The sequence below is a fragment of the Nelumbo lutea genome, chromosome 6 (genome assembly GCF_056320005.1).
Source record: "Nelumbo lutea isolate HS-2025 chromosome 6, American lotus-T2T, whole genome shotgun sequence".
NCBI lineage: Eukaryota > Viridiplantae > Streptophyta > Magnoliopsida > Proteales > Nelumbonaceae > Nelumbo > Nelumbo lutea.
The window spans coordinates 23,979,353-24,117,870 of NC_142689.1; the positions used below are offsets into that span (position 1 = coordinate 23,979,353).

The 138,518-nt window shown below is 39.2% G+C and overlaps 4 protein-coding genes and 1 long non-coding RNA gene across 10 annotated transcripts; 2 read left to right on the top strand and 3 right to left on the bottom strand.

The window, feature by feature from the left end:
• Window positions 1-25,049: 25,049 nt before the first annotated feature.
• LOC148847974 (uncharacterized) lies at window positions 25,050-36,556 on the top strand. 2 transcript variants are annotated; one of them, XR_016100200.1, is made up of 2 exons: window positions 25,050-25,371; window positions 26,173-26,411. It is a non-coding gene; the product is annotated as an uncharacterized LOC148847974 (long non-coding RNA). The 2 variants fall into 2 exon arrangements; XR_016100199.1 differs by lacking the exon at window positions 26,173-26,411 and adding an exon at window positions 36,252-36,556 and having other exon boundaries at window positions 25,183-25,371.
• On the bottom strand, window positions 33,390-36,379 carry LOC148847975 (BAG family molecular chaperone regulator 3-like). Of its 2 annotated transcripts, XM_088948045.1 has the most exons (5): window positions 36,230-36,379; window positions 34,935-35,703; window positions 34,537-34,793; window positions 34,266-34,412; window positions 33,390-34,138 (listed from the first exon to the last, which is right to left on the bottom strand). In XM_088948045.1, the coding sequence occupies exons 2-5, from the start codon at window positions 35,164-35,166 to the stop codon at window positions 33,725-33,727; spliced, it is 1,050 nt and encodes a 349-aa protein (XP_088804171.1). In that variant the 5' UTR covers window positions 35,167-35,703; window positions 36,230-36,379; the 3' UTR covers window positions 33,390-33,724. The 2 variants fall into 2 exon arrangements, with proteins under 2 accessions (XP_088804171.1, XP_088804170.1); XM_088948044.1 differs by lacking the exon at window positions 36,230-36,379 and having other exon boundaries at window positions 34,935-36,075.
• Window positions 36,557-42,158: 5,602 nt separating the features above from the next.
• Window positions 42,159-55,907, bottom strand: HCF208 (chaperone (DUF2930)). 3 transcript variants are annotated; one of them, XM_088951654.1, is made up of 6 exons: window positions 55,531-55,907; window positions 55,321-55,436; window positions 55,158-55,229; window positions 44,116-44,259; window positions 43,500-43,653; window positions 42,159-42,591 (listed from the first exon to the last, which is right to left on the bottom strand). In XM_088951654.1, the coding sequence occupies exons 1-6, from the start codon at window positions 55,775-55,777 to the stop codon at window positions 42,374-42,376; spliced, it is 951 nt and encodes a 316-aa protein (XP_088807780.1). In that variant the 5' UTR covers window positions 55,778-55,907; the 3' UTR covers window positions 42,159-42,373. The 3 variants fall into 3 exon arrangements, with proteins under 3 accessions (XP_088807780.1, XP_088807778.1, XP_088807779.1); XM_088951652.1 differs by lacking the exons at window positions 42,159-42,591; window positions 43,500-43,653; window positions 44,116-44,259 and adding an exon at window positions 51,254-51,928 and having other exon boundaries at window positions 55,531-55,896; XM_088951653.1 differs by lacking the exons at window positions 42,159-42,591; window positions 43,500-43,653; window positions 44,116-44,259; ... (1 more) ...; window positions 55,321-55,436; window positions 55,531-55,907 and adding exons at window positions 51,254-51,928; window positions 52,003-52,567.
• Window positions 55,908-60,282: 4,375 nt separating this feature from the next.
• On the bottom strand, window positions 60,283-75,892 carry LOC148847977 (lysophospholipid acyltransferase 1-like). Its single transcript, XM_088948046.1, has 9 exons — window positions 75,811-75,892; window positions 75,087-75,662; window positions 70,078-70,133; window positions 64,833-65,053; window positions 64,332-64,740; window positions 61,908-61,993; window positions 60,947-61,010; window positions 60,749-60,867; window positions 60,283-60,637 (listed from the first exon to the last, which is right to left on the bottom strand). The coding sequence occupies exons 2-9, from the start codon at window positions 75,386-75,388 to the stop codon at window positions 60,500-60,502; spliced, it is 1,395 nt and encodes a 464-aa protein (XP_088804172.1). The 5' UTR covers window positions 75,389-75,662; window positions 75,811-75,892; the 3' UTR covers window positions 60,283-60,499.
• Window positions 75,893-93,837: 17,945 nt separating this feature from the next.
• On the top strand, window positions 93,838-131,872 carry LOC148847978 (rRNA biogenesis RRP36-like protein). Of its 2 annotated transcripts, XM_088949692.1 has the most exons (11): window positions 93,842-94,365; window positions 101,002-101,129; window positions 103,376-103,478; window positions 116,491-116,621; window positions 116,707-116,773; window positions 117,825-117,877; window positions 130,190-130,244; window positions 130,329-130,403; window positions 131,256-131,373; window positions 131,453-131,499; window positions 131,609-131,872. In XM_088949692.1, the coding sequence occupies exons 2-11, from the start codon at window positions 101,122-101,124 to the stop codon at window positions 131,714-131,716; spliced, it is 765 nt and encodes a 254-aa protein (XP_088805818.1). In that variant the 5' UTR covers window positions 93,842-94,365; window positions 101,002-101,121; the 3' UTR covers window positions 131,717-131,872. The 2 variants fall into 2 exon arrangements, with proteins under 2 accessions (XP_088805819.1, XP_088805818.1); XM_088949693.1 differs by lacking the exon at window positions 101,002-101,129 and having other exon boundaries at window positions 93,838-94,365.
• The last annotated feature ends 6,646 nt before the right edge of the window (window positions 131,873-138,518 follow it).

Sequence of the window (138,518 nt, forward strand, 5' to 3'; positions counted from 1 at the left end):
TGCTTGCACCCTTTGAACAGCCACTTGCAACCTTGCATTGTAAATATCTCCTATGAAATAAATCACATAACTACGGAAATATTCCCAATGCAAGGTTGTAAAGACTGTTGGAACGGGCTTTGCTCTGACTGAAGCCGGACTCTTATATAAGGGCATAGAACCCAAGGTATGGCATGAGAACACATCAGCTCATTCTTACCCTACTTCTCTCTTCTGGGTTCTAGCTCGGCCTCTCACTGACTCACTCTCTTTGTGCACTCGTCATCTGACCTGAACATCAGAGATTCCACCCTCGGCAAGATCTGCAACAATAAGCACCAAAGAAGGCCAAACACTCAAATTGAAATAGTATGACTAATGGAGGGGAAATTGGGTTATTTCAAGGCATGCGTGATGTCACTTACATATGGAAATGGAGGGGGTGTTTCATTAACTACCTAAACTTCATTTTGATTTCCCCTAAACTACCATAAGTTAAAGCAAATAAAGTGATATATTAATAATTTTTTCATGAAAATGGACATAAAACGGCCAATGCGATGCATCAAGTGATATATCATTAATTTTTAAATACCCAAATTACCCTTTGTGCTTTTCATCAAGTGATATATTTTGCCCTTGTGCTCTTCATTTCATATTTTAAGACAAGAAAATGGACAAAATCACCACAGTAGGTGTTAAATGAAGAAAAGAGGAGAAAATGTGTCCATAATGTTAATTTCACCGTCTAAAAATGTCTAATACATCAAACTTGATGACATTTTTCGTCTATTTCCCTAATAAAATGCTAAGACTGTGTTTGAAATCAGTGTAAAATGTCATCGGTGTAAAAATACACTGATAATGTTTTACACTGAACCATGAAAGTGACCGTTGCTTTTTGAAAAACACAATGGGTGGTGGAAGAGTGTAAAGTTTTACATCAATAAAATCGATGTAGCTTTTACATTGATTATCGATGTAAAACTTTATGATTGATGAGGTTTTACACCGATTATCAATGTAAAACTCCACTCCATCCAAATGCATGCAAAAGTGAATCGAAGTGGAGTTTTACATCGATCATAATTACATGCTCCTTCCAAATGCGTATAAAAACGAACCAATGTAAATTTTACATTGCTTCCAAATGCAGCCTAAGGGAAGTGTTTATTTACTCAACTTGTGAGTTGTGACAAATAGGATTTGTCATAAAATAATGCAAGGTTTTAAAAACTAGACAAGTCATGGACCGTTTTGGCCACCGGTTCCCAGGTCAAATAGTCCGATCATTCGATTTGAATGGGCGTCTCATTTTGATTTAAAAGTATAAAAAATAATTAATTAAAATATAAAAATGACAAAAAAACCACTATTTGAATTAGTGAGTCAATAGTTTGATCGCTTAGGTCAATGGTATTCATTGAGTAAACATTTTGTACTTGATGTAACTACAAAACCGAGAAAATCAATTAATGAGGGTGTTTATGACACATAGGCATCATTAGGCACCACATAAGCAAAAGTGCCAATAAAGGCCTATCCGTTGGAGAAAGCTCCAAAATAAAATTTTCTAAAACGAGATAAACACTCTAAATAATAAGATTTTTGCTAATGGGGTGCATATATCACAGTATTAATTCAATAAACACGAATGGAACTAAATACATGCCAAATCAACAATTTTTACCCCAGGAACGGTTTTAAGGTGAAATGTAACCGATTGCCTAAATGATTTCCGGAACACCCGATCCGACCGTCGGGTCCAATCCGGTTCTTAAAACCATAGAATAATGTTTACTTAGTTAAAGTGAAACACCCTCCATACGAGAGAGAGAGGGGGGGGGGCAAAGGCATGCCGCCGCCGTATTTGATTAGATTATTATTATTATTTTTTTTATCTATTTGATTAGATAGAAATAAAGCCCGTGTCCACGCAGGACTCTGAAATCCAATAATCCACTTGTTTAAACTTGTAAGAGAAGAAAGCGAGAAGCCTTCCAAGTTCCAGCAATCCAACATGAGGAAAGAATGTCGGAAGACGTGCACACAATGTGCTGCGTCAGCTTATTATATAGATTCCTTCTCTCAACTCTGACCCACCTAGCCTACACTAGGAATAATTGCCGTGGACTCTACACACAGCGGCTACGCCTCCTTCCATCCATCGCAGATTCGTAGTACCCAGTAAGGAAATGGATAGACGACGAGAAGACCCAATTCCATCTCCTGCTCGCTCTCTCTCTCGCTCTCTCTCGTACGTAGACGTGGACGTGGTCTCCCAAGCGCCCCCCGTGCGCCGTGCGCGTGGTCTCCAACGTCCCTCCACTCTCTCGCACCACCAACCCTTTTCTTTTTTATTCATTTCCTTCCCTTTCCAGCCTAAGGTTTCTCCAAAACTTTGAATCCACACTACATCAGCTGTGCCTGTGCGTTCTACCTATTAACGCACTACGAATACTTTGTTTTGTTTGTTTTTACTTTCTTATTTCTTCTTCTTTCATGTGTGTGTATATAGAGATATCCAGTCCAAATTCTCTTTAATTTGTTGACTGTGAGCGCCGATCCGAGTCGATTCGGTCTCTACCTAATTGAGTTGTTGAATCAAATAATAATAAATAGAGAGATCAACCCATATGTATAAGAAGCCGAATAAGCAGCAAACGTTGAATGAACGTTAACAAGTAACGAGTAACCACGCAAGCGTGCCTTCACAATACCAAAGTCTCTTTCTTTCCCAAGGCCTCACAGTCAAAGCCCATGATCCTCCAAGTGCTTGATAATTAATTTTTGGACCGAGTGAGAGCCTTGATAGCTGCTCCTGTAATGGGGTTGCCAAATGCCAATGCAATTAAAAGCTGTTTCCTGTTTCAACTTTCAAATCCGAGGTTGGTGTTTTGATTCCAAACAATATACGTTTGTTGGAATTTGGATTTAAACATATATGATGTGATTCTATTCTATACAAAAATTAATAACTCACATGTATTCATAAGTTGGTTTAATTTGAATGTTGGTCTATCTACAATTTCCTAAAAGATTTCTTTCAACTATTTTATTCATGATGCACGATACCAAAGTATTTCTACTTTATTTTATTTGATTATATATAATATGTATATGTATTCTCATTATTTTTTAGTTTAACTTGTTAATGGGTGTATAATATATGGAAATCCAATCTGGGTTTGATTTATAGATAAGATTCATCTCAAATCCAAATGTTAGTGGATGAAGTTTGGATCTAGGTATATTCTATGGGATTCCAACCGTTATCTCGTTTTAATATCATTTAAGATATTTTCACCTTGACTTGGACCACCCCTGATCAAGCAAGGGCTGTAAACATATCCAAATTGGATTGATTAATATTCCAATTCAAATCAAATCGCATCCATGCATGGTTTTATATCATACAATCCAAATTAGGATATAATGTCATTAATAAATTATCAACATATTATGTATTATTAAATAAAACGATACTTTTATCAATACAACATTTAATTTGAGGTCAACCGACCCTAACCCCAATTCAATTCAATGACTTTAGGTTGGCCCGATCTCTTCACTTCTTTTTTTTTTTTTTTATGTGGTTAGAATGCATAGAGATATATGTGGTTAGGCTTACAACCCATCTCCACGGGTAGAAGAAAGAAATCTACTATAGAAACAGTAGAGATTATAATCCCGTACTCAAGATACAAGATATCTTCTTGCATAAAATACAATATTGTAAGGGTTTTCCCCCACCACATACTACTATTAAATTTTGCCTTTGAATTATCTTCAACTTGATTCAAGATAAGTCATAAAGATCCTACTGGGAATTCAAGGCATCCAACATCACATTAGTTAAGGGCCATGCTTGATTGACCCAAGGTGGATATAATATTGAATCAAACAAGGCATGTATCACACCATTTACGGTGAAATTGAGTTTTAGAGGTTGAGCCAAAAAAAATGACATAAAACATTTACAGACAATAGCAAGTGATAAATAATTATTATTATAAGGGAAATTTCCAATTAGTATCCTGTACTTTGGGCCTAGTGTTTCTTTGGTCTTCAAACTTTAAAATGTGATAATTCAGTACCCAATCTTTAAAAATGTGCCAATTTAACACCTACCATTAATCAGTCATCAAGTGACATTTAAAAAAGACACAAATACCCTTTGAGTGTCATCTAATTCTCTTTATTGACCATTCAAACATTGGCAAAAAAATAAACAGTACTAAATTCATGCCTCTTGTATTCAAAAATGTTGGGGTCAGGTCTCAATGGGCATTTTGGTGACCCCAACTTTCTTGGATAAAAGAGACAATGATTTGGGACTGTTCATTTTTTATCAATGTTTGAATGGTTGATAAAGAAAATTAGATGACACTCGAAGGGCATTTATATCTTTTTCAAATGCCACTTAATGGCTGATTAACAATAAATACTAAAGTGGTACATTTTAAAAGTTCGAATATTAAATTGTCACATTTTAAAGTTCAAGAATCAAAGCGGCACTAACCCAAAATACAAGGTCATAATCGGAAATTTTCCCTTATTTTAAGTGAGAAATAACAGTACAAAAATATGAGTAAATGCATGTTCATTTATTTTGGTAAAAGTGCATGTTTAATGCCTCATTAAATATATAGTGCATGAATAGATGATTTAGGGAATCTGTTATAAAAAAGACACCAACCAACCTAGTGCTCAGACTGTTGAGGTGCCAACAACCGACGGGTGTCTAATCCAACCAAATATTACATCGTTTCCTGTCATCAACATCTTTTGAGCTAGCATTGTGCCAAGTATTTGGGATCGACTACATGGAATAATCCCTTTTCACCATTTAATTCTGTCAGTGTCATATCCATCTTTAATTCATAGGCCCTGAATTTCTTATGACTTCCACTCAAGTCTCTTTCATTTTGTGTCCGGCTATTTTAATCCTTTCAACTTGTAAGATGGATTGGATTGGGTTGAGGGTCAACTTAGACCTAATCCTATTATGCAAACTTTGGACTTGAACCTAACCCAACTCAAGCTCAAGTTTGAGTTATTCAACCCAGGCCCATCTTAAGATTAATCCAACACAACTTGGACTAGACTTGGGCTTGGGTAGGTTGGTCAAATTTAAAATAACATATGGATGTATTTTTGCACAGTCATCTTTTACTAGGCTTCATAGCCCAACTTAGAAATAGAATGAATTAAAAATATATAAACAATCAACCATATCATAGAAGTGGTAGCCAATCAGGTTATTGTTTATCAAATTCATGGGGTGAGTTGAGAGTTGGGCCTTTTTGATACCTTGTCTTTCCTGCAACAAACCTTTTTCCAAAAAAGATATTTTTATATAGATAAAACGCATTATATATTTATGTTTCTTTGGGCGGACTTGGGCTAGGTTGGGCTCAAACTATCTAAGGTTTCAAGCCAAACTCAAAACAAGTTAGCCAGAGTTTTCTAAACCAGGCCCAGCCCAAAGTCCAAAAACTCAGGCCCAACTCAGGTTAGGTCAGGTCAGGTTGCACTTGCATTGGACTCACCCAAGTTGCAGCCCTACTCACAGTTGGTTAGACGGTCTTCCATGTTTCCGGTTTATCATCGAAACCAGGTAATTTACCTCTAAATAGCTCTCGCCATGGTGATAAACGTCTACACAATCAAACCCTATATAGGCACAAGTTCATGTTCAATTCAATTTCAAGGCTTAATGAAAAATAGGATCAAAGATTTAGCCAAATAAAGGTGACAATATCAGTTAAGAAGGATATTTTTTAATAAGTTATCGCTAATAAATATGGAATAAAGTGCCCAGCATTTTTATTTTTCTATGTGAATGTATGGAAAACATCATTAATATATAAAAAACATATTAAAAAATAAAACATCCCAAAGTTTTTATATTATATAATATTCTCATATAATACATATTCGAACAACCCAATTGGTTGATTGCCATCTCTCTCTCTCTCCTACCTGCCTACCTACCTGATAACTGGCCAAGTCTTGTCACACCTCCGGGCGTTTTCTAATTTTGGGCTGACCTTGGGCTTCAATCACGTTGACCTATTGCATGTTCTCTCTTGGCCAGTCCAACTCCACCTCCATCCAGCTTTTCTGAGGATTGGGTGTTGGGTGTTCTCTCATTGTCGCTCAATACATTCGGATTGGATTCAATTTAAGCCCAACTTCTTGCTATAGCCCATGTCTAGGTCCAAGCCCAAGGCAGTTGTCAAACGGACCTCAAGGTTGTTAGCAGACTCAACTGACGAATCTCACGCTTGTTGTTCAATCACTGTCTAAACCATTGCAGAAGAAAAGAAATTAATCAATTCAGAGCGACGTTTGAACTGCAGATCATTCAGCAGTGGTTTCGTCAAGGGAGGATTTTCATACCAGTTAGAAGGTAAACTATCTAATCAGAGCAACAAATCACGTAACATCCTTGAGCCACACAACACTGATTTGCATCTAATGAGGGTGCAACTGGTTGTTGGGTAAACCCATTTTTGGTGGGCCAGGCTAGTCTATGGGCTTTTATTTTTTATTTGTAGTTTAGCTGTTGTTGGCTTGGGCTTTAATTATATATACACGGTTGTTATATGGGCCTTGATTCGAAAAAGATAAAGCCTCTGTGGGGACTGAACCCAATGGGCCCTTAAAGATTTTGATTAGGAGCAAGCAAACCTAACATTGCTTCGGTCCCCTCTCACAACTCACACCCATATGATCGTCGTCCCCTGAGAGTTCATGTTTGTTGGTTCTTTGATTTTTGAATTTTCAACTTCCAACTACATGTAGTAGTAGGTCCCCGCTTACCTAATAATGTCTTCCCACTTTAGATAAGCTTTTGCTTTTCAGCTTTGAGTTTTTAGCTGTAAAAATACAAAATTGTGCCAATAAGTGTTTTGAGCTTATCCAGACCTTAGTTATCCTCTCATTTTCATTTTCAGAGAAAAGAGTAATCTGGAAGGGGGATCCACCATTTCACTGCTTCTTCCTTATAACATTCAAATTGTCTTTTCTTAAATAAAATAACTGTTCTCCATCTTACCTCAACATTTTGACAACCATAAAGTAAAGCAAAAGTGATTTTAGGCTACCTTTGATTGCTGTGCTAATTTATTTGTATTAATGCAAAATTATAGTAGTACAAATTATTTGATTTAATTGCAGTACAGATGATTTGAGTGTAAATTATGATTTATTTTTGTTTCGAATTTTAACTTATTCTGCTTAATTGCAATACAAATGAAGTAAAATAAGACCTGGAGCATAATAAAGCAAAACCCTAAACAAAATTAAACCAGAACTTGCATTCTATTCATTTGCACTCCCATGCATTTGTTAATGGTTCAAATAAAATTGCAGTGCAACCAAACACAATACCCTTTGCACAAAGTGCCCATTTGAGAGGGTGTTCTGGAGTAGTAGCACTCCGAGCTGGACCCCACACAGAAACATAAGAAACTGTGTTTAGTGAAAATCCAGGAAGCCAAACATCATATTTCGGACGAAAAAATTACTACTGAAATGGGAAGCTATTTCAAGTAACTTCAACGAAACATGGGTGCTCAACCACACGCAAAAGCCCTCTCGAAATGGGCTAAAAATCCACTAGTGTTGTCAGGCCCGGATCAAATAATCCAGTGAACCGGTGACCCATCGACTTCTCGGGCATGAGGATTTTATTCTGTTGGTTGAACGATCTAACCACCGGTTAAATCAAAGAAGCATGACCCAATGAACCAATACTGAAATCTGATATTGGTTCTATTGGTTTGGCGAGGGATCCAGTTAGAGCTGCAACATGGGTTGGGTTGGGCTGGCAAATTGCTAAATTTTTAATAAGCCCGAATCCCACCCTGAGCCTGATATAGTTGAAAATTTTCAAATCAAACAATCCGACTTTGAGCCCTTGGCCCTTAGCAATTAAAAAAAGGGGTTTTAACTGTTCAGTCCACCCCAAGGGTGGAGCTAAGATTTCTAGGGGTGGACTAAATCCTGACGATGGATTGACGTCAAATCTATGAATAGGATGTGGTTTATAGGGGAGCTATTAGTAGATTAGGAAGGGGCTACAATTTCAAATTTCTGAGATGAATTGTAGTCTTCTTATTCTTAAAAAAATGGCAACAGAGCAAGGCGGGGCTGGGTTTTGCATGCCCAGTCCTCGACCCTGAACTTAAATATCCTACCCTAAATCCTATCAGGGCTACAAATCCCAATCACATCTCCATCCCAACGTTAAACAAGGATGCCCAATTTTTCCCACTCCATCTCAATCATTCTTACTTGAATACTTGTAAATTTATTTTTTTTTATTTCTTAAACCCACCTCTAATATAATATAATCGGGGCAGGTTCAGGGGCAGGGTGGACAAACACCATCCCTAGCCCGTCTCTGATCCCCAAAATTTCAGATTTCCCCAAAACCCATCCCAACCAGGATGGGGCAGGGTGAGACCCCACGGGGATGAGTCAAATTTCCATCATCACCCTTAGGCCATGTCAGTGGGTAGATTTGGTCCCACAAGACCCTAAATCACGCTCCATTATTAAGCCTAGACCTGTTCATGGGCCGGGTGGCCCAATGGCCCGGCCCGACCCCCCGGATCGGCTTGAACATGCAAATGAGTCCGCGGGCTTAACCCCGGGCCAAAAAGCCAGGCCTGCAATAAATTTGAACCAGGCTCGAGATTTGCCAAAATAGCCCGACCCGACCTATAGACTAAACTTAAAAAACCCTAACTCCCTAAGCCAAACCTCTCTTCTCTTTCACCTCTTTCCCCTTAGTCAAACCTCTCTTCTCTTCAGTCCTCACATCCTCCTCAGTCCTCACACTCTCAGGCAGCCACACAACCGGCGAAGCAGCGAACATTCACCGGCACAACAACTCCGGCGGTGAGTCCTCTCTCTCTCTCTCTCTCTCTCTCTCTCATTTTTCTTTTCACTTCTCTTTCAAATCTCAAACGTCGGCGAGGCAACGAATATAAGCACTGGCGGCAGTGATGAGTTCTCTCTCTCTCTTTCTCAGATGCTAACTGACACACTTTTCATTGTTAAAATCGCAATTCACAATCACTGCGAACTCAGCTCTAGCAAACATAGTCACCGGCGAACACAGTCATCGTCGGACTTGGGCTCGAACTTCGAGCTTTTTATCAAGGCCAGGCTCGGGTTCAAGTTGTAGGCCCATTGGTCGAACCGAGCTTGAGCTTGGGCTCGGGCCTAACAAATTTCTATTCATAAATAATAAAAGCCCAACCGGCCCGGCCCATGAGCAAGTCTAATTAAGCCCATGGGCCTATCAGATTATGATCCAAGTCTGATGGCGGAACCATAACATATAAAGTGTGTTGTCCCACTAAATCCATGCAAAAAAGAAGGGATCTTGCAATAAACTTGACATTTGACGGCTGGGAACAAAGGAAGTAACCGCCCCTGCTATCGTCCAAACTTAAAAGCATCAATGTACAGTCGATGAAAAATCCAAGGAAATCAATCAAAGAATACAGATTGCTGACTAATAAAAAGAAGTTGGAAGTGATTGAACTGAAAAGCCTATTGACATATTTTATGTGGGCTCCTTTCAATGGTTGAAGCAAGTTGAGTCCATTAATATCTTTTAATACTTAATTCAAGTTGGGTGTATCAGGCGTATGGTATCATTCCGGCTACATCCTATTATGCTGAATACTCAGGATTAATTATCAGGCAATAAGACCCTTGTAAAATTTTGGAGAAAAAAAAAAGTGAACTGTGTGGCTTTTGATTCACCCGTTCGTGCATCAGTGTCTCGATACTTCCAAACTTGATTCTATTATTTAATTATTTTATCATTAAAAGAAAAATATTTAAGGGGGTGTTTTATAATGTAAATTGTTTTGTGATTTAAAAATAAATCAAAATCATTTGGTTTGAAAAATATGTGGTTTCTAAACAAAAAAAAAAACTGCAAAGAGCATATTTTTGGTTGTATATGTGCGTGTGAAGCTGAAACCGAAAAATGTTCTTGAATTTTTAGTTTTAAAAACATGTTTTTGTCTAATTATTTAGCGTTTATTTGGTTCACAGTCGGAATTTGGAATGGTCTATTCCCATGATCTGTTTGGTTCAGATAGGAATGGGAATGAGAATCGGAATCAGCAGGAATGATATTTCATTCCCAAGGGAAGGGCAGAGAATGGCCATTCCCTCAAATGGGGGAATGTCATTCCAGCAGGAATGGGAATGAGAACCCAATTCTGTCCAACCAAACAGTTGGAACTGGAATAATTCATTCTTATTCCCATTCCAGACCCCTATTCCTATAACCCAAATGGGGCCTTAATATCCTGTTCTATAAATCATAAAACTTTTACACTACAAGATTTGTTTTGTTTTAAAACCATTATTTTGATTATCCCAATAACATATATTGTTTTTTGAAATAAAACTATTTATTTTTTTGCCTTTCAAAACAAAACCAAAGTTGAAAGACATGTTTACGTTTTTCTGCTGATGCTGATGTGATTTCAAAAACAAATGAAACAAAAACATTCATGTTATAGAACACCCCCCAACTTTATACTTGGCTCCGCCCTTATAAGTTGGCATAAGGCTGTGTCCCCACACAAGTGGTGGAAGGCAGCGGCCTAGTAATAATCCCATTAAAATGTTAAGAACTGTTCTCTCTAACTTTTTAATGCCGCTCCACTTAACTGCAAGAGTAAAAATAAATACATATTTGCGTATTCTTCTTTAATAAAAAAGCCATAATAGACCCAAACACTCCCGCCTATTTTTCTTCAAACCCTACCTCTTTTACTCCCTATCTCATTTTCTTGTTTTCTGCAAAGAAGATAGACTATAGGAAAAGTAGTTCCTATGGGATTTGAGAATTGTCACAAAATCTATAACCAAAAGATATTTTAGTCCTCTCACCCTTGATATCATTTGTGCATTTCTGATTTTTCTGTAACAACATTTGTGTTGTTTATATTACAAATCTCCATAATGTAATTGACTTGACATAACTTTTTGTTATTGTAAACCAAGAAAAAGAAAATCCATACAACCAACCATGTGGGGTAGTTCCATGAATTTTATACCACTTTGATCTATTCAATATCATATTGTTAAATCATGAGCCATTATCATTTCATCTAGTCTTTCCCTAGTTCTTCTCGCTTCTTCAACTTGTGATTCATCACTTCACTTTGTTCTCCACTCGTGATGTTGATGGTATTTCCAATACATCCAAATCATCTTAGTTTGATTTCTCTCATTTTATCACCTATTTTGGCCATTTTTATGGTCATTCATATAGGTTCATTTTTATCTCATTCTTTGTAGTTTTTTGATTGCCTAACACTCTGCCCCAGAAAAATATAGTTACTATTGCATATAAGATATGGATGTAAGTTTTATATATCACATATAATACATAGATGGTAACCAGGTTTATATTGAGTTGGGCCGGGCCTCCAAGTTCTAGAATTCTGTTAAGACATCTAGAATGAAATTAGACCGACTTTGACTAGACCTGGCCTAAGATGTATAACTATTAATCTGTTTTGTTTAGGGACTTTTCTATAGTTTTGAAGTATCTATTATCTACAATACATGTTATGCAAGGGAGAAGACTACATTGACTCTCTCCATGATTTTTTATAATATTTCAAAAATAATAATAATAACAAGGGTGAATCTGTTTAATTCAAAAGATAATTATATGTAAAGCTGCTAGAGTTCCAATCTAACTCTAAAATTCAAATTAAAAATTTATATCTTTATAAAAATTAATCTTTTTTATAGATAAAGTAACTATATCATTACCTACTAACAAATAGCAATACAAGAGTTCAGCCATTGAGGATTAAGTCTACAATAGTTTTTTGAGTATGAATTTAATACACAAGGAGTGGATATGAGTTGAGCCAAATATCTGGTTATTTGAGCTCAATTCACTAAAACATGTAGATGAGGGAAAATTTGAGTTTGATTTCAATTTGAGTTAGAGATTTGAGCTCAAATTCGACTTAATTCAAAAGTTCATATCTTCGAGCTTGACTATGAGTCGAATTTTATATATATATATATATATTACATACATGTAAAATCAATATTTTCACAAGTCGAACTTGAATAGTTTATAAAAAAAACTTGATTCATGTCCACCCCATAATACACTAGAAGAAGCTAGCCTTTCCTTTCCTGATTACAAGTATCCCCCACTATTCAGATGTTGAACCACCCAAAAACATGATTTCATTGAACCCTGAAACAAAATTACATTCCTAGCTTGTTAGATATAATAAAAATCCACCCAAACCATTCAAAAAACTGCCCCCCGTCATAACTAGATGGCAAAATGATGGAGTGCGATCCGGCCGGTTTTATCTGTCCGCGGCCTTGCTTCTGAACGGGGTAGCAGGGAACCTGAAACGGAGGAGATGGGGAAGCTCCGGGGGGAACCCGACATAGAGGCTCCGAAGCTCAAGTTAGAATCATTCAAAAGCAAGGTAATACCAAATAGCGCAAAGTTTGCATACCTCTGCTGTCGGGGGGTAGGGGGCTCTTATAATCACTTTGTGCACTCGTCCCGGGGCCCTTGTCAGGTCAGGTATGATTACCCTTGTGCTTGTCAATTCGGCCGTCGTCCTTTCTGCTAAGACAAAACCGTCACTGCCTAATCGTCATCTAACTGGAGATGGCGGTGTCAGTGGCGGTGGCAGGTGGTCGTTTAGGGTGCTGCCGCCAAACGTCAGATCCCAAGTCAATCAGGCGCGGCGCCCTTGGGCACGAACTTCCTTAGTGTCAGGCGTGGTACGACTTGTTTGGTTTTGGTGCCAAGCGATGCGAAGTGCTGAGCGAGGCGGTCTTGAGCTCGGAGGTATCTATAGGGCAGGTCAGTTTAGCGAGGTGTATCCCGAGCTGTTACAAGGTGGGTCAGTTCAGCGAAGTGTATCCCGAGCTGTTACAAGGTGGGTCAGTTCGGAGAAGTGTATCCCGAGCTGTTACAAGGTGGGTCAGTTCGGCGAAGTGTATCCCGAGCTGTTACAAGGTGGGTCAGTTCGGCAAAGTGTATCCCGGTAGGGAGTTCAGTCCGCTCGTGTCCCCTTGTTCCCGCCTAGGCTTGGCCCCTTTTGCCAAGCTGTTGTTTCTGCCACGTGTCACGTAATAGAGAGGTCGGGCCAAATCCTCCTCCATCAATTGCCCCCCACTCCTTGCGCCGGGGGTCTTGCCATGGTGCGGGGAGTTTTCACGAGGTAGCAGGTGGATTTGTCCCATCCTTCAAACCTTCTTTGCGCGAGATGCTTTTGCTAGGGTTCTTTCGGTTTCCGAGAAGGCTGGAAACGTGCTTACTGAAGAACGCCGGTGGTTGTGACAGCGTGCGTTTTAAATTTCAAACCAATTCGCGCCGCTGGAACGTGACAGCGGGTCATTTCAAAAAGGCGCGCCACTGGTGTACGTGCGCGGGCGACTGTTAGGGAGACGTGTGGCGCGTTAGTTTCGGAAAGACGCGTGTCGAAGCGACGTCGGCTTCAAAAAGACATGCGCTGACGTTTTGCTTTTTTCGGAAAGACGTGCGCCAATCACGTCTCGACCTTAAGGGTTGTGCGGTCAGTAAGAACGTGGGTCGTCGGATCGTCTTCGGTCTGCACGGTCGATTCTTGGTTACTGTAGCTATAAATAGTGGGGGACCCCGGTCGGTTTTGTCACTTCTGCGGTCTGTCTACTGAGTTCGCATCCAACCTTTCAGCTCGCGTCCAAGTCTTTTCCAGCTCGCATCAAGGCTGATTATATAGTCTTCACGGTTCTTTGGCTTGTTCTTCAAACTTTCCAATGAGTACTTTCCTGAATCCATCTTTTCCCCAATGTCTAGCTTTGATAGCTCAGACGATTCTTCGAGTAGGGCCGACGTAGGTTCCACCAACCGAGCCGTGTCCCCCGACTGCCTCAGTGATCCTGAGGTGGAGCTTGAGGACTATGAACCAGTAGGCCGAGTCGCTTCGGGCGGTTTGGCGTCTACCTCCCGCCGAGGTCGGATGCTAGACAGGTTTGGTCCTTCGACCATGACGCCTGAGGGGCTTTAATCCATACTTCTGTCTTACAATCTTCCTGGGGGGTACACATATTTTATTCCTTCGGGTAGCTTTTCTTGGGAACACGGTCCTGACGAGATCATGATTTTTCAAGAGCAGCTCGCTGCGGGGTTGCGACTTCCTTTCCATTCACTTCTCGTCGAAGTCATAAACCACTTCGGTGTCACCATTGGTCAGCTTCATTCGAACTCTATTCGGAACCTGGTGGGGACAGTTTCCCTTTTTTGCGAGCAGAACTTCCCCTTGGACTTAGAGATATTCTCCTCTATCTTGATGCTCAAGAGACAGGCGGGTTCTCTTCCTGGGGGAGACGGGCGTATTACCTTTCTCCTCGCCAAGGTTTTAAGCTTCTGCACGATCTTCCTAATAAGGTCCCGACGTGGAAGCGGGACTACTTCGGCGTGCGAAGTGCACAAGGATGGCCCTTTCAGACCGGGTGGGGTGAAGCCACTCCCGATTTAGGCGTAACCCTCGATAAAGAGACGGTGAAGGGCCTCCGGCAATGGGCACGGCAAGGCTTAAAGTGCCACCACTACTTGACGGAGGCCAAGCTTATTGCAGCCGGCCTGAGTTCGGGTAGGTTTCTAGCTATGTGGTTCTTGCTTGCTCTGTTCTTTCATTTTTTCTGATGTCGAACTCGTTTCTACAGGTGTCATGGACGCAGAGAGAACTCGTGGGGGGCGTTTGTTCCAAGGTATGAAGAGGAGGAAGCGGGTCGCCAAGCGAACTCGTACCGAGCTGCCCCTGGATGAGGAGCCCCAAGTTCCAGACCATACGCCAGAGGGTCTGCCCAGGGAGCCCGAAGTGACTCCACCGGTGCACGAAATTGCCGGGGCGCCTTACGCTGAGACCACTCATACGGGTGCTCCTGGATACTCAAGTGCTCTTGCTCACTCCGGGTCTGCTCATACGCGGGCTGGGCCCTCAGGATCGGGAGCTCAAGGGGAGTTTAGGAGCGTGTTGACGCCGAACTACGCTCTTCAGAAGAGTAGGGACGCTACTGTCCCTGAGGAGGTCGTGGCGTGGACCGATCTTCCCTTGAATCAGGTCGCTTGCCGCGCCGTAACACATGCCATGGTGGTCAGTTAGACTCCGTCTTCCTTTTTTTTATTCTGTTGCTTCTGCTGTTATTTGCTCACTTTTTTTTTTGTCCTTTCTGATGGCCGATGTACTGTTTCTTGCAATGGACTGTCTTTTTCCCCGTGTTCTTCTTCCCCGAACTGATTCTGTCTGCCACTGTCCGGGTTATTAAATTTCCGCGGTATGTTCTACCGCGAACTGGTTTTTTGCCGAGCTGATAATATGCTCCTTTGCTTGCCGAAGTTCCTCTTGGCTTGCATCATGGCACATAGGACCTGATTTCGTCCACTTCGCTTGGTGGTTTATAGGTAGTATCGCCTTAAGTTCACGATGTTCCACGCTCGAGGTACTCGTTTGCCTTCCAAGGTTTCGAGTTCGTATGCCCCCCCGAGTGCTCTTTTTACTTTATAGGGCCCTTCCCAATTAGGTCCAAGCTTGCCCACGCCGGGTTCGGGCACCATAATCTTACGAAGGACCAAGTCGCCAACTCGGAAGCTTCGTTACTTTACTTTGCTATTGTAGTAGTGAGCTACCTGCTGCTAGTATGCCGCTGTTCGGATGTGCGCGAGGTCCCTTACCTCGTCTAGTAGGTCAAGGTTGGTACGTAACTCGTCTCCATTCATCCGATCGTCGTATGTTTCTAATCGCAATGTTGGTATTTCGATTTCCGCTGGGATCACTGCTTCAGTGCCGTAGGTGAGGTTGAAGGGGGTTTCTCCCATGGCTATTTTTTCGGTAGTTCGGTGAGCCCATAAGACACTTGGTAGCTCTTCGGCCCATAATCCCTTAGCTCGATCCAGACGTGCTTTCAGTTCCGCGCAGGATGGCTCTATTCATTACTTCCGTCTGACCGTTTGCCTGCGGGTGCGCGACTGACGTGAAATTTTTCCGAATCCCCATGTTCTGGCACCACTCTTGGAACTTGTTATCCTCGAACTATTTGCCGTTGTCGGAGATTAGTACCTGAGGTAACCCGAACCGACATACTATGTTCTTCCAAAAGAAGTTCTGTATGTTTCGAGCCGTAACAGTTGCCAGAGGTTCGGCTTCTATCCACTCCGTAAAGTAATCTACTGCAACAACTAAGAATTTTCTTCTGCCTGTTGCTGGTGGGAATGGCCCCAGGAGGTCGATGCCCCATTGTGCAAAGGGCCACGGGCTGGCGAGGTATTTGAGGTCGGAGGCAGGTTGATGGTGGATATTAGCGTGCTTCTGACACTTGTCGCATTTTCTGATGAGCTCGACAGCTTCTGCCTTCATCGTTGGCCAGTAGTATCCTTGTCGAAGTGCCTTTTGGGCGAGTGCTCTGCCCCCAAGTGTCTGCCGCACAGGCCTTCATGAGTGTCGCGGAGTATGAACTCGGCTTCGGCAGGTCGTAGGCAATGCAAATAGGGGAGCGTGTACGACCGTCGGTATAACCGTTCGTCTATTATGACGTATTTGGCCGCCTGGCGCTGCACCCTCTTGGCCACATTGCATTCTGCAGGGAGGGTTCCATCTATCAAGAAGCTCGCGAGTGGATCAATCCAGCTCGGCTCTGCCTCCAAGACGGGAGCGACCTCCTCTGTCCCCCCGAGAATACTAGGCTGAGGTAAGTCCTCTATGTACACAGTTCTCATATTGTTGTGACTTGTACTAGCTAACCGGGACAGGGCATCGGCCTCAATGTTTTCTGACCTCGGGATTTGCCTGATGATGTGTGACTGGAAGTTGAGCAGGGCTTCTTTTACTTTGGCCAAATATGCGATCATGGAGAGATCGCGTGCTTCGTACTCGCCGGTAACTTGGTTCACCACGAGCTGAGAATCGCTGCAGATGACCAAGTGTTTTACCTTTTCCTTTCGCGCTAGGTCCAGCCCGACGATCAGTGCTTCGTACTCTGCCTCGTTGTTGGATGTCGCGAACTCAAAGCGTAGTGCGTATTCTAATTTTGTGCCGCCCAGGCCGCACAAGACTATTCCAGCTCTGCTGCCTTGCCGGTTCGAGGAACCGTCCACGTGAAGGATCCAGGGCTCCTCATCCCAGTTCGCGCTTCGCCTAACCAGGAGAGATGCCACACTGGCTGCTACTTCACGAGGTTCAGACTCTATGGGCTCAGGAGCTCCGGGTTCGCCCGAACTGGGGACCTCGGGCTTGACCTGTGGGGCTTCGTGGCTGAAAGTGCACTCGGCGATAAAATCTGCCAAAGCTTGGGCCTTGATAGCGGTTCTCGGTTTGTACTTGAGGTCGTACTCGCTGAGTTCGATGGCCCATTTCGTCAGTCGACTGGAAACCTTGGGTTTGAGTAAAACTTGTCTAAGAGGTTTGTCAGTTAGGATGATGATGGTGTGAGCCTGGAAGTATGGGCGGAGTTTCCGAGCTGCTATTACTAGGGCGTATGCTAGTTTTTCTATCTCCGGGTACCTTGCCTCTGCTCCCTACAAAATTTTACTAACATAATAGATGGGTTGTTGGACCCAGTTTGTTTCTTTTATTAGTACCGAACTGACCGCCTCGTTGCTTGCCGAGAGGTACAGTTGTAAGACCTCGCCCACCTCAGGCCGGGCTAAGGTTGGCACACTAGCGAGGTAACCTTTTAGTTCGTCGAACGCGAATTGGCAGTCCTGGGTCCACTCGAACCCTTTGCCTTTGATTGCCTTGAAGAAGGGTAGGCAGCGGTCTGCTGACTTAGACAAGAAGCGGCTTAGAGCGGCTATGCGGCCGTTTAGCCTCTGAACCTCTTTTACTTTCCGAGGTGGTTTCATATCTAGAATGGCTTTTACTTCATCCGGGTTGGCCTCAATACCGCGCCGATTGACAATGTAGCCTAGGAACTTGCCCGAGGTGACGCCGAAGACACATTTGTTGGGGTTCAACTTCATGCTAAACTGACGCAGGATTTGGAAAACAGAATCTAAGTCTTGTATTAATTCTTGTGAAAACTGAGTCTTGACGACCATGTCGTCTACATAGCACTCTATCTTCGCACCAATCAGGGGCCAAAATAGCCTATTTATAAGTCTTTGGAAAGTCGCCCCGGCATTTTTTAGTCTGAAGGGCATGACCTTGTAGCAATACAGGCCGAACTCGGTTATGAAGATGGTTTTTTCCTCATCGGATGGGTCCATCCTAACTTGGTTATAGCCCGAGTAGGCATCCAGGAAGCTTAGCAACTTGTTTCCCGAGGTCGTGTCCACTAGGCGATCAATTCTGGGGAGGGGGAAGCAATCTTTCGGGCAAGCTCGGTTCAGGTCGGTATAGTCGACGCACATGTGCCACTTGCTGCTTGCCTTTTTTACCAACACCGGGTTGGCCACCCAGCTCGGGTAATGGACTTTCCTTATGAAGTTTGCTGCGAGGAGCTTCTCGACCTCCTCGTCGACCGCTCTCCAGCGTTCTGGGGCTAAGTTGCGTTTCTTCTGTCTAACGGGTCTGACTACAGGGTCAGTATTAAGTTTGTGAGTTATCAGTCCGGGGCTAATGTCGGGCATGTCGGCCGCGGACCAGGCAAAAATATCTAAATTTTGAAGTAACAAACTCACCAGTTCAGTTCATAGGGGGTCCTCGATGGAAGCTCCGATGCTTAGTGTGCGAGCTGGTTCCGTAGCAAAAGTCGGGATTGCGATAGTTTCCTTTGTGGGCGAAGCTCGTTCCTCACCTTGCTCCACAGGCTGCTCCAGTTCGAGGTCGTCGGCCGCCTTGGTTTTTCCCTTCAGGGCGGCAACATAACACTTGCGGGACTCGAGCTTGTCGCCCCGCGCTACCCCTATATCGAAGTCCGTAGGGAACTTCATGGCCAAATAGTAGGTGGAGACCGCCGCCCGTAGGGTATGCATGATCGGCCGCCCTATTATGGCATTGTATGGGGAGGGGGTCGCGACTACCAAGAAATCATGGTTGAGTCTGACTGCACAAGGCCATGTGCCGACTTCCACAGGGATGGTTACTTTTCCGAGGGGGCTGACTTCCTCTCCGCTGAAACCCACCAGGGGCGTGTTCGCGGGCTTCAGCTCGCTCCTCTGTAAATGCAGTTGGCCAAGTGCTGATTTGAAGAGGATGTCCGCTGAGATGCCCGAATCTACGAGTACGCGCCTGACCTCGAAGTCGCTGATCCTTAGTTTAATGACAAGCGCGTCATCATGGGGATAGTGGACCCCTCGCGCGTCATCCTCCGTGAAGAAGATTGGTTATTCTGTCTTTGGTCTCTTTGGGGGTTCCATTCTTCGAGGGCCGCTTCGTGAACTGAAGTCTGGGCTGCTGCCAAGGTACACCCCGCTATCACCGAACCTCTCACTATTACATGGATGGTTCCCCGAACTGGCCTCTCTTCCGGAGGCTGCTTCTGCAACAGTTTGGCAGGTCTGTTGCTAGACTCGGGGGGATCCTTTTCGTGCTCCCCTTGTCGACCTACCTTGTTATTATTGTTGTGCTGTACAAAGTTTCTCAAGTATCCGCGACGGATGAGCCCCTCTATCTCGTCCTGGAGGTTATTACACTGTTCGGTGCTATGACCATGGTCTCTATGGAAACTACAATACAAATTCTTATTTCTCTCATTCGGATTTCCCTTTAGGCGAGGTGGCCACTTAACGTACGGGGCATCTTTGATCGTCATTAAGATCTCCGTCCGCCTCGTGTTTAACGGCGTGTAGTCCATCCGAACTGCTAGGGGGGCCCGGAAGGACTGGTTCAGCTTTGACTCCCGGGTCGGGTTTTTTCTATTCACCGGGTTCGAGAGCTCGCCTTCTCTCTTTCTTTTCCCGTTCCCGCCTTCGGTTCGTTGGTTGATTTCTTCCTCTGTCCTCATGAACTTATCCGCGAGTTTGAGGAATTCGGCCACGGTTGCAAGATGGTTGGCCACCATGTGCCATTTGAATTCTTTGTGCGTCACCCCTCTTTTGGCCGCCGCGAGCTGCACTGCGGGGTCCAACCGCGGTATCTGCAAGCATGCTTCGTTGAATCGCTTGATGTAGCCCCAGATGGATTCTCCTTCTCTTTGGACTACTCCGAAGATGCTTTCCTCTGTTTCCGGGGCACCGTTGGCTGGTGACGAAGTGTGTGGTGAAGACTTGCATGAACTGGGCCCAACACTTTATCGATCCGGGGGCCAGGTTCCTGTACCAAGTGCGGGCTACCCCCCTGAAGGTGGTGGTAAAGGCCACGCACATGCACGATTCGCTGGCCCTGGCGATGTGCATCTGGGACTGAAAGGCGTCAAAGTGGTCGTTGGGGTCGAAGGACCCGTCGTACTTGTCCAGAGGTGGGAGTTTGAAGTCTCTGGGTAAGGGGACCGCCAGGAGTTCCGATGCGAGGGGGGAAGGAACCAAGAGAACCGGGGCAGCCCCTACCTCGTCCGAGCTCGTGTCTTTGCCTCTGGATTCCGACAAGGCACGAGTGGCGGTTCGGCGACTTCGTCGGCGCATTCGCCGTTGAGCAGGCCTTGTACTGGCGCTACTGGCCTCCGTGTTACCGAGCTCAATAGGCCCGGAATGCTGGTAGTCTGCCGCCAGGGCGCTGAATCGGTTTTCGGTGAGCGGGAGCTCGGGCTTGGAGCGCCGGGGTGCCGACCTCGCGGGTGAAGTTCCCGACCCGCCTGCGGGTTGCGAGGCGGGGATGACACTTTTCTCTCTTCGGCCTGGGGACGAGGCCTGGCTGTTAGGGTGGTTCTGGGGCCGGGAGGCCTTCGCCTGGTGGGAACGTCCATCCTGCGGGGAGGCCTTGATCGGCCTCGGAGCAGGGTGGCGAGGTGGAAGTAGTGGTTGGTTCAGTGGCAGTTGGGGGAACTACTGTTGATAGTGATACTGGGAGATGTTGTGCAGCACTTGGTGCTGGTGAAGCTGGTGCTACTGGAACTGTTGCATTTGGGCTTGCATTGCCCGCATGCACTGCATCAAGTCCTCCAACCGGTTTTGGCTGGCTGCCAGGGGGACGGCAGTCGGTTCAGTGAAGGTTGTCTCAATGGGGGGAGGAAAGGGGATGCTTGTGGTAGGAGGATTTACGGGTGCCACTGCTTGTGGCGCGTTCAAGCTGGGGATCCCATCCGTCGAAAGGGGGATGGTGAACTGTCCAACGCACACCACGGGAACTTGAAGTTGTTCCCCGGTGGCATTTGTCTCCGTGCCACGTCCGGTGTTGCTGGAGGAGGCCATGAGTGTTGGGTTTTTTGAAGAAAAGGGGTTATCGAAGTTTGGAGAGAGGCTTTTTTAAGCGTTTTCCCACAGACGGCGCCAATTGATGGAGCGCGATCCGGCCGGTCTTAGCTGTCCGCGGCCTTGCTTCTGAACGGGGTAGCAGGAAACCTGAAACGGAGGAGATGGGGAAGCTCCGGGAGGAACCCGGTGTAGAGGCTCCGAAGCTCAAGTTAGAATCCTTCAAAAGCAAGGTGATACTAGATATCGCAAAGCTTGCATACCTCTGCTGTCGGGGGGTAGGGGCTCTTACAATCACTCTGTGCACTTGTCCCGGGGCCCTTGTCAGGTCAGGTATGATTACCCTTGTGCTTGTCAATTCGGTCGTCATCCTTTCTGCTGAGACAAAACCGTCACTGCCTAACCGTCATCTAACTGGAGATGGCGGTGTCAGTGGCGGTGGCAGGTGGCCGTTTAGGGTGCTACCGCCAAACGTCAGATCCCAAGTCAGTCAGGCGCGGCGCCCTTGGGCACGAACTTCCTTAGTGTCAGGCGTGGTACGACTTGTTTGGTTTTGGTGCCAAGCGATGCGAAGTGCTGAGCGAGGCGGTCTTGAGCTCGAAGGTATCTATAGGGCATGTCAGTTTGGTGAGGTGTATCCTGATCTGTTACAAGGTGGGTCAGTTCGGCGAAGTGTATCCCGAGCTGTTACAAGGTGGGTCAGTTCGGCGAAGTGTATCCCGGTAGGGAGTTCAGTCCGCTCGTGTCCCCTTGTTCCCACCTAGGCTTGGCCCCTTTTGCCAAGCTGTTGTTTCTGCCACGTGTCACGTATTAGAGAGGTCGGACCAAATCCTCCTCCATCACAAACTATTCAGACTTAATTGATAAGAAAATATAACATAGAGTCAAAATTGATAAAATTATTAACCCTAAATCTCCAATAACTAGCAAACAAAACTGCTTAGAGAAAGAGCAAAACAAAACAAATGAACAACTATTTTAGAATATTCATTATGAAAACACACATTATGAGAATCTCTTAGATTGAACAAAACCTCTAGAAACACGCCAAATAAATAATTTAAAACGAGGGACCTTTAAACTTTCAGATTTCATCCAAAGCTCATTTAATAATCTAATACTAAAAAATCTTTCAGACCCCTTAAAGCAAAACAATTTAACATAGTATTTACAAGCTCTCTTCCCCAAGAAACTGAACTTTGATCAATAAGATGTCTGATAACAATCTTTTGTCGATTCCTAGTAGTAGGGGTGCCAATTGGACTGGATTTGGTCTAATCCGATCCAGTCCAATGTAAGTTCATTATAAATGGACCAGGTCCAATCCAATCCAATAGATATTTTGGATCATCTTGGATTGGTCCAATTCAATGTCTGGATCATCTAATCTGTTTAAATTCATTTTGATTTAGATTGGTTTCAATCCAAACCTGGTCCATTGACACCTATATTCTTATCTTATATCAATGGACTATATATTGGCTTAATCCAACCCAATCCAATCTAAATTTATTATAGACAGACCAGGTCCAATCCAATCTAATAAATATTTTGGATCAGATTGATCCAATCCAATAAGTTTTATTGGTCCATACAATCCGTCCAAATTGATTTTGGACTGAACGGGGTCTAATCCAAAACCAGTCCATTGACACCAGAAGACCTAATTGACACAATAAAGGAACCATTCTTACAAATCCATGGGAAACTCCACATATTAATATTAGAACCCCCCTTGCCTTTTGGGAAAATACAAAGAATCCCAATTTGCCCATGTAAAAGTAGACTTTCCCTCGTTATTTGACCACCAAAACTGTCTTTGTTTTATCCAATTCTTTCAAAACTTCTTGAGGAAACTGGATAAAACTCATACAATGTGCCCTTTTTTAGTTTTTTTTTTTTTAATTTCAGTTTTAATTATATACACATATTATTTAATAAAAAATGAATTCCTAAAAACACTTATAAATAGGTGTATCAATGCCAAAAGATATGTCACGATACACCCCATGTTGAACGTATCATACCCATATTATGAACCCTCTGTACGATAGATTTTAAAAGTCTATGTACCAGCTTGAGAAAGAGATTGCTTTCCATCTAATTTTTGCTTATTTTGTCATTAACTAAATGCAGAGAATTAGATTGTTTCTTATTCCAAAAGAGAGGTACACCAAGATACCTAAAAGATTTATCTAAAATTGGTTTTTAAACTGCCTTCTAAGCATCATAGCACCTTTAGGATGAATAGACTTAGTGAACTAAACACCAGATTTATTAAAATTAATCAACTGAGCAGAAATTTTGAGAAATTTATTTTCCAACTCAAATAAGCCCCACTGCTGTTTAATTACAAATTAAAACTGATTTACGCTCCTAAATCGAATAAAAAAATCCAGTCTAAGTACTTAAAAATATTGGGTCCTCATGGAAATTTTATTGCAGTAGTAGGACAAAGGTGTATAGCACAAGGTGAAAAATAGGTAGGGGGTGGGCAACTATGCGTGCATTAGACGGTGGGCTTGAGCTTTTGTCTACCAAAGGCCCAAATATTGGTAGATCCAAACACACTTATGGCTCAATTAAAACAAATAATGTAGTAGCATTAGGGCTGCAAATGGTATCCATTTGTCCTAATTCGAATCGACTTCAATCATGACCTAAATTCAATGTGTTGCAAATTGGATCAACTTTTTGGGTAATCAAGATTGGATCAAATATGAATCCACCACTATAAGATCAATTTCAATTTAGGAATTGGATCAAATATGAATCCACCACTATCAAATCAATTTCAATTTGATTGTATATGTCTATATACTAAATTTATATTGCATTCATTAGCAAAGCTGGTTTGAATGTTATATTTTTGTTAAACGGCAGTAGGTGAAATATTCAAACAAATTGTTTTCAGTTCATTTTGTTCATGATATATAATACCAAAGTTATTTTTATTTCATATAATATATGAATTTGGATTGATGGAAAAATCTCAAACCGTAAGCATGAGATTATGGGTTGGTAAGTGCTTAGAGATGGTAATTTTTCTCATAAAACCGAGGTCCACCCTGAATGGGTGGGTTTTCCCTAATCTTAAACGGGACAGGAAAAATATTTTTGCCTTGAACCAATGATGGGGCAAGAACGGGGTTTACATATAATTCCCCAAACCTAATAGTAAATTAGTAAAATATCCCTAAATTTAATATTAATTTTTAAAATATCTCTTAAGTTTTCTCCAAATTCTTAAAATTTTAGGATTTCATGATTTCATTTCTAAAATACCTATAAATTATCATAATTTAATTCTTAAAATATCTCAATTTTTTCTTAATCTTATTTGTAAAATGTCAATAAATTAGATTATTTTTAGGTGATTGTTTCAAGGTGTGAAAAATTCAAGAATTCCCTATCCTTAATAAAGAATGGGTGTTCCACCCTGCCATAAGGGATGAGGTAGAGTATCTTAATTACGGGGAGAGGACAGGCAGGAGTATTTGCAATGTAAGTCTTATATGAAAAGCTGTGAAGTTGTATTTGATGAAAAGCCCAAAAAGTCAGAAATAAGCTTACATGAGTAAAAAAAAATCAACTTTTTCATGAATCTATTTTTGATAGTTTTCCCCAAAGCAATTCAGTCAATATAGCTCAATCAACCCTCAAGCCCTCCCAAACAGGTTCTAAGATTCGATTCAAAATATGGATCAACTTAGAGATGAAAATACGGAAAACATAAAGCCCACCACCCTACTAAGTAGTACTTGTTTTGGACATAGTTTGTTAGTTCAGTGCTAGGGCACAAATGTAAAGGTCAATATATGGAAAATATTTATTAAAAAAAATAAAATTGCTGGAAAAAAAAGGGGAAAACCCTCTTCCGTCCCTGTATTGAGTACGAGGTCATTGGCCAGTAGTAACTGAAGTACCGCCTTACCGGAATCTCTTCTAGAGTGGAGTGGATGGGTCCAAAAAACCTCCGAAGGTCAATCAGTGACGAAGGGGTTCACAATCTTAGAGGGCTCCACTCTACAGCTGACAGTACAGAATTTTCGATCTAGTGAAATTTCTTATATGGGTAAAATCAGGTGTGCTTCCCTCCCTCCAATTCCTTTTCATTGATTCTGCTTATATTGATTTAGCGAAGCGAGTTCTTCATTCTCGTTTGTCTGGTTTCAATCAATATTAATTATTTGGAAGTTTGATTGGATCGGTTTTAGTGACAAAATCACCAGCTCCATCAGCTTTAGTATTTTTCTTTGCTTTACTGGTTTCTGATTGGTTTTTGTGTTCTTACTGGAGCCGTGAAAAATATTATTAAATAAAAGGAAGATGAAAAAGAGTGCAAGGATGGATGGAATTGTATGTTCCAAATTAGAGTTAGAGGGTTTGGTATGAATGTGTTCATGAGAATCCCATCATTGGAGCGCATCATATCAATTGTTTAACAGCTCAGGTTCCATCCATGAATCTGACCCATGGGCGAGCTCCTTTCGTTTCAAGAAAACTCATATGATTCCTCTTTCAATTTTGTGCAATCGTTAATGTTGGTCTTTGATAAAGAAGGATATAACGTTGCATCATAAACCCCTGAGAGAATCATGTGTTTTATGTACCAAAAAAGGGCATAAGGTTAAGTCCTTATCCAATCTACCCAGATAGCTTGGAGCCTTGGACCATCATTGGGCTTAAGGTTAAGACCGTTCCACTCTCATTTCTCAAATCCATGTACTGCTACATTCCTTAAGGCCTAAACTAAACAAGGGCTGGTAACTTCGCTCTAAATATTGGAGAATATCTTAATTGTGTTCTAGTTTCATAGAAGATATATAGATGTCAGACTAGCAAGCAATGTGGTTGTCAACTTCTCTGTGTTTTTATTGCACCAGCAGCTTTACATGATTCCAGATGAGCAATGGAGTGTGACTAAGGGATGGAAGGAAAGGCTCAAGTATGTAAGAGCTTGAAAAAAATAGTAACAGCAGTATCTATCCTACCACCAGTATCTAAACCCCAAATTCTCTATGGTTATTGGTAGTTGAGAGATCTATTGCAACTCCTCAATAGCAACTCCTTTTTGTGTTTGCCTTTAATTATTGAAAAGTTTAAGTTTTTGGTTAAAATCCCATCATAAAGTGTGAGAACCCATTTAGAGGTTGTCCATTTTCTTTCCAAGAGTGTGACACAAACTCATAATGTGTTTCTTCCACCTGGTGATAAATTCAAAGCTCTTAATGCATAACCATGTACCAATGTGACACTTTCTATATGACCAAAGAGATATATGCATTAATTCCTCTAACAATGCTACAAGGGGCATTGAGACAGCAATTATTTTGGGCTACACTGTAATGAGGGATGAATAGAGTGATGAAAGGGGATCATCAGTCCCATCATCAAGTTGTATAAACTGATTACAATCTGAATTTTAATAAAATACATATTTACTGATAAAAAAATGCTACATTGATATTTTCAGAAACCTTATATCACTGCCAAGGAGTCTGACATCCAAAAAGTACAAATGAATCTATTTATTACTGAAATCAGCTTGCTAAATTAGTTTGACCCACTTTGTGCCAAGAATGATCTAAAGAAACTCTCTAAACCATTTGGCAATATGATGTAGGAGATGATGCAAGATTGCCTGCAAGCCATAATTGACCTATTAGTCCAGCCTGTTGACACTAGACCCTCTACCTAGGGACGATCTCCATGAACATCCTTCTAAGTTGAGCCCTGAGAAAAAAATTGGGTTATCCTCTAAGGAGCATTATTTCTTGCAGTTAGTATTTGTACTGCTAGGTTTCTTAGGAGTTCTTATTTATTTAGCATCCCCTCTTGTTGTAAAAGCTTTACTCAGAGATTGTTACAACAGAAGATTAGTATCCACTAGAGTTTCATGGTATATATGGTTTTATTCCTCTAGAGATACTCTGATATACATATCTTTTCTCAAAGTAGTCACTAAGATTTTCTTTTCTGATTTGTGCAATTCATTCAGATGCATAGTTTTCAAGGCGCCAAGGTGAGGCTAGGTGACTGGGGGGGCGCCTTGTCGCCTAGGCAATGGATTTTTTTTATGTTAAAAACATAGATCCTAGGGTAGTTCCCTAGGTACCATAACCATATTTCTTTAATAATTATTCATGATTTTCATAAGAAAAGTATAAATTTCATATTAAAGTATAGAAAATCAACATATTCATGAGAAGAATGAATAAAACACTAAATTTCATATTAAAATAATAAAAAGAAATTAGTATATAAACACACAAAATGATTATTATAGTTTAATAATGTCTATTTTATAATTATAATCTCAAAAAAAGAATGAATAAAACACTATTTTATAGTAGGAAGTAGAAAACTGCTTGGCGATTAGGTGAGGTGAGCTTCAAAGGGCACCTCGTCGCCTAGGCGTTGCCTTGACAACTATGTTCAGATGCATGTAGGACTGAATCCCATTGTTCCGGAAAGCCTCTAACATCCTTTAAATTTGGCTTTGGCAGTAAGGTTATACCCTTTCATCTTTCTTACCTCTATCATTTTATCTTCTTCTTCTTTCCATTTTTGTACTGATAACTATTATTAGTATTGCTGCTATCCTACTCTCAAAACAGTGCTTCATTTGGTTATGTTGCATCAATCTGTATTTCAATCTCTATTTTCCAAACTTTTTCCTTGTGAAAACTACCAACATCATAGCTCACAAAAACATTTCAGATGTTCATTTTTCTCAAACTTGGCCGGCCTTCATTTCATGAAATTTCTTTTGGTGCATATCTTCTACTTGTTTGTCCATTTTGTATGACAATAGGGTTTTATCTACTTATTTTGTCTATTGCATTTATTTGTGGCTTCTATGGTTGCCAAGTCAAGGCTACCAATTGAAATCCCAACTCCTAGATGATCATAGGTTGGATTTGGATTACTGGCCATTTTGGCAAATCTTGGAGTTTGAACTACTCTCCAAGAGTGGCAAGGTCTGGCTGTTAGATTGAACCTCCTATTCTATTGGAGGCCTGCCATTAAGGGTTCTAGGTAATTATCATTGTTTTTAGAGTTATTCTTTGTTGGTGTAAGTGTCATTTTCTGTATTTTTCATTTGTTGCCCCTGTTTGTGGATTTTGCTATTAGTTTGGATCTCTTCTTGTATGATTTTTAATATTTTAGTCTTAGTCCTTTCTTTTCATTTAACGAACCATGTTTGTTTGTCATAATGAGGCTTAAAGTGCTCAACCAAAATCCCTGCAATCTCTTCTTGATTTATTATGGTTTCTTTGTTCACTACAAGATGAGAGATTAAATTCTATATTCATCTCCATGTTCCAAAGCATGAAAGTATCTAGATTTCCATCCCTTGCCTTGATCCATCTGGATATGACTTCTGTTTCCAACAAATTTCTTCCCTTTTCAATGTTAAATCAACTCTATCTTTAGGGCTCCTCTTAGATCCTGCTCTTCCTCCATTAGAGTTATCTTTGGGTCTCCCAATTATCTACCATCTCAAATTGACCAGCAATCCATTCATTTTTCTCCTGTCCCTTTCTTCCTTGCTCGTGTTTTTAATCTTTCCTAATTTTACATAATTTCCTCATGAATGTTGGCCAATGATCTTTTGCCTATTTTCCTCATAAATGTTGCATATATGTTGAGCTTGCATCAATAGGAAAGAGAACCAAATCAATGGGCATACTAGGCTTAATTCTCAATACCAAAATCAGCACCAAGCGTCGTATTTTTAACCTTATCCTCTTCAATTTTCAATCTTTTAAGCTCTATGTACAAAGAGATGTACTACAAATTGCAGCAAGAATCCCAAGTATAAAAAATATGTCATTTTGCATAAGCATTCTTTGGAGTTTGATCTTTTTGCGACAAAGTTTGATGTAACTTTGGCTAGAAATATATCCTAAAGGAAAATACAAACAGCATCACATTGGAATGTTGAACCAATGAAGACAATGGGTTTTGTCATTTATGTTTTGAAGTTGTCTAATGATTTGAACATCAGATCTATTTTTAATGGAAACCTTCATTCTTTTTATCATAGATAACATGAGAGTAAGAAGTATTAAGAGTGAGACTTGAAGTTCCATATTGATATGAAGTTGCAAGAATATATCAAAGATGTTCTTGAATCAAATGATATAAACTTGCAAATAGGTTACTCCAAGGTGATATAAACCACACGTGGCAGTAGAGTCCTGATGAAGGGAGAGAAGTGTAAGGCTTGTATCATCTAGTTGGGAGTACAATGGTTCCCAAAACCTCAATAGATTGCTAGAAGTAGAGTGTACAAAGTAAAGTACTGTGGCCACATGCATGGAGTGTCTTTTTCACAATCAGAACAAAGACACATGCTACAAGTTTCTAGGGCACAGATGATGGTGAGGGAAAAATTCTTACTGAGAGAGAGAGAGAGGAAGAATTGAGGTACCTCTCTGGAGTTAATTAGGATTGTTAACTTGGGTGCAACTACACAGGTGCATTAATCACTTTGTTTGAATCAAGTGGTATCAAGACTAAGTGTTTCACGTTATGTGTAGACGGTGGCGTTTCTCAAGGCTAATAGATGCTTGCAGTACTTGAAAATAGAGAGACACAAATGGAAGATCTTTGAGGTAGATGAGAAATAAGCCAAGGTGGTGATTGTTGGGTAAATGTCTTATTTTTCAACTATTGGATTAGGTTGTACTCTAACAGTGGGTGTGGTCCCCCCTTTAAGTCAAGGTGGGCTCTTCAGTGATTTTAGTTCCAGAGGAACTTCAGTGATGCTGCTTTATTTATGAATAAAATAGGTACTAAATAGATAGGTTTTGTGCTTTTATTTGATCTATATTTCAGTCCTATAGAAGCCATTACATCCTAAGATTTCTGTTCCTATTACTACAGTAGTTTCTAGTCTTTTCATCTAAAACACTGATCAACATCAAAGTAGACACAACCAAGTAAAGCCTTAATTCCAACTACGTGGGGTTAACTATGTGACTCTTATTAAGTTATTTTTCCATTCCACTCTACCAAGGACCATGCCCTTTATTAAATAACAAGTTAACAGAATGTCATGGATTATCTTAAAAAGGGCACCTGTTTAGGCAACTAATTATAAAGCGATAATCCGAACCATGTGGGTTCTACTATGTGACTTGTTTTTCCATTCCACTCTACCAAGGACTATATCCTCTATTAAATAGTAAGTTTCCAGAATGCCACGGCTTATTTAAAAAAAGCACCCATTTAAGCAACTAAGCACCTGCTTGGGTGATAAGAATCACAAGGGAAGTGCCTTGTTCTAATATTACTATTATGGTTTCATATAGGGTTGGCCTTAGGGCCAGACCCTTCTTTGGTTGAGCTTGGCCCAACCCAAGGCTCAAACCCAGAATTTGGGCTTCGACCAGCTCTAGGCCCAAACTCAGCCCAAGGTGCCCAGCCCAAACTCATATTTTCAGAGTCAGGCTGGCCCAAACTTAAACCAGATATTAGAATTATGAGAATATCTTGTCAAGGGAAAGTCATTTTTAACCACATGTGTGATCCACACCTTACCAAGAGCTGAGATTAGTCAGAGTCACATGTGTACATACCTAGATATCTAGGGCTGGGCCAAGGTCAAACCCAAACCAATCCAAACTCAACACTGTGCCTATATTTGGCCTAGGAGCAACCCTAGTTTCTGTAGGCAGGGCCTTGGGCTGAATTGGGCAAGACTACCTAGCAGCATATGAGTGGCCAAAGACAATGGACAACTAGGCATCAAAAGGATGAAAATAGCGAACATTTCCCTTCTACAAAGATGGTTCTAGCAGTTCACTGAAGAATCAGATGGGCTGTGGAGGAAATTCATTGCTGCAAAATATGGTATTAGCAATAACCAATGGAATGTCATTGAACCCAGGCAATTGCATGGATATGCAGTTTGGAGACTGAAGAGGTATTGGAAAGGCTTTCCCACAGTTAAAGGAATTAAATATGAAGTGGGTGATGGCAGTAAGATCAACTTCTGGATGGATTCTTGGTGCTCCAATTCACCCCTTGTGGAGATTTTCCCAGTATTGTTCATGACAGCACCAGAGAGAAATGCTGAAATGGCAGATTAATATGAAATATCTCATGGGGAAGTAGTGTGTCTCCCTAGATTTAGAAGGTATGTAAATGATCAGGAGGTGAAGCAAATATCAGAGTTATTGTTCAGGCTCCAAAATCAGCAGCCGAAACTGATTTCAGGAAATGGCAATGGGAACATCCAGGGAATTTCTCTTCTCTCTTTCTTTAGTTGGCTGAACAGTGTGTTAAGGATTAATTTTCCTGCCAAAGCAACATGAAGACCTACTTGTAAGACAACCCAACCATCCCAACGCTTAAGTTGTTCTGCTTTGCTCCTTAGCTCAGGTGGGGTATATGGTATACTGCATCAAAGTAAAGTTTATTTTATGGGTTACAGTACTGGGCAAATGTTTTGTGATGGATAACTTCAACAGAAGAGGAATGGGCCTGACAAACAGTGTTCTTTGCGCCCAGATTGAGGAAAGCCCAAACCACATATTCATCCATTTGAGTTTCACAGCTAAGCTATGGTATCACTTCCTGATAATCTTTAAATATCAATGGTATTACTTTCTCCATGCCATTATATGGTCAGTACAGCTGGAAAAGACATTTAACACTGGGAATTGATCTTGGGATACTCTTCATGGTTTTGAGTCAAAGAATTTGCACTGAGAAAGCAGAGATGGTGATTGAATTTGCACTGGCCGGAAAGGACATTAAAACATGAATTGACAGTCACTGTTTTTTTATTGTGCATTGAAATTAGAGCAGCTGGGGGAAATGATTCTGGTTGTAGTTAGATCATAGAACTATGGACAAAGTGATGTCTTTTTACCACCTAAAAATGGATCTTGTCATTCTCAATTATGATCTAGGTCAATACTGTTGAAATAGAACTGCAAACTATTGAACTCCATCTTAGTAGGGGATTCAGATGCAGAGTGTTGGTACAGTTTCCATGCTGTTGAAGTCACATAAGAATATCAAGATACAAAGCAACAACCAAAGCAGAGATGGGTTTATGTCCAAAAAGACGAAGCAAAATCATAGACTGGAAATGGATATGGAGTTCTTGGGTTATTTTTACAACACAGAGGCTTCCATGGTCAATCATAACATAGTGGCTTTACTCAAGTAGTAGCTTGTCCCTACAGTAGTAAAATCCTTGTTATCTACTGTTTTCTTGACATCAAATTATGTTTTATCAAAAGAGCTCTGAAACAATGCTGCTCATCTTTCAGTGTAAAAAAATTTTTACAGCATTTGCGTGTAGACTGAGTTTCCTCTCCTTGATGCTGTGCGTGTTTTTTCATTTCATCTTCTTTGTTATTCCACCAAAATAAATAAATGAAAGATTAAAAAATGATTTTGTTTAGAGAGTGCGAGCATCACACCCAACTAAAAAAATCCTCTTCCAAGTCCAACCTCCTCTGAGTGAAGAGAAATGGTTCTTCAAGCATCTGAGTTGTAGTTCCTCTCTCTCTCTCTCTCTCTCTCTCTCTCACACACACACACACACACACACAATTGTCAATTTTTTAGTAGCTATCTGTTATTATTAACCTTGGTAGAGTAGCTTTTTTCACGGAGGATGTTTAAGTATTTTTTTTAAGTGGCCATGTGTTACAGTTGACCTTAGGTAGAGTTGAACTTTTGTTCATGGTGGGATGCTTATTACTCGCAGAACACAGAGAACTAAAAATAAGGAGCACGTTCTCAAAATTGAGAATAAATATGTAAAGTAGATCTTACTTCACATTGCCCCAAAACGTTGCCTTTGAATTTTCATATGAAGTGAACCACTCCACTATCCTGCCATCCTGCTTTGAAGTCAGACATCTCTTCTCTATCATTTTTTTGGGGTTAGTTATTCGATTACCAGAACCCAAACCAAATAGTTGTTCTTCTTGTTCCTTTTTATTTCTGTATCTCATTCTGCATAACCTGCTTGAAAGTCAGATTGAATGGTGCATCAGAGAGAGAGAGGCTTTACACCGACAGTTCTTAAAAAATGGGACTACTAAACCCCATATTCCTATCTACATCTCTCTTTCACATCTAAAACTCAACTTTTCTTTTCATGAAATAAATCTTCATATACATATTATATCCTATCTCCATCTTCACCCACCTGACGCATACAGACAACAAATGAACTCAAAAAAGAAATAAAATAATAAAAATCACTATCATAATAACCCTCTTTATTCCTGATGGAGTGAATGAGAGTAGAGGGGGATGTTCTCAGAAACTAAAATTCTAAATACAGAGCAAAAAAAAGAATAGAGAAAAACGAGACCCAACTGACTGGAGACAAGCCCAAAGCACACAGACGACCCAAACACTAGAACACATTGGCTTGATACGGTATACAATATTGATTTGCTAGAAAAGCTCCCAATTGAACTTGGGAGGAGGATTCTGACTGGTAGTGGTGGTGGTGGTGGTGGATGTTGAAGGAACTGGCACCAGATCAAATGTCTCCCATTGGGTCGTCACCACCACTGGTCCTGCTGCCGAAAGCCTTGCAGGCTGTGGCTTCTGCTGTTGCTGCTGAACTGGTGAAATTTGACCCAGTAAATCCCATTCCCTTTGCGGCTGCTGCTTTTCCTGCTGTATCATTGATAGCATTTGTCCAGTTGAATGCTTTTGCTGCTGTTGTTGTTGCAATGTTGACATTTGTCCAGTTGAATGTCTTTGCTGTTGCTGTATTGGCATTTGAGCACCATTGGCATTGGGCATTGCATTCCGGATCTTCAGCAAGTCAAGGGTCTCTACGTACTTCTGCACTCTCCTCACCTTCATGACCAAAGTGTGGAAATTGAGATTCTAGTTAGGCTAATTAACAAATTAATAGTAGTATGTAGCAGCTATATGCAACAGTAACAATCACAAAATGGGGTTTGATTGGCAATGAGAAAAATACCTGCATTCTCCTCTGCAATTTCACATCTCCGTCGGCAATAATTCCATCCAATTTAAGCAATTGATTCATCAACAGCTCAATCAGATTCAGCACTTCCGTCTCTGCAACCTTCCCACCTCTAGAGATTAATGATTCAATAGCCGAGACCTGCCCAATTACGGTTAAAAGAACTCGTTAAATTCCCGCTACTGGACGTAAAATAAGTCTCAAGTCAGAAGGGGAGGGCGTATGGTTTTCAGCTTACAGTTTTTCACTGCAAATTGAGCAATACCTGACCAGCGAGCTTGTCGACTTCCAAGCTGATTTCTGAGATTGATTTTGCTGCCTTCTCCATCTTGGCATTCTTGCGCATCTCAAGATACCGTCTTTCTTGGCTAGTTGGGTCCTCGACCAGAACAATTTTCGATCGGTCCTTCACTCCCACAATATCTAGGTAAGCTTTTGAGTCCCTCTCCTTGTCTTTGAAGAAAAGCTTTTGGTCCTGAGGATGCAATCCAGTCGGTGCCGCCAACAGCTTTTTCAACTCACCTGCAAACCATTAGAAGCTACTTGTATTAACATTGCACATTTATGTTTCTTCCTTTCATTTCATCAAAATCAAGTTGTTTCCTTGAAGGGCAGAAAAAGGAATAGAAATAGAAGAGTGAAAGAGCAAGAAATTGTAATTACCGAATGAGGCTTGAGAATCGATATAGATTTCATGGTAATTGGAGCCGTGCTTAACCCTAATTCTGATGGTAGGAGCAGGGATTGCACCCCCATCGGAATCCGGGTTCCTCTTCTGAACCAGCATTCCCCCTGGTCTGAGTTCCCAATCTGCAACCTCCGACCCACCTACTCCGCTCCCCGTGATTCCATTCACCGGCGACATTCCGGTGGTCTTCGTTCTCATTCGCATCATCTCGATCAATTTTTTTTCCTTTTGTTTTTTCCTTCTTTCCTGAGCCAAAGTGGAATGAGATTATTCTGTTCCTGTTTTACAAAATGTCAAAAACTCCAAATTTTCTTCCTCTGGATTTCTTTATGTTTTTCCTTTCTTCTTTCGTCTATTTCTCCTGGTGGGTCAGAAGAAACCCGAGAGAGAAGAAGGAACCTGAGACTCAGATCTCTTGAAAGTCCGCTTCGCAACAATCTCTAGTGGAATCAAAAAACATTTCTGACCCACCAAGTCAGAAGACGAACTAGTGATGTAAACGTCTGAACCAAGCATCACAAACCAGAAAATCACTCGAAAATTGCAAGGAACTCCGATTCTTCCTATTGCCCAGCAGGAAACAAATCAAATCCTCTCCATGCTCCAGCCTGCCCTCCTCCACCTTCTCTTCAATATCGACCAATTATTCGTCTCGGAAAAGAAGGCAGACAGCAACTTAAAATCGAGCGAGCCTCTTCCAACTGGTTACCAATCGCAGAAGCCCGAAAACTATGATTACACCTCCTGCTCCCAATCCCAAGTATATCTCCTCAATAATGTCCAAAGCCCGAGCTAAATCGGAGTAATAAATGATAAAAATGATAGAAATCTAATCGAACTCGAAAGAATAAACTTATATAAAAAACCCAACAACGAAACACCTAAAAAAGTAAAAACCCTCTCTTCCCTCCCTAGTTTCCTACCATATATCTCTCTCCTTTCTTATAAACGAAGAGGAGTAGACCGGAAAAAATGAAAGGCCAGCGAATCAATCGAAACTGCGACGAGAGAAAGAATTTATAAATTTTAAATATTAAATATTAAATAAATTATTAATTAAGGGAAAAAAGGAAGGTAGAACCGTAGAAGACATCAGCAAAAGCCGCCAACTCCTCTGTTTAAAAGTAAAGGACGAATTGCAAAATAAAAAGGGAAAATATATAAAATAAAGATTTAAAACAGAGATGGCTAATTGCTAATGGCTTTTTTTTAGCTTTTATCTTCCCAAAATATCAGTAATAAATACAGAAATTGAACACAGAAATCTCACCAAACTCTCTTTTTATCTTCAGATTTGTCTTTCTCTCATCTCTCTGTCTCTCGCTGGCCGGAACCTTCCACAACCCAAATCCAGTGGCGCATCGCAATCGACCCACCGCACGCTTCAATCAATCCCTACCACAATGCAGTCGACGCGTGTGAAATCCCTAATTTCTCTATTTAATCAACTGTAAGCTTAGGAAAGATAAATATGAAAAATGATTAATAAATTTAATTTTTAATTTTTAATTTTTTTTCTAGTAATACCAGATGATATATGAAAACAGAGAAAAGTACGAAAATAATAATAAGTGTCCCTTGGTTTGGTTGACTGATCTGAAGTTGGACTTTTCTGTAAAATTACTATTGTGTCCCCAACCCACAATGATTTGATTACCTTTGCTTTAAACAGCGCCATTTCTTTCAGTGGCGTTAATGTAATTTAATGTGTTCAATTCGGGTGGTAAATGGGGGGGGACAAGTTTGTCATTGCTAAGAAGACGAAGCCCAATTGTGGGAATGAAAAATAATGAAGACACGTCAACCTCTCGCCTTTCTATCTCTATTTCTCTCTCAAGGCAACCCAGCAAATTGGAATCGCTGACGTCAAGATTCCTTTTGTGAGACACGTGGCAAACGACTATTCCATTAAAGACATGGTACTGTGACCGGGGTCCCCCGTCTCCTCCCTCTTTGTCTTGCTTTCGAGTCTCCGTCTCTCTCTCTGCTTTGCCTAGCACGCCACCGACACTCAAAAGGGTAGACCAGATCGGGTCGGATTAAATGACACGTGGCAAAGTCTTGGTCGTCCATCGCAATCCCGGCACGTGGTTTCGAGCGATTGTGATTGTAAATCTATATACGTCGTCCGAAAGAGATGTTGTAACACACTTGACACCCTCACGCGCGCGTATATCAGAACAAATGCTTAAGGACGAAGGTCGGTCGTTGGATTGGTCTGTGTGTGGAGTGTGGTCTGTCCAAAAGTATAATTCTAATTTAATTAATTAAAATAAAAAAAACAGTTATAAACTTTAATTCTTTTTTCTCTAATTTCTTGTTTTAAAATTATGGAGAGGAAGGGGGGTTGGTGGCTTTTGGTGTTCCGTCGTAATTCGTATTTGATGGGGGACAATGCACCCAACTTTTCTTTAATTAATTAATTAACTAAAATCTATAATAATGAAGATGCGATTTGGTTTGTTAGAGAGTTAATTTTGACTTGTGACTTAATCGGAGGGTGGTTTGATCACTAATGGTGAATTGGTGATCATTGATCGAGATGTGTGTAGTATTTGTTGCGCACACGTGGCCTTCTGATAACTACTACCACTACTTCCTGTTGTCTTAGTTTTACACGTGGCGTCCAGATGGGATGAGTATGTAGAGAGGACGTTCAAGCAAAAGTGGGCCACCCTCGGTTTCTTCTTCAAAGGGGTGGCTGCTGATTGGAATCTGGAGGATCTATCATCTATCGTCTAATGTTTGGGAGCAGAGTGCAAATCAGCTAATCATCTGGGAAGTACAGGTGTCTGGCGTCCGGAGATTGACATTTAAGTGTCCAGAAAAAACATATTAAGTGAGACTGCAGAGAGAACAATAATGGCCAGCATTGCCTACACTTTTACTCGTAATACAGGGCCAATCAAAACCCGCCACGTCAGTTCGTTACATGTGGGTCCCGCCCGCTGCAACTTGATAAAAAAAAAATAAAAAAAGTTAAGACTAGTTTAGCAGCTACTAAAATGTAATATGGGTGGATTGAGATTGGATTGGATAGAAGACCAACTTACCTACTAGCCACTCACTCCATTAAATGGGCTCAATTTGTGTATGCCTAGACGGCCAACTTGCAATTGCAATCCAATCAGTGGAGAGTGAGAAAGGGTATATCAGGCACGTGCATGTGCACGTGAAGAGAGAGAGAATGAAGTGTGGGGCAATGGTGACCAGAGAGAGAAGATTGGGTAGAGAATGTCAGAATTTGGTGGGATTTGTAATGGGTACCCACCACCCAACCCAACTCACCCCCACTTAAGCTTGATAAAAGGGTTGTCAACTCGTATACAACCCACCAAGCACCTGGGTTGGTTTGGGTGGATTTTAAGTGGTTGCATTGGGTTGGGCTGGTTTAGATGGGTTGGGTCAAAAATTGAAACCCCTTATGACTGCCATATGGAAATTGTTTCTTCTTGATCCTCATGGTTAACATAGAAGCTAATGCTAGCAAGGGCTGTGAACTGATCAAGTCGAATTAGGACATGAGGTATTGAGGTAGATTCGTTTATATTTGGATTCAAATCGGATATGGGTTGTAATTGAATAGCATAGATAATTTAAACTAGAAATAATCAAAATAATATATATTATTAATAAAATGCACTGAAAATTATTTTGATATTGTATATGATGAACAAAATATATTGAAAATAAATTTTATGAAACTTTTTAACCAAGGACTAAAACACAATCATATACGTATCTATACATTTAAATACACATGGATACATCGATACAAAGACTTTTTAAATATTGGGCGAGACCCTTTACTACCTATAAAATTTTTAAAAAGTAAAAAGCAAAACTGAGGGGTATCACCAGTACCCACTTAATGGTATTAAGCGTATCAATATTTTAATTCTTGTTTTTGAACCAATGACTTTAATAAAAACACAACATTATAAGGGTTGGTCCATAGGGATGGCAACGAGTCGAGCTTTTCACGAGTTGTTCGAGTCCAATTCACTGGCTTGATTATTAAACGAGCCGACTAGAGCTTGGCTTGTGAGGCTTGTGAGTCGGTTCGAATATATATATATATATTAATTTTTAAATATCAAATAAAAAATATTATCTCAAAATCGAGCTCAAGCTTATAAATTTTTTACTCAAGCCAAACTCGAACTCAAAGTTCTGACTCAAACCAAATTCGAGCTCGAGCCTCGTACTATTCGGCTCAAATCCACCCCTATATTCAGTCCAATTATAAACAGATATCATTTTTGCAGCCCTAATGTGAGTAGGTAATTTACCATCTCACGCCATTACAGATGACACGTAGGAACCCACCAAAATTGTCTTTTTTAGGTATTGTTGTATCATTTCGCCTCTGATCAAAAACAAAACCTTGCCCAGTAGCAAATGGTCGCATGTAAAAGCAAGGATAAGAAAGGAATCCCCGAGGACTGAGACCCTGTTTGGTTGCAGTTGCAGATGAAGTGAAGGAAAATGAATGACTTTCACTTTCAGAAAATACGTTATTTTCTAACCTCTTATTTATTGCACATAGGAAACAAACATCTTCCATAAAGTGATTGATAGTTACCTGAAAATGGCATTCCTTGATATTTTCTATCAGCCATTTTCCAAGCAGATGGTTGGCCTAATTAGCTCAAATCTAGTGAAACTCATATGTTTCTTCACAATTCAGGTTTCTTTCCAAGTTAAACCATTTGCAGGAAAATTAGAAAGATTATCTATTTCTATCGAATATAATTTTGGGGGGAATCATTCCTTCTCCTACGTTTTACATGCAACCAAAAGCAGCCTGATATCAATTAGCAAAATGGCCATTTTCCTGATTTCCTTTGGTGCTTCCTTTAACTTGGAATTAGTCCTAAATTGTAGAAGCATACGGATGATACGGGACTCACATTAAGAGGACTGATCCACTTCTCAGAAAGTGATTTATAGAACACACCAAAAGGAATGTCATTCTCCTATAACCACTAATTTTTCAAAAAAAAAAAAAAACATTTGCGTTCAGTAGAAATTGTTTGCTTTCCTCCATTTTCCCCCCAACAAGTTTCAATGTAGGATGCATTTGGTTGCACATAAACAAAGGAAAGGAAACAATTTTCCTTGGGAAATGATGTTCATTGGAAAAAATGAATCACTTTCTAAAGCTTCCTGATGCTTTAATATAGCTTGGAAAAGACACATCGATGGTTGGTAGATATATAGTGTGTCAAGACACTTAGATCAAGACAGCTGACCCTCTTTTTAGAAATGTGTTAAAGAAAGTTAGAAGGAAATCTTGTTTTTATACATCACCGCCATCATCATCTAAGGGTTGTGTCTGGCACCATTGTTTGCCTGTTTGATGTTTCTACTTGAAACGTTTTGGGTTCATCAATACATTTGATGTTCAAGGTGAAAACAGCAATTTATATTTATCAACGCAAAACATTTCAGGTAGAAAAAATATTTCTAACCAATTTATATTGATCAACCCAAAATGTTTCACGTAGAAACCCAAATCTCGTTTTTGTTTATCTGAAGTGCATAACCGTTCATTTCCCATAGACAACTACAGCTGCCACTGTTAAATAGCTATTTTCGTGGAAATCATTTATTTTCATTCATTTATGTGCAACCAAATGAAACACTAATTAAGTCAAAAACGTCTATAACCTTACAGGGTTGTTATTTTAGACCCCAGACGATCAAGCCCTACGGAGGATCATTTTGGTTCTGGCAACACAAGAAACAGATAGCTACAGGCTACAGTATCTGCATAAATTGCCACCAATTACAAGTTTCACAGATTACCAAATACCAACAACTCACTGGTTTCCATCTGAAACATCGTGTACAACAATCTGCACAAGCACACAACGAAATGATTTTTTTGAACCATGTAAATTGAGCATTATCTATGGTGTTTGTTCCTTACACTAACCTGTTTCTTCCATGTAGAGAAAGGGTAGAAAGCAAAGTTTTCACCATAAACAAGGACTATAACATAATTGAGATATTTTCTATTTCCAAAAAATGTCTCCTCCTTGCTAGGGATGCCAGATGGGCCGGGTTTGATGAGGTTGAGCTCAGCCCTAGCCCGACCCAAGGTGTTGAACACCCAGCCAACCCAATCCAAAGATGATATATAAGGTTGGGTTTATGAAACCAAAAAATCCTGGCCTTTAAAACTAAAAATGGTTGGTAGATAAGCCAAATTACTCGGTACTACCACGGCTTCACTTCAGTCCAAGGGAGGTTAGTCTGATGGCTTGCTTATTACTCCTCTTCAGAATGTTAAAATAGCTATAACCCAATCCCTCTGATATGACCTGTGAGCTTCAGAGGTATTCTACCAAACATGATATAACAGAATTGCAGTACATTATGCCAGGCCTAATCTTGGCCATTAGGAACAATTTCAAATTCTCTCTGGATTAGAGTCCTCTCTTTCATTTCCTTTGGCAGAAATTGATACATAGGTTGGATAAGTTTTTATTGGGACTCAAGTGTTCCTCCAACTCATGTATTCAACATAAGAAGTGGAGAAGAAACTCATGCCTGTTTGCCACAGGCTTTGTTGATAGCATATTGCTGCAAGCCAACAAATTTAACCTGTTATGGGAACTATGTTTATTATCCTACAGAAAATTCCACAGTGGACAAAGATAAGTGAGGAGGATGAAGCTCAAAAATTGTTCACTGTAACTTTTTAATGGTCAAACTGCAGTTACATGTACTTCTGAGAAAATATGCGACCTGTTGGGATTAAATTGAAAAACCCAACATGATGAATCACTTTGCAGAAACTAAAGCAATTTACAGTGGCAAGGAAACGAAATAGCGTTGCAGTTCTTAAAAGCACCAAACATAATTCTAGTAACTTGAAGAAGTTAAAAATTTGTTCTAAATTATGCATTCAAAAGCTTTTAGAGGGTTCTTGCCATATCATAATTGTATGCATGATGTTGCTGCCCAAATTTGCATATTCAGGAAAGAAGAGATCCTATAGCCATATCCCAACTCCAAATCACATCATCCAACCTATTATTCCCCCATATTACAGCAACTTTTTTTTTCCAAAAACTCGAAGTCTTGGAACTTTAATCTTAATTTTCTACATAATTAAATATCAATCTAACCCTCATGCCAGAGGGCTAGTCAATGAATTGGTGCATCTAAGAGTGAAAACAACCATTCAGTTTGAAAATTCAGAAGTTATTTTGTGGCTTTAAATAATCAAGGGCATAAACTGCCTTTTTTCTGGAATCAGGTGGAAGGAAAAGGACAACTCTTTCACAGCTATCACACTGAATCCAAAAAATACAAAAAGAAGGCCCACAATAAAAGGGGCATTTCTTCTTAAGCCATTTGAATACCTAGAACAATTACAACAGAGTAAAGGTGAGTAAATTCATTACAAATCTATACATGCACTGCCTCTAAATTTGCTCGCAACAGCTCCTATCCAGTCCCTGTCTCTGTTGTTGTATGCATAACTCATGCTGGAAGCCAATAGAATGAAACCTTGTATTGTTTTTTCTGTTCCATTGCCACCTAATTTACAAGCTCTTAGCACAGGTTGGACCAAAAAAGAACGAGTTCCCTTGGGGAGAATCTCCCAAACCCCAGAATCTGAAGAAAAAAAACCTCATTATGTTAGTTGATACTATTAATAGAAAATAAAACCTAACAGTTCAAGTAAAAAATATAGAAACATCGCTACTACAAATCAGCAGAGAATGAAGTCGCTAATACCAGATCATAGAGGACTTTGTTGCTATTAAATGGACACTCCAACAGGAAATTGGCAAATCATGGAATCTCAATTAAAATTATATGGCTAAGGGTCTAACCGGGTTTCCTAAACCTTCTCTAGTTCCAAACATTTCATGCCATATGCAACTTAGACATTTTGTACCAGTGTCAGGCGTAGATAGAAGTTAACAAAAATGATTATCCTCTTCTTTCAAGGACAAATTACCAAGCAAACTGGGGAGCACTAAGACTCTAAGTGTCCTAAATTATCTGCATCCCAAAGTAAATGGCAAGAACTGGCTGTTACTCAAATAATTCCGATGACTAATGAATGAACCATGACTGATCTTCCAGTAAGTATAATTGAATCTTTTCAACAGACAAACATTGATCAACTGCAAAGAATGAACCATCTCTGAGCTTCTAGAAAGTATTGAATACTACATTCCTTACCTTTTATTTTTTTTCCTTTTTCCTTTTTAATCAATTCAAGTGAAATTAACACCCCTTAGACCTAGAGCATTCTAAGACAACATAGCACACTGCACACCTCCATTGTTTGATATTTTAAGTATCCAACATGATAGAGCATCCTTATACAGGTATCTGGGTATAATAGGTTTATATGCATCAAGGTAGAGAATCCCCTACCACCCCACTGAAGAATTAACAAAATTTGTTTTATGGCAAATAGAAACAGAAATATGGAATAGAAAATGAGACCAGTCCAATAGAGGCATTGTTACCCATATTGGAGAATTGAAACAAGAAACTTCATGGTTTACCTGGTCTCTGAGGGAAATAAAGTGTATCCTTCAGATCAGAAAGACCAATTTGCTGAACCTGTCTTCCAAACCAATCAAGCATGTGGGCTTTTGTTGCATCCACAGGTGTACTCCAATAGCCACGTATACACAGCACATCCCCAACTGATATAAGCTGGTGAAAGTGAAGCAGTAAAAATTGTTAAGTGTTATGTTTCAAACATAATTACTAATTAGAAGCTTAATAGTAAGATTTTTAATGCTTGAAACTCAAACCACAGTAGCTCCATGTTAATTTGGACCTTTAAGTTTGCATTTGGTTCCTTGTCATAATAAGTGAGAAGGGGATGTCCAAAGGACTTCCCTACAACTTCCCCCTAAAACCATGGAGAGCCCAAAATATCATGGAGGACCATCTCTTACTCAAAATATACTGAAATACATGTATGTATATATCATCCTTTTCCTTGTCTCAAGAACACCTTCAAATTAAGAAATCGCCCAAAAAAGAGCAAGTAATATGCCCTAGAATTCGAGGCACATATTCCACCATCCAACCAGTTTGCAAATAGTGCATCTCTATATTACTTTCCACATATTCAATTTTATTAAGTACAAGAAGAGTATGGCATAGTACCACTGATATGGTGTTTGTATTTCGCAACAAAACATATGTTCCCCAAGCCAAATCCTCCTTCATGGTATCAGAGAGATTTTCTGACATTATAAATATTTGCTTGTTCCCCTCAGGCAGAGTAGATTGATCCACAAGATTTGCACCCTGCATAACTTTCCGTACTGTGAGGCAGGCACTGCAAGTTCAAAGCTCCTCAAATTACAGAGATGTTAGGCACAATGAGCTCTACAGACCACATGGAGAAGTCCTGGTAAACCAAGGAATTATTTAGTTCAGCATTTAATGATCAGATTTATCACTTTTTTAGGCTAGTACCAGTAGTGGAAGTTATTGAGTGCCGTTTCTCTTTGTACTGCATTAGGATGCAATTATTTTCTAAGACAATGTTAGAATAAATTCATGATCTTTCTACTCCAAAGATATTACACTTATCAATAATAGGTAATAGTAATACAAAAACTGATTTGCATACTAAAAAGCACCATTAAATCATGAAGGACCAATGTGACATAAATGGTGCAAAAGAAAAGCGAAGCAAAATATGTTAATATACTAGAAAGAGATCAAAATCCAGAACTAGCTCCTAATAAGCAGGAAAAACAACCGTGAATTTGTTACAATATCTTTTCCTTTTATTTTGATAAATAAGTGAAATGTTCAGCAAAAAATACAGAGAGGATATTCTAGAAAGTAGCCCCACGTGATTAAATATAATCCATCTTTTTGTATTTGCAAGATGAATTGATGTAAAATTGATGCTCGTTAGAGATATGATACAGAAATGCATAAAACAAAGCCCCAGTTGATGAAAATTGCCAGGACTTAACATCTCATTTTATGTCAACTCTATGGAAGAGTAAAGACAAAGCAGGTTCCACATAAAAAAAAAGGTCATTACTCAATGTTGATACTGGCTATCCAGGGTTCAATCCCAGTCATAGTGAACTTCAATAAAATTCAGAAATAACTTCATCAAGTAAGGAACAATTCTACAATGAATTTCATGCCCGGATAACATGCAACCCCGGCTGAATCTTTGAATTTATGAATGATTGATAATGTTAACATCCAGCCTTTGACTGGAGGGGGGAGCTCCAGCCTTTGCATCATAAAGGCAGTGAATGAGTACATCCAATTTCTCTTATTAGTCATTCAAAAGTGATGAAGGAAGATTTGGCCCGACCTCTTTATTATGTGACACGTGGCAGAAACAATAGCTCGGCAAAAGGGGCCAAGCCTAGGCGGGAACAAGGGGACACACTTCGCCGAACTGACCCTTGTAACAGCTCGGGATACACTTCGCCGAACTGACCCACCTTGTAACAGCTCAAGATACACTTCGCCGAACTGACCCACCTTGTAACAGCTCAAGATACACTTCGCCGAACTGACCCACCTTGTAACAGCTCGGGATACACTTCGCCGAACTGACCCACCTTGCAACAGCTCGGGATACACTTCGCCGAACTGACCACTTGTAACAGCTCGGGATACACTTCGCCGAACTGACCCACCTTGTAACAGCTCGGGATACACTTCGCCGAACTTACCCACCTTGTAACAGCTCGGGATACACTTCGCCGAACTGACCCACCTTGTAACAGCTCGGGATACACTTCGCCGAACTAACCCACCTTGTAACAGTTCGGGATACCTCCAAGCTCAAGACCGCCTCGCTCAGCACTTCGCATCATCTTCTAGGCACCAAAGCCAAACAAGTCGTACCATGCCTGACACTAGGGAAGTCCATGCCCGAGGGCGCCACGCCTGACTGACTTGGGATTTGACGTTTGGCAGCAGCACTCTAAACGGCCACCTGCCACCGCCACTGACGCCGCCATCTCCAGTTAGACGGTTAGGCAGTGACGGTTCTGTCTCAGCAGAAAGGACGACGGCCGAGTTGACAAGCACAAGGGTAATCATACCGGATCTGACAAGGGCCTCAGGACGAGTACACGAAGTGACTATAAGAGCCCCCTGCCCCCCGACAACGGAGGTATGCAAACTTTGCGCTATCTGGTATTACCTTGCTTTTGAAGGATTCTAACTTGAGCTTCGGAGCCTCTACACCGGGTTCCCCCCGGAGCTTTCCCATCTCTTTCGTTTCAGGTTCCCTGCTACCCCGTTTGGAAGCAAGGCAGCGGACAGCTAAGACCAGTCGGATCGCGCTCCATCAATTGGCGCCGTCTGTGGGAAACGCTTCAAAAAGCCTCCCTCCAAACTTCGATACCCCCTTTTTTCTTCAAAAAACCCAACACTCATGGCCTCCTCCAGCAACACCGGACGTGGCACGGAGACATACGCCACCGGGGAGCAACTTCAGGTCCCCGTAGTGTGCGTTGGACAGTTCACCATCCCCCTTTCGGCGGATGGGATCCCCATCTTGAACACGCCACAAGCAGTGGCACCTGTAAACCCTCCTACCACAAACGTCCCCTTTCCTCTCCCCATTGAGACAACCTTCACTGAACCAACTGCCGTCCCCCTGGCAGCTAGCCAAAACCGATTGGAGGACCTGATGCAGTGCATGCGGGCAATGCAAGCCCAAATGCAACAGTTCCAGCAACACCAGCTTCACCAGCACCAACTGCTGCACAACATCTCCCAGTATCACTATCAACAGCAGTTCCCCCAACTGCCACTGAACCAACCACTACTTCCACCTCGCCACCCCGCTTCGAGGCCGGTCAAGGCCTCCCCGCAGGATGGGCGCCCCCACCAGGCAAAGGCCTCCCGGCCCCAGAACCACCCCAACAGCCAGGCCTCGTCCCCAGGCCGAAGAGAGAAAAATGTCATCCCCGCCTCGCAACCCGCAGGTGGGTCGGGAACCTCGCCCGCGAGGTCAGCACCCCGGCGCTCCAAGCCCGAGCTCCCGCTCACCGAAAACCAATTCAGCGCCCTAGCGGCAGACTACCAACACTCCAGGCCCATCGAGCTCGGTAACACGGAGGCTAGTTCGGGGAACCATCCATGTAATAGTGGGAGGTTCGGTGGTAGCGGGATGTACCTCGGCAGCAGCCCGGACTTCAGTTCGCGAAGCGGCCCTCGAAGAAAGGAACCCCCCAAAGAGACCAAAGACCGAAGAACCAATCTTTTTCACGGAGGACGACGCGCGAGGAGTCCACTACCCCCATGATGACGCGCTTGTCATTAAGCTAAGGATAAGCGACTTCGAGGTCAGGCGCGTACTCGTAGATTCGGGCATCTCAACGGACATCCTCTTCAAATCAGCATTTGACCAGCTGCAGTTAAAGAGGAGTGAGCTGAAGCCCACGAACACTCCCCTGGTAGGTTTCAGCGGAGAGGAAGTTAGGCCCCTCGGAAAAGTAACTGTCCCTGTGCAAGTTGGCATATGGCCTTGTGCGGTCAGACTCAACCACGATTTCCTGATAGTCGCGACCCCCTCCCCATACAATGCCATAAAATGGCGGCCGATCACGCATATACTACGGGTGGCGGTCTCCACCTACTATTTGGCCATGAAGTTCCCTACGGACTTCGGTATAGGGGTAGTGCGGGGCGACCAGCTCGAGTCCCGCAAGTGCTACATTGCCGCCCTAAAGGAAAAAACCAAGGCGGCCGACGACCTCGAACTGGAGCGGCCGGCAGAGCAAGGTGAGGAGCGAGCTTCGCCCACGGAGGAAACAGTCGCAATCCCGATTTCATCTACGGACCCAGCTCGCACACTAAGCATCGGAGCTTCCATCGAAGACCCCCTACGAGCCGAACTGGTGAGTTTTTTACTTCAAAATTTAGATATTTTTGCCTGGTCCGCGGCCGACATGCCCGGCATTAGCCCCGGACTGATAACTCACAAACTTAATACTGACCCTGTAGTCAGACCCGTTAGACAGAAGAAACGCAACTTATCCCCAGAACGCTGGAGAGTGGTCGACGAGGAGGTCGAGAAGCTCCTCGCAGCAAACTTCATAAGGGAAGTCCACTACCCGAGCTGGGTGGCCAACCCAGTGTTGGTAAAAAAGGCAAGCAGCAAGTGGCGCATGTGCATCGACTATACCGACCTGAACCGAGCTTGCCCGAAAGATTGCTTCCCCCTCCCCAGAATTGACCGCCTAGTGGACGCGACCTCGGGAAACGAGTTGCTAAGCTTCCTGGACGCCTACTCGAGCTACAACCAAGTTGGGATGGACCCATCCGATGAGGAAAAAACCAGCTTCATAACCGAGTTCGGCCTGTATTGCTACAAAGTCATGCCCTTCGGACTAAAAAATGCCGGGGCAACTTTCCAAAGACTTGTAAATAAGCTATTTCGGCCCCTGATTGGTACGAAGATAGAGTGCTATGTAGACGACATGGTCGTCAAGACTCAGTTTTCACAAGAGTTAACACAAGACTTAGATTCTGTTTTCCAAATCCTGCGTCAGTTTAGCATGAAGTTGAATCCCAACAAGTGTGTCTTCGGCGTCACCTCGGGCAAGTTCCTAGGCTACATTGTCAATCGACGCGGTATTGAGGCGAACCCGGACAAAATAAAAGCCATTCTAGATATGAAACCACCTCGGAAAGTAAAAGAGGTTCAGAGGCTAAACGGCCGCATAGCCGCTCTAAGCCGCTTATTGTCTAAGTCAGCAGACCGCTGCCTACCCTTCTTCAAGGCAGTCAAAGGCAAAGGGTTCGAGTGGACCCAGGACTGCTAGTTCGCGTTCGACGAACTAAAAGGTTACCTCGCTAGTGTGCCAACCTTAGCCCGGCCCGAGGTGGGCGAGGTCTTACAACTGTACCTCTCGGTGAGCGACGAGGCGGTCAGTTCGGTACTAATAAAGGAAACAGACCGGGTCCAACGACCCATATATTATGTTAGTAAAATTTTGTAGGGAGCAGAGGCAAGGTACCCGGAGATAGAAAAACTAGCATATGCCCTAGTAATAGCAGCTCGTAAACTCCGCTCGTACTTCCAGGCTCACACCGTCATCGTCCTAATTGACAAACCTCTTAGACAAGTTTTATTCAAACCCGAAGTCTCCGGTTGACTGACGAAATGGACCATCGAACTCAGCGAGTACGACCTCCAGTACAAACCAAGAGCCGCTATCAAGGCCCAAGCTTTGGCAGATTTTATCGCCGAGTGCACTTTCAGCCACGAAGCCCCACAGGTCAAGCCCGAGGTCCCCAGTTGCGGCGAACCCGGAGCTCCTGAGCCCATAGAGTCCGAACCCCGTGAAGTAGCACCTAGTGTGGCATCTCTCCTGGTCAGGCGAAGAGCGAATTGGGATGAGGAGCCCTGGATCCTTCACGTGGATGGTTCCTCGAACCGGCAAGGCAGCGGAGCTGGAATAGTCTTGTGCGGCCCGAGCGGCACAAAAGTAGAATACGAACTACGCTTTGAGTTCGCGGCATCCAACAACGAGGCAGAGTACGAAGCACTGATCCCCGGGTTGGACCTAGCGCGAAAGGTTAAGGCAAAACACTTGATCATCTGCAGCGATTCTCAGCTCGTGGTAAACCAAGTTACCGGCGAATACGAAGCACGCGATCTCTTCATGATCGCATATTTGGCCAAAGTAAAAGAAGCCCTGCTCAACTTTCGGTCACACATCATCAGGCAAATCCCGAGGTCCGAAAACACTGAGGCCGACGCCCTGTCCCGGTTAGCCAGCACGAGTCACAACAATATGAGAACTATGTACATAGAGGACTTACCTCGGCCTAGTATTCTCGGGGGGACAGAGGAGGTCGCTCCCATCTTAGAAGCAGAGCCGAGCTGGATCGATCCACTCGCGAGCTTCCTGATAGACGGAACCCTCCCTGCAGAACGCAATGCGGCCAAGAGGGTGCAGTACAAGGCGGCCAAATACGTCATAATAGACGAACGGTTATACCGACGGTCGTACACGCTCCCCTATTTGCGGTGCCTGCGACCTACCGAAGCCGAGTTCGTACTCCACGACACTCATGAAGGCCTGTGCGGTGGACACTTGGGGGGCAGGGCACTCGCCCAAAAGCTGTCGAGCTCGTCAGAAAATGCGACAAGTGTCAGAAGGCAGAAAATGCGACAAGGATACTACTGGCCAACGATGAAGGCAGAAGCTGTCGAGCTCGTCAGAAAATGCGACAAGTGTTAGAAGCACGCTAACATCCACCATCAACCTGCCTCCGACCTCAAATACCTCGCCAGCCCGTGGCCCTTTGCACAATGGGGCATCGACCTCCTAGGGCCATTCCCACCAGCAACAGGCGGAAGAAAATTCTTAGTTGTTGCAGTAGATTACTTTACGAAGTGGATAGAAGCCGAACCTATGGCAATTGTTACGACTCGAAACATACAGAACTTCTTTTGGAAGAACATAGTATGTCGTTTCGGATTACCTCGGGTTCTAATCTCCGACAACGGCAAACTGTTCGAGGATATCAAGTTCCAAGAGTGGTGCCAGAACATGGGGATTCGGCAAAATTTCACGTCAGTCGCGCACCCACAGGCAAACGGTCAGACGGAAGTGATGAACAGAGCCATCCTGCGCGGACTGAAAGCACGTCTGGATCGAGCTAAGGGATTGTGGGCCGAAGAGCTACCAAGTGTCTTATGGGCTCACCGAACGACCGAAAAAGCAGTCACGGGAGAAACCCCCTTCAACCTCACCTACGGCACTGAAGCAGTGATCCCGGCGGAAATCGAAATACCAACGTTGCGATTAGAAACATACGACGATCGGACGAACGGAGACGAGTTACGCACCAACCTCGACCTACTGGACGAGGTAAGGGACCTCGCGCACATCCGAACAGTGGCATACCAGCAGCAGGTAGCTCGCTACTACAATAGCAGAGTAAAGCAACGAAGCTTCCGAGTCGGTGACCTGGTCCTCCGTAAGATTATGGTGCCCGAACCCGGCGTCGGCAAGCTTGGACCTAATTGGGAAGGGCCCTATAAAGTAAAAACAACGCTTGGGGGCGCATACGAACTCGAAACCTTGAAAGGCAAACGAGTACCCCGAACGTGGAACATCGTGAACTTGAGGCGATACTACCTATAAACCACCTAGCGAAGTGGACGAAATCAAGCCATGCGCCACAAGGCAAGCCGAGGAACTTCAGCACATTATCAGCTCGGCAAAAAATCAGTTCGCGGCATAAAAGACCACGGAAATTTAAAAACCCAGCAAAGAAACAGCCCGGGGAAGATGAGCAAGGGGAAAAAGACACTCCATTGCAAGAAACAGTACATTGGCAAAAAAATAAAAAATAAAAAATAAAAAATAAAAAATAAAAAATAAAAAAATAAATTTTACATGCCCGGAGCCACTTCTTCGCCATCGGAAGGCACTTCAACAACACCCGAAGGCCCTGCCTCTCCTTCAGAGTCCGGCTCGCCATCGACAGCATTGGCCATCTCCTGAGTTATACGCGAAGTGGTTATGGCACTTACATCGAGGTCGGGGTATGTATTCCGAATCATCCACCGGCTCAACTTGAACCCCCTCCTGTAAGAGTCCACCATCAGATCGTCAAAACGCGGAGAGGCAATGTAGTCTTCAATGCCTTGGGAAAAAATCTGTGTTCTCTCCCTAATGTCCTCCTGAAGATACTTGACTTGATGCTGCAAATCCAACTTCAAGTCCGCCATATGCTTGACAACTACCCCCATGGCCTTGGCGTCACGCTGAGACCTCGCCTGTCTGGCCATCGCGACGCGAGCAGCCCTTTCAGCAGCATAAGCAGCCGCCTCAGCAGCCTGGGTATTTTCCTCTGCAGCACGAAAGGCTTCTTCAGCAGCATGAGCGGCAGCCTCAGCAGCTCGCGCCTGTCGCGAGCTCCTCTCCACTTGGGCCGCCAAGGCATGAATCGAAGAATTCACCTACCAAAAGAAACAAGTGAGCAAAATGACAACAGAAGCAACAGAATAAAAAAGGAAGACAGAATCTAACTTACCACCATGGCATGTGTTACGGCGTGGCAAGCGACCTGATTCAAGGGAAGATCGGTCCACGCCGCGACCTCCTCGGGGAAAGTAGCGTCCCTACTCTTCTGAAGAGCGTAGTTCGGCGTCAACACGCTCCTAAACTCCCCTTGAGCTCCCGAGCCTAAGGGCCCAGCCCGCGTATGAGCAGACCCAGAGTGAGCAGGAGCACTTGAGTACGCAGGAGCGCCCGTATGAGTGGTTTCAGCATAAGGCGCCTCGGCAGTCTCGTGCACCGGTGGAGTCACTTCGGGCTCCCTGGGCAGATCCTCTGGCGTATGGTCTGGGGCTTGGGGCTCCTCATCCAGGGGCAGCTCGTTACGAGTTCGCTTGGCGACCCGCTTCCTCCTCTTCATACCTTGGAACAAACGCCCCCCGCGAGTTCTCTCCGCATCCATCACACCTACAGAAACGAGTTCGACATAAAAAAAAAAAAAGCCGCATAGCCAGAAACCTACCCGAACTCAGGCCGGCTGCAAAAAGCTTGGCCTCCGTTAAGTAGTGGTGGCACTTTAAGCCTTGCCGTGCCCATTGCCGGAGACCCTTCACTGTCTCTTTATCAAGAGTTACGCCCAAATCGGGAGCGGCCTCACCCCACCCGGTCTAAAAGGGCCATCCTTGTGCACTTCGCACGCCGAAGTAGTCCCGCTTCCAAGCCGGGACCTTATTAGGAAGATCGTGCAGAAGTTTGAAATCCTGGCGAGGAGTAAGGTAATACGCCCGTCTCCCCCCTGGAAGAGAACACGACTGTCTCTTGAGCATCAAGATAGAGGAGAATATCTCTAAGTCTAAGGGAAAGTTCTGCTCGCAAAAAAGGGAAATTGTCCCCACCAGGTTCCGAATAGAGTTCGGATGAAACTGGCCAATAGTGACACCAAAGTGGTTTATGACTTCGACGAGAAGGGGATGGAAAGGAAGTCGCAACCCTGCGGCAAGCTGCTCTCGAAAAATCACGATCTCGTCGGGACCGTGTTCCCAAGGAAAGCTACCCGAAGGAATAAAATATGTGTACCCCCCAAGAAGATTGTAAGACAGAAGTATGGATTGAAGCCCCTCAGGCGTCATGGTCGAAGGGCCAAACCGGTCTAGCATCCGACCTCGGCGGGAGGTAGACGCCAAACTGCCCGAAGCGACTCGACCTGCTGGTTCGTAGTCCTCAAACTCCACCTCAGGATCACTGAGGCAGTCTGGGGACATGGCTCGGTTGGTGGAACCTCCATCGGCCCTACTCAAAGAGTCGTCTGAGCTATCAAAGCTAGACATTGGGGAAAAGACGAATTCAAGAAAGTACTCACCGGAAGGTTTGAAGAAATACCAAAGAACCGTGAACTGTATAACCGGCCTTAACGCGAGCTGGAAAAGACTTGGACGCGAGCTGAAGGGTTGGACGCGAACTCAATAGACAAACCGCAGAAGTGACAACAACCGGGGTCCCCCACTATTTATATCTACAGTAACCAAGAATCGACCGTGCAGACCGAAGACGATCCGACGGCCCACATTCCTACCAACCGCACAACCCTTAAGGTCGAGACGTGACGGGCGCACGTCTTTCCGAGAAAAGCGAAACGTCAGCACGTCTTTTTGAAACCGACGTCGCTGCGACACGCGTCTTTTCAAAACTGACGCGCCGCACGTCTCCCTGACAGTCGACCGCGCACGTACAGCAGTGGCGTGCCTTTTTGAAATGACCCGCTGTCACGTCCCAGCGGCGCGAGTTGGTTTGAAATTTAAAACGCGCGGTCACAACCACCAGCGTTCTTGAGTAAGCACGTTTCCAGCCTTCTCGGAAACCGAAAGAACCCTAGAAAAAGCGTCTCGTACGGTGAAGGTTTGAAGGACGGGACAAATCCACCAGCTACCTCGCGAAAACTCCCCGCACCATGGCAAGACCCTCGGCGCAAGGAGTGGGGGGCAATTGATGAAGGAAGATTTGGCCCGACCTCTTTATTATGTGACACGTGGCAGAAACGACAGCTCGACAAAAGGGGCCAAGCCTAGGCGGGAACAAGGGGACACACTTCGCCGAACTGACCCTTGTAACAGCTCGGGATACACTTCGCCAAACTGACCCACCTTGTAACAGATCGGGATACAGTTCGCCGAACTGACCCACCTTGTAACAGCTAGAGATACACTTCGCCGAACTGACCCACCTTGCAACAGCTCGGGATACACTTCGCCAAACTGACCACTTGTAACAGCTCGGGATACACTTTGCCGAACTTACCCACCTTGTAACAGCTTGGGATACACTTCGCCGAACTTACCCACCTTGTAGCAGCTCGGGATACACTTCGTCGAACTAACCCACCTTGTAACAGTTCGGGATACCTCCAAGCTCAAGACCGCCTCGCTCAGCACTTCGCATCATCTTCTGGGCACCAAAGCCAAACAAGTCGTACCATGCCTGACACTAGGGAAGTCCGTGCCCGAGGGCGCCACGCCTGACTGACTTGGGATCTGACGTTTGGCAGCAGCACTCTAAACAGCCACCTGCCACCGCCACTGACGCCGCCATCTCCAGTTAGACAGTTAGGCAGTGACGGTTCTGTCTCAGCAGAAAGGACGACGGCCAAGTTGACAAGCACAAGGGTAATCATACCCGATCTGACAAGGGCCTCGGGACGAGTACACAAAGTGACTATAAGAGCCCCCTGCCCCCCCCCCCCCGACAACGGAGGTATGCAAACTTTGCGCTATCTGGTATTACCTTGCTTTTGAAGGATTCTAACTTGAGCTTCGGAGCCTCTACACCGGGTTCCCCCCGGAGCTTTCCCATCTCTTCCGTTTCAGGTTCCCTGCTACCCCGTTCGGAAGCAAGGCCGCGGACAGCTAAGACCAGTCGGATCGCGCTCCATAAAAAAGCATTTGGCTCTTGAATGACTTGGAGGTCGGTTGCCGTTCACCTATTCCAGCCAGGAGAACCGTCTAACAATAACCCATTGAGGTCTAGATTAACCCTTACAATTTCCCGGAAAAAAAAAATCCTCGAAATGATCTGAAAAACCAAAAGCTTTTTCCCTTTCCATTTTTCTTTTCCAATTTTTGACCAAACTTTGCAGCGGTTCATGAAATTGTTTTACAACGTAAAAGAAAAAAAAAAAAATAGAGCACTTAGAGTTACCTTGAGAAATTTTCCAAGGTAGGGAAGAGTAATTGAGAAAGCCGACAACGAAAGACCCAGAACCACTGATCGCTGCGCAACAAAACAATCGATAAAACCCGACAATAACTTCAAAAGTTTTAGTAGAGACGGCAATCAGGGAATTTTTTTTCCGCCCACTTACAAGCTGTGCTGGAGTAGTGGATGAATTCGAGCCGACGAAGTGGTTCAAGAGCAGCAGCGAACCGAAAGCGTATCCAATCCATCTGGGTAAGTAAGATTCGTCCAATCCAGGAATACCTAAACCCCCGCATTTTCCACCACCCACACATAAAGAAGAGATAAATAAATGGATAAATAATAAACGGGAGAGAGAGCTCTATTAAGTATTAACCAAACGTAAAGCGAAGAACCGAGAGGTTGAGCTGCTGCTGTTGCTGTTTTGATTCTCCAGAATTGTCGACACGAGCTGAAACTCTTGTGTTTCTCCTTCTTCTTAGTCTGTTACGAATACCGGCAATAATCCCGGAAAAGCAAGAAGGGCGTCGCGACGTAAAAAGATAAGAGGAATGCCGTTTATCGGCCTGAAATCGAAGCTGCAATCTGAACTCAACTATAGTATTAATCGATATACTTCCCATTTCCTTCAAACTGATTGATAGACGCCGTTGAATTGCAGCTCACAAGCCCAAGGGCCAAGCCTATGTTTGGTTTGATGGAAAATAAGTGAATAGAAAGTTGAGGGAAAGATATAAAAATTTTGTAAAAAATAAAATACTTAGGCGATTTTTGAGAGTGTTTAAAAATAAATGCTTATTTAGGTCATTAAGCACTTATTGGTATTTGGGAAATAAAGTCCGAAATAAGTGTTTATTTTAAAAATAATGTTTTATTTTTTAAACCCAAATTTTCAGTTTTTTTTAAGTGTTTATACAATAAGCATTTTTTCAACTTTTTTCTTTTAAAACTATCCCTAGTTGAATTTTAAAATACCACTTATAGAATTATCTCTAATTGAATTTTATAAAAATACTTTTATAAAAGCATTTTTACAAAAAACACTTTTATGAAAGTATTTTTAAGAAAGTACTCTTATAAAAGCATTTTTATAAAAGCACTTTATAAAAGTACTATAAAAGTGTTTTTGCAAATGTACTTTTATAAAAATAATTTAATAAAAGTGCTTTCGAAGAGTATATTTTGAAATTTTGAAAAAAAAATGAACAAAATAGTCACAAATACTTATTTAGTGTTTATTAGAAAAAATAACTACCAAACACCCGATACAAAATAACTGCTTATTTTTTAATAAGTACTTAAAAAAATTGAATGTCAAATGCAAACAAGTGTTTATTTAAATAAACACTTATTTTTAATTTAAACACTTCCAAACAAGACCTTCATTTCCCCTCAACCTTCTCACTTTCTGTTTCTCTAATTAAGAGCTGTAAAGAGGGCTAACCCGACCATTACGACTTGAGCCATGCTAGGGCCGGTCCTACCCGCACCGGGGTCAGGCATTATAGCAAGAGCCTAAACTCCAATGTTGTGCCAGGCCTGGATTTTGAGACCCGCGTCTGGCCCGGCACAGCACGAAAAATGGATCATGCCAGCACGGTACAGTCCGCAAACTGGCTCAGTACAAACCACATATATTAATAAATTATTTATATAAATACGTAGAATAATATTAATATATTAATATACATACATCTATATGTATATAAATTTGTATTTTCATTTTTTTTATATTTTTTATTTCATTTTTATTGTATTTTTTATTTCTTGTTTATCTTGTTACTTTATGTGAACCTTTTTATTATTTTTCTAAAAAAAATCATGCCACCTGCAGCCTGGCATGGCAGACGGACCTGCCTGGGCTAAGTCCCACGAGGGGTGCTGGGCGGGTTCGGCTTCAGTCAAAGTGTTAATGGCCGTTCGAACATTATAAGAGGATGACACGCGTTCACAAGCGCGTGTGCATTCCTAATTCGTGCGGGGATGATAAACGGGCGTTTAACATGAACGCCGTTCGTCATCCCCGCGTCTCTCCATTTTCGTTCTCTCCAATTTTTTGTGAGAAACTTTCGTTCTGTTATCCTCTCCTACCGGCGAAGGAGGCATAAGGCATCACCGGCGAAGTCAAGCTTCTTCCGGCGACCGGCGACAATCCTAGAAATAGGTCCAACTATAACAAACATGGCTTATCTATTGATGGATGGGAAGAGAGGGAACTGATCAGCCGAGACGGTCTGGCAAAGCTCAAAGCCAGTGTCTTCTTTGCTACCATCGACCATCAAACGGAGGTGCCCTTCCAACAAAGGATGAATTCGACACTCTGATAACAGAAGGTTCCTCTGAGTGGCGGAATCTCTGTGAAAACGAGGACTACATGCAACGCTTCCCTGACAAGCACTTCGATCTCGAGATTGTACTAGAAGCAGATCCTAAGCCTCTTCAGTCATGCCAGACAGATCTTTCATAGGGTTCTTCAGTCCTGAGAAGTTTGAGTCCTTTGAAGGGACATATATCCTTCGATGGTATATGGGACATGATAAGCGGTAGCATCAACGATGGTGGTTTATATGGTCAGCTGGAATGATCATTTCTTCATTTTGAAGATTGAATCCAATGCCTGTTATATAATTGATACTTTGGGAGAACGACTGTTCGAGGGGTGCGGCCAGGCCTACACAACAATGTACTTACTACAGTCGAGAAGTCAGAAGATGAGAAGAATTGTTTTTAACTTTTAACCAAAACAGCAAGAATAGAAAGTAAAGAACTTCATATTACAACAGAGGAAGAAAACCTGAACTCCAATAATGGGGTCACTGTAAATCTGATCATGGAATTGAAATTCCAAAATCTAAATGAGGGAATTACCCTGCTCTCTCCACTTCCTATAGCGTAAACTGTAAAGCTTAGTTTATGGCCATTGACCAACTAAATGAGGTCCAATGAAATCGTTTTTCTCTTTTTAAGCCTATTTGTTCTTGGAATGCAGCTGCCAAGTTTTTCTGGTAAGATATCTGAAACCCATCAAAGAGGCCAATGACCGCTCGATCCGGTGGCACCCACCAAGTGAAAGCTGTCGACCCTCACTGCCCTTCTGGAACCGGTTGCTGTTAGCACCTGAATCCCTGAATCATCCATAGCCTTAAAAATGAAAACGATCGGTCAAGATCAGAATTGCTTTTCCTCTTAACTATGATTTGTTGAATTTGGCTTTACGGTGGTAGAATTCAATTTTTATTTTCCTTTCTGAAAAAACCTTAATCCGACCATATAAATACTTCTTGGCTGAATCAATCAATTGCTTCCAAAAGTTAAAGTGAAGGTAAAAAAGATGATTCCAGAACACCCCATTAACCCCCTTAAATCGAAGATAATGATGAACTACTGCTACAGTACCCACCTACCACCAGTTCCAGCTTAGAAAGGAAATGCGACCGATTCTCATTTAGTCATTTTGCCGAGAAGATGATAAATGGGCAGACAGACCACTTGGAGCGGGACGAGGAGCACCGACAAAAGCGAGACGGACGGACTGAGAAATAAAGATGACAGTCGACGACTCCAGTGCTCGAGGGCCGCTATTTATTGAGGAAGGCAGCCAGAGGCAGAGTCTGACTCTGACTCGCCGGAAGAATCTTGCCTTCGCCGGTGATGCCTTTTGCCTCCTTCGCCGGTTGGAGAGGATAGCAAAACGAAAGCTCTGGGTGGAAAATGGAAAAACGCGAGAAAGAGAGGACGAAAGATTTTTGTGGGGTTCCGGGCCTGGCAAGCATGATCTGCTACAGTGCTAATGGCAGTGCCAACTGCCAACATGTGATGGGATCTGAGATGCATGATAAGATGTACGTGTGAGGCGCCAGGTGTGCCGATTTCCTGCCAATACATAGGGATTTAATCCCATATATCTATATTCAGAGGGATGTTAATTGTTAGGTGACCATTTCAGCTAGTCAGTACTTTTTGCCCGATGGAACTGGTTTGTAGTGTTGTAGAGAAAAAATTCTTTAACCTAACCTAAATGGCTTAAGTGGATGAAAGGAATGACTTTCTTGTCTTTTAGTGGTTAAAATGGTAATTCATTCAGTATATATACCTAAAAATGCAGTTGACCATTTTATCTTATTTATTTCCTCCCCATATTTTTTCCCAGCCTTCTTAAAATTATTTGTTTGTATTTTTAATTAAAAATTGAAAAAAAAAATCGAAATTTGAACATAGGGTTATTTAAACCTACCCACAACACCAGCTTATGCATAGCACGCGTCTCTTCTAATATTATAATTAATTAGGAAAATGGTAATGAACCCAAAATAAGCAATTATTGATTCCCACATATGCTCTCTTGAGGAATCACTTATTTTATATTATTGGACCCCCTCACCACCACCATAAAATTCTTCGAAGTTATCTCCCTCGCTTCTGAGAACTACCCTCTAAACATGAAAATTAAGAGAAAACCATTTCTTCTACCCATTTTTTAGCTCGTTACGTTGGTGATTCAAACTCAAAATATCGATCCTCTACATATACAAAAATCGCGTATCCAGAGTTTTCAATGATTCACGAAGAGATAGAATGGGCGTTAATGTTTAAACCTATTAAAAGGCCCTAGCTGTCAGTATTTAGCATTTTGGTGTCTATAAAAATCATACATATATCATAATATATTAGGCTGCATCTGGCATTCCTTATCTCCTTTTTACAGTTAAAATACCTCTATGAACACTGAATTTTTAATTGCGAAAAGGAGGTAGGAATGCCAAATGCAGCCTTAGAACCATGCTCATCACAAAAGAAGGCAAATGTTGATTATTGTTTTTTTAACAATAATCACCAAATCAATCGATTGCAAGTGAAACTGATGATTACTAACGAGAAGCCGCTGCATGAAAGCCTTCAAAAACTTAGACTGACCTCCTAAGAAGGGTCATCATTTCGTCAACTTATCTGAAAGATGTTATCTATCAATTGGGTTGGGAGAGGTGAGCCATGAATGCAATCACTGCAGGAAGAGTCCACCATATTTTCATCGATGCATTTCAGTGCCAATCTAAAGCGCCTGTTCACCAACCAGTTTCATTCATCATGGATTACAGTAAAACATGCACAGAAACGAAAGCCGAAGAGATTTGAAGTCCTGGCTAAAAATTTTGAAGTGATATTGCATGTTGACTTGACTTCTTAAATTAAGAAAAAAAAATGTTACAGTACCATCAAAATGGGTGCCTTTTTTTTGGGTGGGGGGAGGGGGGTTCAGTTGTTGAGCTAGAGACAGGGGGTGGATCTATGGTTCTATATAACTTCTTCCAAACTGCTGAGAAGTGCATCAAAACGCGTTCACCACCTCATTGCTCTTTCCGAGCTTTGGACCTGACAGGCTTCGGTTTGAAGATGTAACCCAGGAGTATCAACACAATGGGAACAATTGTGCCAACATAGTAAACGCTCCCATAGGAAGCGAGTGTCTCGTGCATGCTCAACACCTTGTTAATGCCGGTAGTAAAAGTTAGAAACCAAACAACAAAAAATAATAGATCTGATTCTGAAAGGATAAGGATTCAAAATAAATAGAGGTGAAACAGATATGAACTAACCATGAAACCCACGCAGGAATAGTTCAAAACCAGTAGTGTATAAGCAAAGTTCATAAATCCCAGGATGTTCCCAACGAGACCCATGTTCTCGGGAATAGCTTGTTGCCATCTGTATATGACTGCTCAAGGACAGAGACAAAGTATTCAAGAAATGCTAGACAGCGTTACACAAATAAAAAGATGAAATTAGAAGAATACCTCGTGAGCCTGCTATCATCAATGCTGATTGAACAAAAAATATGATGTATCCAGGATATAGTCCCTGTAATTTGTTGAGAACAGAAAAAAGGTCAAAGTTGGTTGCAGCAGTCATACATAAAGACAAAAATAGGCGTGTCACTTGGATGTACTTTCCCTATGATCACTAGTAATTAAATCAGTCTATTAGCTGGAGACAAAATTTTGCACACTGGGCTGGAAAACCTATCACGAGTGAACACGTCAGTGTTCCTTAACATAGGACCCAACACCCTTATGTGTACAGAGTACTGACATATTCACTTGTGATAGGTAGCCCAGAGCAGTGTGTAAGATTTTGTATCCAACCAATCCGGTCCCAGTTAAATGGTGTAAACGAATATTCATATGAGAGATAATAGGAATTGGGACGACTTTTGTACTCTCTTAGCACTCCTCCACGTTCTTTTTTACAGTATTAGCACTTATCCAAGTTAAGCAAGAAAAAATAGGCAAGGCAGTAAGAGAAGCACTCCCGGGCAAAGTAACAAAGATGGACATGGGTTGTTTGCCAAAGATGAAACCATTCATGGAATTTTGAAAACATTTTAGGAAAATACAACTGGAAATAGTTGACAAAAACTATTTTCGTTTTTCTATGGTTATTTGACAAAAAAAATTCTTAACACTAACTTTTCCTTGCTATTTTTCTTTTAGATGTCAGATTTTCAACCTCAAGCTCATGGTTGAAAAGCAACAAATAAGAGCTTAGCACAGCCTACAAATTCGAAAACCATCTGTAAGTATAGTTTATGAAGTCTCCATCTGTATCATAACGAGAATAGCCTATCAATAATAGCAGCAGTCTTCTACAGATTTTGCAAAACTAACTTCCATGAAATAGAAATTAGAGAATAACATGTTCATTATAAAAAAAATCAAAATTACAACTTCACAAGAGTTGAGGTATAACCATACTTACATGCCAAACAGCACTAACGGTCTGCGTAGCCAACAATTGAAAGAAACCAGGTTTCTTTCCCTTCTGAATGAGTCTTTCATAAACATCTGAAGTAACATAAAGAAAATATCAAAACCAAATGTAGCAAAAAAGGCCAAAAAGGAAGATTATAACTAGATTCCACTGGCTGCCCTATGTCTTGAATTGCATGTACATGTTTATGAGTGTAATTATTTGAAAGAAAAAAGTGAAACCAATATACAGCACATTATTAGCAACAAGAAAAAACCAAAACAAAAAAATCAAAAACCTTACCACAATGCAGACAAGTGCTTGGTGCTGGAACCAGACGAACTAGACATCATAACAAATTGGCAGAGAACATCTGTATAGGAAAATATAGGATATATACTAGATATTTACATTGTGTATATACCAATCATTTAGTGCCTACATGTGCATACTCACCTAGGTTAGGAACGATACATTGCTTAAGCACATGCTTTTTTCTATTGGAAACGGTAACTTCATTAATACAACTTAAAAATAAATTTCCAGAGTTCAGTACAGCTGTCGACCCCTAAACAGGTGATGAGCCCCCAGTAATCTTTCTTACAAAACTGCCCAGAACATTCTCTCCCTCACAGTCCTTTGTTTAGCCAACGTGTCAGCTTAAGCACTGCTTTGACCTATACAATCTAATCATTGCATGATTGGAATATCTTGAGGTTGCTTTCCTAGACATCCAAGAGGACCAAGACATTAATACATTTTAAACAAACCACCAGCTGTAAGTTTATAACCTAACTAAAATTGGGCAACTTGCTGAACAATCATGGCTCACAATATTGGCAATATTGGCAATATTGGCAAAAAAAATCCCCATTTTGCTAGGTTTCTGATATTTTGCCTATATGTCAGCAATAATTCAAATTTCATTGATAGATTATATATTTAAGGTTTAAAACTTTAGAATATTATTAAATAAACTTTTTGATGTTTCATTGGCAATATGGTAACTCTTTCAGTTGGAACCTAACTTGTAGGAGGCGCCTCTTTGACTGGGAAATTGAAGAGTATGCAATTTTGCTGGGCCTGCTCCAGAACCAAAGGATTGACCCAAACATGGAGGATGCTTAGAGATGGAAATGGGAAGCTGATGGCATGTTTTTTGTTAAGTCTATGTTCAGTAAGTTGATAAGTTCAGGTCAGGAAAACTTTACGGCTAGGCAGATTTGGAGCTCATTCGGTCCTTCTAAAGTGAAGTTTTTGCTCTGCCCAATGGCTTTAAATAAATGTCTATCCAAAGTTAATCTAGTGAAACGTGGCATTCAGATTTCGGATATGTCATGTGGCTTATGTGGTGGGGTAGTAGAAACTACTGAACATCTGGCCTTACATTGCCCAGTCTCGAATTATATTTGGAGGCATTTTCTCCAAGCTTTGGAAATCAGCTGGGTAATGCCAATTTCTGTGAAGGATCTGCTGTTGTGTTGGCAGATTGAGGGTCTCAGCAAGAAAGGTATCTTGGTTTGGAAGACTATCCCGGCTGCTGTGCTTTGGACTATCTGGATTGAAAGAAATAACAGAATTTTTCAGGGCAAAGCTAAATCTTCAGAGGAAATGGTGCAGATAGCTGTGGGTAAACTTCTGTCCTGGGTGTCGGCATCGGAGTTGTTTAAAAATCAGAATTTGAGCCTGTTGTTTAGATCTCAGAACTGGTTGTACCTGTAATTTGTGGTGGCTCTAAGCAGCCTCTAATGGCCTAGGCTCCTTTGTACTGGTTCTTATTTTAATAAATTACCTTACCTTTTCAAAAAATATATATATAATTTAAAAAAAAAAAAAGCCCTAAAAGAATCATAGAGAATTGGTGATTGGATAATTGGCTTTACTATTTTGATAATATTAACTTACCAAGTGACTACAGTTCAAACGAAAAAGTAAAATGCATAAGACAACAAAAGAGTATTTTCAAACTAATCAAAACATATAGTAACATAAAAAGAAAAAAAAAAGGTCAAAATCACAAGGAACTGACATATTTAATGAAGAGAATATGGCTAAAAGACTAAAAGGGAAACAAGGAGAAAGATACCTATTAAAGTGTCTCAATTTTCTCTTATTTGATTTAAACAGTTCTTCGCTACCGGTTTTAAGCCTTAAATGTGCAATCATATTTATTCTAATGATTCCTTGGAGGTTTATTAACTATTTCCATGCTTCAAGAAATCTTTTCTGATATTTTAGATTTTCCAAATATCTAAGCAAATTTAGTGAAATATCTCCAATATCTACATGGCGAAGTGTCCATAGATATCAAAGTTGTGAACCACGATTGGGATGTTGTCAACTTGTCATTCTGGTATCAGAATAACCCCATACCATTTAACTTGACATTCACAAGCAATAGTTCTAGTTGGAAGAGAAGTAGGAGAAACTTACAATGACGTAACCAAGTACTGACTTGGATGTTCCACACAAGTGGAATCTGAACAGCACTTTTTGCCAACTCAACACGAATAATATCAACATTTTTTGCACGGTCCCAACGTGGCTTTGGTGGAGAAGAATCTGACCAACCACTGAATCCAAGACCAGATATAATTATGGAAGCCTCTGATATTGACCAGATAAAATAATACTTCCAACGTGCAGTAAACCCACACATATACTGGCAACTCAACCGTTTCCAGAATCCCCATTCTTGATATATGGGATCAGTAAATCGGGAAAGTGGAAAATGCGGCACTAGATATAGATACAATGCCATGCATATAGCAGCTTGAAGTAGAGCTTTGATTGTTGCACCATAAGGGGATGGTGAAGGTCCTTTTGCAGATTGGCTCCAAATCTGTGCAAGCAGAGGGTTGAATGGTTCATATTTTATCAGTTTCAAGTAAAGAAAGTAACAAATGAGAAATGAAAGCAAGATCCTAAACCTACCCCTTTATTTTCTGTCCATTCAAGATAATCCTTCATTTCATAAACTGGTCCAGCAAAGTGACTCCCACAGCAAAGGCAGTAACCAAAGTACTCTATTAGAGAAGGTAAGCGTAGCAATCTGTTTTTCTTTTGTGCCTCACGCAAACCCTCTTCTTTCAATAGTCCATCATTGTAATTAATTGCACAGGAAACGACTTTCAGCGTGAGCACCATCAAGGCTCCTATTTTTTAGAAAAGGTTAAAGTAGTAATTAATAAGTAAACAAAATAAACAATATGAAAGATTAAGAACCTTCACCAAAAGTTACATGCATTGGATTCAGAACTTCCCTTTTTCCTTCTTTTATTCAAGAGTCAAGACTTTCTTGTAGAAGATTAAAAGTAAGATATCACAAAACTACCAAAGCATAAATTTGATCTGAAGCTTGGTAATGAAAATGGACATTCAAACTTTTTAAATGAAAAAAAAATGCTAAATACCCAAGGGTAATTAGGAAATAAGACAATGACTCCATGTGATTTTTAATAACAAGACTAGTTAATGATTATAGGCTGATTTTCTTGAACTATTACTTCTTTGGCATCTCATCATTTGTCGCATTCTACTGTGAAGTGAGCTACAAGTTATTTTGTTGGTTGGAGAAAAAATGTAGTTAAGATAGCTAGATAATGCCTAGGCAACAAAAATTATATAAATACATATACGTTTCACTTATTTTTATGTAACAATGCATAAGTATTATGTAATTACATGTTAATTCTAAGCTGTTGAAGCACAAATTAAATCAATAAATGATCAAATGACAACTTGCAAATGATTTTTGGGAAAAAGTGAAAAGATTTTTGAGCAACTCCCCTAGTTCAAAGAAGTGGTCACCTTTCTTATAATTTCTTTTTTTTTATAAAATTTATTTTAGTTTCAGAAAAAAAAATAACAGATTAAGAGTCTTATTCTTTAGCTTTACTATATACACCTATCAAGCTAAAAAAGATTATAAACACTAGCAACAATGTATAAAGGGGTCAGATGGTTAAAAGAGCCATAGACTGCAGCCTCTATAGATAGGGGTGCAAATGGATCGGATCATGATCTGATCCGATCCAATTTGGTTGAATTTGGGTCACCCCTGTTCAGATCTTTGGGTCGGATTCAGATCCCCCCATCCAATCCGATATATGTTATAGATTTATCATTTATTTATATAAATATATAATACATATATATGTTATTTATTTATTTATAAATATATTATTTATATTGTATTTTTGTAAATTTGTTATATTATTTATTTTTTTATAAAAACATGTATATATGATGAAAATAATTAAAAATACTTGTATTTTTTGTTTTTCTTATTTTAAATTGGTATATTTTATTTTTCTTTTAATAATTTATTAATTTTTAAAGAAAACAAATCGGATCAGATCAGATTTCCCAATCGGATTCAAATACAGATCCATGCCTATCAGATCCTATCGGATCGGATCAGACCCGTCATGAACAGTGTTGAACCGGATTCGGATATACCCTTATTTGAATCCAATCCAATCCGTTAACATCAAATATATCAGTCACAGATCAGTGGGAAGGAAGTCGGCAAATGGGTTGGCAGATTCTTTAGCCAAACAAGAGGTACATAGGAATCAGCTTTTTGGGGCTAAGTTGTAAGCTTTATGATATAGTTTAGAGGCGGCACCTCATGCCTCTTTGTGGGGTTTTGTAATATGTATCCTTGTGATCTTTAATAAATTTACTATTATCTATAAAAAAAAAAAAAAAAACAATGTATAAAGGGGTCGTAGTTAGCAATTTGCCCCCATTATGATGTTCATATCTGCATCACCTGCCTAGTTGGTTGCCTAGGTGATTGGCCTCCCAATGTATAAAGGGGTCGTAGTTAGCAATCTCCCCCCATTACTATTATCTATCCAAAAAAACAATCCCTCTAGGCAGGATCCCAGTACTATGAACCCATGTTGACCCTATTTCTGGCTAATGAATCCATAAGTGAATTGGCAGACGTCAGAGTCCACCTAAATACAGAGATCAATCTAGAAGTTGGCATCCTTGCCTCCATGATGGGGTAGAGATGCACCCAAGGATATGATATCTCCTCCTTCATCCATCTTTTTTTTGGTATAACCACTTGAGAGTCCCTTTAAATTTCCAATGTTGTGAATTGTAATCAAGAATCAACCCTTGGAGTAAAGATAACAATTCAGTCTGCACTGAAGCTCATTTCTCCAAGTGGTACCAAATGGTTGCCTTCATGATCTCTAAACACCCTACCTAAACTTGAAGATTTGAGGCTTGCCAATACTGCAACATCAAAATAGAGTTTGATGACATTTGGCTGAGGGTGTAACCATGATAGTAATTTAAAATTCTTCTAGTAGAAAACGTCAGTATCAATACATATTTTTGCCCTAGGTCCAGGTGTTTAAAAATATTTAAATCCTTGGATGTAAATTACACAGCCATAAAAAAATCTTCGATGTAGATTACTAAACCTCACTTCTGACTTTCTAAGAAACAACAGAAACCTGATTCATCAATAAATAAATAAAAAGAAACCTCACATGAACTGCTTAAAACGCCCTCAAAATAATTTCCACAATGAGAGGCAAAACTCAAAAAGGGACAATTTAGCCTTTGGCTGCCCATGAAAAATGTATTTTATATGGCCAAGTTTTCCAAAATATGAGCACACGGACCCTAAAAATTTGATTAGGACTCATATATAGACACATCAACCTATTAGAAACCTCTTTGCTGAAAATCAAGGATTAATTCAACAATTTGATTACTAAAGTAAGACGTGCCTATCTGAGCTCCAGGATGGCCATTTCTTAAAGAAAAAGGGAAAAGAGCTTGGGAATGATTCTAACTTCAAGATTTCTATGAAGAATCATCAAAATTTGAAAACAAGTCACCATCGTGCAGGAATTAACAAGAACTTAAAATAGCTCACAAGCTAGTATGCCATTGTAACAAGTATGGCTAAAATGGGATATGTGGAGTCATTTCCAGCCCATGCAGTTGATGTACACACTCATTTTACACAAACTAATAAAGTATAACAGTTACCAATCAAAAAATAACAAGAAATTAAAAATATATATCCAACAAACTAATATGACATTTCTTAGACTTAGGGATGTCAGTGGGTCAAGTTAAGTGGTAAACCTGCACTTTGCAGAGGGGGGAAAAAAGTGGTAAACCTACACCGACCCAACCTAATAAGGTTAGGGTCAGGCCAGCCTTGATCAGGTTTCTGGCTGGGTTCAGATTGAGATGGACCCATGCTAAACCTGACCCATTGCCATTGCAGCATTGAAATATTCATATTTATGTACCATATATGGGATGGGTTAAATAGTCTCTCTATTTGGTCAGGTCCAATCAAGTTCAGATTGGAGTTCCATTGGGTGTTGAAATCCCTACTTAAGACTTCTATTGTTTTCTCCACGAAATAGGATGTGAGGAGGTAATCTATTACGAACCATTTGTCCCACATTGGTAGTATGGGATGCTAATGTGAGATATCCCACATTGGTAGTATGGGATGTTGCTGTGGGGTATATATGTGCTTGGGTTCCCTCCCTCTAACAGCTAGCATTTAGGGGTGAGTTCTCCAAAGGCACATAACAAATGGTATCAAAGCCTACACTATGCCTCCCAGTTGCAATCGTGCGGCACAGGTGGTGACGTCGGTACTGTAGTGTTCGGCCAGGATTAGGTGGACTAGTGCAAAGCCAACCTGTGTGGGCACCAGGACTGCGGAGCGTGGTGGAATGTCACGATCCATTTGTCCCACATGGTAGTATGGGATGCTAATGTAAGATATCCCACATCGGTAGTAATGGGATGTTGTTGGGAGGTATATATGTGTCTTGGTTCCCTCCCTCTAACAGCTAGCTTTTAGGGGTGAGTTCTCCTAAGGCACGTAACATAATCAAATCCCTCCATGTACTCCACAGTGAATTTTTTCAAGGTGGGCCGATGCATGCGCAGATAGGCCTAAGGATGGCATTCCCTCACGTTTGATGTGCCTAGCCACAGGGGGAGGGGAGTGTTGGATTCCACGTCCAACACTCAATTTGTAAGATATCTTTTTGGTCAATTCAGGTTCAAGGTCAATAAACTAAAATTATGTGCAATAAAGGGCATGGAAGTTGGTGAAATTTCTTCTTTTATTGCTAATTAGTTTTTTCAAGGCGAGGAACATCATGATGGGCCAGATTATTAGAGTGGCTCATCACACTATTAGACTAAACTTTCATAGATGCTCTTTGGGGAACCAAGGCCATTTGGCATCAAAGGCATGCTTATGAGTCCCGACAGGGAATATACTACATGTTTACCATAGACCAGTTGAACAGAGTGATTTTATTCGGGGTCGGTTATTCTTTGTTGGAAGGATTGTGATTAAGATGCCCTTGGCTGTGCTCAGGTGGAAGTAGAAGGAGATTCACAGGTGGTGGTTGGATGGAGAAGAGGATGCATGGGTGTAGCATCACTGTACAAGAGAGGTTAGATCAGTGGCAACTAGGGGGAATCTCATTCCATGGGTTAGATCCATCAATGGTTTAGCTGACCCTAGGATCAAGAGTGAGGTAAAGTAGAAGTGAGTTTATTGGGGCTCTATCCTACCAAATTAGCCTTTCTTTCTTTCTTTATTTTCTGGTGTATGGAGAGGTTGGCACCTGACCTAGCCTTTCAGTTTTTCTTTCCTATCTCAATTCAACTTAAAAAATCCTCATCCCAACTATATGGGGTTTGGATAGATAAATAGATAATAACCATATGGGGCTGGCTACATGAACTTATTCCACCATCCTGCTCTATTTAGAACCTAGCCTTCTGGTTTTTCTTTCCTATCTCAATTCAACTTAAAAAATCCTTGTCCAAACTATATAGGGTTTGGATAGATAAATAGATAGTAACCATATGGGGCTGGCTACATGAACTTATTCCACCATCCTGCTCTATTTAGCACCATATCTATCGTTAAGTTATTGGTCTTTTTCTCTTTTCTATCCCTTTTCTTTATTTTTAGTTCAACTTTTCTTTTCATTTCTATTCAGCAATAAAATAATCATGAACATCTACCAATCAAAAAATAAAACCAATTAGACAAAGCAAGTAACTTGTTCAAGTAATAATAAAAAAAAAAAACATTGGACCTTCTGAAATAGGAAATACTAGCCTACTAGGTATGCATGAGATCTGAATTAATGTTTACCAGTAGCATCAATGCCTCCTTCCTTCCATGCATCCCCACTCATGTAGTACACATGGCTAAACAAAGTCACAAACATGATATTCAGTCAGAAATTTGGCTGTTTTTTCTCTTTTATCTTCTTCAAAATAGGCAGATTATTGTGTATCCCTTAGCAGAAAGTGAAGAACAGATTTCAAAAATAGAAAATGAAGTAATGGAAGCAAGATAACTGACAAGATGGTAAACAATATATAAGCACAATTCATAAGCTATAGTTTAATTCAGTGGATTTAGACAATTCAAAATTCGGAAACGGTAGCCTACCTGTTTCCATCATTGGCATGGGCTGGCTATCATCAAGAGTAGACAGTCCTTGGGCTATTAGACATTTGCTACCCCCATCAAGTGGATACCAAGCCCAAGATCTGCTAGCAACCTTGCTGACTTTCTTGGATAGGGGTCCCTAAAGGAGAACTAGAGGGGGCTTCCAGGGCCAGCCAGAAAGGGTCTAATGATGTCAACCTTTTTAGATAATAGGTTATGAGTTGGAAGTATATCTCATGACAACTATGTAATCTTTTTTTTTTTTTATCAGCAACGCAGAAAAGAATTCATTAATTAGAAAAAATCATGGATACAACAAGAAGTTGTGAAAGAAACCAGCTTTAGTAAGCTGACCCAAAACAAATTTACAATTGAGCTCAAAACAGATGTGTTCTTTGTACCCCTTGCTTAGCTAAGCTATCTGTCAAGCTGTTAGCAGATCTCCTCACCCATCTCACACAGATTGACATGTCCCTTGATTTCCATTTTATCACAGGATCCTTCAATTTCCATTTTATCACAGTTTTCCAATATCCCTCAATGATCAGTATATTAATACCCAACTCTTTAGCCTTCTCAACCTCATATGCAGCAGCTAGAAACTCTGACCTTACCACATCACCCTATTCCACAGGACCAGAGTACAGAGCAATGAGGTTTCCATCTTCATCTCTAATGCCCCCCCCCAAAACCCAGATTACCCACATAACTCCCATCAAAGTTCAGCTTCTTCCAGCCCTCTATTGGAGACCATACCTCTGCTGTCTTGTAGATGAAGACGCTCCAATAACACCCCAAACGCTGAAAAAGTCTTCGACCTTAAAATCTGAAAACTGCTTCAAGCTTTTTGCCCAATGTGCCACACTCAAAGTTATTGTTTCAACCAAGGCTTCCTTACTTTTTCTTTTTCTTCAAATATTCTTGCATTTCTTTCCTCCCAAATAGTAAAAAAGGTGTGGAGTCTTACTTCCACACCTTTTTTTACTTCATAAAATGCATCTAAGGTGAAAACAAAGTTGTAAAGGTTATTATTCTATAACCAACTCAGCTCAACTAAACCTTATCTTTCACACTATCAATCTAGAACTACTATGAAAAGATTTAGAAGAATCAACTATTAAATAAATACAGTATCCCTGTGCGTCTTCCCTAATTCAGTGACTTCTTCTTATGGGGGTCATCCATTCCTACTAGCATTGTAATACATAGAGTTAAAGATAAATGTAAGGGATTGAATCTAATAAATCTCATGTGAAAATTGGACAGACTTTTTTATTTATATCACTGTTTGCTTCCTATTTGTCTTTAACAAAGAAAGTTTAAGCCACTGGTCAAGAAAGATGTATAAGCAAGTTTATAATGCTCAACCATGATACCAAGATATTTGGCTATACTTTGCATACCGGTGCAAGACATGATATGTATCCAATACAACACTACATACTTAATGGACACTTTAGAGTCTTCATAGCATCAATACTATTAGAGCATATAAATGGTACATTGTAACAATCATTCTAAAAAAATAACTCTACATGGTAGAATTTAATTGAACTTGGCAAGCTACAAAAAATGGCACTTAGCTTCAAAGATAGATACAAGGTTCAAAGTATCGACACAGGCCAATACGCCGATAGGGCATATTGGCCTGTATCGGTACTTTTTTTTAACTTTTATCTTTTTTTTTTCAAAACCGGTTCAGAGGAGTCGGTTTAAGGCCCGACTACCCTTTGAAACATGGTCTGACCAGATACAACCCCTGGAGGGGCATATTGGGAAGCCATCGGCACGATACGGATTGGCCGATACGGGCCAATATGTGTCGATACTTTGAACCTTGGATAGATACACCTTGAATGGGATAAACATGCTTGTATATTATCCAAAACTTGGATCTTAGGAAAAGGTCTCATTTCCACATTTACCATATCCATGTCTGTGCTGGTAATTTGGTATCCACATCTAGGCATCATAGGTGCTTAGGTTTTCCTTTTTTTATCAGTAACAAGAAACTTTATTAATGATGTGAAACTTTGTGAACTTTAATTACAACAAGAGGGGGGAGGTAAAATGTCTTAACACCCCACCAACAGAGTACATTGGAGAAAAGTTAAAAATTAGCCCAAAATATAGATTCCCTATTCACCCCTTGCTTGGCTAACCCATCAGCAACTGAGTTAGCAGTCCTTTTAACCCAGCTGTATTGCATTGCCATATCCCTACTCAGCCATCTGAATTTTTTCCTCTCGTTGTTATACCTCCACAAGCCACTGTCTTCTTCTTTTAGCCATCTAATCACCACCTCCGAGTCACCTTCAAGGACCAAACATCAGATGTTCATATCTTTCGCTCTTTGGATACCTTCCAGGGCTGCAAGAATCTCAGCCCTAAGAGAGTCTCCTTCTCCAACTGGGCCTGAGAACATGGCAATAATAACCCCATCCTCATTCCTAAACACTCCCCCAATCCCAGAAGGCCCTGGATTCCTTAAGCAACTACTATCAAAATTCAGTTTTATGAACCCAGAGGGAGGAGGAGTCCAAGAAGGGCTATCTCCTTCCAATTTCTTACCAAATCAGCCACAGAATAGCCTGAGAACAGCTCCATAGGTACTTAGGTTCTTAGATAATATCTCCTAAACATGGACAGACTCGCATTTTCCTAAGAGGAGAGTTTTCTTTATGATAGAGGTAACTTGGCATCTTGCTTTAAGATATATTATTCTTTGAAGCTAAAGAATTCTTTAACCAATCAGCCTTAGCAATTAGATGCATTGTCTGGCTCCTCTATGCCATAGCAACTGCTTAGTCCTTGCAAGTAAATAGGAGTATGATGGGAATGTCCCTGAGATCTGATAGTCTGATCCCAAATCGGAAATCTGATCAGATCAAGCCAGATTTGGACCTCAAATATCAGATATATTTATAATAAGATAGAATCTGGACCCAACCCAATCATAACCAACTACGGTCCAGATCTGACCCTGTTATATATAATAGTTATATTGTTACTAAATGATCATAGTTTCAAGTTTCATGGAAAGTTGTTTGACTTATTTCACTAATGATGCTTATATATAACACCAAAGTCATTTCTAGTTTTTTGTATTGATGATATATAATATTCTGGTTTTTTAGTTTAATTTAATATTGACATAATATCAGAATGCAGTCCCTGTTTGATCTGAATCTGTTGGGCAAGATTTGTTTTGGATCAGAAAAGTAGTATAATTGAAATCAGATTTAGGTACATTTTTATTGGTTTTCAGATTTAGGCATATTTGATCTGAGTTTAACCTGTTTACGCCGTAGTATGGAAGGTATAACTTCAAGCATAGGAGGGAAATGTTCAACGTAATATTTGTAGAACATATGCAGTTTTCCTTCTTTCATACCCTTTTTGCTAGAGAAATTGCAATTTCCAGGTGTGATCAGAACATAAAAAAAAAAAAAAAAAAAAAGAAATACAGAGTGCCATTTAGACATGTAGAACAAGGGTCCATATAAGTAATTTTTTATTGGTTCCATGCACAAAATTTGGCTATGACAGAACTCTTGGTCATAATCTAAAGATTTCATAGTTAAATAAAGCATGAACACAAGTTATTTATTTAATCTTGGTAAAATTATATAAAACATTATATTATCTCAAGTTGGCAAGTGTGAGAATGTGGGTTTGAGTCGAGGGTAGCCACTTTATCCAAAAAAAAAAAAAATGCCAAAGGTTACCATACCCTACTGACCGCACCGAAATTTGGGTTTTGGAAGTTATAAACCTGTAGATGAATGGAGAAAATAGATTATTTTCTTGTGGTGTTTTATATTTTTCTGGGGTGGAGGTGGTCAAAGTTCAAAGTATCATTCTTTTGATATGCAAAGTTTGTGTATTGAGAGTTTCAACCAACCAAAACTCCTTTTTTTTACTTTTTGGTTCTCACATTTTGTCAGGGGATAGTGTCACGTCACAATGTATCATTTAAAACACTTCAACAACACTGATAAGCATCATAGAATACGCAACAACACATTTCATATTTTGAAGCTTGGAGGTAGTTACTATATGTCTTTCTGGGAGGAAAAAATTTAATCCTTGTTTGGAAGTTATGCACCCCGAACTCAAGATCTTGCCCAAGAGAAACATATACAAACATTTATTCCAGAAGAATGTTAGAAATATATTTTCTTTTTTATCCTATTGAAACAGTATAAAACATAGAGACTTACAAGTAACTATGAATGTTCTAAAGAATTTAGGAATTCATAAGTTAGTCTGTTGACGCAGAGCTCGAACAAGTTTACTCTAAAACAGAACATCGTGAGAGTAGTTTTAGATTCCGTCTACTGAACGAGTCGTAGCAGAATTTTCTTTTCTAGTCGTGTATACGTACTATTATCACATAAATATGCTAAATGCTCTCCTTCTTCCTTCTTCTTGCTTAATGAAGCTAAATTAAGCTACATTGTATATTTGTATGAACCCAAAATTCCAAAAAATTATTGCACCTCAGTTCCCTCGCCATATAATTCATCTAGTCGTACCAATTGTACACAGAACTTATAATATAAGGGCGCAATACTTTAAATCAATTTATGATTCAATTAGGTAAACTGAAAATCAGATAAATTCGATAAAAGGATGAGAAAAGTGCAAGTCTCAACCAATCAATATCGGATCGAAAATAAATAGCCACATGAACTAATGCATACCAGCCTATGAGGTAACCGAATCCGGTGAAGAACGTGATAATCCCGCATCTCCTACGGTAAACAAGCATCGAAATGTACCCCATCAGCATCGGAACCAAAAAATGGAGATTCGATGAGAACCCAAACGAGAGGTAAGATAATAGAGCTCCTGATGCCGCGGAATAGATATGCTTCAGTAGGGTTCCAGGGACAAGTCTCCAGACAAAACTCACGGGTATGGTGGCGGCAAAGCACAGAAGGAATCTAAGAACTGGAACTGAGACTCCAATCGACGACGCCATGGATTCCATCTCGATCTCCATGGCCCCGTATTACTAATTCGCTGAACCGTCTGAGCAAAGTGTAGCTGCCGAGAATTGAGAAGCTCTCCCAGACTCCCAGTCTCCTCTTTTGGGATCTTTGCTTTTGTGTTTCTTATGTGCCTAAAATGACCATAATATCCTTCCTTTTGTACGGCCAGTCAGCTTGAACGTTGACCTTATTTCATTGTTTTCTCCGAAATGCCGGAAGGCTGATCCAATGAACACTCAGATGCATCAGATTCCAAAGAAGGTGGGTGCCACAACCAAGTTTGCGCTGAAAAACAAACAATGCATGTTTAATGAGTTTGTGAGCAACCCGATTACAAATTCGTGGAGCAAAACTAACTTGAAGGTGGGATAACACTCCATGGAGGTGTAAGGGTGTCCTCCAACAAGAAACTTAATTAAGAGTTGTGCATCACCTTCAATTACAACAAAAGAAATACCAGGAGAAGAAACAAATGGAAACATTTCCAAAATAACTAAGGTTTCACCGAATAGTGCAAGCTGAGGTACTATCAGGAATAGCGCGTGCAAAAAGAAACGATCCATTATCATCTTAGATAATAATACCAATGCCAGATTTATAGTGGCACCACCGAAATTGATTTTGACATGGTGGAAGCCAATGGATTGTTGTAATTGGGGCCAAATAAACATTCTCATTAGGTACCACTAAAAAGTGATGAATAACATCATAATGCAACTGCAAATCCACTCGAGCCTCTTCTATAATGAATTGTGGGTATTGGTTTTGATGATTGAATGTGTGGGCATTCCGAGCAAGCCAAATGTGTCAAAGGATATTGAAGTAATGACCACAAATCAAACCATAAGATTAACCGTTATTAAATCAAGAGAAATCCATTTTGATAAGCTTTTCGTTGGGTATGAGTCAAGCCTAAAGCTCATAGAGGAACCAAACCAAACCAATCTAAAAAATTGGCAATGCAGAAATAAGTGATCCATTGTCTCTATAGCCGACTCACAAAAAGGGCATATGTCATTACAGAAATAAAGAATTTTGTGGATTTTACTTCTAGTGGGCAGAGCATTTGAAACAACCTCCAAGTGAAGAAGAATAATTTAGGACTAACATTCTTGAGGCTCTAGAATTGACGCCAAATAATGTTAGAAGTCAGAAATTGCTGTCTTAAAGAAGTGGAATGCATAGAGGTTAGAAGTTTGTAACCTGATATTGTCTCCACACTTGATTGGTTGCATCCCAACAACCGAGTACGGACTTTCTATAAGCTAAAACCCTAGGTACACGCCATTCAGCCAGATATAAGGAATATATTTTTGTACGTATACTCTAAATATGTTCTTAATGCATGGCTGAATGACTCATTCTTTTTGGCAAGAGATCCTCTTTTATTCATGACACTGCTGAGTTAGAATATGTTCATTGATTAAGCCCAGCAAACATCAAACAATGCTTTAATCACAGGACCAGCCACCATGAATTCACATCAGCGCCCCATGGGAAGATTTGTCGGTATGTGCTATGTAGCATTGTGAGGCGCTGACGTGAACTCAGCCTCGTCTCCAACTGGACAGTGGCTTTGATTTTTCGAATACCTTATGTCTCAGCCAAGTTTGCTTTTTTGGCTCCCTTTGCTTTCTGGTGAGATTTGGGTGGGATAGGATGAGATGGGATGGGAAAGTATAAAAATTTACCTTTTTATTGTTTGATTTATATATGGGAAAATAATAGAAAAACATTGTTACGAGGGAGAAGAGAGAAGAGGAAGATGGAGGGAGAGACAGAGAACTCCATGATTGAAACTCCGAAAAGGTCCTCCGGCACTAATAGTCCCCCGTCCTTTGTCGGTGCTTAATCGACCACTGCATAGTGGTCCCCCCTTTTTCACGCAGGTCCCTAACTTCTCCAATACTATATATAGTTGAACTATTCTTAGCGATCTCTTGTCCCACGCAATGATCCAGGAGTTGGACCAAGACCAAACGATTCCATAATCCATATACATGTAGGAGACGGTAGGTTGATTGTGTGACGGTCAAGAAAATACTTGGTTTACGCCGTCAGTGTTGATTATTCTAGTGCAACTTGTCGCACCTCACTGAACAACGACCAAAGTGAACCACTAGGGGACTACTGTCTCCTACTATTCTTATGGTTATGGACCACGATAGTCCCCCTCCTCTGTCTCCTACATGCACAAGAAGAAGATGAGGAAGATGAGAGATCGTTGAGAATGGTGAGGGAGACAAGAGATCACTGAGAAATGGAGAAAGGGAGGAAGACAGATTCACACTATTTCTTTCCTTCCTCTATTCGTCGTCACTGGTTCGTTTTTCTCGGCCCATCCCTCCTCTATTCATCATTAATGGAAAGTGGTAACAGTGGTTTCTCGAGTTTTTTCCATCGAGGTCACACTATTTTGATGCGACCCTGATTCCATGATTTTGGGATTTGGCATCCCACATTTTTCTCAGCCCACCCCTCTATTTTCCCTCAAAACAAATAAGAGAAAAGAGAATATTTTTTGAATATTCCCTTTTTCTCATCCCCATCCCACAAACCAAACGAAGCCTTCATATTATTTGATGTTTGATGTTTAATGTTTGGGGTAAGGAATTCACTCTCCCATCTTCAGTCCCATCTCGGTTGGGTATCATTATCAATCCTCATCCCCATTGAGACTATATCCATTCTTAACCCTAAACTGAGTACCCAATGGGATAGGGAACACTATCATCCTTAGTAGTTTATAAATTAAAAATTAAAGTATGTTTAAAAATTATTTAAAATTAATTTATATTAATATGATAATTAAATAATGGTGAAAAGTAAAAAAAATTATTAAAAAAAAAACACTTGCATTCCATATAAAATCTATAAATTTTAATTAAAATATTATAACTAATAATGACCCAATTATAAATGTCTTAAGACTCTACTTAGGGATGAATGTTTATAACTTAGCCTAAACCTGGTTAAACATACAAATTTCCAAGCTTAAGCAATTATTTTATTCTAAGCTAGGTCTAACTCAAATCTACACCAACCCCACACAATGTAGACAATAGGACTACAAAGGTATGGATTTAGATCATATCCAATTGTATTCGCATTCGATTATTAAATATAGATTTGCATTCGCATTTGATTATTATGTCAGGTTTTGGATCATCTTCACATTTAATTTGCAACCATATCATTGTGTTTAAAATGACAACAAATTAAAAAAGTTTTAAAAATAATAATTTTTAAAGCATATATGTATTTATAAATGTATATAAAAAATAAAATAGTAAATTTATCAATTATAAACTTTATATAGTTATACATATATATATATATATATATATATATATATATATATATATGTATGTATATATAATTATACTACATATATACATAAAATAATGTTTTTTATTTTACTCAATTTGTATAATTTTTAAAGCATATATGTATTTATAAATGTATATAAAAAATAAAATAGTAAATTTATCAATTATAAAATTTATATAGTTATACATAATATATATATATATATATACATATATATATATATATACATATATATATATATATATATGTATATATAATTATACTACATATATACATAAAATAATGTTTTTTATTTTACTCAATTTGTAGTTGGATTGGATGGGGTTAGATTTGCATCTAATTTGATTATTAATCATGTAAGTTATAGCATCCAAATCCAAGATAATAAGATTTGTAGTCAAATGGGCTATTAGATTTTTTTTAGTCCATTTACAGCCCTAGTGGGTAGGGCCCAAACTAATCTTTAAGCTCAACTTGGAAGCTATAAACATATATATATATTTAGATAACAAATTTTATATATGGATATAAGTTTTTATCTATTTTTATAATAAATTAAAATTTTATTCATAGTTTTATAATTAAATCAACACAGGCTAGCTCATCCCCGTCCCAAGCCCAAACAAATATTATTAAGTTTGGGGATATGATACAACTTGAGCTAGGCAATTTATAAAATTGTCAATACACTATCAAAACTTGACACAAGATCTTTTTATGTTTTTGGTTCATTATGCTACACAATGGGGGTAACCAATCCTCCATAGCTCATATGGGTTGAATATTGATATTTTTTATCTAAAAATAGTTAAATAAACCAAAAAAATAATGCATGCATAAGTTGTACTTAGTTTGGTTCTATCCAATTACGACTGGCACATTGCTTTTAAGGGTGCAACTTAGGGGGGTTGGGTCAAGTAGATGATCAACCAAAGCCCAATCCAAAGCCTTAAACCTTGAGTTTGGGCTTAGATTAATTAAATTATGACTACAACCTAAACTTGTATATTTACTAATATTCAAGTATTTTAAATATATAAGTAACATTAACAATAAATTATAACATTTAATCATTCATAAAGTAAAATAAATAAAATATAACACTAATGGATAATGTATACAAAATAATTATTTTATCAAGTAATTAGTAGTAATTTATTGGTTTTCTAAAAATTCATTAATATCACTATTCCAAATTACTAAATTATTAATTTTTTTGCAATAAATTAATAACATAAATATTAATTATTTTAAACATTTGATTGGTTGGATTCAAATCAGGATATATCTAGATCCAATCCAATCTGATATGAATACTAGTCTAATTCAATGGTTGGACCATACAATCCGTTCAAATTGGTTATAGTTTTAGATTGATTCCAACCCAGACCTGGTGATTGACACATGTATTTTGAAATGGACCAGATATTGGTTCAATTTGACCCAATTCAATATAGATATATTATGGATGGACCAGTTCCAATCCAATCCAATAAATACTTTGGACCATTAAGTTTGAACTAGTCCAATTCAATATGCCTTACTGGTTTGTCTAATCCGTTCAAATTGATTTATATATTTGACGGGATCCAACCCAAAAGAATAGTGGGAAATGCAGTTATGGCTTATTGGATGCATAAACCTCAAAACATACCCAAAAGAATGACAAAAAATCCAAATCATACATCGGAGCACAGAGTTATAGTCTTTGAAAGTTTGTACACACATTTAGCATGCAACCCATGACCCAGTCATCGGGTTGAACGGATTAAAGGCCCAACTGCCCAGACCAAACGTTTATTGACCAATTCATAAATTTAGTAGAATCGACCCCAAAATCATGGCCAGGTAAATAGTTTAAACGGTTCAACCAGGCAACTAACAGTTTGTACGGTCAACTGGTTGGAGCCAACGGCATGTTGAAAACACTACTTAATTAGTGATTCATATCGGAGCATTGATAATGGGTCTCGAATATTAAAAAAAAAAAAAAACGAGAGGAAGATTGGGTGCCAAGCCAACTGAACATCAAGGCCATATTTCCTAAACCGAGGAACCAGTTGAAGTATGTTAGAAATGGAGACTTTTACACCTTTACATGTTCGAATGACAATTAAGCTCATTGCACTCTAGGTTCAAATCCGTAAACATCTAGATTAGCCATATTTTTAAATTTAGTGATTTCAATTGTCATGTTTGAGCTCCCCACACTGAACCAATGGCTTATTGCACTCACAACGGAAAACAAAGAATTGCAACATAAACAACCCATTCCCACCCTTTCCACATCACAACAACAAGGCACAACCAACCATGCAATTACAACCTATACACCTAGCCTTCTGGTTACATATACTACACCATCCCCCAGTATTAACCCTCTATACATCCCCACACCGCAAGTTCAACTCGATCAATGCTTTACGGCTTTACCACCACTCGTAATCCAAACCCACTAAGCAATGTAACTTTAACCTTATCGTGTGGATTTTAGGGTCATCGGCAATCCTAAGCATCCCTTTGTGCTACTTGGATTTGGGATTGCGTTGATAGACCCATCTAGAAGTACATCCCTTTGGGATAACCTATAGTTAGATCTACTTACTATATAGCTAGAAGCTTGGTTCACTATCAATAAATATGAGCCCCTCCTCCCTGACCAATAAAGCATGTTGGGGGTAAGATATAGAAGCTTAGAATATCCCAACAGTTAAAACCATAATGCACTTACCAAGCAATAGTTGGTTCTTTGGTTTTCTATGGCATTAGAAGGATGATTAGTCTACTACTTTATGGTCTTATGCTACATTTGGCATTCCTTATTTTAAGGACATATCTCTTTTTTTTTTTTTTTTTTACAGTTAAAATGACTCTATAAACTCTGAGTTTTTAACTGCAAAAAAGGAGACAATTCCTTAAAATAAGAAATGTCAAATGCAACCTTAATTTCTTGGCACCTATGGTTTTCTATGAACTATTGGGAGTTTGGGAGTGAGGAAGACCCTCTAATATGTGTTATCCCTATTTTCTAAGTACCTGTTTGGGAGGGTTTAAGCATAGTGATGGATGTTGGCTTTCTAAGGTGGGCCCCATACATACAACCTACAAGTTGTTACTGTGTCACTTGAAGGGTGTATGCTTTAGCATATTTGAATACCTTATCCAAAGTGCTTCAAAACAGTCGAATCAGCTTAGTTGAATCTTCATCAACTCAATCATCCCAAACGGGCCATCATATGGCAAAGATTGCTTTCTCGTGACACCCATCACTCACTAGTTATATGGGCTATGCCTAGCTCAAAACCTATGCATCTCTCATCAGTAATAGTTGCATGGTGTGAGTTCAATGCAATTACCAGGGGTCATTCCAAGAGTTTAGTCACAACATTCACCCTACAACACATTCTAATCGTGTATTGAAAACATTCCCAAGGCATATGAGCTCCAGATGCGAGCTTAGTCACACTAGAATATTTGTGCCAATTAGTGGAGGTTGTCGAAGCAATGACCATTAAAATGGTATTAGTTGTAGGCTTGTAGCAAGGAGGTTAAGCATTATTATGTACCTTCATGTCAAGGCTTATGCACAGTTGTGTGTGTGAGAGAGAGAAAGAGAAATGGATATTAAAACTCATCACTTTGCTGTTTGTTTTCCCTAACATCTATATTATAGAGTTTTGTTGTAGTATAGAGCATTGATCAGTCTCATTTGCATATATTCTTAGGCACGCAAATTTTGTGGCCCATATATGGTTTGGCCCATGAAGCTGTTAGCTTGCCTTGTCCTATTTATTTTGGCTATGGGATTGCCTGCACACATTGTGAAAGCGTAGAAATCCAGTGGCACATTGGGAACATCTCCCTACATGTATGTCCGTATGGATGCTATGTGAGCAAAGTTTTTGCCTAGAGGAATTCCAGACTGCTTTATTTGAGCTCCAATCATTGTAAATTTGTATTTGGATTCATAATCTAGCATTAAGGTTGCGTTTGGTTTGATTGCAAATGTGGAATCGTTGTAAATTTATACGGTGGTTCTGATTTGCATTGGTAAGGCTTATAAAATTCATCGAATTTTATGCATAATTGTGTCTAGACCTAGATTTGTGTCGTGCATAAGAGTAAATATTGCTTTTTACACCTGTTTCGACTTTTCGAGTGTGTTTTTTCCAAAACCCTCAAAAGAGAAAGAAAGGTAGAGGAGGAGGAGGAGGAGAATGACTATGAGCTACGTGAGAGGTAACTCTGTGATCTCTACCTTCGATCTAAAATTAAGAGAGGTAATTATGTTCTCATTTTTATCTTTGGTCTTATTTTTTTCCTCACTTTCGTGTTGACATGTTCATGTGTAGGGCCGAGTTTGGACCGGACTTTGCTTATGTATCAATATAATACTTTGAGGCCTAAACCCTGAGCCTGGCTTGACCAGGCTTAGGTCTTAAGCCCGAGTCCAGCCATAATTTTGAAAACAATATTTTTATTTTTCATTCAATAAAAAGGTTTTTTTATTTATATTAAAGTCCTCAAAATCAAAATAATAAAAGATATCATTATTACTTGAAAAGGAAAATAGAAATAAAGAAAAAATATTGTATATATATATATATATATATATATATATTAAACAAAGTGTGTTTTTATTATATAAACATATATTATCAAGTCGGGCTCAAGTTCAAGCTGAGCTTTTTTTAGTAAGCCCAAGCTGATTCGAGGCCTTGTGTTTTAGGTTTGATCCCAAGCTTATGGGCCTAAAATAATGTCCAAGCCCAACTTAGAATATGTTGAGTTGGGTTGGGCCATCGGGCTACCAGATCCATGAATAGATCTATGTTGGGCACATCACTAGAAAATATATCCTCTCCAAATCCATTAATTTACCTTCATTAGGCTACAAATAAGTCGGATCAAATCCAATTATAATCTGTATTTGATCCATTAATAGTTGGATTCTGATATCTCTCTTGGGACCGAATTGATTCGATCCATTAGTTATGAAATATTATATACAATATGCTATCAGGCAAATTTCTTAAACTACTCCTAAGGTTTAGAAAATTGACTAACTATACCCCTATTGTTTTAGTATTGTTCACATTTTGTTTTTGACAATTGATGTTTAACTCTCTTTTACTATTTTATGACAATTGATGTATAACTCCCTTCTCGTAAAGTATCCATCATAAATCGTTTACACGTGATTTCATGTGTTTGATTTAAGTTTAAATTATATAAGAAATACCCTTTTGACTTGCCCTCAAAAGTTCCAAGTCCATTTCTAGAAGTCAATTTAAAAATAGATAAAGGATAAAGGGGGCAGAGGAAGGAGGACCACCACAATCGAAAGTTGTAGCGGTGACAATGATTTTAGTTCAAAGCTCACTAGACGATCTCATGCTCTAGACTTGACTATTCTTGGGAGAAACCCTAAAGAAATGCCAATGGTCGAGTTCATGGCTTGAATATGACTTGGTAGAGTTTTTTCGCTTTTTTGTAAAGCCTTTGCATTCCCAAAAGAGTTGCTATCATTATCACCATTGGTATCCATCATGATTGTTGCATCATATTATGAGAAACAACTCTCCACATGGGGCTTAGTTAGGCAATTACTCTGTTTTACAACTGGCATAGACAAGCTGCCATGTACCTATAAAATCTGATTGAATGAAAGCATTATTACCTTTTCTATTGATCAAATATAATTTAGATGGTATTAGAGTAGGTGAATCCTACCTCCATTGCGTGCGAATAAATTGTAAGAATAAATAAGGGGGAGCAAATCAATCCTTAGTCTTGCAGAATCATACCAATATCATTCATGTACGAAGAACAATAAGCTATGTTGCACCCCAAAGAATATCATGTTGCAGTTATCAATGAGGTTTAAAAGTGCATGCCTGCATCCATCACAATAGTAGAAGCCTTTGCGGAATGAGTGATGAATCAATGGTAGGTCGACTGTGGTTTTCCTCAGTTAAATCTTCCTTCTTCCTTAGGTTTTCTCAGCTCTTGAATCTAATGGGGTAGAGCAAGAGGGCAGCTAGATGATTTAACATATTGGAAACCATAACCTAGGAGCCTTTATATTTTGACCTAATAGGATCCCATTAAGCCTATATGGGCCAAAATGTGGTATCCACTCATTAAGCCCTATACCCTTTTGTTGAAGCCTACGAGCTTTGCCTAAATGAATCACTTGATTTAGCCCACTTACAAGATACCCCATCAATGCAATTGTTTTACTGAATATGTAAGCCCACTTAACAGAGATTAAAACCTAACAATCTCCCACTTGGGCTATATATGAGAACTGAAACAAATATATTGAAAGAATTCCTTATGTGTACACTTCTTATGCTAATTTCTTTAGATTTCTCCTTAATTTCAATCTGGTCCATCTCCTGTACTAATATGAGACCATGATGGCATTCACCACATATATGCATGACTAAACCTTTCATGTTCACCATATCAATGCATTCAATGACATAGATCAAGTATGGATGAATGGCATGGAAATTACATGCAATGTGATCTCAAAACATGCTTATTTCCAACTAGTTCAACTTTATTCTTTAGAGAGATCAATCAAAGTCACAAACATATTCAGAAATGTAGATGATGGAAAGAGTCATAAACTTTATTATGTGTAAATGTGAACATGCAAACATGCCTTAATCCATAGTACATCCAAGAGCAAAAGAAAAGAAAACACCCACTAAATCAAGGTATCATAAAACATGCCTACACCCATATGAGTAGTGTGCTCATGAAAGACCTTAGGTGGCAATCCCTTGGTCAACGGATCCACTATCATGGAGTTTGTCCCTATATGCTCTATGTAAATATGACAATTCTGAACTTTTTCCTTAATAGATAGAAACTTGATATCAATATGTTTCAACTTTAGAAAACTTCTGTTATTGTTGGAATACAGAACTGCAGATTTATTGTCACACAATAACTTTAATGCCCTTTCAATGCCATTAACCACTCGCAGCCCCGTGACAAAGTTACGCAGCCATATCCCATGATTGGATGACTCAAAGCAAGCTATGAACTCTGCTTCCATAGTTGAAGGGGCTATGAGCGTCTGTTTGGCACTTTTCCAAGATATAGCTCCTCAAGCTAACATGAAAACACAGCCCGAAGTAGATCATTTGTTGTCTTGGCATCCCGCATAATCAGAATTAGAATACCCAATGATCTCCAAACTGTCTAGTTTCGTGTATATTAACATGAAGTCCTTTGTTCTCTGTAAATACCGCATGACCCGTTTGACTGCTTTCCAATGATCTAGTACTGGGTTACTCAAATATCTGCCCAACAGTCCCACTATAAATGCTATATTGGGATGGGTACAAACTTGAGCATACATCAAACTTCCTATAGCCAAGGCATAGGGAACATTTTGCATCTCCTTTATTTCAATGTCTATTTTGGGTCACTGACTGAGACTGAACTTGTCTCCTTTAGTCACAGGCCTATCACCCGGTGAACAACTTTTCATGCTGAATCTACTTAGTACATTTTTGATATAGCCCTTTTGTGACAATCCAAGAACGCCTCGAGAGCGATCTCGTAGTATTTGTATGCCTAGCACAAAAGATGTGTCCCCAAAATCTTTCATCTCAAAATTCTTAGTGAGAAATTTCTTGGTTTCGTACAGCAAGCCTATATCGTTATTCGCTAGCAGTATATCATCGACATATAGTACCAGGAAGATAAACCTACTCACACTGAACTTGTGGTATACACATTCATCAACCACATTTACCTTAAAACCATATGAGGTAATCACTTGATGAAATTTGTGATACCATCGACGAGAAGCCTATTTGAGACCATAGATGGATTTCTTTAATTTGCAGACCATAGACTTTGAATATTTATTCAAAGTTTTCTAGCTGAACCATATAAATCATTTCATCAATGTCTTCGTTGAGAAACGCTGTCTTTACATCCATCTGATGTAGCTCTAAATCAAAATGAGCTACAAGTGCCATTATTGTCCTAAAGGAGTCCTTCGAAGAAACCGGAGAAAATGTCTCTTTATAATCAATGCCTTCCCTTTGAGTGAAACCTTTGGCGACTAGACGAGCCTTATATCTTTCAACATTGCCTTTTGAATCATTTTTAGTTTTAAATATCCATTTGCAACCAATGGGTTTTGACCCTTCAAGCAACTCAACAAGATCCCAAATGTCATTGTCTTTCATGGATTTCATCTCTTCTTGCATGGCATTGATTCAATGTTAAGAATTAGAACTTTGAAGGCCTTCGCGAAAGGTGATTGGATCATCTTCCGCTAAGCCTACCGAATCTTCTTGTTCTAGGAGGAACACGATATAGTCATCTGGAATCGCACTTCTCCTTTGTCTGTTGGATCTCCTCAATGGAACTTCTTGAGGTTGTTGAGTTTGCTTTATGGAAGGAACTTCATTGTTGTCTTAAACCGGAATCGTTTCATGAACAGTGTTAGGAATTGTTGTATGATCACTGGCGATAATAATATCAGGAAGAGAAATGAATTTCTCTTCTTGCAAGACAAGTATTTCGTCAAAAGAGACGTTCCTTAATTCTTTCCCTCCAAACTCAACATCTTCAAGAAATCTCGCATTTCCCGTCTCAAAGAAGGAGCGGGTAGTGGGATCATAGAACTTGAACCCTCGAGAACGTTCTGCGTATCCAACAAAGTAACAACTAACTGTCCTAGAGTCCAATTTCCTTTCGTTGGGCCTATAAGGCCTCGCTTCAGCTGGACATCCCCAAATGTGTAGGTGCCTTATGCTGGTCTTTTTCCCAGTCCACAACTCATGCGGGGTTTTAGTTACTGCTTTGCTGCATACTCTGTTAAGGATATACACTGCAGTTTTTAATGCTTCTCCCCAAAGTGATTCAAGTAAAGAAGAATGACTAATCATGCTCCTCACCATGTCCTTAAGTGTCATGTTTCGTCTTTCAGCAACACCATTCATGCTAGGTGTACCCGGCATGGTGTACTGTGGGATGATACCACATTCCTTTAGGAAGTTAGCAAAGGGTCCTGGACGTTGCTCTCCTGATCCATCATATCTGCCATAGTATTCCCTGCCATGGTCAGATTTGACGGCTTTAATTTTCTTACCAAGTTGAAGTTCAACTTCAGTTTTATAAGACTTGAAAACGTCCAGGGATTGAGACTTCTCACTTATTAAGTATAGGTACCCACACCGTGAATAGTGATCTATGAACGTGATGAAGTACTGCTGGCCATTCCATGCAAGCGTAGGGAATGACCGACAAATGTCCGTATGTATCAGTTCTTAGACTTTCGTACATCTATTGGCACCTAATTTCTTTGTGTTTGTCAAATTTCCCTTAATACACTCAATACAAACTTGGAAGTCCGTTAAATCAAGGGAATCAAGAATTTCGTCCCACACAAGCCTCTGAATTCTCTGTTTAGAGATGTGGCCTAAGCGCTTATGCCATAAGGAAGCAGAATTCTCGATTAATTTACGCTTTTCACCTTTAATACTTACATGCAGGATTGCATTGTGGGAAGCATTTGTTTCTAACATATAAAGATGATCAATTAAAATACCGGTACCAATAATATTTGAATTTAGAGAAATACTAACTTTATTATTTACAAAACCACAAAAGTAACCATATTTGTCTAAACAGGAAATAGAAATTAAGTTCCGTTTAAATGACGGAGCTACAAATGTCTCAACTAAATTCAAATAACAATCAGTTTTTAAAATCAATCTAAAATGTCATACAGCTTCCACAGGAAATTTATTGCCATCGCCTACATAGATGAATCTTTCAGCATTAATTAGCGGTCGGCTCCAGATGCAACCCTGCATAGACATACTTATGTGGGTAGTAGCGCCAGAATCTATCCACCAAGTGTATATAGGTACAGAAGCTAAATTAGCCTCAGAACAAACTAAAGTGAGAGACGTACCATTCTTTATATTTCCTTTTCCCTTGTACCTCATAGAAATTAGAGTAGCTAAAATATTGCTAGTCTCCACTTTCTCATTCTTAGTGAAATACTGTTGTATCGCCACAAAGGATTCCTTAACATTATTGCTCTCAGAAATAGAGCCCCGAAACGCTTCCGGTATGGAACGTTTCATAATCATTAGACTCATGCGATTAGAGCGATCCCATTTCTCAACTTTGGCCTCATTGGAATTGTCCTCAATCAGGATGGGTTGCTCCATCCTTAACACAAGGTCTAAATCCATGCAGCCGATAACAATTTCCACATTCTCTTTCCAGATCTTGAAATTTGTACCATTCAGTATGGGAATGGCACTGATTTGAGCAGAAACATTATTTGCAGTTGCTGAAATTGAACAGAGAACAAAAAACAACATATAATCAATAATAATATAAATTACAAAGGCAAGATACCTAGTACAACTTGACATTTAGTGTTTGCACAAAAACATCAATTGTAAGTGGTACTCTCAACGCAACAATCAAACATTGATAATAAATCCTGTCAAACAATAGCCTTCCTTTGGACCAACTACTATTCACATGGATAATAGCTTTACAATATCAATATTCATCATCGCATGTGTGTTCACTGCCCGATCGAACATCAACCTTCCTTTGGGCCGATCAATGTACGCATGGACAATGAACACACAAAATCTTCATATTTCAAATCATCGCATGTGTGTTCACTGTCCGACCAAACATCAACATTCCTTTGGGCCGATCAATGTTCACATGGACAATGAACACACAAAATCTTTATATTTCAAATCAAATTAATTTTACACTGCAGAGGCTACTTTGGTAACATGATGCTTCATTCAATTTAATTTGAAAAGAAAAAAGTATTCGTCCAAAACTGTATTCATCGCATGCATAACAAAGTTAAAAACAAAGGTTCAAGGTTACTTCCATGCAAAATGGGAGAAGAACTGACACATGCAAATTGCTTATATGCATGCAAATCATGATTCAAAAAAAAAAATATATTTTTGAGTCGGTTCTGTAGACGCATCGAATCACTGACACGAATTCATTATTGGGTTCCAGAGGCGCATCGCAACACTGATGCGTCGTTGTTTTTTGGGTTCCAAACACGCAACACCAATTCCAAAGAGGCATCGCAAGTAAAGACGCAACACCGATGTGTCTCTTTTTTTTTGTGTTTTGTTTTTTGTTTTTGCTTCTAGAGACGCATCGTAACAGCATTGAATCATCACGATGCGTCTTTGTTTTTTTTTTTGGTCGACTGAAATCGAAATCGCATTGAATTATCATGACAAGGTTAAAACCGAAAATTGAAATCGAATCATCAATGACCAAAACCGCATTGAATCATCAATGCATCCTTTTTTTTTTATCGACTGAAATCGAAGCCGCATTGAATCATCAATGCGTCTTCACTTTCTTTTTTTTGTCGACACAGCCTTGCTTCATGGCTGTTCGACAAGCACACATAGCCGAACGACTGTATCCATCGATCGAGATGCAACCACAAAGAAATTTATAAAAAAGAAAAATGATAATCCTAATAACCGAACATGATATAAGGCTCTGATACCACTTGTAAGAATAAATAAGGGGGAGCAAATCAATCCTTAGTCTTGCAGAATCATACCAATATCATCAATGTACGAAGAACAATAAGCCATGTTGCACCCCAAAGAATATCATGTTGCAGTTATCAATGAGGTTTAAACGTGCATACCTGTATCCATCACAATAGTAGAAGCCTTTTGTGGAATGAGTGATGAATCAATGGTAGGTCGACTATGGTTTTCCTCAGTTAAATCTTCCTTATTCCTTAGGTTTTCTCAACTCTTGACTCTAATGGGGTAGAGCAAGAGGGCGGCTAGATGATTTAACATATTGGAAACCATAACTTAGGAGCCTTTATATTTTGACCTAATAGGATCCCATTAAGCCTATATAGGCCAAAATGTGGTATCCACTCATTAAGCCCTATACCCTTTTGTTGAAGTCTATGGGCTTTGCTTAAATGAATCACTTGATTTAGCCTATTTACAAGATAGCCCATCAATGCAATTGTTTTACTGAATATGTAAGCCCACTTAACAAAGATTAAAACCTAACAGAAATCTCTCTATAGTAAACTACAAAATCAATGGCGTCGAACGACATCTCCAACAGTCCAACCAAAAGTGATGCAATAACAGATCTAGATTCTCCCTATTACTTGCAGCCTTCAGATAATCCAGGAGTTGTGCTCGTCGGCTTTGTAGATGGATCGATTGAGAAACCAGACTCAATCAAGACAGCTGAATTGCAATCATGGAAACGCTGCAATTCCATTGTTATTTCTTGGATTTACAATGCCTTGGCCCGTAACCTTCGTGAAAGCATTGCATACATAGACAATGCTAAGGAGATCTATAAAGACTTGGAAGACAGGTATTCTTAAGGTAATGCCACAATGATCTTCCATCTCAAGCGTGAATTAACCCTTCCCATACAAGACAATTTGCCTGTCACAGTGTATTTTACAAAGATGAAAAGCTTGTGGGATGAGTTAGTTGTCTACAACTCCATCCCGTCTTGCACATATGGTATTTGTACATGCGGATCCTCCAAAGAATTTATTGTTGAACGAGAAAAAGAGATAATCTATCACATGTGAGATGAGTTGGCTGTCTACAACTCCATCCCATCTTGCATATGTGGTATCTGTACATGTGGATCCTCTAAAGAATTTATTGTTAAACAGAAAAATAGAGAATCTATTAATTCCTTGTGGGATTGAGTGATAAATTCAACACTGTTCGATTTAATATCAGGCATGGAGCCATTGCCCAATGCCAGCAAGATTTATGCTCTTGTGTTACAAGAAAATAAGCATCAATCTCTGGTTGGAAGTCAAACTCTTGTACCTAATGCAGCAACACTTCAAGTTTCCAGTTCTATGAAGAATAATTCAAAGAATTTAAAAGACCGCTCACACTATCGTTGTGACCACTGCAAAAAGAATGGTCACACAAAGGACCGGTGCTACGGATTGTTTGGATACCCTTCAAACCGTGACAATAAATCAAAACGAGCAATAGCTGGCCAAGATCATGATAAATCAAGTGGAAAATCTTATACCTCTGATCAAAATGACACCACACTTGAAAGTTCTCCAATTACCAACCTAATTGCAGAGCAATATCAGCAATTTATCACTATGCTTAACGGTTTTGCACCAACAGTCTCTTCAAATTTTGCATGTAAGGCATTTGTTCATCCATATTGGACTTCTTATTCTTCAACCTATAATCTTGACAATGAGGTCTCAAATCATATGGCTCCCACCTCATTTGCTCCACAAATTGAACCATAGTATGTTTTGTTTAAACCCGTTCAGCTCCCTGATGGCCAAACCATACCTGTAACCTCCCAAGGGAATGTTACCATTTCACCTAGCCTCATCTTACACAATGTGCTCTTCATCCCAAAGTTTCGATGCAATCTAATTTCTCTTAGTAGATTGACATCTGATTACAATTGTGTGGTATTATTTTTTCTAACCTTTTGCATTCTCAAGGACTTGATATCCAAGAAGCCGATTGGGATGGGACATAGGTGTGATGGCATTTACTATCTGTCTACAACATCATCCACTACAACCTTACATACTATCGGGAATATCAACATTGACTACTCCAGCATTTGGCACCACCCACTAGGTCATGCCTCTTGTGATAGACTGTCACAAATAAATATTTTACCTATAACTACTTCTGCTCATAAAGCTTCTTGTGGTGTATGTTTTAGATCTAAACAAACACAATATCCATTTCCACTTAACTGTATTCATAGTTCCGCACCATTTGAACTGCTTCACTGTGACATATGGGGAGGATACCACATCCAACATGGGTGCACACTACTTCTTAACCATCATGGATGACTTCACTAGATCCACATGGGTTTATTTGTTGAAATGCATATTAGATGTCTATGATCATGGAATTATTCATCAATATGGATATGAATTTGTGTATGGACCCCTTAAACAATGCTCGCATGATCATGGAATTATCCATCAACAGTTTGGTGTTGATAATCGTCAACAAAATGGGGCTGTCGAACGCAAGCACCATCACCTATTGGAAGTGGCAAGAGTTTTATGATTCCATGCTGGACTCCCAATCAAAATTTGGGGCGAATGTGTGCTAACAACTGCACACATTTTTGATATGCTCATGCATCTCAGCAGACCCGTGACAAATTTGCAACACGTTTTAATTGTTGCATATTAGTTGGCTACCCTCATGGACAAAAAGAGTATCGGTTATACAACATGGGCATAGCTGTCAGCACCTGATTTTTGCTAAGTTCGCCCACCTCTAAACCCAATTCACCTTAAACACTCAATCAGATTCATTCGACCTCTCCGAAACACCCAAAAATCCAAACTTTTAGCCCAAAAGCCCTCAAATCCACCATTAAACCTGTCTAATACCAAATTGATGCCCCAGTCATTCCCTCACTCATGCCTCAACCATTAGATTAGACACAACCACTAGACCCGAACCTCTTAAAACACTTACCCATTAATTTGAACTAAAGATTCCTTCGTTCACCCGTTCATCAAACAAAGTTTCAATTTCGATCATTCTCGCACCCACAACCCGTATTCACTTGGAATCCAGATTTCCTTGATCCGAACACATCTAAATCAATCAAACCTTTCAAATCACCTCAAATTGCTTAACAACCGTACCTTGTGAAATTTCACCCAAAACTGCCTTTGTTTGCCTCTTTATTGCACAAAGATTCTATTTCGAGCCCCTAGATTAACTGAATCAAGCCCTTTCTAGGTTTGTCCAATCCGGGCCAGTTGGGCAAATCACACCCCACCAATCAATTCAGAATGTTCGAAAACCCCATCCTATAAAATTTTAACCAAAAAGATTCCATTTTGCCCAATCCTGTTAGCTCACACATGCAAACATACTCTATGTGGCCTGATCCATCTCAACCCTCCATTTTTTATCTAAAATCTCGGCCATCCATCAAGAACACCAGTTTGACCAGACTTTTCCGAAATTACAAAAGTGCCCCTCGCATTCACCAAAATTACGAAGCTGCCCCTGCCTCCCATATAAATTCAACCTAAACATCTTCATTCATCCGGATCCGAAAAATTCGAAGGAGGGTCGTCTCTTTTTCCCCGTTCGAACGAAGCAGCGGCGGCGGCAAACCTCCCTCTCTCACGCTTTCAGACTTCTCGTTTTTCTTCTTCATCTTCTTCTTCCAATCCCCCCCGACTGTCTTCGATCCAGCAAGCAACGGCGACGCAACTTCCCTTTCATTCCCCACTCCATTCTAGCAGAAACCCAACCTCTACCGGTCCTATTTACTTCCTTTGTTTTCTTTCTTTTCGCTCTACTACCATTCCTCTGCCATCCTAATCATCAGTCGAGCTCCTTCCATCTGTGAACTCTGTTGTTCGAACTGGGTAAGATACCGTAGTGCCGATCTGAAAATCCGATGCAAATTGTTTGCTGGACCTTGGGGTTGAAGATCGTCTTCACACCAGTTGCTATCCCGGTCGTAATTCAAGAAAATCCTCACCATTCGAGTGTTAACAATCCATGATCGAAGCGGATTAAAAGTCCCTTATAGCATCGTTTCTCAGGCTGAAATCTCGATTCAGGTATGTTTCTGCCCCCTCTGTGATTTCACTTTTCCCAATTTTTTAATCTTATTTTATTGTATTCTTCTCACCTCCTGCTGAACAGCATTTGATTATCTGTCATTAGAGACGGCAATGAAGTTCCACTGAGCCGATCTCTGTGAAATCCTTGCCGACGGTGATGAGAAGAGTTTTTGCATACGTTCGTCCCATTTATTAACATCGTTGTTTTGCTTGATTAAGCGTTGTATCATTCTCTTCCTGTTCATTTCTATCGCATGCACTCTTGTTTTATATCAACCGAGTACCTGTTTTTTCTGTTCAGTTGTTTGATTAATTTGGGGCGTAATATTCCTCTTTAACTGTTTTTCCATTACCGTGTATCAAATCTTCTATGAGAAATTTTCCATGTTTTCTTGCTAGTTGGTAATCTTTAGTTTGGCGTGTTTTTTTCTTTAATTGTCTTCACTTAGCTTAAATAATGGTCCAAATTGGAAATGCATTCTAGTTCAATATCTAGGATTGCAATGGCTGGGTTGTGGTATGTCAATCAGAAAGTGAAAAGACGGTAGGTGTGAGATTTTCTTTCACTCTAATTCATCTCAATAAATATGATATACAGTTATGCAGAAAATTCAAATAAAAAAAAGAAAAATAGTAAGATGTGAAGGGATTGATGTAATCCCTCACCTATGATTTAAAACCGTGAGTAGTGTGCTGTTTGTAGAGGTTGAAACAAAAGAGTAAAAAAATGATTACATAAAAAAAGGAGGAAAAAATAAGAATCCCTAATAATGAGTTTGGTCCCTAAAAGCTAGGTGGTTAGCTCCGGAGATAGGAACAGAAGAAGAATAAGCTACCAAAAAAATAAAAAAGAGACAAAAAAATAAAATAGTAATGAAATAAATAAACACGGTTCTGTAAAGAAATAAAAAACTATTAAAATAAAAAAATAGTAATGAAATAAATAGAAATTAAAAAATAGAAAAAAAACAATAAAAAATGTTGATAAGGTATGTTCCCTTTTGTGATGGTTGTTCTTATGATTTGCTATCTCTATCAATTTACTTATGTAATTGCTTATTTTGTGTCTATGCTTGTTTGGAACCTCATGTGGGCCCCACCTACTGTACCCCGGAGAGGGGTGCCTAACCCCTTCCCTCTCCCATCCGAGTCTTACTTGGGCTGGTTTAGCCGATGCCTTGGCTAGTGGAATCATTATTGAATCAAAATGATTTTGATACCATTCTTGGAGGTCCCATCACCTCCATTTCCTAACTGATGGGTGGTGACTCCATTTCCAGCTCAAGTGGCGAGTGAGCCGTTTTTCAATTCTCACAATGGGAGAAATCTTTGTCTCAAGAGACATGTTTTTTGAGAATGAGTTCCCTTATCATAATTTTGGGAATGCTCACCAAGATCATGGGCCAGTCATCCCACTACCAGTCCTGGAAGTTCATGATACACTAGAAGTATCAAATCAGTAGGCCCCTCACTTCCTCTGTTATTGACTCCACTCATGGACAAAAATGGTATCGATTATACAACATGGACATGGGGGAAATCTGTCTCAAGAGATGTTTTTGGAGAATCAGTTCCCTTACCGTGATTTTGGGAATGTTCACCAAGATCATGGACCAATCATCCCATTACCAGTCCTGGAAGTTCATGATTCACCAGAAAAGTCAAAATCAGCAAGCCCCCATTTCTTTTGTTCTTGACTCCACTCACCAATAGTCCAACATTGGAACGGATATAGGTATGCCCATTGGCCAACACAATCATGAACTAAATCAGCCTACATCCATTGATCTTACACCACCAAGTCTATTTCGGCCCACTTGCACTCGCAAGCCTCCATCTCATTTGGTTGATTATGACTGTACTACACTATCTACTTCCCAATCCAAGTATTGTCATTTCTCATCACTTCACTCAAGCTCGTTCAGCCACTGAACCCACTTCATTTGTTCAAGCCAATAAACATTAGTGTTGGCGACATGCCATGACAACAAAACTGTCAGTCCTTGAAGCAACCAACTAGGGGTGGATTCGAGCCGAGCCGAGCCGAGCTGAATGGTACCAGGCTCGAGCTCGGCTTGAGAATGTTCTACAAGGCTCAAGCTCGGTTCGAGCCAGAACCTTGAGTTCGAGCTCGGCTCGAGTAAAAAATTCATAAGCTCGAGCTTGGCTCGGCTCGAGCTCGATTGTGAGAAAAAATATTTTATAAAAATAATAATTTATATATAAAAATATTTTTTATTTGATATTTAAAAAGTTAAGAATCGCGAGCCTCACGAGCCGAGCTCGAGTAGCTCGTGAAAAGCTCGTTTTGTTGCCACCCCTACAACCAACACATGAACTCTCATAGATCTTCCTCCAGGAAAACACTCAATAGGCTGTAGATGGGTGTATGAGACAAAGCTCAATCCAGATGGTTCAATTGAAAGGTTTAAAGCCCGACTTGTTGCCAAAGGCTACACTCAATTCGAAGGAGTTGATTACAATGAAACATATGCTCCCGTTGCCAAACTTGTCATAGTGCGATGCCCACTTGCTCTTGCTGCAGCTCATAATTGTGAGCTTCACCAAATGGATGTTAATAATGCTTTCTTTCATGGTGCCTTGCAAGAAGAAGTCTACATGCTTCCTCCACTGGGTTTACTTGCCCCTGTCGATAAACGGGTATGTCGCCTCAATAAGTCCATCTATGGCCTCAAACAAGCTTTTCGGAACTGGTTTGATACTCTGTCTCACTCTCTTAAAAGCAAGGGTTTCACTCAATCCTCAGCCTACAACACATTGTTCACTTTCAATCAATCGGGCAACTCACTTGCAATCCTAGCTTATGTTGATGACCTTATCATTGCCAGCAATGATACAAGTAGTGTTTCAGCTCTCAAAGATTATCTCAACTCTTGTTTTCCTATAAAGGACCTTGGGCACCTATGATATTTCCTTGGCTTTGAAATTTCTAGGACATAAGCTGGGATATTTCTTTGTCAATGTAAATATACGCTTGACATACTCACTGATGCTGGCATGCTCGACTGCAAACCTAGCTCATTTCCTATGTTACAGTAGCAACACTTGCAACTTGACTCTAGTCCTCTTGTAGCCCTCCCAGATCAGTACAAAAGATTAGTAGGTCGACTGGTTTATCTTACCATCACCAGGCCCGAATTGACATACTCAGTAGATGTTTTAAGCCAATTTATGAGCAATCCTTATCAATCTCACTTAGATGTAGTCATGCATGTCCTCCGCTTCCTTAAAGCATCTCAAGAACAAGGCATCTTACTCTCTTCCAAATGTGATTTGATCTTAAAAGTCTACTTTGACTCAGACTGGGCTGGCTGTCACACTAGCCGGCATTCCACCACAGGATATTTCACTACTTCAAGGAATTCTCCTCTCTCTTGGAAAACCAAGAAACAAGCCACAGTGGCTCGTTCATCAGCTGAAGCAGAATTTCGATCTATGGCTGCAGCCACAAGTGAACTTATATGGTTGAAGAAACTTTTCTCAGACTTGGGCTTTCAGCATTTTGAACCCATGTAACTCTTTTGTGATAATAAAGCTGCTTTACACATAGCAACAAACCCGATATTCCATGAGAGGACAAAGCACATCAAAATTGATTGTCACTTTGTCCGTGACCATTTATTAGCCAAAAGGATTACTACAGCTCACATTCCAACTTCTCAACAGCCTGCAAATGCCTTCACCAAAGCTCTAGGTCGAGACTGACTACATAGTCTTTACTCCAAGTTGGGCATCGTTTTCCACACTCCAACTTGAATGGGGGGTATTAGGAGAAACAACTCTCCACGTATGAAGCAATTCTCCATGTGGGGCTTAGTTAGTTAGTCGGTTACTCTGTTTTATAGTTGGCATATACAAGTTGCCATGTATCTATAAAATCTGATTGAATGAAAACATTATTATTGTTTCTCTTGCTCAGATAGAATTTAGACATTAGAAGGCAGCCCCTCAAATATTTTAGCTTAGATGATCACGACAACAACAACAATGGCGACTATAGCTGAAACACTTGGCACCCTGGTTTTTTTTGTTGATTTGGTGCCATTGGTATTTGTAGAGCAAGGTACATCTAGAGGAGAGCCACAGAGCCCTGGTTATGGAAGAAAGCTAAGGCACCAATAATTTGGATATTACTGTATTGTATCAGTAACCAACGGGAGGAAATGGATTCGGAACCCTAGCTTCTGGACGAATTAAAAAACTGGGGATTTGGTTTATTCAGGCATCTCAGATCATTAAATCTCTTCGTTACGGTTCTATTCCTGTCTGTTTTGGGAACTCAAAAACACGAACACCATAGAAATTTTGAGAACGACCCAAATACAAAAATCTCATCTTAATAAACAACAAAGATGAAGGTGATGAGTGTGCCATTGACCACTACCACCATAAAAAACATGGTGATGCCAGAACCCAATGAATACCCAATGAAGACCATCTTTATGATGACCCAATATCAACATTCAACAACCAAATCACTGATTTCAATAACCCATGGTTTACATACCCGTCGTTGAACATCTACATTCCCAATTTTTTTGTCCATATAAATGATTAACGTCTTGTAATTAAACCATCATATATGGCATTGAGTACATAAGAACAACACTTCTAAACAAATTCCAAAATGCACTCTTATCTAATAACCGAATTTCCAGTTACAAAATCCATGAGTTCTTAAAAGACTAATGGATGCATAAACCTACCATGAACAACTTTAATCACCTCTAGCCTTCCGATAAACGTAGTAAACCCACACTTTCCACAGTAGTGTTTATCCAAATGGTTAGCAATAAAAATCCCAGCCCTGCACTCCTGATTCGGGAACGCCTTCCTCAACCCTAAATCTTGACAAATTGAACCAATGACTTCAGCTTTTATTCATAGTGGTGAATTGAACGGGACGTTAGTGGCAAACCATCCTGTTATTTCTTCTCTCTCAGCCATCCATCTATTTCCCCTCCCTGTTATAATCTTATTCTCTGTCTCTCTCCCCTTTTGCTCTTTCATTCTTTGAGTTGTTTCCGGCGTAACCTTAGGCATTCAACGAGGCGTGTGTATTGGCTTGAGCATAGCTTCAGGTGAACCTGAAAACCCCATTCCCTCTTACCACCAACATCTCTTTGATGCGCGATAAACTCGATAAATGGTCCATACCCCTCTCCCCATCTCACCATGGTTTTAGAGGCTTAACTATTTGTTTACATAGACAAATCGATGGAAGGAAACCATGAAGACTAAGGTGGTGTTCGGTTGTGTGTTCATCTTGTGGATGGACCATTTCAGCCCATGCCATGGGGTGAACTCACCGTTATGGCTGGTCCTTAATATTTCCACATTGTATTTTGATACAATACATATCTTCTACATTATTTTCCTTCTTTTTAATTTTTAAAATTTAAAATAATAATTTTTTAATATTTTATCAATAAAATAATATTTTTAATGTTAATTCTAGTATAAGCTCGATGGTGCTCCTTTTTCACTCTTTTTTTTTTTAATTTTAAGTTTTTATCAACAAAATAATAATTTTAAATATTTTAAATATTTTTTTATTGTTTTACTACCATTTTATTAAAATTAATATTTATTGATTAATATTAGTTTATCAATGCCTTTTTTTCAATATATTTATCATATAAAATGCAAAGATTAGGCATTTATGGTCGAACGTGTAGATCATTCATAAAATGTATATGAGATACATGGAATCAAAATGTGTGGTGTGGACTTGTCCAGCCCACAATCTTTCCACAGTTCAGAACAGCTGTGGAATGTGGTGTGGTGTGGATTGGGCCCTGCCATAGGGTGCATCAATTTCTCATCCACACTACAGAACACCCCCTAATACGTTTGTAAGCTACTTCTCAAGCTCATGGAGGGCTACAACAATGCTACAATTGCTCCATTATCGAATCAAAGGAAATCACCATTAACGCATAAGCTACTTCATGTGTAAGAAAATGCAAACTTAACGTGACCGGAGAGTCTAAATGAACGGTTACAATGTCTTCGTTGAACTGGGAGTTTGAGTTTTTTGAGTGATGGGCAAAATAATTTTTTTAATGCTTTTGTTGATGGACAATGAGGAAGATTGAGTCAATTGTCAGAAACAGTATGGGTACTTTAAGACAATACTAAAACAATAGAAATATAATTAGTCAAACTTTAAGACAATACTAAAACAGTAAAAGTATAATTTTTTTAATGCTTTTGTTGACGGACAATAAGGAAGATTGAGTCAATTGTCAGAAACAGTATGGGTACTTTAAGACAATACTGAAACAATAGAAATATAATTAGTCAAACTTTAAGACAATACTAAAACAGTAAAAGTATAATTAGTCAATTTCCTAAACCTTAGGGGTGGTAGTTTAATATATATTATATATGTATATTCTATATATTTTGTATATAAATATATTATAATATAATATTACTTTTATCATAAAAAATTTTATTACAATTCTAATGGAATTGGATTCGAATAAGTCGGATTTCTTATCGGATTGGAGTGAACTTACCACTTACTGAATCTGATCCGATCCGTGCTCTATACTTTCGTTGTTAGGTTGCCTTGTAACTGGCTTTTGGGTCTTCCTTCTTAAACAGAGAGTCCTAACCTATTGCCTACCGTTTTATTGCCGCTCTGCTGGTGTGCCGGTGACTTTGTTGTCGCTCTGTAGAGAAGAAGAAGGTAATGCCACAAAGGGTTAAGGGTGAGACCAAGAGATGAACCAGTAGGTCCCTCCTCTCATTGTTATTCTTCGGTTTTTTGTTGTTGTTGTTCTTCATGACGCTTTCTGCGGTTGAGCCCTGCTAAATTATCTATATTTAAAGTAGGTTAAAGTTAAACCAAAGCCCTATTAGATTAAAACAAAGATATGTTCGGCAATTTTTGTTATTCTTCATGATTATCACGATGCTCTCTTCGGTGATTTTTGTTCTTTTCTTCATTCTTATCAACAATTCTCCGTTGGGTAGTTCTCTCTCTCTCTCTCTCTCTCTCTTTTTGATTTTTCACTATACAAATTAAAACAAAGCATTGCTAGATTAACATGGCTTCCATTTAAATGTATACCCTTGAGCACAACGTATTGAACCATGGGAGAACCATAGGAAGTACTTATTGCAGATTAATTTGCAAGTATCCTTTGGAGAAGATGATCTATTTTAGCCAATTTTTGGTACCTATTGAACAATGAGCTAACACAAAATGAGTTGTCATTAAGTTTCTTATTATTCAATTTTAATCCGTGGCCAAATGGCATAAACATTTTTATTCTAGTTTAAACTTTTGACTGCTCTCCAGTAGTGAAGCATCCTTAGAGAGAGAAAGAGATAGAGAGAGAGGGACCCAGTATCCATTCACTGAAACACCCATCAAAGCTCCATTCCGAAAACAAAAGGAGAACTTTAGCAGAAATTATCGTCAAGACCTACTTGAATGTGGTAGTCAACAATGCAAGTAAGAAACTAATTATGAAACAAATTGCAACTTGCATGAATCTTCTTTTACAGAAACTAAGCAGAACCTATGGTGGTGTTGCATACTTTCCATTACCTGAAAGAAATCAAACTAAACATCACCAAGGAATGAAAAAGAAAATAAATAGGGAGATTCAGCAAACAAGAGATAATACCTTGATATCGTAGTCAACGCCTCCGGAAGTGAGACTCCCAGATTGGGGGGTGCAAACAAACCACATAAAATTACAGAATATCTTAATTTTGTGCCTTTTCACATCCATTGTTTATCGACTAATGGATTATATCCATGCTTTTTTATTCGAGCCTCAAAATGCCTTGAGGTTTGGGCCTTGGCTCTGGCACACCCAACTGCCTCACCTCCATCTTTAGCCTTTTAAAACCTTCTGGAGGCCACCTTTGCTCTAGCAACAAAATTTGATTGCTATTTTTCCTTCTTCTTTCATGATGACTGTAATAGAGTTTGTATACTGTTCATGTTGCATTTTTGTAGTTTAGGATTGCCGATTAATCTGTGCTTCCATGTTGAGTGAAACGTGGAATCATCATCATTCCTATTTATGCTACATAGAGGTTGCTGGATACATAGCAATTCCAATGGATTGTTTATATTTTTCATCACCGAACTGGAAATAAGACCAGAGGATTTCTCACATTCTGATGTTATCAATTAGTTGATTCATAGAATGGTTTGGTTTAAGGCCTCTTTTGATTTATCCTGGTTTTCATAAGGCCTCTTTTGATTTATCCTGGTTTTCATACAGGTGTTTGATAGGCATGTGTAATGGATTCACGTTTCATTTTTAGTTTTGAACCCACAGAATCATCACAATGAAGGCATCAGCGAATGTATAAAGAAAACACAAATGATTTTATTTTTTGGGATCTCCAGTTTACTATATTTCTATTTTTTTCTAATACTTCCCTGTATTAACTCATTTTTAGATGATAGGTTTATCTATTTGAAGACAGCGATAAACTAAAATTGAAAATAATTTAATATGATTTCCTTACACCCTGTTATTAGTCTTGTTAGGATTTAGAAACCAAAACGATTATGCCTTCCTATTATACAATGCTTAAGCCATGTATACCAAGGAAATTTACATGGAACTATATTCAAGGCATAAAATTTCTGAACTGCTAGTGAATACAACTTTTATTTTGATTAATATGTTCTCAAGTATGACCTACTGAGTGAAATTCACTTTATCTGAATAGATGTTTACTTTTGTGTTTGTTAAGATGCCTGTAAACTGTGAATCACTATGCAAAATTAAGAAGCAGTCAGTTCAATCAGCCTTTTAGGCATATCAAGTATGTCTGGTGATCTGTGAAATGAACTAGGTATTTATCGGTTGGGTTGATGCAGTAGACTTGCTTTTTGTATGCATTAATGTCTATAGGAGAATCACTATGGTTCTGACTGATTGTTTCAATGCACTTATCTATTTAAGTCTCAGTGGCTCACTTTAGTTGTAATCTATTAAACTTGTAGGATGGAGTCTAGGACAGAAATGAAGAAACGGGACAAAGCCAGTACTGCTTTTGGTAAAAGCAAGCTTGAGGAGAGTGATGAACATGAATCTTCTTCAGAAGAGGTTACATAAGTTCTATTGGAATTCCTTATTATTGGAAATTTACTAATTATTAATGCAGCTCAAGTATGATCTTCCGTTAATACAATGGAAAGGATTGAAACTGTAGATGATGAATTTACTTCTAGAACATTAAGGACTAACCGTAGTCCGGAAAATAATTGATTCCAATTGAGAATACTCACCAAAGCCAGAAATGGCACTAGGCTGGTGATTTAGTAGCCAAAGAACCCAATATGGATTTCTCTGATTTTTTTTTGATAAATGCTGATTTTTTTCTTCTATTATGACAGAATTGGTATTTTGGTCATTTGACTCATTTCATATATTGTCTGTGGGGTCTGGCATTAGGATTTTATTTGTCTAGTTATAATTCAAGTGTGTTTAAATCTCTCATGATAGTGACAAATCAATAATTTTAGTTTTTCCTAGTTGTAGGAGGATTGGCCTCCCCTATAGTGTGTATTAATATGCATAATCAAAAGTGTAGAGAAAGATATTGGAATGATGTTTCAATGAATTCTCTGCATATTATGTTTATCGTAAGTGATTCCCATGTTGTAGAATTATTCCAGGCACCTGGAAAGAAGCAAACAGCTGCTGTATGATGCCCTCCACCTTCTCATTTTTTTCAATTTTAATTGTGATGGTTGCAGTTAGGGGTGGAAAATGGGTGGGTTGGGTAAGGGTTGAGTACCAACCCACTTATATTGACCTGCTGACCCATTTGCCACCCATATTTATGAGGTGTTTGTCGTGAGCGATCCCATGTCGTAGAATTATTCCACGCACCTGGAAAGAAGCAAACAACTGCTGTATGATGCCCTCCACCTCATTTTTTCAAGTTATAGTTTTGATGGGTGCAGTTAAGGGGGTGGCAAATGGGTGGGTTAGGTGATCCATATTAACTCGCTGGCCCATTTGCCACCCATATTTATGGGGTGTTAGTGGGTCACAACCCACCTTGACCCTGGTCCACCCAAACCCAACCATATGACCCTCTAACCCAATGCAGAGATTAACAAATTACAAATATTTTAGCCAAACAAAATACACATATTAAGAAAATTATAGAAAAATACAAATATTAAGAAAAACAAAAAAATGCAAAAAAAATAAAACACAAAAATTGACGTAAATTTGCAGAAAAATACAAAGATGGCAGAAAAAAACACAAACGGATAAAAATTACAGAAAAAAACTTGGAAAATGATAAACTTTAATATATATATATATATATATATATATATATATATATATATATGCTTAAATAAAGAAAATCGAAATTGCATAAAATACATAAATTGATAAAAATTCAAAATCATTATATTTTTCAACCCAAAAATTGTAGAAAAACAAAAAGTGATAAAAAATATCGATTGTGCAGAAGAGCTTCGGCCTCCTTGTGCAACGGAACTCGTTCTACTTCAACTTGGCCTCCACAATGGTTTTTTTGGGGTTGTTTTCGGAGGCTGGCTTTTCTGAGTTTTTCTGTCTATTTCCTCTTTACAGTCTCTCATTGTACAGGGGCCTTTAGTATTGCTGCCTTTTTGTTATTCATGAATTACTTAACCTTACAGTTAAAAAAAAACTTAAACTTGGCCTCCATCAACTTTATGATACTCGAATAAATTATTGCCACTGTGTGTGGTGGTGCAGCAACCGACAAAGCTTTAAACCCCATCTTTCCCATTCTCAAAGACCAAAACCTGATTTGATTCGATGACGAAATGGTGGAAATAAATTTTTGTCTATATTTATCTTAAAAAAAAAAGAAAAAGAATGTGGAGGTAGAATACCTGATCTGCCACCCCTTTCCCACTACCATGTAAACATCCATCTCTTTCTCCCTTCCGTGGAGGCAAAGAACTTGATCTTGTTCTTGACTATTCCCCCTAGATAGTAGATCTCCATATGACTCAAAGCTCAAGGTTAAGCCTCATACAAAGGGAGAGCACATTCTTTGTTGCAGTGCAATGTTTTAAAATATGGAGTCGTGACGCGAGGCATTCCACTACTTAGAGGCGTGAGGTGTAGTTTAGAACGTAAGAGGCATAAGCCTCCCTAACACAAGGTGGTGTAAGCCTCCTTATGAGGAGGGGGGTGAGGAGGAAGAAGAGAGGAAGGGGGGATCTCATTTTTCTTTATTTTTAATAAAAATCTTTTATATTAAGAATAATAAAGATGCATAACACTAGTTGAAAAGGGAGGGGGGGTCTTGTTGACGCAAAGGTGAGCGAGCCGGAGTGGAGCAAGAGCCCCCTAACACAAAATGTTAGAGTTGACAGAACAAGGGTATTTTGGTTTATCTAATTAAACATGAAAGGCCTATTTTATTCAAGTTTAAGTTATGTGTCCCATCACTTGTAAGGTACAATATTGTCTTTCTTGTAACTCAATTAATTCAATATAAATACAAAGTGGGTCGACTAGAGGGGTGACTTTTCCTCTACTGGCTGAACCCTTCTTCTTCTTCTCTTTCTCTTTTATTATTCTTCTTCTTCTTCTTCTCTATTTCGAACCTAGAACTGAATAGGATTATTTACATGGTATTAGAGCAATAAGACACCAGCTTTTTTTTTCTTCTTTTCTCATCGCCCTTTCTTCTTCCTGAGTTTGCTGCCAGCCATATCGGTTTTCTTTATTTTTCTCCTAGACTGATAGAAAGTTCGACAAGAGGCCAAAAAGGAGTGGTCGTTTTTTTTTTTGTTTTTGGAGGTAAATATGCCTCCGGTTGCTATGATGGTGGTTGTTGAGGTGGTGTACTAGATACCCTCTATTCAATGATACGAAGAGGGCTGTTTGTGGACAGGTATGAATAGATTTTTTTTTCGCCTAGTAGTAGACTGCGGCTGCTTTCTTTTGGTCTAGAATTCATTCTTGTGGTGGTGCGAATCGATAAGTATGCATATCAGCCTCTTTTTGTTCTGTTTATACCTGGATATGTGCGTTGAAAGTAGGTTTTTCAATTGCTGAGTTCATGATAGTAGTGTGGTGATAATTATATTCTGTTGAGTAGTGTGTGGTGTGGTGCTGAATAGTTGAAGGTGAATACCTTGTTTATAATAGTGATTTCTTTGTGAAGTGGGGAGAATTAGTTAAGATGGCGTCAACCAGAGATGAGAGTGACAATAAAACAGGTGTTATGATTTCTCCAAATTACTATGTTCAAATGACATCTATTAAGTTGAATGGTGAGAGCTATGTGCCGTGGGCCAAGTCGGTGGAGGTGTTCTTAAAGGCCTAGAAAAAGGTAAAGCATGTGAGAGAGGAAAAACCCTTCTCTGATTCTCTAGGGTTCAGTGATTTGGAATAGGAGGATGCTCAAATCATGACTTGGCTGTGGAATAGCATGGAACCTAAAATTAGTGTGAATTTTATGTTCCTAGATACTGTTAAAGAAATCTGGGCCCATGCTAAGAGACTTTAATCCGGCCAAGATAATACTAATAGGGTATATTAGCTGTACCAAGAGTACTTTAATCTGAAGCAAGGTAACCAATGCTTGGAGGAATACTATGTAAGCATGAGGAATATCAGAAATGAGCTTAATATATATCATCCTCCGACTCCGGATGTTCAGGTTCAACAACAGCAGCGAGAGCCACTTGATGTGACAAGGTTCCTAGTGGGTCTGAAGGCTGAATATGAACCTATTTGGGCACAAATATTGGGGCGTTAAGCTCTTTCCTCCCTTGAAGAAGTGTTTGCCTGTCTTCGAAGGATATCTGTTGAGTCTACAGAGTTTTCTTCTCTTTCGGACAGATATGGTTTTGTGGTGACTAGAGGGGGAGGTCGTGGAAATAGAGGTGGAGGTGGTAGCCGTGGGTTTCCAGGAAACCGAGGTGGTTCTTTGTTTAATCGGTCTGGTGGCCGCAGTGGTAGTCGAGAGTTAGGGGAGGTTGTGGTAAGAGGAAGGATTCATGCAACTAGAAAATGCACATACTGTGGATTAGAGGGGCATACTGTTAATTTTTGCTATGATTTACATAGTCTACCCAACACTTGGGCTAACCATGTTGTGACTGGTGGTAGTGGTACAGTTCGTGAAAATCAACAAACTAATCAGACTCCCTCTACATCTATTGGTGCTTTTAGGAAGGAGATGATGAGTGCACCACACAGTGTTTTAAAAGCAAAAGGCGCACAAATAGTGTCAGGTTCCAAATGTGCATGAGGCGCAAGGCGCGCGCCTTTTTAAAAAAGGCACACAAAATAAAAAAAACTAAAAAATAGAAAAAATATAAAGGGGTTGAGCCCTGTTTTTCTGTTTTCAAACTAATATTTGTTGTTGATAAAAAATAGTGGAACAGTGGTGCGGGGCCCTTGTTTTAATGTGAAACAGACAAGAAAAGAAGAAGAAGAAGAAAGTGGGGGAAGCAGAAGCAAAGAAAATCTAAAAATAAAAAAAGGAAAGGGGTCGAGCCTTGTTTTATTGTTTTCAAACTAATGTTTGCTGTTGATAATAAAAATATTGTAGAACAGTGGGGCGGAGCCCCTGTTTTAGTGTGATACAAACAAGGAAAGAAGAAGAAGAAGGGGGCTCGTTTTACTGTAAAAATCTTTTTAGATTTAGAATCCCTGTTTTTAGTGGAAAAAGAGAAAAAACAAATACCTGATGCTGATTGCTGAAAGCTTGAACATTGCAGTGGGTTGTTCGACTGAGAGATGGCCTCTGATAGAACTTCGAAGGTGGCTGTTCGATTGAGAGATGGCCTGAACATGATGATCCAAGAAGAACGTGGGGGGCTGAGGGCTCGAGACTTCAACTGATACTGGGAGCTTGAGAAGCCTTGCATAGCAAGTTTTTTCTCTCGAGAGGGTTGTGAATCTTTCTTTCATATTTTCTGTACCATATCCCAACCATTTTGGCACATAAAAGGAAATAATCTATATATATATATATATGATTATAATCTATCCATAAAAGTTAATTTAAAAATAAATAAAAAACAAAGGGCAACCAAAGATAGGCGCGCACCTGGACCGCTTGGCACTTGGCCTGAGGCGCATGCCTTAGGTGCAGAGGCGAGCGCCTTACTAAAGTGTCGCCGCCTTGACCCAAGCGAGGCGCCTGCTCTCAAAAACGCATCGCCTTGCTCCTTAGGCGCTACTTTTAAAACACTGGTACCGTGTGAGGTATATGAGAAGTTCCTTCAAACATTCTCTCAGCAGAACCCAGCTACTCTTGCCCAATCAGGTATGGCTTGCTTGGCTTCCAAACCTTCACACTGGATCATTGACTCTGGAGCCTCGGATCATATGTCTAGGATTCCAAATGTATTTTCTTCTCTTTCTCAGTCTTTCACATCCCAAACAGTTACCCTTGCTAATGGGTCTACATATCCCATTTGTGGTGTTGGTGATGTTAATCTTACTTCCTTATCTTTATCATCTGTTTTATATGTTCTCGAGTTCCCGTTTAACCTTTTATGTCTGTTAGTAGATTAACCAAGTCTCTCAACTATTCTATAACTTTTTATACCTCTTCTTGTGTGTTGCAGGATCTCAAGATGGGGATGAAGATTGGTGGAGGGCATGAGGCAGGTGGACTGTATTACCTTGATGGCGGTGGCCCACCAGTAGCATTTCAGTCGTCTTACTCTTCTCCAATGGCTTTGTATACTTGGTCATCCATCTCTCAAGGCTTTAAAGTTGCTGGTTCCATCCTTAAGTCATCTTTCCTCATTGAATTGTGAGTCGTGTCAGCTTGGGAAACATAGTAGAGTCTCTTCTAGTCAAAGGGTTGATAGTCGTGTCTTGAGTCTTTTTTCTTAGTTCATTCTGATGTTTGGGGTCCAAATAGAGCAATGTCCTACAATGGTTACAAGTATTTTGTAATTTTTGTTGATGACTTTTCAAGGATGACATGGCTTTATCTTAAGAAAGGTCGTAGTGAATTGTTCTCCACTTTTTAAAAATTTTATGCTGAAATTCATAATCAATTTGGAGTTCATATTAAAATTCTTTGCTTCGATAATGCAAGAGTACACCTCAACACCATTTCAGCACTACTTAGAGCACCATGGAATAATTCATCAAGCTTCTTGTTCCTACACCCCACAGTAGAACGGTGTAGCCAGGGAAAATAATTCATTGCAATAAAATATTTTTTTAAAAGACAATGAAAGTTGTAAAATCATTATTTTTTATGTGAGAAATAAGAATTTTAGACCCTACTATAGACCTGTTCAGGCTTTGCCTCGAGGGGCATGCTACAAAGGCGATTCATAGAATTAAGAGTGCAATGTGTTTTACATCACATTAACTATTTGAAGCAATGCAATTAAGGAAAAAAAGAGATTGTGGGTTTTACATGCTTGAAAATTCTTTATATGTTTCCTTTTATTTTTAAATTTTCATATGAATACACTTTACATGTTATGTTTATGTACTTTAATTTTAGATAATAGGTTTTTAAACCATTTATTTTAAAATTTAACTTTATATTTTTATTAACATTATGTTTAATATTTTTTTTGCATTTTTTTGGATTTTTTTACTTTTTTTTAGTTTTTAACTTTTTTTTTGTAATTTTGTGCCTTTCTTAATAAGGTACGTGCTTTGCCTTGCGCCTTAAGCGCAAATTGGCCCTTGCACTTTTTTTGCGCCTTGTGCTTTTAAAACACTAGGTGTAGCTGAACGGAAAAATCAACACCTACTTGAAACTGCTTGGTCTCTGATGCTTAATATGAATGTTCCAAATTGTTTTTGGAGTGGTGCTGTCCTAACATCATGTTTTCTCATGAATTGGATGCCCATGTCCATCATTGGAAGTCGATCCCCTTTCTCAGTTTTGTTTCCCACTCTGTCTCCGTTTCCTTTTATTACCCCAAGAGTCTTTGGATGTGTTTGTTTTGTTCAAAATTTGGGGCTTGGTTTAGACAATTTAGATGCTTGTGCTACTAAATGCATCTTCTTTGGATACTCCAGGACTCAAAAAGGGTATAAATGTTATAACCTCAACTCTCATAAGTCATTTGTGTGTTCCGATGTCACTTTCTTTGAATCAGTCCCATTTTTCTCGGGCACTGAGGTCCCTTCTCTTTCCCCCGTGGTTCCACTTCCTATTCCAATTGAGGACCCCCTTCCCGTGGTTCCTGTTCTAGTTGCGGATCCCTCTCCTGTGTGGGTTACTACTGAGCGGCTACCATTCCGACAAGTGTATACTCACAGAAGAGCATCGACCTTTCCTCCTATTCAGTCCTTGTCGACAAATCCTGTGGTTGCACCTCCTCCCTTAGACCTTGTTCTTCCTATTACATTGCGGAAAGGTAAACATAGTTGTATATCTCATCCTATTTCACATTATGTTTCAGTTGCTCACCTTTTTGCTTCCCATCGCCACTTTATATCCTTGCTATCCTCTGTTTCTACTCCCAAAACTGTCAAGGAAGCCCTTACCTCTCTAGGTTGGCGAAAAGTAATGAAGGAGGAATTGTCTGCTTTACAACATAATCACACGTGGGAACTTACTACTCTCCCTCTTGGTAAGCATGTTGTTGGGTGTAAGTGGGTCTACACAGTGAAGTAACTTCTAGATGGCAATGTTGGAATGATTAAAGGCCAGGTTAGTGGCCAAGGGCTATTCTCAGTTGTATGGTGTGGACTATATGGGGACATTTTCTCCTGTAGCTAAAATTGGCTCAGTTTGGGTATTGATTTCATTAGCGACAATGTATGATTGGCCTCTCTTGCAGCTTGACATCAAGAATGCCTTCCTTCATAGTGATTTAATTGAGTAGGTATATATGGAGCAACCACCAGGGTTTGTTGCTCAGGGGGAGGATGGTAAGGTTTGTAGACTTAAAAAGGCAATTTATGGGCTGAAACAATCTCCACGTGCGTGGTTTGTTAGATTTAGTGTAGTAGTGAAGAGTTTTGGGATGAAGTAGTGTCGAGTAGATCATTCTGTGTTCAGCCACGACTCAAAAGATGGGAAAATCTTGCTAGTGGTGTATGTGGACAATATTGTCATAACTGGGAGTGATAGTAATGCGATTGATAGGTTGAAAAAATTCCTACAGGACCACTTCAATATGAAAAATTTGGGTAAGCTGAAGTACTTCTTAGGAATAGAAGTTGCAAGGTCAAGGCATGGAATTAACTTATGTCAAAGGAAATATGTACTTAACCTACTTGAAGAAACATGGCTGTTAGGTGCTAAACCAACCGAGACACCAATGGAACCAAATGCTAAGTTGAGTATTGATGCAGGCGAAGAGTTTGATGATCCTGGAAGGTACAAGAGGTTGGTGGGAAAATTGAATTATCTAACTATTACACGGCCAGATATATCATTTGCTATAACTATGGTGAGTTAGCTTATGCAACATTCTCGGCTTCCTCATTGGGAAGCAGTTCTAAGAATTGTTAGGTATTTGAAGGGTGCTCTAGGTCGTGGTTTGCTATACAGAAGTGGATGAACTCTTGAGATAGAAGGGTATATAGATGCTGATTGGGTTGGTTCTGTTTCAGACAGGAGATCAACTACAGGGTATTGTACCTTCCTTGGTGGCAATCTGGTAACTTGGAAGAGCAAGAAACAAATAATGGTGGCAAGAAGTAGTGTAGAAGTTGAGTACAGGGCTATGACTCATACCACATGGGAACTAGTATGGTTGAAGAACTTGTTACAGGAGATGGGGTTCTCAGTTGACAAACCCATGAGGTTATACTGTGATAATCAAGCTGTTGTACACATCCCTTCTAATTCAGTCTTCCATGAGAGAACAAAATATATTGAAGTTGATTGCCACTTTGTAAGAGAAAAAGTGATTAGTGGAGTGTCTTTACAAAGGGGCTATCTCAGGGCAAAGTAGATTATATGTGACAAGCTGGGACTATATGACATATACTCTCCAACTTGAGGGGGAGTGTTAGAGTTGATATAACAGGGGTATCTTGGTCTTTTGGTTTATCTAATTAGAAGTGAAAGGTTTTCTTTATTCAAGTTTAAGTTATGTGTCCCATCACTTGTAAGGATACAACTAGATGGGTGACATTTCCTCTACTAGTCGAACCCTTCTTCTACTTCTACTTCTTCTTCTTATCTACTTCGAACCTAGAACTGAATAGGATTATTTACACAAAAAGACCAAATTGGGCTGCATTAAAAAGGGGGGCGAAGCCCCCCAGCCAAAGGGGTTGGGGGTAGACCACTTTCTTTTCCCTTATCTTTTCTTCCCTTCCCTTTCCTTTTCTCTCTCTCTCTCTTTTTTTTATCTTCTCTTTCTTTCTTTTTCTTTCCCTTCCCTTTCTTTTCTTTTCTTTTCTTTTTTTTTTCTTTTCCTTTCCTTTCCTTTCCTTTTTTTTTCCTGTCTTTTTATATGAGGTGTGCATGAGGCATATGCCTCTAGCATGCTTCATGAAAATAGCGTTGAGGCATACGCCTCAGAGGTGTCAGTGCCTCTAGCATACGCCTCCAGGTGTTTTGGGTGCGCTTTGCTTGGAGGCACGCCTCCAAGTTTATGCCTCCCACGCCTTTTAAAACACTGCATGTAGTGTTGCAGAAATGAAGCTTACCTAAAGCCTTGAACAGATTCAAATGGAGCTTGCCTCAAGCCTTGAACGACACACCTCACCCTGACGTTCTCTGAAATTTTGAATCCTAAGGAACCTCACTAACATTTCAAACACTAAGAAGCCTCAACTTGACGGCCACCCTTGACCCAACCCACCCTGACCATTTTTCCCCTATCCCTATTGGATCACTTGATGTCTTGACCCATATTGACTCAAGTGGGTTGGGGTCAAAATTGCCAGCCCTAGTTGCAATCAGGGTAATCCGGGTCCAGTGGTTTCAGGGGTTGGAGGAGTAATCAGAAACAATGAAGGGAATATGGTTGCTATATATTCCGGTCCAATTGGGGTAGGAGACTCAGCAAGAGCAGAAATTATGGCTGCTGTAACAGGTCTAAGGAAGGCAAAATTACTGAACTGCAAAAATGTCATCATTGAAGGGGACTCTAAGATGGTTATAAGATGGCTGGAGATCAACCAGGAGGGCACGTGGAACCACAGTCTATCTACTTTTCTAAGCATTCATTGTACACAATCTTTTGCAAGATGTCAGCATATGCCTCTAGGCACCATGTTTGGTAAAGCTGGGTCCCTTTTCTTCTTTCTCTTTCTATTTTCTCCTTATTCTTTTAAGAACTCGTTACTGCCATTAATTGCCATAAGCTTTTCATCAAAAGGCATTCATTCTACATTCTCAAAGGTCTGGAATTTGTCTAGATGAGCTTTACAACTCAAAGAATTTTCCATTCTGACTGATTTTGTCCTTTTGTGCTGAACACCCTCTGATTACTCCAATATTTGGATACCTCTCAAATTCTCACAACCTTCAATTCCTCCATATCATCCCAAGATTCCACCAAGAACCCTAGATTCCATAGCTTTCAAGTCTTCTCTTAGCCCTGTAATTTTTATGCTTTGTGCAACATACTCCAAACCTGCCAGGTACCAACCAGCGGGTTGGTAATTTCCTGCTGGCCATAGCGGAGACTCGGGATCAAATCCTGCCTGCACTAGGTTGGGAGGGTTATGGGTTGGGGGATGGGCATAAAAAAGGAAAACTCCAAACCTATCCAAACTTGGTTGCATTCTATAGTCATTTCCATTCTAGTCCTACCTACAAAATTCATTAAAAAGTTATATCCTAGACCAATTTTCCTTATTTTGGAGTTTTTAATTGTCCTAAGATAAATTCATAATTTTTGCTATCAAGTCCCTAGACCTTTTCTAATAAATCCAGTCTTTGTTTTTAGATCTATATTACCCCTAAAACCATCCTAAACTTCCTAGACTCATCTGTTGTACACTGAAATCCTACATTAATTAGTATAAAAAGCAATCATTTTTACATCAGTTGGTGTATATGATCCAAAACCGGTCTGAAAACATCATGCAAATTTCAGTTCAAATGATGCCCAAAATTCAATAATCAACCACATACCACATTGTATCCTTGATGACCCTTATTTCAGGGCTACCTAACTTCTTATTTTATATGGACTTCCAAAAATAAGCAAAATGCCTATTTTCCTAAATATTCTCATCCCTACATAGAATGGGGTTATGAAACTATTCCTGTTGAATTGTGATAAGCCAGGGATAGGTGATACAATTAGAGAACCTACCACCAGGACAGTGTTGCACTGCTCTGACCTCCAATTGGCATCATCAATTCCTTGTGGGATGAACTGACATCCTTGTTACAAAGCCTTATAATAGCTTCATCAAGGGGATGGAAAGGCATTCTGGTGGAAGGTGATATGATCATTTTTTAATAAATAAAATCAACTACCACAACAGCCAAACTGTTTAGATTTTTAATTGAGAGAAAACAAGACTCTACTGGCCAATCAGAATCTGCTCATTCAGATGGATCTCTAGATCTGCAAATAAAAGGGCAGATGTTCTTACTAGTAGTGGTGTCAATAAGGTGTAATTGTTTGGGTGTACCGGAGACGGGGACTAATCTGTAAACTACAAGGAATATTTGATTTTCTCTGTGCTTCTTTCCCGGTCTTCTGGTTGTCGGTGCATTGGATGTCAGCGTCTAGCTGTATTTGCTATCTCGTATTCTCCCTCCATTTCAAACACCTTTGAATGCTGGGAATTACCATTTCCATTTACTTTTTAAATAAAATTTGATGAGTGCTACTGGAAAAGAATTGTGGCAGTCCACTTTGCTATAAAATCTAAACTGACTTTAAGTATGAGTTGAGAAACTAGATATTCCTAGTAGTTTCTAATAAGCAATGTTATCAATACAGATAATCATTTTGACCTCTCTAGTCTATGCAGTGACTAGTAATGCCCAGGCACTGACTAGTCAACCAAAAAAAATGATGTTATCTCATAAAGAAGTTAGTGCAGACCACAGATATGTAATAGATGATATTAAAATTTCACTATAGCATCTTTGTTTTGCAAACATCAAAATGTTATTTTATATAAGATTGGATTGAGAGTTACAAATTGTTTTTCAAAGAAATAGTACAACCTATTTTCTTTATTTTATGTAATTTCTAGTTATCTATCAAAATAAAAAAGAGTGCAACCACTGATTAAAGGAAAATTAAAAGAATCTCTCTTCCACTTTCTTTAATTTTATGCATTATTTCTACTTTATAATTATAGGCCATAAGCCAACCGTGTTCCATCACAAATCCTTGAAACCGAGCATATGAAAAATAAAAGCATATACTATATTGTAGACCTAGTCATATCCATCACGCGCACACACACACACACACACAGTTACACGAAAAAAAATGTAGACCCAGTCATTAATAACTAGTTGACCTAGTTAATGCTTTGTTATTCCTAGGTGACCACCTCATGATTATTGACTATCAACTTGATAGTGATTCAGTTAGTCTCACTCTCAATTGACTAGCCGATTAATTAGATTCTCTAGTTGATACTTGATAACACTACTAATATGTAGTGGCCTCCATGTAACACTATTATCAGGTTGGGCTGGGCTTTTTTTGAGAAAGCCCGAGCCTGGCTCAAAAAAAATCGGGCTTGGTGTTTTGGGCTCAAGCCTGAGCCTGTGGGCCTAAATTCATGTTCAAGCCTGACTAAGAATGAGCCAGGCTGGGCCAGCGTGTTAGGATACCCGGCCCATGAACAGGTCCAGTCTAGAATTAACAGATGTTATGGCCAGTTGGTCACATGCATAGAAAAACATCAACAACACCCATAAGTGATTTTTTGCAAATTGAAGGGGCTGGAAAGGCTAGGGGCAGGCCAAACCAAAAGGACATTGATAGAAGTAGTAAGAAATGATTTAAGCACCAATAATTTAACAATGGATATGGCTTACAGAATGACGAAAGAGGTTTTTATGTAGCTGAATTTTGTGTGGGCCTTTTTTGGATCAAAGGGAACTGCTTTGTAGGCCTCTCTAAGTTTCATGTAGGTTTTTTTTGGTGGAATCAAGGACCTGGTAATTGGATGGATGGTCCTGCATTTCTTACTTATGATTGTTTTCTTGTAGGAGGAAGAGCTAGAGCGTGAACTTGCTGACATCTCATTTGAGGAGCTGCAGAAGGCTCGATGTAATGGCTATCATTCTGTATATCAAAAGCTCAATCCAGATAAGAAGGTTGGGCGTGCAAACAAGAACAGGTAGTAATTTGTAATTAAAGTTATTTTCTATCTTTTGTAAGCTTATCACATGGATATTCCATTGATCATCATTTCCATGTTGAAGGCCAATGGAGATCAGTAGCAAGAAACCTGTTGGTAGGTTTAGAGAGGTCATTCAAGCACCTAAAAGGGTAAGTGAATCTTCTCTTGGTATTTCTATCTTTTTACTTGATTATACAAGGAAAATGGTTCACTAGTTGGGTCAAGTAGGGGATACTTTACATGACCCACATATCTCTTCTATGTGGAGTGATCTTGTGCTTGACCCATACTCCACCTTGTTTTGTGGTTTTCACAGTTAGTATTAGCTGCTTGAAGTTTTATTTTTTTTTAATGGATGACTTACCTGTAAAAGTGAGTTTATTTTGCATCTATGAGAAAGTGTTTTGGTCCTAAGTTTTTTTCATTAATCCAGGGCAGGAAGAGGAACTCAAATACTCCTTTTGAGCTCCGAATTAGTTCACCATGTGTAAGATTCTTTGGTTGTTTAGGGAAGCTCACTAGATGATCTGACCAACAAATTAGCTCCCATTATATAAGGCTATATCTAAGTTAAAATAAATGTGTCCTCAAATTTATGTAGAGTTTAATTCATTGATATCAAAGTACGTTTGTGTAGTTTACTTTATAATAGTAAAGGTAACAATAATATTGCCATGTTTCAACCTCTAATGCCTGATACTATCATATATTGATAGCGGCTGGGTTCCAAAGAGTTGCAACTTTCTAAGAGAGAATTGCAATTATTTTGGGTAAAAGCACAACTAAATAATAAGTAGATGCTGTAAGGCTTAAATTGTGGAGAATGTGTTCAGTAAATGAAAAAATTGTGGATTCTGTAGTTATTATTATGTGTAGACAACTGCATGAATAACACAGAGAGAGTGACTAAACTGGGCATAGGCTTTCTTCATTATCTGGTGTAGCCTTTTGCAATTCCCGTTATTGGTTGATCTCATCATCCTGGTGTTGGTTAATCTGGCTACTCTAAATATATGGAGTGAAGATTCTACTGCACAGATCCCTTCATATGTGCACTGTTCTATTGGGAGTATGAAATATGACATGATAACCTGTAACCAATATTCCTTTTCCATAAAGATATAAATTTTTGTAATTCTTCTGCAGGTTTCAAATAATTAGAAATTTCTGCAATTGATATGGTATTATTATTTTGTCTAGGTGATACGTGACCCAAGGTTTGAATCTTTATGTGGGAATCTTGATACTGATGGGTAGGACTCTCTCTCTCTTAGAGGTTTGATCTAAATATGACTTGAGTTATTCTTGCTTACAAGAATTGCTTGTGGTTCTTGTTTAATATGTTAAAAATTGGGAAATTTACAAGTTTATGTGACCTTGGAGTGACAGTTGCTTACAGGCTTACTACCTTAGTGGAAGAGAAAAAGACTACAATAGCAAAACAGAACAAAAGTGTTGTATTGCATACAATTACTAATATATATCATAGTTTGTGGGGCCATTTGTTTGCAGTGCAAATTTTGCACCCAGTTTTGTTTTCTTTATGTTTGTTTGATGTTATGATTTGCTTGCTGCCTTGTCAAAATTTTCACTTATTTCTTTTTGTCTCTTTTTTTTTGTAAAAGATAAGGTAATTTTATTAAGATATGAAAATAGGATACACTTAGGTCCCTTTTAATAGAAACTAGGCCCGAAGCCTAGATTACATTACAATTCAAGAAGACTTCTAGAGTTCCGATGGGTCCAAACTCACTGGTTTGAAAACCGTTTACAGATGCAGTCCAAGACACCACTTGTCCACCCTTTAGGCCACTTTTGTTGGAATTGGGAAGAGAGAGAAAATAAGAGGGCAGATTTAAGAGAGAGCTTTTGAGGAGAGTGATCCTGCCTCCCAATGTTAAATATTTGGCTTTCTTTTTGTCTCATTTGCATCCTGTAAATTTCGGATCCCACAATCTACTGCAAAGTTTGCACCACCTTCCTTCCACTGTCGTTTTTCTCCCGTATGTGAGCCACTTGCACTCCCATACCTTTGTGCTTTCTCCCATATAAAGTGGGTCCACTTGCATTTTTTCATATATTTGCACTCACCTTGTTTGCATCTCAAACAAACGAAGTTAAACCTGAAGCGAATGTGAGCTATAATCTGCAGTCCTTTCATTTGCATTCCGATGCATTTGCATCAGTACTGCAAACAAATGGGGCCTTAATGTTGCAACAATTTATCAGTACAAATGCACATGATAGTTTGGCTAGCTATAAGTAGAAATTACTGATTGCAGATTTAGATGAATTCCTTGTGAAGAGAAACAAGAAAAAGATGAAGAGTTTCAGCAGTAGAGAAGAAAAGAGTATGAAGCCAACCAGAATTGAATTAGATCTGGCCGCCAACCCCTCATTATAATGTATACTTAACTTAAAGAATGAGATATTGCAAGAATACCCTTAGTAGGGCGGCTACTAAAGTAGCTAAACAATTACAACTTAAAACATAAACTAATGGGCCTAAAGCCCAACAACTTTCTAACTTAATTACTTAAAAATAAGAATAAAAAACAAATGGGCCCAATAACTAGAAACCGGCCCAACTCAACACTCTCCCTCAAGTTGGGAGTAAATGTCACACATTCCCAACTTGCGTAGATCATGCTCCAGCTTGTTCCTTGCAACACCTTTTGTTAGAGCATCAGCAGGCTGCAGATCAGAAGCAATGTATGGAAGACAAACTTCCCCATAAGTCACTCTTTCTTTTGTAAAATGTTTATCCACTTCAATGTGCTTAGTTCAATCATGCTGGACTGGGTTGTGGGCAATGTTAATTGCTGCTTGGTTATCACAGTACAACACCATAAGTTCTTCTGCCTGTGCACCAATTTCTCCTAATAGGGAACGGATCCAGAGAAGTTCTGAAACTCCGTGTGCCATGGCCTTGTATTCAGCTTCAACACTTGATCTTGTCACCACTGATTGTTTCTTACTCTTCCACGAGACAAGGTTACCCCTAACAAGGGTGCATACTCCTGAAGTGGATCTCCTGTCATCAAGGCATCCTGCCCAATCTGTATCTGTATAAGCCTCTAGTTTCAACTGTCCATGATCAGTAAACAATATGCCTCCCAATGCTGGACTCGTGGAGCATGCATGTATTGACTTACCACATTTACTGCATAGGAAATGCCTGGTCTTGTCATACACAAGTATAGCAACCGACCCACAAGTCTCTGATATCTCAAATGTCCTTTACTGGCTCACCTTCTGATGCATTGATTATGTGGTTATGCTCAATGTGTGTACTGATTGCCTTTGTTCCAAGCTTCTCTGTTTCTTAAAAAAGATTCAAGACATACTTCATCTAAGAGAAAAAAATTCCATGTTTTTGATCTTGTAACTTCAATGCCTAAGAAGTATCTCAGTTCTCCATGATCTTTAATTTCAAATTCTTTATGTAGATTTTTTTTTTCAGACAAAATCAATCTCACCTAGGTCATTCCCTGTGACAACAATATCATTCACATAAACAATTAGGACTGACACCAAAGATCCCCTTCGCTTCACAAACAAGGTATGATTGGATTGAGTTTTTACTTTATATATGTTTTTTTAAGTCATTTTATTGGTTGTGTGCTAATTAGCAATCATGTACACTAACTATTAACACTATAAATCTTTCAAATGAGTACAAATTTCATATAAAAAGCTAAAAATATAAAATATTATGAATAAAAAGGAGTCTAAACCAACCAGACAAGGAAACTAAACTAATAAAGTAATAAATAGTTAAATACTAAAAAAATTTAAACTCACTGAGTCAAAGACATACCTTTGACTTTGAAGTGAATGTTGAGCATTGTCCTTCTTGAGTGCTCTCTTTTCTCATTTTTCCTTTAACACACACACACAAACCATTAATAAATTAAATAAAAAACATTGTAAATTTACAATAAATGAATAAATAATAAAAGGAATCAAATCAAACACATAAGACATACCTTGATTGAAATTTATCTATTCCAGGCATTTAAAGGAAGTAGATAAGAAGTAGGAACCAAATGAAGCAATGAATAAAACCATAACAAAAAATAAATATGGCACTTATCCAATTCTCCAAAATCTCCACAAAAGGATTAAGGATAAATTAACAAAGCATGAAGCTTATAGATGATTAATAAAGAAAAGTATCTAGCTAATTCTAGTAGCTAGGTAATAAGAGCCTGCAATCCCTCCACTAAATCCACCAACATCATCAACAACACAATCAACATCATCCGCATCCTCATCGTCTTCATCTTCCCCATCAAGCTCTCCAACTTCATCTTCATCTTCTTCTTGCAGAACACTTTCCTTTGTCTTGTCCCCTACCATCACCTCTTCCACGACCACATCTACCTTCGCTTCTATTTGCACGTGTATACACCACATATGCACTTCTCCTCGACCTATTTGCACCCTCAACAACTTCAGCTGCTCCTATTGCTTCATCAACTTCATTCCATGTGAGATCACCGCCTTCATGAACGAGCTCATTTGATGGGTCTCTCAACATCATTGAAGCAAATGGGATCAAATTGTCGTGGATTTGCACGTCATGTCAAGAACCTCTCACAAAGACGTTGATTATATTGAACAAAGGCAAGATCATTAAGCCTCTTATGATCAAGCCTGTTCCTCTTCTTGGTATGAATCTACATTCATAATTCATAATAAGCAAAAATAAGAAGATTATAAAAATAAAACATTTTAACTTTTATAATCGAAATTCATAAATCAATTAAAAATAATATTAAAATTACTTACATGCTCAAAGGTGCTCCAGTTACGCTCATAGGCAGAAGACGTGCACGTAAGACCTAATATGCGTATGCAATATGCCTAAGGTCTAGTGTGCAATGTCCATAAGTATGCCACCGATCAACTGCAAAGAACAATTTACAAATAAAGAAAAAATTAAATTAGAGAATACAAATTCAAAGATAGCAATACAAAAAATTAACAAAAATAAGATTATAGAGGTAATGAGTTAAATCTTATTTGGTTGTTTTGTTTCTCGTTGTCTAATTGCCATTTTCTTAGAAAATGCACCACGGGCATGCTTATATTTTTCCATTTGATGGGAGATCTTATCTAATTTCAATGTCGCTCACCATCCTCTCAATACAATCTATAAAGCCCATTTCAAACTTCCTAATTGATGCTTCATCTCCAGCTTTTGCTTTATAAAAGAGGGCTGGATTGAGGAAGAAACCGGCAAGATGCAAAGGATGTTGCATCATATTATTCGAACCCTTGTCAAAAATTTCCAGAATGGGCTTATATTCTCTTTCTTTCTCACCAAAATTTATTTTGATCTTTTCCCTTGCTTGTTCCATTTCAAAGTGGAAGTATCCCATTACAGGTTTTTCATCACCATCATCCAACTATAAGACCTCCACAATTGGTTGGGAAGCTAAGAGGGCAATCCTTACATTTTTCCAAAATGTAACTGAAAGAATAGTGCTTTAGACTCTTAAACCCTCTGGTTTGTTTGCCCATTTACTTATATTCCACACATCACTAACAAATAAAGAACACAATGGCTCTTTGAAAGTGAACAAACTTTGCAAAGTAAGAAATGATGTGGCAAACCTTGTAACAACACATCTAACAAGATCCCTCCCTTGTGTTTTGTCCCTTATATAAGCAAGGAGAAGAGGATGTCTGTAGATAAAGGCCGTCACATCTCTTGGCTTGGCAATGCAATTCTTGATAGACTTCAACCTTCCAATATCCTCCAACATGAGGTCCAAACAATGAGTAGTGCAAGGTGTCCACAATAAATTCTCTCTTTATCTTCAGAAGGTCTCCTGCAGCAATATTAGCAGAGCGGTTATCAGTAACTACTTGCACCACATGTTCTCCTATTTCCTCAACAACCTTATCAATCAATTTATACAAATAAGTTGCATTGTGGATTTCATTCGAGGCATCAACCGATTTCATGAAGAAAGTACCTTTAGGAGAATTTATCAAAAAGTTTATCAAACTTCTTTGCGTCTTACCTATCCATCCATCAGACATAATAGTGCAGCCATAGGTTCTCCTAGAGGCCTCATACTCTTTGTAAAGCAATTTTGTTCTCTCAACCTCCCCTATCAAGAGTGGCTCTCTCAATTCATGGTAACTTGGAGGTTTGTACCCAAACCCAAACTGTGCAATTGCTTCTACTATAATCTCAAAACTCTTCAACTTTATTGTGTTGAAGGGTATTCCGGCTTGATAAAACCATTTTGCAACATATTCATTCACCTTTTACCTTTCTTCCTTTTCAACCGGCTCTCTATGCTTGTTTGTAGTTTGCACCAATTGCTTTGCTTCTACCACTTCTTTTGGACTTGGCCTCACAAAAGCATCCATGGGTCCTCTAACATTTTCCTTATTTTTTTTTGTGAAAACATGGGGTTTAATGGTGGATGGGCACTCCTACCAGTTGAAATGGGGCCTCCTACTTCGTAGGTTGGTTACTTTCATGGTGAGGTTCTCTCTCACAAACCATTTGCTCCCATGTCCCATAACTGTCCTCCACTACAAAATCACTTAACGACTTCTTCCTCTTATTTTTGCACATGCATTCTTGCATCTCCTTTGCAATAGTCGTTGTGGTTTTTGGACACTTGGTAAAATCCCCAAATCCTCTAGTTAAATGCTGTTTTATTCTTTTAATTCCTCCTTTGACATACTTTCCACACAACGAGCATGTAATAACAATTTTGTCCTCTAAATCACGCCAATATGCATACTTCCATGCTGACTCTTTTGACTGGGCCTTATTCTTAGTACCAGATCCAGAAGTGTTTTGATTTGCCTCGTTTGCCATTATCTAATGAAAATAAAAACAAATAAGCATTCAGCAATGACATCAATAATGAATCAATGATATAATCAGCAATGACATATCGGTAATTAATAAATTAATAAAAATAAAAACAAACTAACAAAGCAAGCAAATTTCAGCCAAACAACAATTCAGTTATTCAGTTAGAACTTAAAAATAGAAATTAAGTAAAAATTTAAAGGCTAAAGCAAGCAATTAAGCAAATTTCAGGTCAGCTATATAATCAAATAATCAGTCATATAATCATTAATCAAATATCAAAATTTCAGTTCAGCTTCAGCCATACAATCATGAAGAAGAATAGTTCAGCCATATAATCAATTAAAATACAGAACTTAAAAAAAACATTTGATTCAATTCAGCCTTACAATCACTGAATCAGCCATAAAACGTTTGAATGAGAAGAATCAGCCATAACCATTTGATTCAAGACATTTAATTCAGCCATAAAAAAAAAAACTTTTGATTCAATTCAGCCATACAATCACGGAATCAGCCATAAAAATTTTGAATGAGAAGAAGCAGCCATAACCATTTAATTCAAGTTTCAGATTCAAGACATTTAATTCAGCCATAAAAAAATCAGCCATGTAATTATATATATATATATTAGTGATATAAAAAAAATTGAATGAGAAGAAGAAGTAGCCATAACCATTTGATTCAAGTTTCAGATTCAAGAGTAAAGACATTTAATTCAGTTATTCAGCCATAAAAAATCAGCCACATAATTATATATTAATGATATAAAAAAATTGACTGAGAAGGAGAAGAATTTAAGATGAGATTAAAAACTGAGATGATCATGACTACAAGTATGAAACTGTGAATGATTGAAGGGAGGAGAAGAGTAGGGTGGAGCCCCTGTTTTTTTTTTTTTTTAAGGGTGGGCTGACGATTGAGAGAGTGAGAGACCGAGAGTGACTGATTGAGAACACCACTGATGAAGTGGCAAGAAGAAGAAGAAGAAGAAGAAGAAGAAGAAGAAGAAGAAGAAGAGGACTGGAGAGCCCCAGTTTTTTCGATTGAATTGATATCGAAGGAGGAGGAGGAGGAGGAGTAGAAGAAGAAGAAGAAGAAAGGGAGGACTGGCGGAGCCTCTGTTTTTTGAAAAACAAAAGTAAAAAATGTTGAAACTCTGAAATCTTAAGAAGAAGAACCTGCTCGAACTAAGGTGTGAGTGCGACTGAGCTGGGCTACTCAAGTTTCCGCAGTTTGCCTGTTTGGTTCCCCTCCCTCTCTAGTTGAACTCGAACCAAAACCCTTCTCAAAGAAAGAAAATAGAAATTAATCTTTGCGTATAAACTATTCTATAGATGTCTTAATACTAAACTGATACAGTGTAACATGTTTATTTTAAAGGAATACATCAACCAATGAATTCTTAAACTAATAAATTAAAAAAAATAATTATTTTAGATACATTAGGCGTCCACCTAGTGCAAAAAACATATGGCATTTGGGTGAGGTGACCTTCAAAAACCGCCTAGTCATCTAGATGTCGCCTTGACAACTATGCTAACTGTAGCCCTAAATAAGACAAAGGCCAAGTAGAAATGGAGCACTGAAGACAATCTGCAATAGCCTCAACCCCTTCAAAGTCCAGATTGATTCCAACAATGCAGTTCTTTTCTAAATTGATTTTCAAATTGGACACTCCTTCAAAGGCTTTAATCAATTCTTTCAAGTTTCCCACCTTCTCACTAAAACCACCACCACAAATGATCATCAAGTCATCCGCAAACTACAAATGAGTTACTGGAATTTGGTTTGCGCCTATTCTCCATTCCATTATCACATCATCCCTATTAGTCCTTGTGATAATTGACTGAACACATCAGCTACCAAGGTAAAGAGAAAAGGTGAAAGTGGATCCCTTTGTCTAATACCCCTACTAGCTGGTGGGAAAAAAATCCCTTGCCACCCCATTTACTAAGATGGAGTAGTGACAAGAGCTGACACCACCAAACATCCAACCACGCCATCTTTCCTCGAACCCACACTTCTTGAAAACCTCTACTAGGAACTGCCAGTCCACCAAATCATTGGCTTTCTCAAGATCGAGCCTACATACAAAGCCTCTTTGTTTAAACCTCTTCATCTCCTCCACACATTTGTTGGCAGCTATGATCTGATCAATTATCTGTCGTCCTTGGATGAATGCCCCTTGGGCTTGACTAATAATGGAAGGAAGGATTTCTTTAATCCTCAAAGACAGCACCTTTGGTAAGATTTTATAGATACTAGTCACCAAACTAATTGGCTTGAAGTCTTTAGGATGGATGGCATCAGATTTCTTTGGAATTAGAGCCAAGAAAGTAGTGTTAATGCCTCGACTAACTTTATGCTTATTTGTAAACTCATTAAAAACCTCACAAAGATCATTTTTTATCACATCCCAACAATCTTGGTAAAAAGGCCATTGTAAAACCATATGGGTCTGGAACTTTGGTTCTATCCATTAAGAACACCGCCTTCTATAAGTCGATTTAAAGTGATCCACAAACTTCCTAGCAATATCTTCCTGATTAGTGAAAACCTCCCCCCTATCTCTAGCTTAGACACAAAGTTCTTCCTCCTCCCATTTGTCACATCATGAAGTATTTCCATCACCTTCCTTGATCCGCCTATGCCTCGATTTCTGCCTCCAACTTATTTCTTCTCTCAATAAGACCTCTTCTAAATCCTTCTTCAATTGTTTCCTCATGTCTTTGACACCCTCCTCCAATCTAGCTTGAGCTTTTCTTTCATCCAGCTCTTCTATCCTAGAGATTAGATTCGCTTTTTGCTCATCAATTCTTCCAAAGTGATCCCTATTCCATTCTTTTATTTTGGATCTCAGCCTCTGCAGTTTCTTATGAATCTTACTTCACCCCTTTCCATCTTGTCCCCCTCAATTCCTCATTCCACCATAATTTAACTTTATTCCCAAAGTCCGTGTGGGTTAGCCACATGTTCTCAAAACTAAACATCCTAAGTCCACCTCTAAAATCTTCCACACCTATTTTTATAGGACAGTGATCTGAGGTTACCCTAAGCTAAGCTCTAGACACCAAGTTTGCCCAATAGTTATCCCAATCAACATTAAAAATAAACCTGTCCAACTTCGACTACAAGGAAGTTTTCTGTAGGTTAGACCAAGTAAATCTAGCTTGTAACAGTGGAATTTCCTTTAACTCACAATCAGCAATAAAGCTATTAAACTCTCTCATGCTAGTTGTGATGGTTTGTTGGGAGTTATTAGTTTCTTCGGAAAAACGTATTACATTGAAGTCCCCTCCCAAACACCATGTCATTCCTTTCTCATAGTCCCTTCCCATAGACCCTGAATTGCATACAACTCCTCCCACATGTCATTCCTTTCTCTATAGTTATTAGGACCCATAGATATTGGTTAACACCCAATTGAAGTCATCCTCTACATTCTTGAATTTGATGGAAACCGAGAACCTCCCTATTAACTCCACTGCTTCTACTACATCCTCCTTCTATAATGTGACAATCCCTCCCGAGGCTCCCCAAGAAGGGGCTGAGGTCCACCTTACTCCTCTTGACCTCCACACACTCCTTTTGATAGGTGATATTACCTCTCTGCACTCGTGTTAAAACTTTCTTCCATTTAGATGTTGGTTGTGAATTGCAAAATTCTCTTATAGCCTCAAAATTGTCAAGGGCACCAAACGGGAAAAACTGGAAAAAAAAAACAATATTATCCAAATAAGAAGATAAAGAATAAAAGATTTGAAACATTTTGGCAGGTACTTTCCAAGAGGCAATTCAATATCAAATTATTTGATGGGTGTGTGTGTATATATATATATATATATATATATATATCTTGTGAACCCAGGTGTAGGTGGGATTTGATCCCAAGTCTCCACTACGACCAGCAGGAGACCTTACCAACCAGCTGGTTGGTGCCTTGCTATTTGATGGGTAATATTTACCTATTAAATTTGATGTGGATTCTGAACTGGAAAATTCTGTTATAGCTGTCTCATCAAAATTGTCAAGGGCACCAGACAAGGAAGAAGACTTCCATCTGCAAAGTACATATGATACGTGATACTCGTATAAGGATGCCGTATTGTATTGGATACTTCAATTTGTAGTGTAAATTTCATATTCATCAACCATATCCAGCCGTGCCTGTGCCCTAGAGAAGACTTACGGTCATGTTAATTGGGTTTTTTTTTGAAAGTGAAAAAAAAATCGTTAGAAAAGAAAAAAGCTACAACCTATCCAGGTGTTAAGGCAACACCCACCTGCCAGGAAATCTGGCCAACTAACTCAATTATAAAACAAACAAAACAAAACCAGATTACACTTTTGAAACCCCAACACTTCTCCAAGCTTATCCACAATGATTTCTTTGGCTAGATGGCAATAATCTGGAACTAGAGCCCAGCCAACAGGAGGTTTGCTGACAGCCGCCACTATCCACACCAAAATCAAAGCTTTGGTTCCGAAAATTTTTCTACTTCTTTCCTTCCAAAAATTCTAACATCTTGCAGATGGAATGCAGCTCTCCAAATCAGCCCTGCTTTCTTGTTTCTACTGTTCATCTTCGTTCCTAGCCCCTATTATCAAGAAGATATCGACTTCATCTTCAAAGTCAGCCCCCAACTCCCACCTCTACCCTTCCTGCAATTTCCCTCTACTCTTTTATCAACTATTTCCTTCCCCCCACGCTTATCTTCCTTCCTACACTACATACTGGCTCGAATGTGATTTGGGTCCAAGTGGAGAAATTGGAGGAATAGTCTGCGTGACCACACCCAGGTTTTCTGTTCTAATAATGGATCCACTAAAGGGAATTTGAAAAGTTCAAGAGGGTTAGACAAGGTGGCAGATCAGGCTTCTGAAGTGGGATGCTTAGAGGGTTTCGAAATTAGAAGTAATGGCACTGAGATTGCTCTTTTACAGTTTGCAAATGGTACATTCTTTTTTCTGCAGTGCTTCTTTGGATCAGGTGCTCAATTTAAAATACTTATTATATTGATTTGAGGTTGTTTCAACTTTCAGGTTAAAGAGTAATCTTGGCTAAAAGCGAAATGATGGCAGTTAGAGAGGTAGAGAATGCATATGAGTTGGTTGATCTACTGGTCTGCAAAGTGGGCTGTCTACCCTCTAAATAATTGTGCTTGCCACCAGGGGCCAAGTGTTCTTTGAAATCTGGAACCCAGTGTGCTGGTTAGCCTTCCAGCCTACTATATGTCCATATTCCCAATTCCTTACTGAGATGACAGAACAGATTGAAGAAAGAACGAGAGGTTTTTTGTGGATTGGATAGAATGAGAGATTTTAGTGGATTGGGATCAGGTTTGTAAACCTGTATCTCATGGAGGGTTGGGCATCAGGAGAGAAACTCTTTAATAAGGCACTCTTGGTCAGATTGTTTTGGAGATTTTCTACAGAACCCAGCAATCTTTGGAGGAAGGTTATAGTGGAGAAATATGGACTATGGAATAAGCAGCAGTGGAAAGGCGTCTCAAAACCTTCTAGCAGCTAGGAGCAGTTTTGGTTGGATCCTTGGTGTGGCGAAATGGAACTGAGTCCACTAAAAGACAGATTTGTGACCTTGTTTAGTATAGCTGATAACAAATTGGCCTGGGTGGCTGAGACCTATGAGGTGACTGGAAACATGGTCTTTTGGAATCCTTCATTTGGAAGAGGCTTCAATGATTGGGAGCTCGATCCGGTTGCTGACATCTTGGCTTTACTACAGACCCAGCAACTAAACTAACAATCTCAAGACTCAAGATGTTAGAAGTGGACACATTCAGGGGGATTTTCAGGTAAATCTTTCTACAAGGGTCTAGTTGGAGATCCAAGGGATCATTCCCTAGCTCGACTGTTTGGGGATCTATTACACCTTCAAAAATGATAATTTTCACTTGGGTGGTAATCCTGGAGAAGTGCTTGACCAAGGAAATGTTGCTGAAAAAGTGTTTTAGTGTTATGTGTGATTTGTAATAGAGAGGAAGAGCCAATTAGCCGCCTGTTCTTGCATTGCAGGTTTAGTACAGTAGTTTGGCTTCATTTTACAACGGCACTAAATCTGCACTGGAGCTTTCCTTTTTCAGTTGGAGATCTTTTACGGGACTGGGGCATCTTGGGTATGTCCAGAAAAGGGAAAGTCTGCTGGTCAGCAATTCCTACAGTGGTTATGCGGGCCATTTGGTTTTAAAGAAATTTGAGAATTTTTTAACCAAAAGAATCACCGGAAGCAAGGGTAATGAATAGGGCAGTAGAGGAACCTAGCAGCTGGTCGTCCATACATAATGTATTTTAAAATGATAGACTTTCTTTTTTCTTTTCTTTGAGGGTGGATTTTTTTGGGTGTCCCTAATGGTTTACTTGTACAGCATCTCATTGTACTGAGGGCCTTTTTTGTTTTAATGAAATTGTACTTCACCTTTTCAAAAAAAAATTAAGGAAATCGAAATAATGCCGCACATGACAGAGATTCCATGATTTGCGAAGGAAGCCTCTTTATGGACTGGCCTTGTTGCAATGATTTTTGCATCATTTACCAACTCCTAATGTTATAATGTACAGTGTGCTGCAATTGTTTTGACCCATTACTGTGATGTCATATATTTCTATTATCAATTTAAGCTTCTACCCTCTCCTGAAGTATTTTCTATTATAACTCATGCATTTGTTGTACTTTATTTTTGTTTTTCTTTAATAGGTTTAAGAAGAGATATGGTTTCTTATTCGAGACTCAACTTCCTGCTGAGAGACAGGTATTTTCCTGCAAGTCACGGAATAGATATTATTTTAGAATTGTGCCTAATATTGATGAAGTGGTCAACTTTGGCTTTTTATAGGAATTACAGAAGTTGATAAAGAAATCAAAGGATCCCGAAGTGATTGTTGAAGTAAAGAACCATATTTCTTGGATTGTAAGTGGTTCAACCATGGAAAGAACTAGTCTACTAAGGCCATGTTTAGGAGTGCTTAAGTTAAAAATAAGTGCTTCAAAACAAGTGCTTATTTGAATAAGCACTTATTTGGATTTGGCACCCTACTTTTTCAGGTGCTTATTTTTTAAAATAAGCACTTATTTATATTGGGCGTTTGATAGTCTTTTTCTCTAATTCGCACTTAAATAAGCATTTGTGACTATTTTGTCCTTCATTTTCTTTCAGACTTTCAAAATATACCATTTGAAAGCACTTTTGTTAAATTAGTTTTATAAAAACACTTTTATGTAAGTATTTTTGTGAAAGCACTTCTACGAAAGGACTTTTATGAAAGCACTTTATTAAAGTACTTTTATATAAGTACTTTTACAAAGGCATTTTTATAAAAGTGCTTTCATAAAAGTACTTTTGTAAAAGTGCTTTCATAAAAGTATTTTTATAAAAGTACTTTCATAAAGGCACTTTTAGGAAAAACTTTATAAAAGTACTTTTATAAAATTTAACTAGGGATAATTTTACAAGTGATATTTTAAAATTCAACTAGGGATAGTTTTGGAAGAAAAAAATAGAGTAAGTGTTTATTGCATAAGCACTTGAAAAAACTGGAAATTTGGGCGTAAAAATAAGCCCTTATTTTTAAAATAAGCACTTATTGTGGGCTTATTTTCCAAATACCAACAAGTGCTTAATGGTCCAAATAAGCACCTATTTTTAAGCACTCCCAAACATGGCCTAATTCTGATATTTTATCTGGTGGTTTATTTGGTTGTCTTTCTAGAAATATATGGCAAATATTCACTTCACAGATTTTGCATCATGTTATTTTTTTAGGACAAACAACTTAAAGCAGGGCCTTCAAAACGTGCTGATGCTGAGATATTGGCTGAACATAAGAAGAAAGAGAGAGAAGCAGCAAAACATGGAAAACGCCCATTTTATCTCAAGAAATGTAATGTTTGCAAATCCATTCCACCCTTGAGACGTACAAAAAATATGGTCATAAGCCTAACTGAGTTCTGGTTTTGCAGCTGAAATTCGGAAACAGGTGCTTATTGAGAAATATAACAATCTTAAGGTATCTGGTTTTAGAAAACTGAAAGTATATTGTATTCTTGTCTGAGAACTGTTTTATGAAGTGAACCATTATTGCTTTTCACTCATTATTATCTTCTATGATCTTCCAGGCAGCTGGCAAGCTTGAATCCTTTATTGAGAAAAGGAGGAGGAAAAATGCCTCGAAGGACCACCGCTATGTGCCATATCGGCGGTCCAACAACAGTGAAAGCAATTGAAGACTCAACTTGTTATTTATTCATGGAATTATTTATTTTTATTTTTTTGATATTATCATTTTCCCAAAATCAATTTCTGTGTTTTCCCAGCACATGCTACTAAAAGAATGTAATTATGAATCTCATTTTTCCCGAAATCAATTATGCCTTCCGCAATCCTTGCTATATATTGTAGTTGTAAAGAAAGTCTATCCTCGTAGAATTAGACTTTCTTTAGTTTGGCTGACAAGAGAAAACAAAAGGAAAAAAAAAGACAAAATAAAGGTAATTTTGCCCTTCTAAATCTTTTATTCTCTCGTATAACCGTACGAGGTACAAAAAGCGAAGGAAACAACTGAGTAACGAAACAAATAGGGCTGCAAGTTGGGCCGGTCGGGTTGGGGCCAATCTTAGCTTAACCTAAGTTCTAAACCCTAACCTGACCTTCAACTTGACCAAACCAACCCTAACCTGACCTTCAACTTGACCAAACCAACCCTAACCCTAGCCCTAAATAAATTCCTTCAACTATAACCCAACCCAACTTTCTTCTTATCCCTTAAAACCTCGAATAATTTTTTCATTTTAGAATTTAACTCTCACCACATATTAGTCCTATGTTTCATTGATATTTGTTTGTTGACATTTTTTTTGCTCTTTTGGTATAAAATTCAGAAAAACAAGTGACAGAAATGATTATAATTTATTATGAGTTATGACTTTCGGTAGATTTCCCCTTTTCTATTTAATTTAATTTTTTCAGTTTTCCTTTTCTCAACCAATTACTGGGTTGCTTGGTCTTTTTGGTAAGGAGACAGGGTTACATGGTTAGGAATTGTTATTTTGTATCTCATTTGGGGATCTAGAATTGGAACTGAAATGGTCCATTCTGATTTTAGTTGTTTGGTTGGAAGGAATGGGATTCTTTCATTTGAGAAAATGGTCGTTCCAGCCTTCCCTTTGGAAATGAAAATCTCATTCCTGATGGTAAAAAGACAAGCGGCTTAAAACCCTATATTTCTTTATCCCATGCCAACCTTACGTGGGAGTTATGCGTATCTTATATAGTCCGATTCTGATTTCCATTTGAACCAAACTGAGGGGAATAACCCTAATTTCAATTTTAGGGGATTTCGATTTCCAACCGTAGACCAAGTGGATTGTAAATTTGTAATTGCACAAATACTAATCAACTTGCCAAATGGGCAGCGGTGGCCTGGTGGACCTTCCATTTTGAATTCGGTGAATCATGAAGCATGGGCCAAATTACACAGCACGGTGCACCGTTTGGTGGGAGGCAGGGCAAAGCCCTCTCTAAGCAAGAGGGCCACATCCCACATTGTTCATTGCCTCTGCCATCAACATTTAGGCTGTGAGTCGGTGCTCTTTCAATTCTTAATAATTTCTCATGACTGAGTGTGATTTTAATAATTTGCGGCAGAAGAAAGAGAATCAGGGAATCGTCTTGATAAGCGTTTTAAGTTTTTAAAGTATATAAGCACATGTTATTTTTTAAGTTATATGGGTTGTTGGGTAAGTAACCCCAAACCCAAAGATGATTGCCATTTTTTGTGTAAGCCTATTTAACTTTAAGACTATTACAAAAAAAAGTAAAGCTTGATTTGGAAAGAGTATAAATACAAATATATATAGTATAAATACATAGAAAATAATATAAAATATAAAGTTTTGCATGCTACATGTTTGCATTTGTACTCCTCCCAAACTAAGCCCAATGAATAAAGGGAAGCCCAATTGTCCCCAACTTCAAGACTAATAGAAAAATAGTAATAACTAAAACGGAGTCCAACTGTCTATATTTGTAAAAAGTATGGTGTAAAGTCTTAAAAGTGGAGGGAGTCCCATTGTTAATATTCCAAAATCAAAAGTATTAGACTTTTATTAGCCATGGTTCATTCGGTTCGGGTTGATTTCGATTTTCAGATTGAAAAACCGAAACCAACTGACATGTCGGATTGTTTATATTTATAGACTGAGACCTACCAAAAGTTTCAAAAAAACCGATCAGATCAGGTTGGATCAGATCGATTTGGTTGGTTTTATCAGTTTGGTTCTTGTTGTGAACACCTCTAATATTTATATAAAATCAATAACGTTGGTTTGAATGTTGTCTTATGTACTTTCAAATCTCGTGCAAGTTATTAAAAAGTCATTTTATTGGTTATAAAAATCATTAAATAAGTTTTAGTTTAATTTATTAATGATATACAATATTCTGATTTTTTTAGTTTAATTTATCTGTAGTATTCAATATCCGGAGTTAGATTTGAGTCTAACCTGAATCCGATAGATAGGGTTTAACTAGGGTTCAAATATCAACAAATTAAATTTGGATCTAAACATATCCATTCAATCCCCATTTGCATATATAAGAGAAGTACAAAAATCAATCTTCATTTTCTCATTTTTAAGTAATAATTCAACTATTATGCTTGAAAGCATTGTTTTCAAAACCGGATTAGACCAGATGGTCGGACCAAAAAAATTGGGAATCAGTTAGGTGATCGATTCCATTTCTCCCCAAACCGGATTTTCTCAAAAAAATGTTGATTTTGGTTAGCAAATCGCTGAACTGGGCAGTTAATCGTTTGAACGGTTTTGATCATTTTTTTATTTTTTCACTAGAACGGGCTGATCAGTCAAACCATTCGACCCAGTAACCGAACCTCTGACCAGCTAAGTCTCCGGATTAGTTTTAAAAACCATGCTTGAAAGACATGATCCTTTGATCAATCAAACCCTTCATAAATTTTGATGAAAACCCACATGATTGGTTATTACTTTTATGATACCAGTTGATTGGTTATAAAATTTATGATATAATGTCTTTCTAAATTGATTGATTATTACTTTTATGATGCAGGTTGATCGGTTATAAATTTTTCTGATATAATATCTTTTTATCTTGATAGTTGTACCCTAAATGTACACATTAATACAAACACGGCCCCAACCCAAACCTCATAGGGTTTGTAAGCAAATGACCAAGAACCCACTCTTTGTCATCAGGATTATCAAGGCTGGCATTGTAAGACCCAATTACACTTTACAACTCGCATACTTTAACTTGGTAATTTGACAATAGTATTGTCGGTTCTATCTCTCTAGTTAAGGAATTATCTCCCTCTTAAAAATTTAGTGTTAATAGGGTACTTTAATAGTAAAAATGAGATAAGTACTTAAAATATGGAATGCCAAATGTAGCTTTAAACATCCTTAACTGTGATTTTAGACATCTTATGTGAAGTTATTACAAATAAACTATGCGAAACATGTGATATATCTTTATCTTGTTATAATAAGTATAAACGCAACAATTGTAGCTAATCTTATATATAGGATAGGAGTGCTCTCTATGTGTAGAAAATGGAATATACTCATGCGAGTAGACTTCCACGTGAGAGCAACCCATTTCCTATAATATATAATTATCTAATTACCTATTATATCTAATTATATAAATATAAAATAGTTATTATAAATATTATTAATAACTAAATATCAAACCATTTGAACGGTTTTGACTTTTTTGTTTATTTTATTTTATTTATTTATTTTTTGTTAGAATGGGAATGATCAAACCGTTTGATCCGGTAAACGGACTCTTGACTAGTTTGGTCTTCGGGCTGGTTTTAAAAACCATGATGTTATGTCATTTGAGCATGCGACTCATACAACCCGAAAATGGAACTGTTTTGGCCACAGATTTTCGGGTTGGAAGTTCGACCGTCTGGTTCAAACAGACGGTCCATTATGACAAAAAAAAAAAAAAAGACAAAAACTATTGAATGGGTCAATGGGTTTTTTGCTAGGGACCGTGATTGGGGTAGAACAAAATTGGTTGCTTGGACGATTCCCTATTAAAAAAATAAAAAAACGGATAACCCGTTCTGACAATAAAAATTACAGACAAAAATTTGAGTGTGTGAGGTCCATTAAGCAATACCATACGTGTTATGTCATTCGAGCGTGTGACTCATACAACCTGAAAACGGAACCATTCTAACCACCAGTTTTCGTGTCTATAGTTCAACTATTTGGTTCGAATGGATGGCCCGTCCTGACAACAAAATTAAAAATAAAAATAAAAAACAGCAAAAAACCATTGAATGGGTCAATGGTTAGACCGCCCGGGTTAACGGGTCATTGATCAATTCATCGGTTTTTTGCTAGAGACCGAGATTAGGATAAAATAGAACCGTTTTCCTGGATGGTTCCCAATTAAAAAAATAGAAAAGGCCATAAACCATTGAACGGGTCAATGGATTGTTGACCAATTCAACAGTTTTTGGTCAAAGACCGGATCAACGGGTCAACGAATCGACAATTCTATTCCAGCCCTTGCGAAGCAAGACCCCTCCGCTAGTTATGTATTAATCGAGTTTGAAGAGGTAAAATCAATATAAATCTTATTATAATTTTGGAATTTTGGACTCAAAGTACAAATGCAGGGGGTCAAAACAGTTAGGGTTTGCGATGCTGACCCCGGACTATTGAATTATATGTTTTTTGCCTCTCGTTTTTTATGACTCTAAGGCTGCGCTTGGTTGTAGTGCAATTTTATTTTCATCAATACAAATGCATGGGAGTGCAAATAAAAAAGAATGTACATTCTTATTTAATTTTGTGTTGGGTTTTACTTTATTCTGCTTCATGCCTGAATTTATTTTATTTGTATGAAATCAAACACAATAAATTAAATTTTGAATCAGCAACAAGTCGGAATGTACACTCAAATAATTTGCATTAAATAGTTTTGCATCAGTATAAATTTATTTACATTGCAACCAAAGATAGCATAATGAATAAAATAATACTATTGTAGACGTATGAATTCAAACCACAGAAAGGCTGTATCTCCACATTTTGTGCAGCTTATAATTAATCTAGCAACTCTAGTAATCTAGACTGGCTTGTGTGTAGCACTTGGCCCCTGAGGGAGCCACATTACCAATATCCCCCCAAAAGGTGGTATAATGAATAAGATTGAGGTAACCTAGGTCATATTTAGACCACCATCATGAAAAAAAAATAATGGATTAGTATAATTTTATTTTCATTTGGACCGAAATGCTTTGACTTTGATATCTTAGATGTATTATAAATTATAAGGGGAAATTTATAACCTACTCCTGATAAAAAAATTTTATTAGTTTTCTATATATATTTTCCCAAGATCCTACCTATGTTACACTGCACCCCTTGAATTGTGATGGATTCCCCCATTTACACTGTTCTCAACTGTACAAACTCATAATGATTTATGAGGGGGACTTAACAATAAAAACCCAAATTAGGGTTGGTTACTAAGAAACCTCCCATAGTTTCTTGCAAGTACTAAGACCCATCTATGGTTTGTGACTTTGCACATTGCCATTACACCCCTATACATTGCAACCACTCTAGTTAATACACCTTCCATTAGGAATTTTTTGTATATTTGCTTGGGAAACTTTTTTTTCCCCTTAAAATCATTTTAAACAGTCTCACATCACCCTCTGTCCCTCTCAAAACATTATTTTGTTTTGAAAATAATACAAGAAGTAATTAGACAAAAAAAAAGTAAAAAACAATGGAATATAATACAAAGAAAAAAGGCAAAGTAAAATGGACAGTAATACAAAATGTAGTTTTTATTGTCTGTTTATTTTTTAGTTTGTAATTTTCTATTATATTCATATATTTTATATTTTAATTTATTATTTTTATATCATGCATTTTATTGTTGTCTATTCTTACTTTTTATTTTTCTATTATTTGAAATCAACATGTAGAATATTTAATCTCTTTTCGTTATTTTGATTGAAATTATTGTAGGGTAAAAAATATCATTTTACACTTCCATTTAAAAAACCAGTAATAAGGGAAACATTTTGGCAAAGTTATTACCAAGTAGTGATCATAATTTGTAAAATAAAGGGGTGCCAATAATAACCAAACTGTTGGGCAGGTATTAGTTAGGGACAACAACGAGGTGGGTTCAAGGAGGGTTTTGTAAACTATAGGCCCTACATACCTCTCTAAAGGGCCTAAACTTCTTAAACCATACCTGCCCCAAAACCCATATCTGGTTGGATTTTGGGAATTCAAATCCTTCATGCACATGGAATTGCAAAACCCTATCCGACCCTACCCTCCCTGCATTGAAAGGTAGGGTGGATTGGATTTAGAGCTTGTATATAATTTCTTATTATTCATTGTTATATAGGCAATAAACAAGTACAATAGTATCAACAAACAACAAGATTTAAAATTATTTGACCAAGACATGTAAAAATATATAAAATATCAATTATCCTTCACACAATTTAAATTATTATTAAATTCAACACCTAAAACATAAAGTTTATATGCTTTCCAACAATAGGCATGATAGGGAGGGTTGTGTTTCACCCCAAAGTCTATCCTTCAAACAAAAAAAAAAAAAGAAAAAAGAAAAACTCACATATTAGGGCAAGTACCCACCGAGTAGGATAAAAATTGCCATCCCTAATCTTAGTAATTATGTAAAATTATAGAAGTATTAGTAAATCATCCCAAAGATTATAAATATAGAAGAGGTATTTATATAATTATAAATCACAATCTCCTCAATTCCATACATTGGATTTTTCCCTAAAACAACATGGCAAAGATTGTGTAACACTGGATTAGCCTTATATCAATCTCCCTCTCCATCCCAGCCTCTCTCTCTCTCTCTCTCTCTCACCTCCACTTAAGCATGACCTTTCTTTCATACAAATGGCATATTATTTTCTCAAAAAGAGCCTTTCAAAAGTGGTTATTCATAATTTCAAACAAA

Bases quoted from the DNA above. Each gene is read 5' to 3' on its own strand.
- LOC148847975 (XM_088948045.1), bottom strand. From the start codon at position 35,166: ATGATGCGAATGAGAACGAAGACCACCGGAATGTCGCCGGTGAATGGA. The intron at 34,413-34,536 runs GTATTGCTCAAT...GTAATTGGGCAG, and splicing joins TCGACAAGCTCGCTGGTCAG to GTCTCGGCTATTGAATCATT. The intron at 34,139-34,265 runs GTATTTTTCTCA...TTGGTCATGAAG, and splicing joins AATTGCAGAGGAGAATGCAG to GTGAGGAGAGTGCAGAAGTA.
- LOC148847978 (XM_088949692.1), top strand. The intron at 116,622-116,706 runs GTAGTAATTTGT...TCCATGTTGAAG, and splicing joins GGGCGTGCAAACAAGAACAG to GCCAATGGAGATCAGTAGCA. The intron at 131,500-131,608 runs GTATCTGGTTTT...ATGATCTTCCAG, and splicing joins AGAAATATAACAATCTTAAG to GCAGCTGGCAAGCTTGAATC.
- HCF208 (XM_088951652.1), bottom strand. From the start codon at position 55,777: ATGGGAAGTATATCGATTAATACTATAGTTGAGTTCAGATTGCAGCTT. The intron at 55,437-55,530 runs GTTAATACTTAA...GCGGGGGTTTAG, and splicing joins GGTTCTTCGCTTTACGTTTG to GTATTCCTGGATTGGACGAA. The intron at 51,929-55,157 runs GTAACTCTAAGT...TTCTTTTGGTAG, and splicing joins ACCTTGGAAAATTTCTCAAG to GTGAATTCTTCGATTCATGC.
- LOC148847977 (XM_088948046.1), bottom strand. From the start codon at position 75,388: ATGGAGATCGAGATGGAATCCATGGCGTCGTCGATTGGAGTCTCAGTT. The intron at 61,011-61,907 runs GTAAGTATGGTT...AACAAATTACAG, and splicing joins CCGTTAGTGCTGTTTGGCAT to GGACTATATCCTGGATACAT. The intron at 60,868-60,946 runs GTATTCTTCTAA...GTCCTTGAGCAG, and splicing joins GATGATAGCAGGCTCACGAG to TCATATACAGATGGCAACAA.